Raw genomic sequence first — 144,179 nt, 5'->3', positions numbered from 1 at the left:
TAAGGTTAAGAATCTAAGCAGATGCATTATCTCCTTGCACTGTCCCCTACCGACAAGTTAGCATTACCTTCAAAGATTAGGTTCGATATTGAACATTTGTTGTCAATTAAGATAAACTCACCAAGTTTTATAAGTGACAAGGTCTGACGCACATACAGACTCATCTTTAGATGACACGTACTGACCATCACAATCTATCGTTAGCACTTTGGAACAAAGATCTGATTGAGAGGAAGTGAAATCTAAAAATAAAAACATGATCACGTTTAGTACTCTGATTGAAGGAAGGCTTTCCTCGTAGAAATACAGGTATCCGTCGTGATAATTTATAGAAGCTAGTTTGGTTATTTCTATCCAGTAATAGCGGTTTTCGGGTTAAATGTTTAAAATTGTATTGCCTACCAAACTTTTCTAAAGTTGTATTAGAAAAAGGTATTTTATAGCTGACTATGCGGTATGGGCTTTGCTCATTGTTGAAGGTCGTACGGTGACCTATAGTTGTTAATGTCTGTGTCGTTTTGGTCTTTTGTGGATAGTTGTCGCATTGGCAATCATACCGCATCTTCTTTTTTATAATGACGATTTTTGTCATTGAGAGTTCTTCCTTTTCACCAGATTTTTTGCTCACGCTTCCTAATGTTGAATGCTTATTTTTGTAACTTCATTGGGGTGTAAAAGCGTTGACCGAAGTACATTTTGTATGAAGCGCGGAAGCGCTTCATTCTAAAAATGTGCACACGGTCAACGCTTTTACAACCCTATGAAGTTAAAAAAAAAAAAAAAAAAGCATTCAATACTTATAATTACATTTTATTGCTATGATGATGAAACACGAATTTCATATTTGTTTTATTTAATTAACCTTTGCACTATATTGCGGGACCACGTGTTATCATCAATGATAAGTTTTATTGAGTAATGCAATTGCTTAAGGAATAACACGTGATGTGCAGTTAGCCAATCAGAATAAAGTATAAAAATGAAACATACATCTTATGTAATTATTTTCAAATGAAAAAAAACAAATATGTTAATAAAACATTTAATCTTTTTTCAAGCTATTATAAATCGATGTATGTATGACCATTCCTGTCATAATACAATTGTTCACAAGTTCGCCAGCGAAACGTGTTACAATTTATTTTCATATCTAAAGGCAACACGATGTAGCTAGTTTGCGTAACCTTAAATTTGCTATTAGGTCGCGTTCTTTGAAGCAACACTTACTAGTTAGTTCACGTAGTCTAACATGGTAAATGCAGTCCTTTCGCGTTTTTAAAGCAATCCGTTAAAACTATGGTACGTATGAAATTGTTTACGGTTTAAACGATACCTCTAAGCATTTGTAATTAACTCGACTATTCTTGGTATTTAAAAAATATGTTCTAACCAGTAGAATTTACCTTTACACCTTATAATACAGACTGCTAGTATTAGAGCTAGTGTTTGTGTGTCTTTGTTTGGTTTTCACTGATCAGTTTGTAAAAAGGGACGTAACCACGACATAAAATAAACTAAAACGGTTGGTGAAAGGTAAGCCTATAAACTGCAACGCGTTTCTTTAGCGAACTTGTAAAAGTTCCATGGTAAACCGTATTGCCCAAAATATCGGTGATTAAACAACAACATTGTATACATGTATGTACAACCTTTACAAATTATTAACTTTAGCCTGATATCTTGCAGGACATCCAATGACTAAAGGATTGTCAATTGTATAGAAAAACGTCAGCTTATAATTTTATGTAATTGACTTGTATATTTTTGTTTTTTTGCAGTTAAGCAATGATGTTTTCTGTAATATGTCAATCTGTAATTATCACGTAGGCACGTTTAACACATGTTCAATTACAATTGATGAGTCTTACGAAAGATATTTTTTAAATATACCCCATTTCTGTAAAGACTTGTACCATTCTGATCACTCCCCCCCCCCCCCCCCAAAGGGTCATCCATGCCATTTAAAACGGTACATGCTGCTCAGTTAATCCAGTATTACGTTTCATTTTAGTCAATATAATACTTTCATGGTTTAACAGACTATTTTTCATCTTTGGTCTAATGTGTTTGCCTTGGTGATATCTTACCTCCTTCGATTTTCTTCTGACTTTTCTCTCGTATAAACTTAGAATTTAGAAAGCTATTGTAACGAAGCCTCAGAAAACAACCAATAAAACAAAACATTGGTCAATATGTATTCTATATGTTCATTTCCATAATGTAATACTTTTACCACTTTACGAAATCGTTATCCATACAGTCATAAGCTGAAAACTAAATACTTTCTATGGTATATTTACACGATGAAAACCTTATAAATTGACCTTACAAATGATCGAATTTTATATACTATCTGCATATTCTACATACCTATTATGTAATATGTAATCATAAGGAACCATAACATCCTGGTACTCTCAAACAATCCAAATCATCTGAACGTTTGGTCTGAATCACTTAAACGTGATGAGGGGATTAAACACATTTTAAGTCATGTTTACCAACCCTTGAATCTGTCTTTAAAACACCTCAAAAAGCAAACATGCTTACGTAATAATGGCATTAAGAGTTCAACCCGTGGTCTACATACCTAATAAAAGTTCATATAAACTAATTGTTGGTTTTAAGTAACGTTTCATCGAATGGAAATCAAACGAAAAGTCAAGTACATGAATCATATAAACCAATGTTAGTTAAAGGTTATTTCAGTAGTAAAATTCCATATTTCCTAACAATATAGCAATAAAGCAGCTATATCACCAGAGAGAACAAAAAGAAAAGAAAAGATGTATCTGATTATTTCAGGGGGCCCAAAAAAGCGCGTAGCCTTTAACATTTTTACGGTGTTATACTTCCATTATTCGAAATTGTATATCATAATCCGGTATAAATTCTAAGTATTACTAATATCGCTAAAGCATTTGTACTCGTGGATTTACAGCCGATTGCATTGAGTGTGTATGTAACAGTAATATCGTTGGTTATATTGCTTGCTAGCTGAACAGGTAAGTCATTATTAGGCAATGTATAATACCCGCCTTTCGAAGTAGTCTAGTCCTACATACAAATAGATTGGTTATCTGTCGGACTAGTCTACTCACGAAGGACCTATTTAAAACAAGTTATTTTCAAAAGGCCTTGCATGACGCTCTTCATTCCTCATACTTTTTTATTTATTTTTTTTTAAATCTTTTGCTTTGATGGATAACAAATATTTGTTAATAATTTGATTTTGGATGTAATGCGTCTTTTGATTGGCTGACGTTATTTTGTTATGAGCCCATAGACATAATTTAGTCATGTGACCGTGACGTCATCAACGTTTTTTCATTGTTTTCTACGATTTAAAATGAAATTTAGAATTAAATTATAAGAAATTACTGTAATATTAATTCTGTCTATTCGAAATAACATAAAAAATGTGGTGCCCACTGTTAAATAACGCGCTACGCGCGTTATTCAGTATTCAGTCATTCCTTAAAAAAAAATTGGAAACGAGTAAACAACTGGATTGTTGTTACGACAGGGTGAACATATTATTGCTAATTTGTATTCTGATTTTCTAAAAACGTATCGAAGATACAAGGCATACAATACAGGTCTTGTTTCTTTTTGAGTTAGTGTGATTTCCTCAGTTCTTGTTTATTATCATGAATTGTCTTCCTAATTCATTTGAACATAAAAAAAATACTGTAACCAGTTGCAGATATTTAAAACGATAAGAAATAGAAGAACTCGGATATGATAACAATTGTCTCATACATTATCCATAAACAGTTGTCAGAAGAGATTAGCCACATAGAAATGAAAAGTTCACTATAGCAAAATTAAAATAATCCCGTGCCGCAATCGTCATAAACAATTTAAAGGTATATGTCATGATAATAGACAAACATAACTGTATATATGATAATCTTCAATCAAATAAAAAAACTCTTTTCGGAAATAGCAAACAAATAACCCAATCAAGGAAAAGACTCCACCAATGGTGAAAATAAAAATCATTACATTTTTCACGAAAATGTGGACACGAAATATTCCTTGGGATATGCTATTATTCTAGTTATGAGAACAATCATTACTTCAATTCAAAGTTTTCAGTAAATAAACTCATCATAGATAAAAGGATCAAATAGTGTACGCTTGAGAAACCTGTTTGTCTTCAAAAGACTCACGTGTGACACTCAAATAAAAAGACTTAAACGTAAAAAAAAGAGTATGGATTTAAAAAGGTCATGCTAGTAATTTTATCAGAATATATATAAAAAAATAAGATTGCTAAACATTTGTCCATGTGCTGTTATACACCGTTTCGGTCGTGTGTGTGTGTGTGTGATTTTTTTAACCTTTATTGCTAATGGCTACCTAGTAAGTGTGGTTGATATGTTTCGTTAATGTAGGAGTTTCAAGATAACAATGTGGTCGTCTTCAGGCTTGTGTGTGTGTTATTGTGTACTCTTCAGTCATTTAAAAAACCCATATATAGATCTTAAACCTCTGTATCAAATTCAATTGAACCTTTTTACGATTTTGAGAAATCTTTAATTATTTCAAACAAAATAAAACAACTTAAAATAAAACAAATACAAATATTATGCAATTATGTTCACGATACACATTTTCCTTGCACCCTCTTTTTTATATAGATTATTTCCTTCCACTAGGAATCTTTCCTTTACACTGATCTAATGGTTGTTTTGATAAAGAGTCTTCAAGACACTTGGCTTTTGCAAAACAACAGCTGAAAATATATTAGTTAAAAGTTGAAGCATGATTTATAATGAACAATTATTACTTTTTTCATTGTTTAATATACATGTACTATGCTTATTTAATTCAACATATGCAGTATGCTTAAATAATTCAATAAATGCAGTATGAACAAATTATTCAATGTATGCAGTATATTTGCTATTACGAATAGTTAAGGTATTTTTTGTCAACTACAATGATAATGTTGTGCGCTCTCTACTCCTTCGTTTGAAAATAAATCTATATTTGATATTTGTTTGGTCACGACATTTTTCTATTTATGCAAGTATGGCTTACTGTTTTGTTTTAATTGTGTAGATGTCATGTCGACGGTTAATAAGACGGTGTCTAGATGTTACGTTTTAATAGGGTTCACAATATGTTATTTTTTTTTAACAATACACATTAAAGTGTTTCGGAATGTGACATTTTAGAAACCAATAAACTTCATTAAAAATAAAGGGTATTCTTATCAACAGTAGGGCATTTTAGATTTGCAAATCTTTTGGTGAAAGATTAAGCACTTTCCAACATTATCAAAAAGTAAAATAGGGCATGCCCTGAGTATAAATAAAGACACACAATAGTCTACTTGAAGCATACTTATTTAAATAAAATATTCCATCTGTACCACAATACGGATCCAGTTCGTCAGGACATGCTATAGTTCCGGCTGAAACTCCGGTACAAAATAGATGTTGAATGGGATCCTGATCCGCAGCCGGGGCTTTAGTTGTTGTCACGGGGTTCTTGGTTGTCGATTGATGATTTGATATATTGATGGTAGGGGAACCAGATAAGTCTGCTGCAGTAGTTTTTGTGTCGTCTAAACAAGGCCCTACGTTGTGAATATCTAATCCAGTATAATTACATTTTGCCTGTGCATAATAACAGCTGAAAACAAAAACATTATTAAAAATATATTTGACAGAAAGACTACAATAATGACAAAGTCTTTTAGAGGGCCATATTCTACAAAAAACGAACTAGAAACACAAATCATATTCAAGCAGAAAATGAAAATTCGATTCTTTGGGATAAGAAAGTCATCAGAATCATAAACCGGTTAATCGAAATTGAAATGTAGTTCAACACCTCATCCAATACGCATGACACATGTATTAGTAGTTAAAGTTTATAAGTTCGGATAAGGATTCAGTTGGCTTTATTGGATAAATATGTTTTTGAAATTAAACTCAAAATTTATAATACCTACAGTGAACATGAAATAAAAAAAAAACAATTGAGAGAACCACAAAAAAGCAAAGCTAAACTACATTTAAAACTAAATTAATTTCCTGTTCTGGTTTTCTGTTGCAGCCTTACAAGTTATTCTATTTAATGCTCTTCAACTTTGGTCTTGTTTGGCTTTATAACTATTTTGATCTGAGCGTCACTGATGAGTCTTTTGTAGACGAAACGCGCGTCTGGTGTATTAAATTATAATCCTAGTACCTTTGATAACTATTAACACAAATGGGTCGATGCCACTGCTGGTGGACGTTTCGTCCCCGAGAGTATCACCAGCCCAGTAGTCATCACTTCAGTGTTGACATGAATATCATTTATGTAGTCATTTTTATAAATTTCCTGTTGACATAACTTTGAAGTTTTCGCAAAACTAAGGATGTTCTTATCCCAGGAATAGTTTACCTTAGCCGTATTTGGCACAACGTTTTGGAATTTTGAGTCCTTAATGCTCTTCAACTTTGTACTTGTTTGGCTTCATGACTATTTTGATCTGATCGTCACTGATGAGTCTTATGCAGAAGTAACGCGCGTTTGACATTAAATTATAATCCTGAAATATTTAATAACTATTTACACCACTGGGTCGATGCCACTACTGGTAGACGTTTCGTCCCCGAGGGTATCACCACCCTAGTAGTCATCACTTCGGTGTTGAGATGAATATCATTTATGTAGTCATTTTTATAAATTTCCTATTGACAAAACATTGAAGTTTTCAAAAAAACTAAAGAGTTTCTTATCCCAGGAATTATTCACCTTAGCCATATTTGGCACAACGTTTTGGAATTTTGGGTCCCTAATGCTCTTCAACTTTGTACTTGTTTGGCTTCATAACTTATTTGATCGCCACTGATGAGTCTTATTTAGACGAAACGCGCCTCTGGCGTATCAAATTATAATCCTGGTACCTTTGAAAACTATTATCGATGTTCGCTTGTCATATTTGGGGATTTATGTCCGGTTTTCAGAATTCTCTGTTTTATCCATTTGAATGCTTAAAAAAATTGACCATTTACCCCCATTTTTCTTTTTATAAATCTTTTACATGTAAAGTTATGGTCTGTAAAAGTCTTATAAAATCTGTTTTTTTAATATTTTTTTTTCATTAAACTGTGGATAAAAACTTACAAATTGTGATATGAGATTCCATTTGTTCCACAAACTTCTTCAGCTTCATTTGCAGCATATTGCGTATCACAATCCAGAGTGATGACTTGGGAACACATGGTAGATGCTTTAATACATTCAACTGAAGAAACAAAATATCATTCAAAATAAGAATATTGATATATATTAGTTTTCAAGAATTATAAAATATTTCCTGTTTCTTATAGACATAAATTTTCTGTTTTATTTTTATGAAAAAATATGTTGCATATTATGTTTTCATATTTCCTCAAAAATTACTATTGTGAAAGGATCGAGATTAGTTATTTTTCATCATTTGTGCAACAAATATATTTTTTAATATTTTATTCTTCATGTTTTCTCCTTAAAAATGTATTACCTAAAATCTTCTCCTTATTTTAACAAAAATGCATATAGTAAATCAATAAAAGAAAACAATCAAGGCTGATTTTATAAACTTACCGACAGCAAATACGCTTGATAATTTAGTTCAAGTTATGATATTTGTTCTAAATTATTTTTTGTTTGATATATCATAAGTCCATACCCTCTTATTTGAAATCGCATTAAATATCTATGGTGTTAATAAACACATATCGCATATTTCAAATGTTAACAAGCATCTCATCATTTTACATGTTTCGTATGCCTAGATATTTCTTCTAATGGTCCTAACTCATTTATTAACACTAAAACAACACTCATAACAAGTCGTGTTTATATTTCTAAAAATGCAACTCACCTAAGAATACCTCATTATAGATACCAGGAGTCGGTTTCACAAAAATCCTTACGACAAAGATTGATACTAAGTCTTCTGAATTTTTCATGATTTAGAATCAATCTTAGTAGGTGTTTTTTTGGTGTTTTGTGAAACCGACTCCATGTTCTATAACTATTTTGAACTGACACAAAAACAATATAAGTTTTTATTTAGTTCACATCTATCTATTGTGTACCAGGTTCAATATTGAACTTATATAAAACTTCTAAATTATTCTTTAAAAAATATATATCTAGTATTCCATTGATACATAATGCTATTAAAATGCATATTACTGTCATTTATATAAAAAAAATATCATATTAAGTATGTAAATTAATATTTTGCATTAAAAAAAAATACAGACACACTAAAAATTATAAATGCATTTTAGCGATTTAAGTCTTGAATGCTTAATGAACAAAACTTATTTAAATTCCAAAAGGTATATAAAACTTACGGGTAATATAGAGTAGTATCACTGGGATCATTTCCATATAACCATCCATTCATAAAACAACTTGATAAGAGACACCTAGTGGTCACAATTCAGGTCATATTTACATTTCTTTACATAATATTAGCTTAAACTATTAAGATAGCTTGTGTTTTAGTTGGTCAACGATTTTTTCACCTGAACAACTATAGGCTAAAAAAACATTTTTAACTTTATGAAATGACGTTAGCTAATTTCCAATGTTGTCGGGAATTTCGTAGGTCATTATCAATTTCTGGGATCATCTGAAATGTATTCATAAGTAGTATATTTTCTCATATTCTGAAACATTTGGCCATTGCTTTCTTCGTGTTTTCTTTTGTCATATTTTGTATTAATGTACTTCTATCTATGGAGCGTTTAAAATAGTTTATTTTAATTGGTGTAATACATTTGATAGGGTTTTTTTTTTTAGAAAAAAAGAATAATTTTATTCGATTGACACTTTCAAATAGTTACTTGCTGTAATTTTCTATTTTCTTCTCCACGGGTTATCCGAAAAACAGAGGTGTAATATTTTCGAGTTCTTTATATGGTCTTACCTAAAATGCAAGAATAAGATGCCAAAAAAATTTGATGTTTTCTAAAAATAAATAATAAAATGTATACCCATTTTTTTCGATATTGTAGATTTGAGCCATCTTTAATAATTGATTTGTATTTGTTACACATTTTACTTAATAAGGCATAACGCTGACATAACTTTATCTTACTCAATCGGACCTATAACATGTAATACGAAAATGGAAGAAAATAGGGTAGCAAGCCTAGAATTTTAAAAGCCCCACTGTGAACATGATACAGCTGATTTTATCATAAGCATCTTTTATATGATGTTAAAATACATGTTCGAACGCTTTGGTTGATATTGTAAATTTAGAAGCACAGCATGAAATATAAAAGGCTTCGAAATGACAAATGTAAAACAAGATCACTTGTCTTTTCATTTCTTTGAGGTTTTGATACTAGTACTGAGCAAATTAGTCCAATTTATTTCGTTCTTGTATTTTGTTGTTACAAAAATGTCTCAGATAAGGACAACAGTACCCTACTGCTGTCCAATAGTCATAAATCGATTATTGTGGATTTATTTATTTTCGTCGGTACCAATTTTCGTGAATTGAGTCAAACTTGCATTTTTGTGGATATAAAATTTCGTGTTTTTTCAAACGTCTGCATAAAATCCTATAGAAGTTTTTTTTAATAGTTGGACATTTGTATTCGTGGATGCCGGCCACAGGTTACCATGAAATCCACGAAAATTGGTACACATCGAATAATAACAAGTGTACAGTATGCGAAAACAAGTTCAGGTTGTAAATTTAAACCGAAGGAAATATACCAACTATAAGAAACAATAGAAACACTGAACTGCAAAAAAACAGAATTAAACATACATAGAAACTGCCATATACAAGTAGGGGTAAAGTAGTTATCAAAAGTACCAGGATTATAATTTTATACGCCAGACGCGCGTTTCGTCTACAGATGAGCTTCAATCTACTTGTGATGTGTTTTACATTATGTCATACTTGATTTTGCCATGTGAATATAGACTTTCCAAATTGATTTTCCTCTAAGTTCAGTATTTTTGTGATTTTACCTTATACTAGAACTCCTTTAATAATTCAATATACTGCTTTCTTTTTTTCACCTCGTTATTGAAGGCCGGTCAATGATCTGCACTCTATTTATTTCTGTCCTATTATTATCAGACAGTTATAAATGTATGCAAAAACACCACTACAAGAACTAAAAATCGTAATGTAAACTTATGATTCTGAAACGACTCATAATCAGGTACACATTTCAATTGACATGTATCGTGCATGCTCACACTACCGTTATTTACTATTCGGGATCAGTTCAGTCCTGACACAAAATGTTCCTAATTTAGTTACGAAGGGTAATAATTAATCCCAAAAATAAGTGTTACGGTCACCGTTACGAAATAAATAAGGTATTTCTGTATATAAACACAGTAGCGACATATTTTCGCGGTCTTAGATCTTTAGATGCCAGAAAGATCGGGTGATCTGTTAATATACCGATTTGATCTAAATATCGTTTTTGACATTTTGACAGAGTCCGGAATAGCATGCGCTAAATGCATACAGAGCACGATTAAGTAGCCTCTCGACTCCCTGGTATCGCTCCTGTTTGAGTTCGAACGTTTACCCAATTTGTTTGCCGCCCTTCTCATTTGTATATATCTAAATCAAAAGTAAACTACGGTTGACTCTAATAATTTTAATTTTTAACTCTTTCTTATTTAGGAAATACTTTTAATCATTGAAAAGGAAAAGATGTTTTCGCTGATTATTTTTCATTCCAAGGCTCTAAAGATAAAACGTGGCAATTGATTAATTTTCGGAATTTTTTTTTATCGGAGACCTGTGGTGTTTTTATCGTTTTCCACAAATTATGACAAATTGCTTTATTTGTTGAAGAATCTCCATTATTTTTAATTCATTCCAATTGACGTCATCAGAAACAGAAATTAGCCGATTTTTATCTCATATTGGAATTTTGTATTATAATTAGCTTTATTAGAATTGAATAAAATATCATGTCACTTTGTAACCGATTTTATTGTATTGTTTGAGTAAAGATAAGATATTGAAATTATGTTACATAAACATATAAAACAACTTAACACTAAATCATTCATCTATAGTTAAAATAATAACAATGACAGGTGGAAGTAACTCTTCTTTTCCTACTTTGTACTATCAGCATTATTTTCACAAACCTCCATATCATATGAAAACCCGGTTGTTATTAACTAGTTCGATCATCATTATTTCCTATCGTAGGTGTAAACAACGATTAAGACGACTTTCGAATTTGAGCATCTTTTCCCGTGTCAGAATGATTATGCTATTACTTCAAAGGGGAACCGATTTTTCAATGACGTCGTTTTCCTTGGTTCAAAGGTTATAACGAATTCGTAAAACATAATTGTAAATTGATATATATGTTAGCGGCAATAAGTGAATTTAGGCATTTAGCTTAAATCCTAGGCAATAAGCTAACGCCTAGGCATTAAGTTATTGCCTGAAATTTCCAGGCATTAAGCTTATTACCTGAAATTTGGTGATGATTATTCATCCTATTGCCGAACATGATTTTAGGCAATAAGTGAAATTTTAGAATTCATGTGTTTTTAGTGATTTTTCTTGAAATAAAGTATTTCTTAATTATATTCCTAATATTAATATACGTTTATCTGACTATTCTTCTAATTTTAGTACTTTTCTTATTCAAAATAGAATTAACTCATACTCTTTTTGTGGAAGTACAACAAATAAAAATGATTTAAAAAAGTGATTGTATCCCATAAAAAAGGCGATTCTATACAATACTTATAATAATTATTTGAAAATGGTCACTTCATTGGTCCACTTGGTTTGAACGTGTCAAAAGTAGACAAAATTAAGATATGATTTAATGCTTACCATTTTATTGGATAAGTAAATTTTCTTTGTTAAAATATTTGTTAAATGCCCTCAGGCCATTTTGTTTTTTTCACTTCTTCATCTTGATTATTCGCAACCATGTCTATTTAGGAAAAATTTTCTTGAATCTTTGAGGTCTAAATTCGTATCAGGGAAAAAAGGAGCATATACCGTAGAGTAAAGTACCATGATCTTTTGGCTAAGATTAAACTTTTGAAATCATCACTAAAAGAAAGTGACAAAAGATTACTACATTTTAAGAATGTGACCTACCGAATTAGACTATTTACCGGATTTGTAATCACATAAGCAACACGACGGGTGTCACATGTGGAGCAGGATCTGCTTACCTATCCGGAGCACCTGAGATCATCCCTATTTTTTGGTGGGGTTCGTGTTGTTTATTCTTTAGTTTTCTATGTTGTGTCATGTGTACTATTGTTTTTCTGGTTGTCTTTTTCATTTTTAGCCATGGCGTTGTCAGTTTGTTTTAGATTTATGAGTTTTATTTCGTCCACCTTTTAAGAAGGTATGACATTTTTAACATTGGTGGTTTTAAAAGGTTGATAACTGAAGTCAGCGAGGATGACGAGGGAAAATTTAAAATTTATTTCTTCCTAGAGGAACTTTATGGTATTTTGGAAAAGGCACATAAAGAAACAGGTCATGGTGGCAGAGATCGCATGATAAAACAACTAAATAATGGATATGCTAACATTTCACGTGATGCAATTGAATTATTTCTGTCACTTTGTGAAAATAGCAATATGAAAACAAAACATATACGGAAAGGAGTAGTAGTGAAACCCATTCTATCTAAAGACTTTAACAGTAGAGGACAAGTTGATTTGATGGATTTTCAATCAAACCCAAATGGAAACTATAAATTTATTATGGTTTTTCATGACCACCTTACAAAATTTTGTAAGATTAAAACCCTTACCTCGGAATGTGCATCAGAGGTGGCTTTTAATCTAATTGATATTTTTACAATTTTTGGTGCGCCCATATACTGCAAAGTGACAATGGTCGGGAATTCACAGCTTTGGTCATATCTGAGTTAAAATTAATGTGGCCAGAACTTGTTATCTTTCATGGGAAACTGAGACATCCCCAATCACAGGGTAGCATTGAGCGATCAAATTGAGATATCCATGACATGCTAACTGCATGTCTGAGGAACAATGAATCAACAAAGTGGTCAACTGGTATCAAGTTTGTCCACATTCAAAAAAAATCAACTCTAAACAACGGCATTGGAAGGTCCCCCTATGAAGTCTTATTTGGTAAATGTGCAGAAATTGGATTAACATCAGAAACCAAATTCCGAAAGAAATGTGACCTTAGAAAAGGAAAAGGACTTACTAAAGCTCCAGACATAGTCTGTAAATGATCAACCTGTAAGTGAAAATGAAACAGAAAACATTGTCGATGCCTCTGATATAGCAGAATATATTGCAGAACCTAATGTGGAACCTTCTACTTCAATCACTGATGAGTAATATTTCATGACTCTTAATATAAAAATATATTTTATCTATGATATTATTTCCAGTAGATGGCATTTTAAACTTCAGTTCTCGTTATGTTATTATGTAACAAATGTATAATTGTAATTTAATTAAATAGATGTTTTGTATTTACTCGCATTTATACTTTAGGCATTAAGCTTAATGCCTGGACACAATTTTCAGGATTTAAGCTTAAATCCTAGGATTTAAGACTTATGCCTAACATCATTTAGGCATTAGACTTAATGCCTAGGCGTTAGCTTATTGCCTAGGATTTAAGCTTAATGCCTAATTTCACTTATTGCCGCTAACATATATACGTTTTAGTTTTTATGTCAATCATGACAGATGGAGCTTTTTGGTTTTTAATTATTTTACTTTTTTTATGAGATGTTGCACTTAGAAACCGATTCAAATTGCATCATCGCGATTCCGTAGCAAATTGAGAGTTGCATATTAAAGGACAAATGTTTCTCCTGGCTAATATTTGTTATATTCATCATTTAATACACTGTTATTACTTTTACTTAACTTAAATACATCATAAGGTTAAATGAAACCTCAGAGTACACATATGTTATCATATTCATATTGATGTACAATTGATAGTCACTACGACTTTTTGGATAACATAATACATTTGTTTTGGAAGTAAAACTTTTTCAAGATCCAAAGCCAAGTCTGCTGCCAAGGATATTTTAATGCTGTGTAAGTGGACGATTGGTATTTTTAATGCATTTTCATGAATAAAATAATGTATACACGTTTATAATGTATAAAATGAAAGAAAATTATTTTATTTGAAGCGCAAGATGCTTTTTTGATTTTTATAATATGCCTACCCATTACAAACATATTTCACTTGAATAATTTGTTTGGGTTTGTTCATTTGTATTTTATCATTAAGCCTAAACATATGAAAATGATGGAATATGCAGAAAGATGATATATATTTTATTTTTATTTTTGAAAACAAACCAATCTACTCCAACAGTTCAATTGACAAACTGAATTAGACTTATCACAGGTTTGAACTTACATGAGCAACTCGTTATTCAAACAATAAGTAAAACTACAGTTTATCTGTCACCAAAGTTTAAATTTCGATAAATATAGGACATCAACGTTTATGATTAGCAAGAAACGAGGATAAGTGCTCTGATTGTGTTATTTTTTCCTCCTAAATTAATTTATGTGTTTCAATTCTATAACATGTGGTCTAAGAATCGTACATATGTACCAAGTCAGGCATCCTTGACTAAAACAATTTCCTGGTTGTCCGCTTTTAAATAAATCTTTTGCTTCGTAGGAATCTGGTGCTGATAAAAAAATCAGTCTGTTTTATCAAAATACCGGTACTGTAATGTATCGTATTATATAGTATTGTTTTGTAATGTACGGTTGCCCAATATCACTCTTGTATCTTTCGCCTCTCTTTATTACGTTTACCAATTTTGAGGAATTCCTAGTACCACTTTTATGTTTTTCAAGGTCGTATTTCATTCGATTTTCCAACTGTTTCGATTCATTTTATACGTTTCTGTGTGTGTTGCATTTTCGTGTCGTTGTTCTTTTATATTTAAATGCGTTTCCCTCAGTTTTAGTGTGTTACCCCAATTTTGTTTTTTGTCCATAGATTTACGAGTTTTGAACAGCGATATACTACTGTAGCCTATGTTTATAAAGTGACTCTGTCTACGCAAATGTCTAATGTATATGAAGGTCACTTTGTTAGGCAGCAATGACCGTGATTTGCTTTTACGTCATATGTTATAACGTATCGTCTGCACCTGCAATATAACAAGTTATATTTCGTGAACTTAATAAATGCTGCATTTAAAAACAGTTTGTTCGTTTGATAAAAATTTCACCTTTTCGTGGACTTTGATTACAACTTGACGTCATTATTAAAATGTAATAACTAAAACAAATCTGTTATGTTTACATAAGTCCAATGCTATCAGGATTGTGGTCAGTCGAACCAAATTATATTCAAGCTAATTTTGTAACATACTTTGGAACGACTAGGTCGGTAGGTTGTAAATTATCATAGTCCAACCTACATATGCCAGTCCTAAATCTTATAATCGATACTTGTTACCAATACATTTCATAAATAAACTACACGTTGTTTAGTACATATAGACAAAAGTTTAGTTCGTATCTACAATGGCTCATCTTTGTAAACTTTTATTAGGTAAGTTTCTGTTACTCATAATTCATGCACTTGGAGAGTTTAAGAATTAATTAGCAGAATGCTGTTTATTTTTTTTAATAATTTTCGTTCATTGTTATTATAATTATATTATTTTTCAATAAATGTTTTCATCGAAAGAACATATGAATTAGATGGTCGAAGAAATATTTTTATTTTGAAATTATATTATTATGCGCAGAAAAAGCTAATAATTATCGTCGGTACAAGTTAGATTCCGTCAACAAATGGTAGCATGACTGCAACACAAAGAACTTGATTAATATTTTAAAAAAAGGAACACTGTGCGTTGATTGTATACAAGTTGAGTATGTCACCTATTAATAAATGTCTGTAGACAGCTGAAATCAGCATTTTTGTCGAATCAAAATAGTATTCGCTAATACATGTAGCTTTGGAAATCAACTTGTTAATTCTACATGTGTTTTGTGTGGATGTTGCTAGAAAAGGGTAGTATATTGGATACTAGATTTCTTTGTTTTGCAACAAGGCCACTTACTTTCTAAGGAGTTCCCTTTGCCGAATCATCCTTACTCGAGATAAATTTTCAATCAAAATATAAATTAATATACAAATGTATGTCTAAAAGACAACGTTAAGCTTAACTTCTAATAAACAAAATTGGTATTAGTTAGTAATTCCCTTGTACATTTTTGGATAAATACTATAAAATTACAAACATTCGTAAAATAAACATGCAGGATTTTTTAAGAATATATGATTTAGTAGAGCTGAGTTATTATACTATGAGAATATCAAAGCACATAAGAAAGGATTTTTGAAAAGTATTCTCTAGTCTAGTTTATCAAGTTAAGTAAGTCCTATACTTTTTTTTCTTTTTATTTCCGAAATTACTGAATCTGTCCGCAGTTTAAAATTGTTTCTCCATTTAATCAATAGTTTGTAACACTTATTTACTCGGAAACACTTAGTCTATCCACGCTCCTGTTTCGCCCTTTTGAAAGTTCATGTCATCCCTTTTTAATCCTTGGTTTGTATTTTCTTTATTAATTTTTGAGTTATGAACATCTGTAAACTTATATTGCCTATAACTACCTCACGCAAATCTGTTAAAACACAATTTCGGGTGTTTTTTTTCGTTAAATGCTTTTAGACGCGTTATGCATTTGTTTTGGTTTTTTACTTAAGCGTACTGGTATTGTATCAATTGAATAAACAAAAAAAATGCCTAAAATGTTGTGATAACATTCTTTTTTTCTTTTTGTTGTTCGGTGATAGCGTTAATTAAAATGTAAAACAAGTTTTCAACGGGAAGTTCAGTCGATTTTTCCAATTAATTGTTAAACGTTTTAAACACATCCTCTGTGAATCTTGGTTTTTTCTCTCCTTTGAACCTGAAAGAGATGACTTGTTTTATATTCATACAGGCATAACAAAATATTGAGATTGAGGAAATCATGAAAATAAGGTTTTGGTATTCATTTACAAAGTATTTTTTACTTTTATAAAGGGTTATTTAAAAAAAAAAAAAATTATCTCTGTTTTTCTTTAACAAGTCCAAGAATGGTAAAAAGATGTACTATAGAATTAACTGCATTTTCCAAAAAAAATACTTCAAAAGTTGTTAGATGATAAGAATTAGGAAATAAGAAAAGGACGAACGTATATCTTTTTTACCATTTGATTAGGGGCTTTCCGTTTTTAATTTTCTTTGGATTTCAGTATGTTTGTCATTTTACATTTCAGCAATAATACGTAATACTATTTACAGCCATCATTGTTGATCACTGATACTTAAAAGGGAGTGGTATCATTGAGAACGATAGAGAGCTTTTCAAAATAAGTTTATGATATAATTTGTCAACATAATAATCTAAAGCTAAACACTTAAGATACTCAAGTTGCGATATATCATTTTGATTAATGATTAACTTGAAAAGATGGTACTTTTCTGAACAGTACAGCTTGTGTTAAAGTTTATTTATTACATTATGAATTATATACTTATTGTTTCTTGGCATTTTTTAAATATTTGAATGCGTTTTGTTATTTGAAATAAGAAAATACGATGGTCATGAAGTCAAAACCAGTTATAACTCGTTTTTTACAAAGTGGTCTTTATTTTATTTCTACGCACGATACATAAAACAAAAGTTTAACTGCTTCCAAATTATGAAGTACTGTATTGGAACTTTATACTTGTGGACGTCAATTGTGGATTTTACTGTCGCAAATTGAATATTCTAAATACTCTTGGTCATTCGAAAAGCGAATATGCACAAATTAAAATCTAAAGACAAAGTTGATTAACATTTAAATTCAACTCGTTGAATTTGGTGTTTAACATATATGTATTAAAAGCTTTTAAATACTGAGAAAAGAATAATACCCAGATAAAAACTGTATTAATTATTTCAAGATATCAGTACAAATAGAGTAATACTTTAATGAGTACAAAACGAGATGAAGATATGTGTCAATAAAACTACAATATAACGAGACAAAAATATTCTAGTATCTAGTTTCAATAAAGTTAATAAGGTGTCTACACAAACTTCCAAACTACAGATAAAAAGTCTACATTAAATCACAGTGCAATTAAATTTAGAATAATAAACATATTTTGTATCAATCAAATATATTCATCGAAAATTAGAGCCCATGTAAACATTCAGTAGCTTAGCAAGTGTCTTATTTTATTTACTATCTTCTCAAAATTGATATAATTAAACAATATTAACCGGGCCAAAGTGTGATATGGTTTAACGAAAAAGGGTCAATAAGCCAAGGACATTTTAGATGGATGTTTTTACACCTATATAATATTGATTTCTAATGACCAATATCAGGAAACGATGTCCTTCCCTGACCTTCAAATATTATACAATATTAACGTATAAATTTTTGTTTCGATTTTTTTTTATGGAACAATGTGAGAGAGGTGAGCTTTAAATCCTACTCGTAATTAGAAACTTATAAGTTATGTTATGCAAGGTATTGTTACTTAAGTATGGCATATATAACAGTTATAATATGATTATATTTACAGGTTTTTTACTTATACATGTCGTAGCTGCTGGTCAGTCTCAGGAAGAGTTGTGTGCAACAGTAACTAAAATTAATTGTAACTTACAATATTCAGCCGAGCCAAACGAGATTGTATGTGGAAATGATGGGAAAACCTACTCAAACAGGTTTGTTTCATGTCTTTTTTACATAACTTTAATTCATTGGAAAATTTTGACAAATCAAACATATGACAGTGATTTAGTTATGACTGATATACTTTGACATTCAACACATAAGAGGGACAAACATACCTCATTTCATTTTCACGAAATTAAGGAATAACAAAACTCAAGTTAAAGAGTTGCAGCCGTTAATTGGCGATTTGATACTTGCAAGTGAAGTTTTATTAGCGAAGCATAGCATTTACGGGGGATGTTTTCAAAACTATAAAAAAAACTCTCAAAATTTCACATTTCGTCCCCAATGGGATTCCTATAGCAGTAGTTAGCACTGCAATTCTGATATGAATTATTAATGATAAGTTTATTTTCAGAAAATGTTCTGTTGCTTTATATTAATTTATAACATTAAACACTCCATTTTTTACCTGTTTCATAGATGAATTGAGTCGTATATGGCACTAATTTTCTGCATATTTTATTTTCCACACTCTTCAAATGTTGATTTTTTTCTAATTTGTCGAAACGCGGCTCTAATGTAACAAACAAATTTAAATTAGTTATCAAAGGTACCAGAATAAGCCTGTTAATCTTTAATGAGCTTTCTTTGGAACACTGGTAAATTACTATTGTCATTTATTTAGGGGTTTTGCCGCTCTACAACGGAAAGCCTGTTAGAATATACTCCACCGGGAACTTCATTTTGAATGTTGTGAGCACAATAAATGAAGTCAGGGAATCTATGACTGTGTGACATGGTGATGCTGGTAATGTGTGTAAAAAAAATAGCATGCTTACCCTATCGACGCACCCCGTATGGGGTTCATGCGATTCCCTCGTGCTATGTTATTTACCTCGATCTTTCTCTTTTCAATCGAATTAATAAAATGAACATCGATGATTACTAACACCTTTTTTTTAAAGTTCCATAAATATTATATTTTTCAGGTGTCTTTACGCGCAGGCTAAATGTCACAATAATGGACTTGAAATTAAATGCAAAGGTCATTGTTCACAATGTATGATTGGTTTCAAAGCAAATACAAAACCGAGCAGCGTATCAACAAACACACCAGGAAGACTTATGTACAGAAAAACTACTAAAAAGATCATTGATGGTGTCACACCGAGAAGAAATGCTTATAAAATTAAAGGTAGAAAGCTCCAAGAGTCAACAAACAGCTCACTTACAGTGGAAAACTCAACTACAATGGGTGTGGAAGAACGACTTAATTTTCGTTCAGATAACAATATTACGAGAACAAGGAAACATTTACCTGGACATCATGTTGCTGAATCAACAGAAAATACAAACGGAAGCCAGGAAGTTCAGGGAGCAATAGAAAAACCCTTATGTGAGAATGGTTTGTGTAATTCTACTCAAAACATTAAAGAGTCCACTGAATCTTCCATCCTGTCTATCATTAAGACCACTTCAGAAATCCCAAGCATTGAAACAATCATGACCACCTTAGATATGATAGTACCGACAACAACTAAAAAAGTCAACGTACCAAAGTCAACACAGGATGACAAAAATAAAGATGTTTATACAGTGAGTTCTACAACTACTCAAGCTACCAAAAACGTTAAGTCTATAAATTCAAAGGCAACTAAATCTGTGTTAATAAGTCTGTTGAAGACATCATCGGAACGATCGACTCGATCACAAGTATCGACTACTACTTCACGAATAACTCCCCAGATTACAGATATGCAGTTCCCAACTGAGATAGACTTCGTGTTATTCTGCACAGATATTGATTCTAAAGTATGCCCGAAGACGTTAGATCCTCTCTGTGGTACAGACAATCAATTCTATCTGAATCTGTAAGTAATTTTATAGAAACTTTATACTTTATAAAAGAGACAAGAACGATATCTAAGAAATATTCATACTCATAAGTCGATATCAAACTGACAATCACATGGCAAGCATAGAAACTGAACAAAAAACAATTTACAGTATATTGAACATAACATACAAAACTAAAGACTGAGTTTATAACAGGTTGTTAAAAAGATATAAATACTAGTATATAAAAGAAAAGAAAATTAGGCTAGAGTTCGCAGGCCATATTTCAGAACTTTTTAAACGTTGAAATCAAGCCCTGGGTATCATCCCATGATAAAACACAACTGTTTATCGTAGCCTATAGCGATAAGTACGTTATAGAAATAACGAAAACTTCAGCAAAAATCCACAAAACACCGCAGAAAAAAAAACTATATAGATTGAGCAACATGTACTCTTTATCAACGTTTTAAAAAAAGTAGTTGAACTAATTTTGATTATAATAAAAATTTATAAATTTGACGCAACTGTGAATATTGATTTCAATTGTATAGAAAATGTTTCATCACAATTAGTGTTTAATATTTGCATTAACATCATAATCTAAACATAGAAAGACAAGCCAACAAAAAGCGATGTTTTAATTGTTTGTATTTTATCCTTTCAGTTGCACATTTAACAAATCCAAATGTAAAGACAAAACATTGATGCTGCGAGATGATTTGAGTTCTTGTCGACAGATTAAACAATAATGAAAGGAATGTCCTTATCCACCGTGATCCCACCGTGACGTGTTCCTATACATTGTGTTATACAGGCGTATTGTTGATCTTGCCAAATTGTCATTTTCTGGACAGCATAATATTTATCGTTATTGAGATTATCACTGTTACGTTTGAATTATTTCAAATTGTTATTCGTATACATTTCAGAAAGTTTAAACTCATTTATAATACATACATGTACATGATTTGCAACATAAATTGATCATCTTTAACAAAATAAATGAATGTATGGTTAGATAAAATTGTCATTGTTTTTAAATTCATTTGAAACATGTTTTACAATTTCATGTAGATAGTTTTACTTATGTATTTATGTGTTTTATGCAGATAAAGTTCTTCATTTTGCCATTCAAGTTGCATATCATGTATCTTGTCAAATAATAACTGACAAGTTATCTCCCTTGTTATATGTAATTGTCTCCTCGATCTTGTAAAAGTTTCCATTTGCTTTATTTAATCGGAAACATCTAAAGATTTGAATTACTGATTCGAACTGGCAGGTTATAAATAATATGGCCATATCAAAAAGGAAATAACGCTTTTTTGGACCAATCGGGTTTAAAGCTGTTCACAAACAGTAACAAAAATAGCAATATTAATATATTACAATAATTTGAAATATCACAATACTTTCATAATTGTATTTATGATAAAACTGTAAGCAGACATATAAGACGAATGTTTTTCACAGTTAATCTATGTTAAACCTAAAAATAAACGTTTTATCTTACCTGGTTTTCTGTTTTCTATATGGATATCAAAACCAGTAGTTTTAGCCTCAATATTCTTGTACCAAGACATGTAATGCCTCGAAATTTGATTTTCTGTGCAGTGTGTTGTCGTGTTTTTCATAACAAATACTAGCAAAAACATGTTCCAACAAATTGACAATAAATGTCGTGAATCATAGGTCTGTTTTGTTGTTTCAATCAAAGATGAAGAACTGGATCTTCCATCCCTGTATACAATACGGAAACTACATAAGTGTCCTTATCAACAACGGTATATAACTGGGTCTTAAAGTGCTCCACGAAACCTCTTTTTAAATCATTACATCAATGTTATCAGCAATCAAAGCCTGGATTTAAATTTAATGCGAAACTGCATATTCTAAGGATATAAAAAAAAACCTCCAAAGATCTTTAGATCACATACTATCTATGACTTCTTCATCTTACAATAGTATTAAAACATTTACTAGTAACTGTTTTAAACTTTACACCAGTTTTCCAAACTCCAAACTGGAAGACAAATTGAATGGGTTGGTATTGCTTTGTTTCATATAACGTATGGCCAACGTAAATACAAGTAACTTGTCTTAGGGAGGGATAAATCCTACTCTTTAAAAAAACACACTTATTCAAACAATTTTTTTCTGGCAATATCAATATGCTTGATTTCTTAAGTAACAACATATATGTTACATTTGAAGGAGGTTTTTTTTCAACTAACTATCGGCATTCCCATGTGAGCCAACTTTGCTCCTCTTCTTGCTTATTTGTTCCTTTATTCTTATGAGGCTGACTTAATACAAGAACTGCTTATGAAGAATAATCAGAAATTAGCAGCATCCTTATACTTAATTTCTCGCTATACTGATGATGACTAAATAATTCAAATCGTGTGGCTATGTTGAACACATCTATCCCATCGAACTTGAGATAAAGGATAAAACAGATACAGTTATGTCTGCCTCATATCTTGACTTGCATCTAGAAATTGACACTGAGGGTTGGTTGAAAACAAAACTGTGTGAAAAAAGAGATGCTTTTGCTACATTTCAGTAGGACCTGCATATCTCCCAATTTATACGATATTGACGGGCTAGTATTTCCAATCATGATATCCTTGGTAGAGGGTTGCTGCTCATAAGGAACTGTTAAACCAAGAGTTATATATGGGAAAGTTGAAATCATCCATTCGGTAATTTTACGGACGCCATCACGAGTTGGTTGGCCGTTAAAGAACATCCGTTTCACGTAGCAGATGTGTTCGTATTGTCATAAATACAATCCTGATGTGTTCGTTTTGTCATAAATACAATCTTGTCCCCATTTTCACGAATATGACCGACCGAATACTAGAAAGACTTGTAACCGGGTTTGTACTAACATGGGCAACAAGATGGGTGCTACATTGAAGCAGAATCTACTTACACTTGGGACAACAGAGATCAACCCCTGTTAAGGTGGGGTTCGTGTTGCGAAATCATTAGTTTTCTATGTTGTGTTTTGTGTACTATTATTTGTCTTTTTTTTCTTGCCATGGCGTCATGAGTTTAATTTCGATATATTGTTTAAATGAACCTCTGGTATCTTTCGTCTCTCTTTTTGAGACACACCTTACACCGAAATGGTTGCCTTTTGTCATATCTTTACAAATATCTTTAAAATTGTATGTTTGAAATACCAGCAGCACTCACATGTGGTGAATACCCGGTATATGTCGTAGTTGATTATTCATTTTAGGGCTTGTGTTTCTTATAAGAATTTCCTTTTTAGAAGGTTGCATTCTGCGTAGATATAAGATAGCTCTTCTTCTCATGAGACACACGACTGAGCGTCATTACTGGAGCAGGAAATGATAGCCTTGGTCAAAATAGCTTCTTAACATTTATTTACATGTGGGGGATATGCATAGCATAAAACTGAACATGATTGATTGATTGCTGCTTCCTTAACGTCGTGCAAAAATATTGTATGCCTCTTTATGACAACAAAAATTTGTAAGGGTTCCGCGGAACCCAGTGTCTCGCCTATTTTTGCTGTAAATCGCAGGCTCAACAACAATGAGGAAAAAAAAGTCCATTTAAAAGTAAATTACAGAAAAAACGGAGTAATCTTTTTGCAAACTTTACTTCTGGATACAATCTTATGATCATAAATAAGCTTCTGTCCAAGTTTGGTACAAACCCAGGATAGTTTAAGGAAGTTATTACAATTTTAAAAACTTTAACCACAGAGTGAATGTAATGGTTCCCCACAGAAAAAACTAAGTCCATTTAAAAGTAAAATATGGATAAAATGGATAATTTTTCTACAAAATTGACTTCTGGATACTATCTTGTGATCATAAACAAGCTTCTGTCCAAGTTTGGTACAAACCCAGGATAGTTTAAGAAAGTTATTAAAATTCTAAAAAATTTAACCACAGAGTGAATGTAATGTTTCCCTGCAGAAAAAAATAAGTCCATTTATAAGTAAAATACGGAAAAAATGGAATTTTATTTTTACAAAATTGACTTCTGGATATTATCTTATGATCATAAACAAGCTTCTGTCCAAGTTTGGTACAAACCCAGGATAGTTTGAGAAAGTTATTAAAATTCTAAAAACTTTAACCACAGAGTGAATGTTTTGTTTCCAAGCAGAAAAAACTAAGTCCATTTATAGTAAAATACAGAAAAAATGGAATTTTATTTTTACAAAATTGACTTCTGGATACTATCTTATCATCATAAACAAGCTTCTGTCAAAGTTTGGTAGAAATCCAGTATAGTTTAAGAAAGTTATTAAAATTTCAAAAAACTTTAACCACAGAGTGAATATTTGTTGACGCCGCCGACGACGCCGACGCCGACGGAATGTAGGATCGCTTAGTCTCGCTTTTTCGACTAAAGTCGAAGGCTCGACAAAAACAGTACAATTTACTCAAGGTCCACAAATTATAAAATGGTATATTGTTAAATGGAACTTGAAAGTTGGAATATTTTCATTACACTAATTTTTCTCAATACTTATAACCATTTTTGTAGCAGTAGCTTGAAATATTTAACCAGAACTCAAAACTTTCATTACAAAGTGTTTTAATTTATTTGGCAAAACTTTTAGGAATTTTGGTCCTCAATGCTCTTCAACTTCGTACTTTATTTTGCCTTTATAACTTTTTTAAATTCGAGCGTCACTGATGAGTCTTTTGTAGACGAAACGCGTGTCTAGCATATATACAAAATTTAGTCCTGGTATCTATGAGTTTATTTAGCAGTTTATGCAATATGTAAATGCCCTATTACTAATGTTGAAACCCCTATACGTAAAGTTGACCTTACATAGTTTTGTCAGGTGTATTTGTGTCATCTTCGTATTAATGATCTAATGTTTTGTATATTTGGGCTACCAAAACATTTAGTCACAGACATACCTCTTGATTGTGCATGGAAACCCCATTGTTTGGGTTTTTTTGTCAATTTGTTTTGTTAAAAGCAAAGGTTCTTTGAAAAGCAGAGCAACTTGCGAATCCATTTCGAATGGTTCTATGCATTGTAAACACTATATCTTATTTCAAAAGGTCACAACATTTCATATAGCTTTCAAAAGTTGTGAATTTATCTCAAATAGAGAGACCTTGTAGAAGGATGCATTCAGCAGAGCAAGATAATACTGCACATTCTCCGAATAATAGTTGTCAATAACAAAAAAAACAAAGTTGAGTAGCTCTTTTCATCTTTTTATCTTGTGTTTGCTTCATAAAACAATTGTTCAAGATTGTAATTATTCTACTGTTATTTCCTTTTTTACTCCTAGAAATACAATTAAAGTGTTTTCTGTTTTATTTTCTGAATTCGAATTTCAAGCAGAATTTAATATGTACTTTGCAGATTGTTTGTGGTGTGTAGCGATATTTACTGCAATAGTTGTTCTAGGTGTCTCAGTGAGATATATAATAGATGTTGGGTTGAGAGTGCACAAAACTAATTTGACCCAACTATATTTAGTCGCTTTTTTAGGCCAGGAACCTTGTCCAGCTAGGTTAACCTATAATTTTTTATTTCTTTTCCAAAACAGTATTTTTTTTATCAGTTCTTATGTTGCACATGCTTGGTGATAATTATAGTATAATATATGTAAAACCATATTGATTCCACTCTTTTCTCTGGAAACTGCCTGTACCAAGTCAGAAATATTACAGTTGATTTCCATTTTTTTCTGTTGACTTTCTCTTCTTTTTTTTTAATTTACCTAGTAATTGGTATTGGTGATAATTGTTTTTTGTTTTTAATGAACCATTGTCCATCACTGAAACCCTAGATTGATCTGAGATTGCCACTTGATCTTAACAAATTTCCTTTCTCAATACTTTCAACAAATTTTATGCAATGAAAAAACAACAAAACAACACTCTAAAAATAACATACATTTTAATGAACAATGTTATTTCTCACTAAAGATTTTCTAAAAGTACAATGAACAGTTTGATGTTATCACAGCATTATATTTGTCAACTTAGCAATCCTCCATTCATTTTTATTTGACAATATAATGTATATGCATTGTAACAATTAGAAAAGAATTGTGAAAACATTAAAATATTATCCAAAATTTGTTCCTATGACTTACATGTTTGTACCTTACTATAAATGTTATGTCTCTTTGTCATGGATTTCTTTTGTAAATATCAATTAATAAAATGTAGCAAAAATGAAAAACATTGCTATATTCTGAGTATTATTGAATGCAAAGAAATTATTTCAAATCTTATTAATTGCTATTATTCCACATAGTCTGAGCAAAGCACAAATAATATTACAACACCTCAGTCTCAGTTATATCCATTTTACAAATTTCTCGAACAAACAAAAATTAAAAATAATTCTGTGTTTTTAAAATGATGGCATATGAATATAAATGAAACAAAAATTTAATCCTTTACCTTCTAATTCCAACCAAATTATATAATAAAAAAACATAATATTCAAAATGATGATAGCTTTCATGATATTGAAAGGTTTGAAAAGGAGGATGAAATGATAAGTAACAACCACAGAGCAATAGGACAGCACTTGTATTGCTGTTCTTCATCTCCATAAATAATGAAAAAACAATAGTCCATTGCATCATTGCATTAAAATAAATCAATATCTATATTATTTTGAGAAAAAAACATCTCAATAAACAGCTGCACTATAACCATATCATAAAACCAAGCTCATTCCTTGCTAATTGTAAAATACCCTTTTGGTCCAAAAATTGTTAGCTCAACATTTATAGTGTATAAATATCAGAAATCTGACAAAACAGCCTGTTTTCCATAAATGTAAGTCTGGAATTATATAAACTTTAATCATTAAAAAAGAAGCATAGTGCCATGCATGATAAAAAAAAATTGTCAAAGAAGCTTGAAAAGGAAATTTCAATTGGCAAAGATAGAATTAATCAAATGAGATTTGACAGACAAAAATGACAGACTACATAAAAATAAGATTAGATTCACACCTCACCATCTACGTTATAATAATAATACACAGGTTAACATTGTATTAGAAAAACCAGATTCACACATTTAAAAGGCACCAAATTCTACATAAAAATCGTTGCGTATTGGACTCTGATTGTCATGGACTATTTACAAATCTTATGCATAAATGATGAAATCAATTATCTTTTAAATCAATCACAAATGCAACCAAAAGAATCATCCCTTGCTAACTTTTATTCTGTCATAAAATCTGTTGTTTTTTTTTTGGTAATCTAATGCCTATGTTTGGTATTTTTTCAAAAATTTTCCACCAACCTAAAATTTTGAATTAGAATTTAAATTTAAAATACTACTTCTACAAAAGAAAACAGACATATCATACTTCATTTAACAAGATAATAAATATCTATTAAATTGGACATAACACCAGATTATTTACCTACAACTCTACTGTAAAAGAGAATTATCATTGAGAATCTAACCTCAGCTTAAATGCTGCTTTAGTTATATTTTGTTTACCTAAAGTTGTTTTCCAATAAATTAATCATTATGAAAAAAAATAATAAACTGTGTGACAAGATCCAAATGAGCTCCATATTCCTTGAAAAATGTACTGATCTAATTCACAACTTTTTATACTTATTTGAAAGTGGGTCTTATTGGGGTCTAAGCGTGATGCAGGATTGACGATTTTTCTTAAGCATGAAATTCAAATTATTGTGTCGTGAAAACAGGAAATGAGGTCTTGCGAGACCCGGGAAATGACAAAAAATTGAGAATTGCTTACGCACTTAGTGTAAGCGGGATATGGGATTCTAACAAGACAGTAAGCAAGATCTGGGATCGGAACCCCCCAATGAGACCCCCTTGAAAGTGTAAAGTAAACAATATTAGAAGGAGCCTCATTTTGACATGTTAAGAATAACAACATAAAATAGAAATCCATATATACAGCACTCATACTATAGTATTTTTTAAAGCTACACAAAAAACATGTATTTATCACAGTCTTCAGTTTAAAACAAATTTGTTTTAAATATCACATATCACATTTTTTTACCAACAATAAATATCTGTACACATTTTCAAAGATAAAATCACTCATATATTTAATAAAAAAAACAACTTTAAAAACACTTATAATTTCAATAAATATTTCTGTGTCTCTCTTGACTGCTGTGTTAAAGTCACACATACAGAAAGTGGTGTCAATACCAACAATCAATTTAATCCATGGATATCTCTTAATTGGAAATAAAACAGAGAAAAAAGTTTAAAAGAGTTGCATATATATTTCAAATATAGAAAAATGAGGTTTATTTGTTTCTCTCATTGATGAAGAATAATTTAGTACTGATAGAAAAATATAAATATATATATATATGCATAATCTAACTTTTATAATCACAGTCTGAGTAATCCTGCATCACTAATATTTTGATTATGTTAATAACAGTCTGACTTGACAATCTATAAAAATCTGTCCAAAAACTTCCAGTTTTAGGACTCTTTAAAACTAAATCTCATTCTGGCCTTTAACAATCGTGGGTCCTAATTATCTGAGGTCTTCATTATCAGAGTCTATTTTGATTGCATGCTCCTTCTTTGGCTTTGAATAATCGTGGTTACTATATACCCCTGATGATGAGGGGTCAGTTCTTGATCGTCCAGAATAAGAAGCAAATGAAGCCTCACTTTCAGTTTTAAGTCTTTTTGGTAAGGGTTTAAGTGACCTTAGTAATTGTGGCACTGGCGGTGCCATACTCCTGGGTGTACTGGTAGGTATTTCATCATAGATATTTTCTTCATATTCTACTGGACGTTGACTTCTACGTTTCTTTTTCTTTGTTTTCTTTTTCAACTTCTTAACTCTATCCATTCCATCAAGGTCAGAGATTAATTCTGACCTGGCTGTACCATTTCTAGAAATATAGGTATGCCTGTTAGACACACTGAAAATAAAATAAAATTTGAATTAGTTACAATTTGCATAAAAAATGTCATCATCCACTTTTTTAATTTAACCCTTACCATGCGGAATTGTTTTTAGAAAATGTCTAATTTTCGTTTATTTGCAAAAAATATGCAAATTATATGCAAATGAGCTTTTTTTGGCAGGAATTTGCCCCAAAGTGGGTCAACAGGTGCAAAAAGCGCCAATTTTGCCGATTTTTCACCCCTTCTCTTGACCCAGAAGACCCAGGGTTGCTGGTTAAGGTATCCAGCTGTAGCCTGCGTGTAGAGTGGACCCTAGTGAACAAATTGACCCCAACAGTTGTTAGGTCGGAGTGAATCAGATATTGATGCATCAGTCTACAGAATGTCATTTGGACGCAAAATACTGAATTTCACGATTTTTGCCGATTTTTGACTTCGAATGGACCCAAAACCGGAAGTAGTTGTTTCCTATGCGTATTTCAATAATAATTATGATCAGCAGTTATATGGCTGTGGGTTTGCACTATCTTTGCCAGTTTTATGCCTCTGAACTTCTTGTGTAAGATACAGATGTGAAGCCTACCCCTCCAGAAAACCGATTTTTGGCCAATTTCAATTTTCCAAGTCCGTATTTGTGCTCCAAATGCTACTTATACATGAGAAACATGAATATGGATAGCCTGATGTTGACGGAACATGCATAACTTTTAAAATAAGTATCATAAAGTAGACTTCTAAAAGTATGGAACGCCATTGGAGCCAAATAATGGTTATTAGGGTCCGCCCGTCAAAAGACGGGTACCGCATGGTAAGGGTTAAGCTTATTCATTGGGGCCACTTTAAAACCATTTAAACAAACACAAATGAATTACATAATATTCATTCCTTTTGTTGAAAAATTAATGTTTATATCCATTAGATAAAGATGAATTAAGATTTAATTTTTCTTTTAGGCATCTTTTGAATCATATATCTCTTCACTCATTTTTTGTCAGTATGAGAGTTTGTGATACAGGAAAATCAAGAAAAGTATTTCAGACACATTAAAGTTTCTGAAGAATTAAAATTAGCCCTAATATTTTTATTTTTAATCTGGTCAGAAGTCTGCAAATTTTTCTAAGAAATTGATGTAATATAAATTTTAACTAAACCAACTTCTTTTTGGCACATCACTCTCTTTATTACACAATATGTATGTTGTAACATCCGTTTTAGTACAATTCTTCGTATTTTATTTGTTCCACAAAGCTATTTTCTTGATAGTTATAAACCATGGAATTTATTAATTATTCAACTTCTATTAAGGAGTAAGATCAAATACTGTGAAAAACAGGAATATGTGTCCATTTGACACTGTGTCCGACTCCAAGGAAAAAAAATTATGTTCAGGGAACCATTAAAACTGTGTTAAAACCCTTTATATGAAAATAGTTAAAATCATAATGTGCCTGCATTCAAAGTTTCAAGATGATGTGATTACAACTTTATATAAACAACCAAAAATCAAAATCTAACCTGATACCAGACTACTGAAAAGATACACAAATGAGCACAAAAACCCCAAAATATATTCTACATTCCCCTAATAATGTGATTAAAAGATCAAAGTATTCAGGCTATATAAAATAAACTTCTACTTTGGAACTTTCACTTTAAAAAGGTTAAAAAAAAAAAATATAATATCAATCTGACTTTGAAGACAGTTATATCTGACGAAAACTGATGTGACCGTAACAAACATGAAGGTGACTTATTGCACATTTAACCTTGATAGTTTCAGTATAAACCTTCACTTCATCTTATCATGTGAAGGGTGCATGTGTTAATCTAATTCAAATATTCATTTTAAGCTTTTGGTAATACACGTTTCTAATTTATGGTATACTGTTTGTAAATCTAATATACAACTTATTCAGATGTTAAAATAAGTATTACCAACATGACTGCTGTTTACAAATCCTATTTAGCACTTGTGCTAACATGAGTTATCATTGATATGGTAATATCTATAAATTTACTGTTCACAAAATTTAGAATTTTTGAAATACTAAGGCTTTTCTACCTCAGGCATAGATTACCTTAGCTGTATTTGGCAAAATTTTAGGAATTTTGGTCCTCACTGCTCTTTAACTTTGTACTTTATTTGGCCTTTTTAACTTTTTTGGATTCGAGCGTCACTAATGAGTCTTTCGTAGACAAAACGTGGGTCTGGCGTATATAGAAAATTTAGTCCTGGTATCTATGATGAGTTTATTTACTACCACTGGGTGAATGCCACTGCTGGTGGAGATTTATTTCCCTGAGGGTATCACTAGCCCAGTAGTCAGCACTTGTGCTGACATGAATTATCATTGATATGGTTATATTTATAAATTTACTGTTCACAAAATTTTGAATTTGCAGGCATAGATTACCTTAGCTGTATTTGGCAAAACTTTTAGGAATTTTGGTCCTCAATGCTCTTCAACTTCGTACTTTATTTGGCCTTTTTAACTTTTTTGGATTCGAGCGTCACTGATGAGTCTTTTGTAGATGAAACGCATGTCTGACGTATTTGTAAAATTAAGTCCTGGTATCTATGATGAGTTTATTTATCATCTATTTTATATTTAAGGCAACAATAAGCATGATAAGATTCTCACTTAAATAAACAATCATCACACATGTAGGTTGTTAATGATCTGAAAAATTTACTAAAAGGAAAAAGACCAATGCCATTGTTTGAACAAGGAAGAGATGGAAAAATTATGAAATCTAAAGAAGATCATGATAATATAACATGTGTAACTGTCAGCAATGAAATAAGAGTCTCAAAGATTAGAAATAAATGGTTGAATTTATTTAAATCAAGTGATCTTTACAGAATTAATTAAGTGATATAAAAAATAAGGCCTCTCCAAAGTTATTTCATAATCTATTTAAAAACAAGAATGTGACCTTGTACACGGATGCCAATTCCGCACTTTTATTTTCTATGTTCATTGGATCATGAAAATAGGGTAAAACTCTAATAAAAGATTATACCATAGGAAACATGAGAACTAAGTTTTAATTTGTTTGGACTTCATCAAAAACTACCTTGACCAAAAACTTAAACTGGAAGCAGGACAGACGGACAACGGACAAAAAGAGGCGCAGACGAGAAAACATAATGCCCATAAATGGTGCATAAAAAGGGAAAATCTGACCATAATTTTTTTATAACAAAAACCAAGCTAGATTTTTAAAACTACACATATCTACTGCAATCATATAGTACAGTAATGGATTTCTTACAATTAGGAGATTTATATAACTGCTATCATGATAAAAATTAGAGTCCCCAAAACTGAACTTCCCTTTCCTTCTGTCATATCAATACAACTGTTGCAATATAGGACAATGATTCTCAAGTTATGCACCTGAGATCACCCCTAGTTTTTGGTGGGGTTCGTGTTGTTTATTCTTTAGTTTTCTATGTTGTGTCATGCGTACTATTGTTTTTCTGTTTGTCCTTTTCATTTTTAGCCATGGCGTTGTCAGTTTGTTTTAGATTTATGAGTTTGACTGTCCCTTTGGTATCTTTCGTCCCTCTTTTATGCAATGGAAACAGAGATAAATATCTTGTCATAACTTGGAAGTTCAGAAATGTAATAGTTTTAAAAATCTATATAATAAAAATTTATAATAAATATGTTAAAAACACAACAAACCTTCTAAATATGCACTTGAGAAAATTTAAAAGATTTAAATTCACTAAATCAATAAAGAATGATTTGTTAAAAAGACAATATTAAGGAGTCCTCTTGAAAGTGGTTGAATAAATCATGTTTATGATAAAAATTTCCAGCAAAACAGCCCTTTTCACAAGAAATCAGATAGAAATCATGACTTGCATTTCTATGTACTCAAGACAATAGTTATTTAGACTTCCACAAAAGTAAGCTACATATTATATATTATCAACAATAAATAAAACAGAAAATGTAAACATATTTTTAAGGGAAAACCCATACAGGATATTTGATATTTAATATAAAGGATGTTTAAACTTTTTCTGCAGGACAATTGCACTTTTCTACTGAACATCATGACTTCCCTCATTAAAAAGTGACAAATAACTTGCTGTAAACTTTAAATTCATTGAAATATGGTGGAAAATATCCCTTTGACTATAAATTCAAAACACAAGAGGTATACTTTTCTTTCTTAGTAATCATGGTAATAGAGATCTAAGAAAATAAAAATAAAAAGTAAATCAGTTGTTTCTCTAGAATTATTCCACACCAAAACCGTTAGTATATTTTACTTCCTTTATAAAATTGACAACAAATGCTACAGGTATAATTACATAGATACTGGGTTTTCTCCTCTTACACTAAAATGCAACAATATATGAATAACTCAATAATACATAAAAACCAAAGTAAACTCAAGCTATAATCAGGAAACAAATTTTTCTTTTTTTTTACCTTTAAGCCCTAAAATCAATAGCCTACTTGTCCTTTTTTAAATTATAGTTTCAATTTGTTAAAATTTCATTCCCATCAAGCAAAGGTCCTTTACAGATGACTGTTATCATCTGAGTCATCTAGAAACTATTTGATTTAGAGGGACTGACCAACTAAGCAATTAGCATATGCTAGAAATGTAATAAGGGAGCATTTAAAATCAGGGTTTTCAATAGAAGTTATTTAAATACAGACCTGCCATCAAGTTTCTCTAAGAACACAGGAACAGTCAATGATATATCTGTATGAACACTACGTGTGTCCTCTCCAGAGTAGTCATAAATTGGTTTAGTGTCATAGTACTGTGTACTCTCAGGTTTACGATGCACGCGTGCTCTGGGGCGCGGTGGTCTTATTCCTCGTTTTTCTCTGATATCATTCAGCTTATAACTAGTGAAATACAGATCTGTCTCACCATATCTGTTGACATGTTTAAATGGTGTCTTATCATCTGGTTCAACAACTCCTTTACCAAAGCAAGGCACTGAAATAAAGTGAAAGACATGGAATAGATTTTGATAATCATTTTAATGCTTTACTTCTTAGTTATTAATTTCTGTATTATTTGGTATCTTGTGAAGAATTGTCTCATTGGCAATCATACCACATCTTCTTTTTCATATTCTGTATGAACTCAAAAATATTTTTGGTCAATGCAAAATAAAATAAAAATAAAATACAAAATTTTGAAATTTACTTCTTCTTTCACTATGACCATTTTATAGTTTGTTGTATTTGTGGTGTTGTCCACTATTATAGTTTTCTGATAGCACTTACATGGCTACTTGTACTCTTAGAAATGACATTGCTCTGTGTTGAAGGGCTCAATATGATTTTAAGATGAAGAGCATCAATAAAAGCACTGTTCTTTAGCTGTTGGTGTGTTTGTTTGCTGGTGCATGAACTTATTTTGTGTCATGGATGAATACCCCTAATATCCTTTGTTTTTTTTCTATTATAGTGATTTGTACTGTGGTTGTTTTTATAAAACATTGTTTTTTTAATTGTTATAAAATATAAAGACCCAATCCAAAGTCTGGAAAAAGTCCTTCCACTTCTCTCTCCAAAATACACATGCACAAGTAAATGATAACTTACATCTATCCCTACAGCAGCAGAACAGGAGTAACAGGAGGAGCAGGAGGAAAATAAATATTCCTAGAACTATGGCAGCAATTTCAGCACTAGTTAATCCACCTCCAGTCTCTGATGCACCAGCTAAAAACAAATGCAAAATAAGCTATACTGAATGTAGTGAGGTAGAATATTGATAGTTAAAAGGGATTTCATATTTTATTTAAGTGGAGATAATTAGTAACACTATAATGACAACCAATGTCCTTTACTGCTTTTGTTGAAGATGACATTGTTATGTCTTATTTCTATCCCAGGACTTCAAATCTGATTTTTTTTAATTACGCAGAATTACTGTTAAATTTTAATTGAAGAGACGACAAAATGCTAGTTTTGCCAGAATGTTCAAGTATTTCACTCTTTATTTATATTTCAGAGGAAGACCTTGTATAACAAAGGTATTTGGAAGGTTAAGTTACATAAAAATATGACCCCCCAATTCAAAAACCTCATTTTTCTGCATTTTGTTTAAATCATGACAAAGCCTTTAATAATTGCGATGACATTTTTAAATATGTGCAACCACACAAAATTAAGTTTAATAAAATAAATTAAATTTTTTTATCACCTAACAACTGTTCAATTTATTTTACTATATGCACCTACATGTATATCAGGCAAACTAGTTTTAGGTTAGATTTTGTTCATAGCTGATAGACAATATGTCTTTGTGCTTATTGATTTTGTAAAATTGGAAAAGTTTCGTTGTTTATAAATGGGTAATAGCTTGCCCATGCAAATCAGCACTAATTAAGATCATTCTAAGGTTAAAAATTGCAATTCATGTTTTACATCAGATAGTCAAATCTAACATGGTATCTGATTTACTGATTCACATTTTTTGTGGCATTCAATATTTTGTCCTTCTGACAGTTTAAAAGTTAATTGGTGCCAACACTAATTTAGTTCCTACATTTCCATTAATATAACTACGAATTTGTTTAATATTTTAAGGAGGTTCTAAACTCCTTCAGACAATTTATATTCACTGCGTACTAAATATATTGTCATGTATAAATATTTATATAAACAAATATGAAGTTAACAAGTCATTCTTAAATAGGATTAGGAAACACATTGTCACAATTTAAATCTGTAAAAAATAATATAGTTTAGTTTCAGTTAGAAAGATCTAATTAGAACAAGTTTATTAAGAAGGTTTTTATTTCCAACCATGGGCCCTAAAAGGCATAAACATTACACATCAATAAATTTGATTTCTGGTGGAAAATTATCTCAGTATATATATATACTGTACTTATGCTATTTGCACAGTCAATTAAATTACATTGACCATATATTAATTTGTATATCACCTTGCTCATGACATTGACAATGCTTTTTTATGGAACGCCAACACTGTCTTGTTAAGACCATTTTAATTATATGATGTGCTTTTACCTTTATATGATGTGCATTTACCTTTATATGATGTGCATTTGTCATTATATGATGTGCAAAAACCTTTATATGATGTGCAAACATCCTTATATGATGTGCAAACATCCTTATATGATGTGCAAACATCATTATATTATGTGCAAACATACTTATATGATGTGCATATATACTTATATGATGTGCAAATATACTTATATGATGTGCAAATATACTTATATGATGTGCAAACATTCTTATAGGATGTGCAAACATTATTGTATGATGTGCAAATGTACTTATATTATGTGCAAAGATCCTTATCTGATGTGCAAATATACTTATATGATGTGCAAAGATCCTTATATGGTGTGTACATATCATTATATGATGTGCAGTTTCCCTTATATTACGTACAAACATCTTTATATGATGTGGTTGTGTCATTATATTATGTGTTTGTAATCTTATATTATGTGGTTAGGTTTACTTCATTATATGATGTCGAAACGTCATTATATGATGTTGAAACGTCATTATATGTTGTGCTTTCATCGTCGTTATGGTCAATGAACATGATTACGATTAGAATGATTACTGTCTACGTCATAACTGATTCCAATCTGCTTCTGTAAACTATTAACCCGGCTCAAATATGTGTCAATCGCTAGCGAAAGTGCAATTTATATGGAAAATGAGACAAAGCAATTTAACAAAATCAACGTTTCAAAAATTTCGGTTGAAGATTAAGATCAGTTAATACAGGAGCTAGTTGAAGAAATTCCCGGCTGTGGAGAATATGATAACAATTTAAGAGCCTTTTATAGCTTTCTATTCGGTTTAAGCATATGCTCCGTGTTGAAGGTCGTACTATGACCTATAATTGTTTCCTCTTACAAACTATGACTTGGATGGAGAGTTGTTTCAGTGGCTCTCATACCACATCTGCTTATTTCTATTCATTGCAAAAGACACCATTGAAATCACAGTATGTTTCAAAAATATTTTTTAACAATAACAATATAAAATTATCTTCTTATGCATACTATAGCGAGATGGTTTGTTTTATGAAATGTTATTGAATACTAGTAATATTAATCTGTAAATGGTACGATGTATAATATAGTATTGAATATGTACAATGATATTAAATCTAGTTTATCATATAATCTATGCTACTAAAGGAAGAGATCGATTTCATTGAGCCGCAACTCCTCTAAAACCATACCAAGTCGGAAATATGTGTGAAAGGACTTTTAATTTGTCTTTGAACCAATCTTTTTTCCACAGAAAACGCCAATTATGTGAGAAAATACCCAACAATTTCGAAGACTGAAAGCTTAGTCGACGTAGTGCCCACGAAATGCGAAATGGCTATGTGGGTAATTATAAAAAAAAAAGAAAAGTGGTATCTTTGCTAATGAGACAGCTCTCCACAACAGACCAAATAACACAGAAATTAATAACTATAGGTCACCATACGGTCTTCAACAATGAGCACATATTGGCATATACAGATTGTTTATTTTCAACTTTAATTGAGATTTTTTAAATGCTAATAAAATTCTGAAACATGAGTACTGGTATGTCAACAGATTTGGAGTAGCGTCAACGATTTCTGAGATATGAAGGGTTGATTCCTTCCGAAGTGTTTTAGATTTAATTTTTTCGTCCGATTAGAACGGATTTTACGGTTGTGGTACTTATTTGATCCTTTTCGGAAATGGCAACGGATTTTACGTTGACGATACAGTTATTGAGTTTAAAGGAAACACTGAAAATCACACTTTGCCACACTTTTTCCAATTTAGGGTATTTAATATTTTTATTTTCCAACCGAGATGATATGAATGGGGTGACGCCCGTCTTTTGCATTTTGTTCCTCTTTTTCGTCTCTTTAAAAAAAAATTGAATAAAAAGCATTAACTTTGTCATTACTGTGTCCACCTTATTACTGTGTCATCACTTTTTGTTTCAACACTTGCCCACTCGCTGACATCTCCTTGTATCATCGGTACAGCGGATATAGGTACTAACCAAGGGGTCGTGATCGATTTTTCATCTGACACGGTACGCAAATCTTTGTTATGTTTACATTATATCAATATGTACTTCAATCTAAAAATATTTGTTGTTTTAAGAAATGATTTGGTGGTAGGTTATTGATTAGAGAAGTCTCACTATTTGCCCAAAACAAGGATCCTTACTAAAACATGTACAAATACTTGTCAAAGAAGTTGACGCTCGTCTCATCCGATATGATTCTATATTCACTGCATCCCTTTTTCTGATAGAAGGCCACTGTTGGCGTTGAAATATTTTGTACATATGTTATTTTTCGATATTTTATTCCGATAAGAAGCGTTGTGTATAGCTGACCATATGAATCCTTCTGTACGGTGCATAGTTAAATAAATGTACGGTATATAGTTTTTCACGCTTCGAAGTACCTATAAAGCTATATCCGCTGTACCGATAATTCGGAATACTTTGCTTGCTTGTGACAATGGTGTTCGACAAGGAGAAAACGTATCACCTTTCCTATTCTATTTACTTTTGATTGACTAAAATGATTTCTTAGTGACTAATAATATTACAGGACTAAACAGAACTATACATGAAGATCTGGAAAGAAAATTAGAAATATATCTTAAGTGTTTTGTTAAATTGTTTGCAGATGACACGGTGTTGTTGGCTGAAACAGCACAGGACCTGCAGACTCAACTCAATGCTTTCCATGATTATTGTAAGGCTTGGAACTTGAAAGGAAAGTTGACAAAATTAAAGTCTTAGTGGGGTTTTTTTTGGACGGAAGCCAACAAATCTCCGATTTTCTTACAATGATACTAACATTGAGATAATAAAGCAATATAACTATTTGGGAATTGTTGTTACTAAAACGGGAAATTTTAATATGACAAAAAACAAATTTTATCCGATAAGACTTTAAGCCATGTACGAAAACTTGAAAACAGGAAGGATGTATAAGATTTCTATAAAATGTCAACTTCAGCTTGTTCGTTTATAAAAAAAATATATAAACACATGCGTTTGTCCACCAGCTGGCTCAGTAATTTTGAAACTTCTCTCTCTCTTGTTTTGTATAGTATACTGTAAATAGTTATTATTTTTATCTCTGTATACTGATGTCATACATTGACTTTATGAGACTAAATATATAGATTTAGAGGCCATAAGTATACCGGTATGGGAGATTGATTGACTGTTATTTAGCGCCACTTTCAACACTTTCATGCTATTTCGTGGCGGTGAGTTTATATTGGTGGAGAGAGCAGAAGTGCCCGGAAAGACCCCCTGACCTTCGTTTGGAAAACAGACAATTCTGATCAATTAAGATTGGAATCGAGCTTACCTGCCACGTGCGGGATTTGAAATCGCACACCTTGAGTGTTGACATGCTAGTGATACAGCAGTTCGACTACTTATAAAAAAGAAGATGTGTTATGACTGCTAAAGAGACAACTCTCCACAAGAGGTCAAAATGACACAGAAATTAACAATAATAGGTTACCGTAAGGCCTTCAACAATGATCAAAGCTCATACCGCATATTTATCTATGAAAGGCCACGAAATGACAATGTAACCACTCGACCACCGAGCGCCCATCCCTTTCACCCGAAACGGATTAAAGAAGATAAGGAATGAACCTGAACTCGGTTCCTTACATTTACGTGCAGCTTTTTATCATGTTTTTGTGCATATATTTCACAGTTTCAACTATAGATGATTATGGGTGGAATCTTGAGGTCCAGCGGCAAATTGATATATGCATATTGGTACAAGAACATGTTAATAATGTGATATATGAATATTAACCCTGTTTTGTACTAGACCGACACCCTGGGCTAGTTCAAAAGTAGCATTCCGAAGGAAGACATGCATATCACCTTATCCGGACACATTTTTCTGATTCCGAGCCGACCAGCTTTTGCTCTTAATCCTTAATCCCTGGTGCTTATTTAATTAGCTGGGAAGCAGCGTGTAAATATGAATTTTAAAGTCTTTGGTTTTGACCCGGCCGGGGTTCAAACCAACGACCTCTCTCTCTTAAGGCAAACATGCTACGACGAAAGTACCACCACTAGCTATATGCAGTAACCCGCAATATAAAAGGTTTCGTGGGAAGCCGCTCATATACTAGTATTCACCTCTAGACTAAATTAAACAGGGCTAACGTACCGACCATTGATATTTTTTTATGTGAAGGGGGGGAGTTGTTTTGTAAATGTTGGATTCTAAATTTCTTGAAAGAGATTTTATCTATTTTAGAAGGGAAGCGAAATAGTTTGTTTCCATTTAAAATGGGGAAAAAATAAAACAATGATGAAACTTAAAAAGAAATAAACCATGTTTTTTTTGTTTTTTTTTAAATTTCGAACAAGGAAATACACGTGCTCCTTCCCTCATCTAACACCTTTATTTATTAATATATAATGTACAGATCATCTGTTTAAGCTTTGGATACAAGGATCTGACAACACGTCATTTTATTTGCTGTCCTTGTATATATTACATCAGCCAATGACATTTCAGCCTTTAAATTTTTGAGGTTGTTTATCAATCCAACAAAACCAGAGGATTGAGCGTTTTTAATCTGCTGTCTAAATGAACTTAAAACACTGCATATTTTTTTACTGACACCTGTTGTTCTATTACAGATAGAGAGTGGTGTTTTGAATTTTTCAAAGTGAAGATTTACGGCAGCGGCTTTTAATATTTTGCGTTTATCCTGAAAACATAATATATTAAAAAAAAAATAAAAAAATAGTGCAATGTGTCTGAATATACTCTATAGTAAAGGTACATTTTGGGCAGTTTTGGCTTTTCATAGTTTTGTTGTTTTATTGGCTATTATCTTGATAACTAAAAATAGAGAAACCTTTTCTTGCAAGGTATAGACAAGAACATATATAATCAAAGTACTGAAGTATAAAAGTTTGTGACTTCAGGGAACTTAGTTTGGATTTCATTAATATTCACCACACCTTCTTTCAATAATAGCATCCGATAAAAAATTCTCTGCTAGGAGAAATTGTTGAAACTAAGTTTTCAGGTTTTAACAATTCAGGTGAGCAAAACGAGACGTAAAGATTGATGCCTACGGTTGACGAAGAATTCGGCATAACATTATACCGCGGCAAATTTATAACTATATACAATTGAATGCCACTTTTCCTATCCCCTCTTTTTTTTTGGTTACAAATGACCGGTTCCTTATATTAGTAATTACTCTATCAGAGTCCGTTTAATTCCCAACTGTTTGTGTCTATCTTAAGTATATATGTTCCGGACCATATGAGTATTTGGACCATACGCGTATGGTCATGACCATATGCGTATACTCATATGGTCCGACCGTACGCGTATGGTTGGACCATATGAGTATTATACTCGTTTGGTTATTAACGGGCCGGACCATATGAGTATTTGGACCATATAGGTATTTTTTTCAAAAATACAATAGAAATAAAACAATAAACTTTATCTTAAAAACAAATGTGTTTACAAAAAAAAAGTATTAGTTTTACATTTCAAAATCTACATAAACATTAAATATTGATGCCACAGTCAGTTGATCTTAGTTTTCATCGCTAATTGTATTCGTTTTTTTTTTTACTTTTGTATATATTTCGAATGACCTTCACACGGTACCACACACGTAGCTTTTCTGCGATTGCTTGTTTTAGATCGAAAATGTCCAACTCTAGATCTCCAATATCGTAAAATGAATATTAAAGATCAAATCAAATAAAGGCAGTGGCTATTTCATAGCTCTTAAATGCTATTTTACCGGTCTTATAATTAAGATAAGAATAGAAATATAGAAATAAAGAATAGAAAAAAAAAAGAAACACACACTTTTAATATTTTACTTATCAAAAATGTCTTAAAAAATATCATGATCTTTAAATAAATATCATGATCCTTGCCGGTGATGTAACCTACTTTAAACAATAAAATTCCTTTAACAATATGTTCATTTGATTTTGACATCTTCTTATAATTGTACTTACAAATAGTAAGTATTATTAACTGTGTGAAACTGGGTTTTTTTTAATAAGTTGTTTTAATATATAATAAAATTACATTTTAGTGACGAAACAACCAGAAGGGTCACACCAAATGAAGAGTTTAAAAGTATACGTGTTGATTACCCCGACCATACGCGTATGGTCGGACCATATGAGTATATACCCATATGGTCATGACCATACGCGTATGGTCCAGATACTCATATGGTCCGGAACATATATAAAGAGAAACTCGAACAGCTAAAATGATCAGAAAGGCACTATTTACATAAATGAAAATAATAAACTTCGTGTATTAAATTCTTATAGAAAAATTACTAACGTATTAAAGGTATACCAAAATTGACAAATATAATGCCTTCCCTCGTTAAAATGATCATAGAGCATGACATAAAAGAATTATTTATTAAATTTGATAACCTAAACCGTATTGTAGACTCCGTATGTTTATTATATAAGACCTACGATTTAAACAAAACTTTGCAATTCATTTATATTTTTACAATTTTCCAACAATATCAGATTTGATTTTTCGCATCTTAAAACGAGGTATTAATATGCCAAGTTTTATCTCAAAGCTCAACCATTTTCCAAACGGTAGCAACAGATTTGATCCTAATTAGTAGTAACGGGTACTCCGCAGAAGCAGATCGGAATCAGATATGACGTAGACAGTAATCATTCTAATCGTAATCATGTTCATTGACCATAACGACGATGAAAGCACATCATATAATGACGTTTCGACATCACATAATGAAGTAAATAAAACCACATAATATAAAATTACAAACACACAATATAATGACACAAACACATCATATAAAGATGTTTGCACATAATATAAGGGAAACTGCACATCATATAATGATATGTACACATCATATAAGTATATTTGCACAGCATATAAGTATATTTGCACATCATATAAGGATCTTTCAACATAATATAAGTATATTTTCACATCAAATAAGAATGTTTGCACATCATATAAGTACATTTGCACATCATATAAGTATATTTGCACATCATATAAGTATATATGTGCATCATATAAGTATGTTTGTACATCATATAAGTATGTTTGCACATCATATAATGATGTTTGCACATCAGATAATGATGTTTGCACATTATATAAGGATATTTGCGCATCATATAAAGGTGTTTGCACATCATATGATGATAAGTGCACATCATATAAAGGTAAATGCACAACATATAAAGGTAAATGCACAACATATAATGAAAAATTGGCACAATAAGACAGTGTTGGCGTTCCATACTTTTTCATAGAGCTTATTCATGACATCAATAAGATATAAAATTTTGAGGACATTATATGTCTTCCGCTCAAATTACAAAATGATAATTTTTACCCTAAATATCTCATTCAGAAGTAATAAGAGTTGCCTTACATAAAGAATAACCACAGCCTCTCTTTCTACCTGTTTCTAAGCCTTGTACAAATAACATTTATATTAAGTGACAATGTATGGTTATTCTTTATTTATATCAATATTATTTGCTCACAGAGACAAATACTTGAAATAGGATCAGACATAAGTTTAACCAACTTCCCCTCTTCATAATATAACAATTACTATTATACAGAGCATACACAGTTCAGTTAATATTTCTTTTCCTCATTGGAATTAATACCACATCTCATTATTTCTATAAATAAGTCACACTTTTGAAATACACTCTTATAATACCTTTGCTGCCAAATGCTAAACCTGCATTGCCAAATGTCATGACAATTCCTAAGTTTGTATATCCATGTTTTGCACTTTATTTTGTATATCCATGTTATTCCCTTTTGTATGTATAAACCCAGTTAAAGTACAAATATAAATATTACCCTAGCTTTAAAATTTCACCTACAAATTTCATTGTACAACATGTATTTATAAAGCAGATTAAACACCTAAACAGATTAAGATAAAAAGAGCAGTTTATAATTTTCAGATGTCCTTCTTTTTCATTTAAATATGGATTTTAAAATTCTTAATGAATTCACATACATGTATATTATGTTCCTATTAAAAAATAATCCCACCAACCTATATGCACTCAGAAAGGCTTATCAAAATTCTCCAGAGTAAAATGTAACACCTCTGAATAATAAATGATTTTTATCTGTGCCACATGCACTAATATTTTAACATAAAACACAGTTTGAACTTTAAGTTTAATTACTATCAAAAGTCATTTAAGTTTTACACTAGCTACGAGATACATATATATAAAAAATCTATATGATTTTCTATTTTTTTGGTAAATCATTATAATGAAATTTAAAAAGTCAATTAATAATTCCCTTTTAGCATCCGCTAAGAAACATTGATGTTGAATTACTGTAAACCAACTTATTTTCGCCAGCGATTTATTTTCGCAACAATCATGAGTAGAAAAATAACGTGAATATAATTCGTCACGAATATGTATAACTTGGATCTTTACTTATCAAAACGTGAAATTAAATAGCCGCAAAGTGGACTAGAAATCGTAAAACGCGAAATAAAGTATCTGCGAAAATAAGTTGGTTTACAGTATTCACTTGCAAATGATAAATACGACCTCATTGTATCTGTATTCATGTGAACTTCAATTTAACTCCTTGCTAGAGATGGATAACACATGAATTGTCCATAAAAAGTTATTTAGAGGAAAAGAATGTCAACATTGAAAGTTAAAGAAAGGTAAATGATATGATTGACTGAATCAATCCACAAAAAAATCATTCTTAAACAGGTGAAAACAATGATTAACAAATATTTTAAATCTATAATATTAAATTAAACAGACCTATAAAAATTCAATTGCATGAGTTCTCTTTATATTTATATCTATATTGATGTTTATAACAATTATAAATAACAATCAGAGGTCTTTTATGGTTATAAATCGAATATGAGCATTTGAGTCAAATGGATGAACATGAATTTAACAACTAGAACCCATTTAAATGGGTGCACATATTTCGTCATTTCAAACTAAGTGTACACATTGTTCAACACAATACCTCGAGACGTAGTGCTCAAATTATAATTGGTGAATGATACTGTAAGTTATATGGTTTACTACTGACCCCCTACATATCCAAAGAGGGTTAGTAAAATCCTAAGTGGATAGGCCAAAGGCTGAGTCTCCTATGGATTTTATTCACCCTCTATAGTCCGTAAGGGTCCGTAGGGAACTGTATAACAAATTTATCACACACTTTTTCTGCTGTGTTTTGTAGAAATATAAACAATGAAACACAACAACATTAACAGATGACTTCACCATTAACAATAGATGTGACTTCATAAATCCCCATGAAATTTGTTAACCCCTTAAAATCACCATGTGAAAGTTTTAAACCAATTAAAACGTGATTATTTACCCATGGTGCAATACAAGCAACTAAGTTGAACTGCTGTATGAAAACTGAATTTTCATATCCTCAAGTAAAATCATAGATGATTGGATGTTATCCATACTTGTCAACTTTTTCAAAATCTTCATTGGAGATTTTATGCAAAAGTGGAATTAGGCTCCTCATTTATGGTTGCAATTGTTTTTAATCTACCAATGTATTGTTTGAATGAGTATATGTGTGTTTGAATGCCCTTTAACTCATTTAAATGCCTGATTTGAGGTTATCAGTTTATTTAATAAAGAATTTTAAAATTCAGGTCAACACCTCTCATGGGGGTTATCCCCCATAAATCGAGATATTTAGCAGTTCACTTTCTAATGATAACATCTAATCATCTATGAATGTTTTTTTCACAAAACATCAAACAATACTTACTACAAAATGATTTTTATAAGTTATGATAGTTTGATATGATTCATAAAACCAAAAGTTCAAAATAAGTAACATTTAGTGATAGTTTAAATCTTTATAATCAACTTACTGGGAACACCTGTAAATAATTAATTCAAAGGAATTAACAGTACTTTACCACACCTGCAAATGTCCTTAAATTCTAATTTAAAACACTTATTCAATGAAAACAATACCGCATTTCCTTTCTCAATTTTATTGGAAGGCAAAGAAGTTTCCTTATTATTATTTTATGTAACTTTTGCCTTGGAAAGAAAACCATCTATAATTTCTTATTATGATTTCTCTTTAGTTGAAGGGCCATAATTTTGCACAAAATCATCAGAACAGAACAAAATTCAACCTTGATCTACAACTTGTAAAGATAAAATAATATACCAAATATCAAGTATTTTCAATCACAAAGTAAAAAAGTGTGAAAACTTTGCCGGACTGATGTATGGACAGAGACCGACAGAGAGACTGACATGTAGTGCAAACAAAAGTCCCCTTTCGACTACATCACTTGGGCACTAATAAAACAAAATTATTATAGATTAGAATATATCTTCAAACCCTTAAGCATAATTACACTTTATAGAGCATTTTGCTCTTCAATTTTAACAATTAGTTTCATTATGAAGACACCTGATTGCATCACCATGGCTAACATTCTGAGACATTTATTGCAAGCAAGACAAAACTAGCAATTTGTTAGTTTTTTCTTGTTTGCATCAATTGGCTGTAATCTGTAAAATTTCAAATACTAATAACAAAAGAATACCACATATACAAATCTGATTCTATAATATTACTTACTATCTGGGAGGGAGTCTGCAGTTGTTGTAATAAGGGCTGGATCTATAAATAAACATGACAAAATGAAAAGAAATTGTTTATAACAGATTCATGCATACATTTCACTAAATATTGTAAAGATTGAATTTATAAAGCCCTAACATGAAAAAACATCCCCCAGCACATTTTGATTTAGTTATTCTAGAGCTTACCAATTTTGGTTAATTGAAGAAACATGTTTTTTGTTCATTGAGATACTTGATTTCGTCTTTGTGCCACATGGCCAACAAAGTCTGCAAAGCACTTGGAAAATTCTTTTTTTGTTGAATATTCAAATTTGCAGTTATGTTTGCCCTAAAAAATTTGTATCACAGGAATATACACAGTATTGCACTATAAAGATATGTCAGAAGAAACCTGATATGTCCTAAATAAGAACTTATTCAGAATTTATGATCAACTTAAAACTTTCAGTTTTTCAAAAACAAAAATAGCATGAAAGATTTTTGAGGAGTTTGCTATTTCAATTTGACAAATCATTCTTAAAATTTTTACAAGACAGAAAAGAAATGCCATGGAGTTTAAGCTGTACAGCGGCTGACATAGAATTGTTTACCTTGATTGTTATGACTTTCAAATCTTCAAAAAAATATAGAAATGGTGTGAGAACTGCAAGGGATAATATTATTAATTTTCAAAACATAACCCCCAAAATATTGAATAACTTGTCTGTATTTTCAAGAATATTTTATAATTCTCAAAAGTAATCATTTCTTTAACTTATGGTCAATGGATTACAATTTAAAAATTTATGAGATATAAAATCTTAAATGATCATGACCTATTTAACATGTAAAACTTACCAAGGCAATCTCCTGCTAGTGACGAACCAGGTACAGCAGTGGTGAGACCTGCATCACATCCTAGACAATGGAATGATCCAGGTGATGGTTGATAAAATCCGATTGGACAGAAAACACATGCACCAGTTGATAAGGAAAAATGCCATCCAACGGTACAAGATTCTGTGAAAAAAAATCCAAAAAATCACGGTAAATAAATTGACATTTTCATAGGTTATACAAATTTATGGGGAATATGTTGATTTGGGCAAACTTAAGTCAAGAGAAAAAGTCAGCAATTTTACAATTTGTAAAGAGGCATAACAGAAAAAGGGATGTCACCCAAATTCAAACTTGATCTGTGTTTTGTGGTAATAAGCATTGTGTACAAGTTTCATAACATTTGGTTGAGGCTGATTAAAGTTAGTGAAAGGTAACAAAAAGTCAGCAATTTTACCATTTGTAAAGAGGCATAACAGAACAAATGACATCATTATATTCATTAGGATTTGTGTTTTGTGGTAATACACATTGAGAATAGTTTCATAACACTTGGTTGAGGTAATTTTAAGTTAGAGAACGGAAACCAATTTTTGGACGTACAGATACATGTTCATGTACGTGTGTACCTACATACCTACAAGGGATAAGGGTGTAACTACATGCCCCCTCCACATGGAGGACGTTCAATGTTCCTAACTAATTAACATAACAAACTCTTTTCACACTATAGAAGTAAATATCATTATTACACTTACGGAAACATAATGTATCTGCCTGTGTTCCAGTGTTGTATGTTGTTTGTCCTGATGGACAACTAACACATGCTGTTTGACCTGTTAAACTTTGGTATTGACCAATGGGACATTGTGTACATTTGGCAGTACCTCTATCATAAAAACTACCAGGAGCACAGGAAACTGAAAAAAATAATATTACAAATAAAGTAGGAATTGTATCATAAGTTGCTTATGAGCAATATTTAGAATTTAAGTTAAACTTAATGGTACCCTGATAATGAAACCACATATGCACAATGTTCCAGCTGTAAATTGCCTGCTTTTCCTATAGATAAGTATTTCAAAAATATGTGCAAAGTGATTTTCATTTAGGGCAGTAAATAAACTCATCATAGATACCAGGACTAAATTTTATATATACGCCAGACGCGCGTTTCGTCTACAAAAGACTCATCAGTGACTCTGGAATCAAAAAAGTTTTTAAAAAGCCAAATAAAGTACAAAGTTGAAGAGTAATATTTTGTTGTTTTTCATAGATGTTGATCCTCTACATAGCTGTGTGGACTTTTTCATGTAGTCAATGGTGAATGACCAAACAAATCACTATCTGTTTACCTGCTGTCGAGTATGGTACCAGTGTTACTTCCAAAAGGGACTTTCTTTATGTAGTTCAAACCCTTCTAAATATCTTAAGTAACTTACCACAGAAATTACCCACTATTTGTTGACCTTCGACACAATAGGGTACCAATGTTAATTCCAAAGTGGACTGCCTGGGTACAGCATCCTAATAATATAAAATATCAACAAATTAAATCTGAGAGAAGCTAACGTTGCTCAAATTTTTGTTGTGATCTTTTTTTTTTTTAAATTACAGCAATAGTATATCAAAGTTCAAACACTTATTATGTGTGTTCACTGCTTAGAGATGTATTCTTGAATCATCAATTCAATTAATGGTTATGACCTAAGATGTAATATATTAACTGGCATACAATGTTAACATGTCTGCAAGATGTCATCCCTTCTAAATTACATTCGTAGTGAAAGTTTCTGAATCATTATGTACAGCCTCTTGATTTTTATAATCTAACTAAAAAGTTTATAACTTACTGAATATGTGATGGTCTTGTCATCCACAACAGCAATGGCAACAACATCTTGTGGACTTCTAATGTGTGACTGTGTGTTTATAATGGGATCCCTGAAACATAATGTTAAACACATATAATGTTTGTAATCTCGAAGTCTATTTTACTCACTTGAACGAATAATTAACACATTCAATCTAACCTTTCCTAAAGTTGTTTTTTTTCTCTGCTTGTTTTTCTTATTAAATGTCATACAAAGGGAGATTGCTGTCCAATGAATCCTGGCTAAACCAACAAATTCAATCAAAAAATGCCTGTACCTGAACCAATTTTAAGCTAAGGCATAAGATATATAATAATGGATTTTTTTTTAGACTTAATCAGCAAGGAACTATACATTCAGAAGACTAAGACAGGAATTCTTTAAACCAACTAATTTTCACGAGAGATTTATTTTCCAGACTTTCTCGATTAGAAATATAATGTGAATATAAATCATCGCAAATATGTTAAACTTCAATCTTTTCTTATATAAATACATCAATAAAATTAAAACATCACGAATATAAATAGCCTCAATGTCGAAAAGTAACGGCTAAATGCGTAATAAAGTTAGTTTACAGTACTCAGTTCACTTCATCCCCCCTCCCCCGACTTTAATTCTTTCTTGTGCCTCAAACTATAGTTTTCTGTAAAGTTTTTGTTATTGTTGCTTGTCTTTTTACACATATTTTGGTCATGATGTTGTCTGCTGAATTGCCCAATTGGTGTTTAATTTCATTACAAATTTTCCCACCTATTTCTATCATACTCACTTGACTGTATTAAAGATGACCTCTACTTCAGCCAGTGTACTGGACTTACAGGTGACTGATACAGGTACACTTTGACAGTTAGGACCATTACACAAATTCTGTTGCCACTGACCATTGACACCATTAAAAGAGGTCCGCATCTGCGACTGTAAAGATGCAATATAAGCCTGACAGGATGTTGTCAGATCGTAATCTATCTTCAGCTTGACATTGACTGTTCGACTTATAGCAGCTGGAAAGACAGAATTGTAAATCATTAGTACCTCCTAACAACATATATCATTTCTTTATTGACAGAGCATATAGCCTTGATTAAAGATGTTCTGAAATATAATTTCATGCTTCTATTTAACATTATACTCATATTCAGTTGTATTAAATTATAGTTTTCTGCTGTTTCCTATAGAATTCAATTCCATGTTCTATCACTAGGAATAACAACATAAGAGAAACCTGATGTTCTGTGGTCTTAACTTGTTGATGTGGTTGGTTCATAAGTGTTTCTCGTTTTTTATATAGATTAGACTGTTGGTTTTCCTGTTTGAATGGTTTTTACTATCTGAAAGGTTTTACACTCATCATTTTTGGGTCCCTTTATAGCTTGCCGTTAGATGTGAGCCAAGGCTGGTTTACATTTACAAATTGTGGCTTGGATGGAAAGCTTCTTATCTCAATGGGACTCATACCCCATCTTCTTAAATATATAGACCATCCAGAAACCATTTTTTTCACTTTTACTTAGCTTGATTGTGTCTCTTAAAAAATCCATAGTAGGGCGACTTATTTATAATTTTCTTAGCTATGTCACATTTGTATTCTAACTATGTAAGAGGAAATAAATATTGTGTAATTCTAATTCTGTAAGGGGAGATTATTGTTGTTAATAATACATACAAGCACATGGTGGATATGAGAATGGTTCCAGTCTGTCCTCCATATCAAACATGCCATATTTATTACAAGAGTAATAGTATGGCCCTGGTTGTGAAGGTTTGTGGTCTATCTGGTTACAACTAATGGTACATCTCTCGCCATCTGACAGTGGACTACAATTTTCAGTGCCTCCGACAGGGTTAGCTGGAGTTACTGAGGAACATGAACCTCCTAAAAATAAAATGTAAAACTTTACATACATGCACTTGGTACATCTCTCACCATCTGACAATGAACTATGTGTGGGTGCATTAAAGGCAGTACTGAAGCACTGGAGCCTTATATAAATATCAAATATAATATAATCGCACTCAGTTCTTAGTTACAGTGCTTTTATTGTTAGGCAGTCCTGTCAAGGCACAACCCTCATAAATAAGAATAATTCTTGTACACAATTCAATGGAAAATAAGTTTTCTTTTTCTTTTTACCATGGCATTGTTATAGTTTATTTTCTACTTATAGTTTGACTGTCCCAAAGGGTACCTTTGACCTCTATATTTTATAGCAGGGTTTTATAGTATGGACTTTTCTCATTGTTGAAAGCAGTACAGTGACCTATAGCTGTTCTTTTTTTTTGTCATTTGGTCTATTGTTGAGAGTTGTCTAATCTACAATCATATCATATCTTCTTTTTACATTTTTTGGAAAGTCTGAAGAATACATTATTTTTTAAAATAAATTACAATCATTGATCAAATAAGCATGGTCAAAAGGGTTTTCTAAGAATCTGCATAGGTCTCCTAGCCTATAACCTTTACCAATAAGTTTTCTATGTAACTTTTCAGATATTATTTTCAACATATATAACATTTTTCCTTTTTAAGTGTGGAGATAATTTTTGTGATAGATGTGTATCAATAAACAGGGCCATATCAAGTATAATGTTTACTTACGTTTATTGTAGAACCTGAATACACAAACAGCTGCATTGTTGTCTGCCATATACCCTACTGATGATACTGCATAGGTCTTCCATGTCAACTCACCTACAAAATTCCAACAAAAACACAATAATTATGTGTATATTCTTTTTAAATATTGAAAATTCACACTAAAATATTGAAATTCCAACCAAAATGGTGAAAATTCACACTAAAATATTGAAAATTCACACTAAAATATTGAAAATTCTTACTCGTTATGTACAGAAGATTCTTAAAAATTTATTGTATACCAATTTCTGAAGGTTTCATGGGTCAAGTTGAAACAAAAATTTGAAATGTTGAAGGAATTACAAATTATCAATGGGCTCGTGTGCAGAGTTTGGTTACAAAATATCAAATATTTGTGAAAAATGCAGTTTTTCTTTTGACCAGAAAAAATTGGAATGCATGAAAAAGACGAATGAACCCAAAAAACATACATTTGGTCTCTAGCAAATCTACAAACAAATCTATATCAATGGCCCTAAGTTGTTGAAGTTTAAATATCTAATTTTCAATTGCTCACAAATTTCTATCCATAAATAAAAGTTTTCAATTTGTCAACACTTAAGTAAGAACAAAAGCCAATCATAAACGACTGAAAAAATGTCTTTGATAAAACAAAGCCCTACTTATTTCATGAATATGATTGATCCTTTATTACTTACCACCCGATCTGATGTTATAGAAAATTCTTCCTGAATCTGTATTGCCATAGGATGCCTCTGTCCATACAGGGTAACTGACCCTTTCAGTTGATACCACTGAGAGGTCACCAGGACAATTTACTGAGGGGAAATCTGAAGCTACAATGTATAAATTTGACATGCTATATAAGGCGAAACTACTGATTAATCATAGGCATAAAAATATGGATATTTTTGGTATAATTGCCAATGAGACAACAGTCAACCAAAGTGCAAATGAAGTGGATGTAAGCAATTATATGCTACCATACAGCTTTCAGGAATTAGAAAAAAAAACATACAGTCTGCTATACACGGTCAGGACAATATGTGAAACAATCAACAAAAGAAACTTATGGTCTGTTACTGAAGGAAAATCTGTAGTTTCAAAGTATAAAGTATGGTACAGTTTTAACAGATTCACCATCAAGACTTCATACAGAAAGGTCTCTTTGTTAGTAACTTAATTTTATAAACACTTCCATAAATACACAAAAGACCTACCCAAGTTACATGTAGTGACTGTTCTACATACACCAGCACTTAGTTCACTCTGGTAATCAATTAACGAAGCTCCCTTCTCAATGATATACATGATAGGCATATTAATCAGGTTGCTGGTCGGCAAGTAGTCAACATTAGTGTACAGAGAGCTGACGGTACTGGTGTACAGAAACTCCTCTTTGGCCAGGATAAGACGGGAAACTTTCCCAGAGATCCCATTGGCTGTTGTCACTGTCTTAGTTGAGGTGTCATATGTCCCTCCCACTACTAAGTAACCACTGAAGAGAATAAACAAAAAATATGATATGAGATCAATTTTCAAATAACTGTTGATTTATTTACAACATCAAAATGTGTTTTGGTATAAATTACTAACCTTTTTGTTTTTATTAATTTCTTTATTCAAATATCATTTTTTTTTAAACTCATTTCCATATTTCATTTCATATAAAGTTTAATGAAATGTTAAATTTCCTTTGGAGATCTCAAGTTGAAATTTTAAAAGATTATTTAACACAGCAATAAAGACACAACCATTAGAAATGAAAAAAAAGTACAGAGACATTAAGGTCATATTGAACTAATATGTGAGCATGTGCAAAGAGAAACAAATTAGTTCTCTATTCAGATATAGAAAAAATTGAAATGAACTGGTCCTCAAATTTATTGTACAGAGATCCTTTTGTTACTGTGTTTAAAGCGAATTTCATACTGCCTTATTGAGAAAAAAACACTTCAGATTATTCAATGTTCAACAATTATACTAAAAACTTAAATTTATTGTACATTAATCAATTCAAATACTTCAGCTGTAAAAGTTATATAGAGAAAAACAAATCTAACAAAAATCTGTCTCTCTCTATGTTATCCAATGTCACACAACTTACTAAGTAGGTAGAGTATAGCTTGTCCCAATATTTTCCCTTCTCTCTAATAACGTGTTGTCAGCATAAAGGAATACACGACCAATCTTATTGCTTGGATTCTCTTCATTTAGGGCGTTCCATGTGACTACTACATGATGCCAGATACCATTACGTATGTTTACAACACTACTTCCTGTACCGTATGGCATGCTATAAGTATTGCCACTTATACTACCAGATACTCCATTACTTCCTATCTCTAAAATCTTCTCGGGTGTGGCTGACATCGAACTGAAGAGTAAAATATTTCAAAACAATTTATTTAAAATTTGTATCTAGAAGAATTAAAGACCATTTTTTTGTATTTCTATCTTACTCTCATTTGGACTGGTGTCATGTTTTAGCAGTTTCAACCAATAAAAAGCATTGAACTGTAAAATGAAATATTTCAAAACAATCTATTACAAATTTGTCTGTAGAAGAATTAAAGACAAATAATCTTCTGTTTATCTTACTCTCATTTCTTTTCCAAGTTTCAAACCTACGAAAAATTGGTAATGGACAACAGGGTTGGAGAAATTTATAAACTATTTATTTTAATGTAAACAGCAATATAAATTGAGTATAATTACAAGCTTTTAGTCTACTCGACTATTATTCTATCTAAAAGAAATAAGTTAAAGACTAAGCAATTGTCTTATGGGGACCTTGTTGGAAGATTAGTCTAAGTAGTTCATCTACAGTAACTGTTCAAATCATACATGTGGCAGCTACATTGACTACAAACATAATACTCCATCATTTCAAATATGATTATCAAGATATAGCTTATAGATATAGAAAGATGTGGTGTGAGTGCCAATGTGACAACTCTTCATCCAAATAACAATATAAAAAGTAAACCATTATAGGTTAAAGTACGGCCTTCAACACGGAGCCTTGTAGGGCTGAAAGTGGTGTTAAACATCCACAATCAATCAATTGTTTTATTTAGGTATACATGAATGCACATAATAAAACATTGGTTTTTTTTTGGTGTGTTTTTAATCTTATTTTAGGTAACAATGCTATTCAGTACTCACTCTAAGGCATACAGAGACAGAATGACTCTGGGAGTGGTTGATGTAAATCTGACCCACACAGAAACAGACAGTTTTGTTGTAGCAAGACCGAACACAGTATTCATACTGATTCCTTCTGTATCCCCACACTGCAGGCCTGGCTCTAATATCATGTCAAACTTATAACTCAAATCTGAAAAGAAAATATGAATGTGAACCAAAAACCTCAATGAGACAGCAATCTGTTGTACAAGGACTTAGTGGAAAAGACTTTACACTGACTGCATTTATATTTCATCACTGCAAACCTTGCACTTTTATCATTTTTAATCTTTAGACCCATATATTTTGTTCTATTAAATGGTTGCAAATGTAACAAGAGTATCACTAATTGTATGGCAGACCACAGAGGCTTCTTCACCCGAATTCATCTTAATATTGAATATGAATTATCTCTTCCCTAACTTTAAGTTGTTCCTTGTGTGTCAAAAAAAATTAAAGCTAGAAAATGTGATTTAATAATCTATTTACCTTTATCACAATTAGCTCCAATCTTTCCATCATTGCACTGACATGAGTATGTATTAATACCATCAATACATGTAGATGCAGTGGGACAGGGATTTATTAATCTATTTACCTTTGTCACAGTTAGCTCCAATCTTTCCATCATTACACTGACAAGAGTATGTATTAATACCATCTATACATGTAGATGCAGTGGGACAGGGATTCCCAGCACACTCGTTAATGTTTGTAGCACAGTTCTGTCCATTATAGCCAGGTGCACAGATACAGGTAACACTACCTCCAGATTCCTGACAGGTACCACCATTCTGACAGGTAGTAAGGCTACATGTTACTGTCTTCTGATTACAACTATCACCTTGATATCCTGGGAAAAAATGAAAACAGCCCTTAATACATTGTTTTGTTTAAAGCACATTTTTGGATTTACCTTCATTTAAGCTAACTATTTGATAGCCAAGTATGTAAGAAAACGGAAACAATTTAAAAGGTTTGTGACAAAAAGAATTTACTGTCTGTCATACTTTAGGTGTACCATAAAGTTCCAATCTACCTGTACATTAAAAACTTCAATATAATCATGAGTATTTTTTCAACTTTTTAAAAATTAAAATACTGAACCATGTGAACCAAACTAAATGTGTTTTAAGCATTGCTTTATATGAATATTTTGAGTCTTAATAAGAGTGTTCTTTTGTATTTGATGTGTAAAAATAGCTAATTTTGGTGAAGAGTGTGAACAATTTTGCATGTTTGGTTAATTTCCAAAGATTATTATATCGTTTCTTTTAACATTTTAAAAGTAACAAAAATCAATCAATCAATCTGACATTTTGAAATCATATAAATATGATGTCAGACATAATAGTCTCTTGACGTGTAATCATATAAATATGATGTCAGACACAATAGTCTCTTGATGTGTAATCATATAAATATGATGTCAGACATAATAGTCTCTTGACGTGTAATCATATAAATATGATGTCAGACATAATAGTCTCTTGATGTGTAATCATATAAATATGATGTCAGACATAATAGTCTCTTGATGTGTAATCATATAAATATGATGTCAGACATAATAGTCTCTTGACGTGTAATCATATAAATATGATGTCAGACATAATAGTCTCTTGACGTGTAATCATATAAATATGATGTCAGACATAACAGTCTCTTGATGTGTAATCATATAAATATGATGTCAGACATAATAGTCTCTTGACGTGTAATCATATAAATATGATGTCAGACATAATAGTCTCTTGACGTGTAATCATATAAATATGATGTCAGACATAATAGTCTCTTGACGTGTAATCATATAAATATGATGTCAGACATAACAGTCTCTTGACGTGTAATCATATAAATATGATGTCAGACATAATAGTCTCTTGACGTGTAATCATATAAATATGATGTCAGACATAACAGTCTCTTGATGTGTAATCATATAAATATGATGTCAGACATAATAGTCTCTTGATGTGTAATCATATAAATATGATGTCAGACATAATAGTCTCTTGACGTGTAATCATATAAATATGATGTCAGACATAACAGTCTCTTGATGTGAAATCATATAAATATGATGTCAGACATAATAGTCTCTTGACGTGTAATCATATAAATATGATGTCAGACATAATAGTCTCTTGATGTGTAATCATATAAATATGATGTCAGACATAATAGTCTCTTGACGTGTAATCATATAAATATGATGTCAGACATAACAGTCTCTTGATGTGAAATCATATAAATATGATGTCAGACATAATAGTCTCTTGACGTGTAATCATATAAATATGATGTCAGACATAATAGTCTCTTGATGTGTAATCATATAAATATGATGTCAGACATAACAGTCTCTTGATGTGAAATCATATAAATATGATGTCAGACATAATAGTCTCTTGATGTGTAATCATATAAATATGATGTCAGACACAACAGTCTCTTGATGTGTAATCATATAAATATGATGTCAGACATAATAGTCTCTTGACGTGTAATCATATAAATATGATGTCAGACATAATAGTCTCTTGACGTGTAATCATATAAATATGATGTCAGACATAATAGTCTCTTGATGTGTAATCATATAAATATGATGTCAGACATAATAGTCTCTTGACGTGTAATCATATAAATATGATGTCAGACATAATAGTCTCTTGATGTGTAATCATATAAATATGATGTCAGACATAACAGTCTCTTGATGTGAAATCATATAAATATGATGTCAGACATAACAGTCTCTTGATGTGTAATCATATAAATATGATGTCAGACATAACAGTCTCTTGATGTGTAATCATATAAATATGATGTCAGACATAATAGTCTCTTGATGTGTAATCATATAAATATGATGTCAGACATAACAGTCTCTTGATGTGTAATCATATAAATATGATGTCAGACATAATAGTCTCTTGACGTGTAATCATATAAATATGATGTCAGACATAATAGTCTCTTGACGTGTAATCATATAAATATGATGTCAGACATAATAGTCTCTTGACGTGTAATCATATAAATATGATGTCAGACATAATAGTCTCTTGATGTGTAATCATATAAATATGATGTCAGACATAATAGTCTCTTGACGTGTAATCATATAAATATGATGTCAGACATAATAGTCTCTTGATGTGTAATCATATAAATATGATGTCAGACATAATAGTCTCTTGATGTGTAATCATATAAATATGATGTCAGACATAATAGTCTCTTGACGTGTAATCATATAAATATGATGTCAGACATAACAGTCTCTTGATGTGTAATCATATAAATATGATGTCAGACATAATAGTCTCTTGATGTGTAATCCTATAAATATGATGTCAGACATAACAGTCTCTTGATGTGTAATCATATAAATATGATGTCAGACATAATAGTCTCTTGACGTGTAATCATATAAATATGATGTCAGACATAATAGTCTCTTGATGTGTAATCATATAAATATGATGTCAGACATAACAGTCTCTTGATGTGAAATCATATAAATATGATGTCAGACATAATAGTCTCTTGATGTGTAATCATATAAATATGATGTCAGACATAATAGTCTCTTGACGTGTAATCATATAAATATGATGTCAGACATAATAGTCTCTTGACGTGTAATCATATAAATATGATGTCAGACATAATAGTCTCTTGATGTGTAATCATATAAATATGATGTCAGACACAATAGTCTCTTGATGTGTAATCATATAAATATGATGTCAGACATAATAGTCTCTTGACGTGTAATCATATAAATATGATGTCAGACATAATAGTCCCTTGACGTGTAATCATATAAATATGATGTCAGACATAATAGTCTCTTGACGTGTAATCATATAAATATGATGTCAGACATAATAGTCTCTTGATGTGTAATCATATAAATATGATGTCAGACATAATAGTCTCTTGACGTGTAATCATATAAATATGATGTCAGACATAATAGTCTCTTGATGTGTAATCATATAAATATGATGTCAGACATAACAGTCTCTTGATGTGTAATCATATAAATATGATGTCAGACATAATAGTCTCTTGACGTGAAATCATATAAATATGATGTCAGACATAATAGTCTCTTGATGTGTAATCATATAAATATGATGTCAGACATAACAGTCTCTTGATGTGAAATCATATAAATATGATGTCAGACATAATAGTCTCTTGATGTGTAATCATATAAATATGATGTCAGACACAACAGTCTCTTGACGTGTAATCATATAAATATCATGTCAGACATAACAGTCTCTTGATGTGAAATCATATAAATATGATGTCAGACATAATAGTCTCTTGACGTGAAATCATATAAATATGATGTCAGACATAATAGTCTCTTGATGTGTAATCATATAAATATGATGTCAGACATAATAAATATAGTCTGTTGATGTGTAATCATATAAATATGATGTCAGACACAATAGTCTCTTGATGTGTAATCATATAAATATGATGTCAGACATAACAGTCTCTTGATGTGTAATCATATAAATATGATGTCAGACATAATAGTCTCTTGATGTGTAATCATATAAATATGATGTCAGACATAATAGTCTCTTGACGTGAAATCATATAAATATGATGTCAGACATAATAAATATAGTCTGTTGATGTGTAATCATATAAATATGATGTCAGACATAATAGTCTCTTGATGTGTAATCATATAAATATGATGTCAGACATAATAGTCTCTTGATGTGTAATCATATAAATATGATTTCAGACATAATAGTCTCTTGATGTGTAATCATATAAATATGATGTCAGACATAATAGTCTCTTGACGTGAAATCATATAAATATGATGTCAGACATAACAGTCTCTTGATGTGTAATCATATAAATATGATGTCAGACATAATAGTCTCTTGATGTGTAATCATATAAATATGATGTCAGACATAATAGTCTCTTGACGTGAAATCATATAAATATGATGTCAGACATAATAAATATAGTCTGTTGATGTGACATCATATAAATATGATGTCAGACACAATAGTCTCTTGATGTGTAATCATATAAATATGATGTCAGACATAATAGTCTCTTGATGTGTAATCATATAAATATGATGTCAGACATAATAGTCTCTTGACGTGTAATCATATAAATATGATGTCAGACATAATAGTCTCTTGATGTGTAATCATATAAATATGATGTCAGACATAATAGTCTCTTGATGTGAAATCATATAAATATGATGTCAGACATAATAGTCTCTTGATGTGTAATCATATAAATATGATGTCAGACATAACAGTCTCTTGACGTGTAATCATATAAATATGATGTCAGACATAACAGTCTCTTGATGTGAAATCATATAAATATGATGTCAGACATAATAGTCTCTTGACGTGTAATCATATAAATATGATGTCAGACATAATAGTCTGTTGATGTGTAATCATATAAATATGATGTCAGACATAATAGTCTCTTGACGTGTAATCATATAAATATGATGTCAGACATAACAGTCTCTTGATGTGTAATCATATAAATATGATGTCAGACATAATAGTCTCTTGACGTGTAATCATATAAATATGATGTCAGACATAATAGTCTGTTGATGTGTAATCATATAAATATGATGTCAGACATAATAGTCTCTTGACGTGTAATCATATAAATATGATGTCAGACATAATAGTCTCTTGATGTGTAATCATATAAATATGATGTCAGACATAACAGTCTCTTGATGTGTAATCATATAAATATGATGTCAGACATAATAGTCTCTTGATGTGTAATCATATAAATATGATGTCAGACATAACAGTCTCTTGATGTGTAATCATATAAATATGATGTCAGACATAATAGTCTCTTGATGTGTAATCATATAAATATGATGTCAGACATAATAGTCTCTTGATGTGTAATCATATAAATATGATGTCAGACATAATAGTCTCTTGATGTGTAATCATATAAATATGATGTCAGACATAACAGTCTCTTGATGTGTAATCATATAAATATGATGTCAGACATAATAGTCTCTTGACGTGTAATCATATAAATATGATGTCAGACATAATAGTCTCTTGATGTGTAATCATATAAATATGATGTCAGACATAATAGTCTCTTGACGTGTAATCATATAAATATGATGTCAGACATAACAGTCTCTTGATGTGTAATCATATAAATATGATGTCAGACATAATAGTCTCTTGATGTGTAATCATATAAATATGATGTCAGACATAATAGTCTCTTGACGTGTAATCATATAAATATGATGTCAGACATAATAGTCTCTTGATGTGTAATCATATAAATATGATGTCAGACATAACAGTCTCTTGATGTGTAATCATATAAATATGATGTCAGACATAATAGTCTCTTGACGTGTAATCATATAAATATGATGTCAGACATAATAGTCTCTTGATGTGTAATCATATAAATATGATGTCAGACATAATAGTCTCTTGATGTGTAATCATATAAATATGATGTCAGACATAATAGTCTCTTGATGTGTAATCATATAAATATGATGTCAGACATAACAGTCTCTTGATGTGTAATCATATAAATATGATGTCAGACATAATAGTCTCTTGACGTGTAATCATATAAATATGATGTCAGACATAACAGTCTCTTGATGTGTAATCATATAAATATGATGTCAGACATAATAGTCTCTTGATGTGTAATCATACAAATATGATGTCAGACATAACAGTCTCTTGATGTGTAATCATATAAATATGATGTCAGACATAATAGTCTCTTGATGTGTAATCATATAAATATGATGTCAGACATAATAGTCTCTTGATGTGTAATCATATAAATATGATGTCAGACATAACAGTCTCTTGATGTGTAATCATATAAATATGATGTCAGACATAATAGTCTCTTGACGTGTAATCATATAAATATGATGTCAGACATAATAGTCTCTTGATGTGTAATCATATAAATATGATGTCAGACATAATAGTCTCTTGACGTGTAATCATATAAATATGATGTCAGACATAATAGTCTCTTGATGTGTAATCATATAAATATGATGTCAGACATAATAGTCTCTTGATGTGTAATCATATAAATATGATGTCAGACATAATAGTCTCTTGATGTGTAATCCTATAAATATGATGTCAGACATAATAGTCTCTTGATGTGTAATCATATAAATATGATGTCAGACATAATAGTCTCTTGACGTGTAATCATATAAATATGATGTCAGACATAATAGTCTCTTGATGTGTAATCATATAAATATGATGTCAGACATAACAGTCTCTTGATGTGTAATCATATAAATATGATGTCAGACATAATAGTCTCTTGACGTGAAATCATATAAATATGATGTCAGACATAATAGTCTCTTGACGTGTAATCATATAAATATGATGTCAGACATAATAGTCTCTTGACGTGTAATCATATAAATATGATGTCAGACATAACAGTCTCTTGATGTGAAATCATATAAATATGATGTCAGACATAATAGTCTCTTGATGTGTAATCATATAAATATGATGTCAGACATAACAGTCTCTTGATGTGAAATCATATAAATATGATGTCAGACATAATAGTCTCTTGATGTGTAATCATATAAATATGATGTCAGACATAATAAATATAGTCTGTTGATGTGTAATCATATAAATATGATGTCAGACATAATAGTCTCTTGACGTGTAATCATATAAATATGATGTCAGACATAATAGTCTCTTGATGTGTAATCATATAAATATGATGTCAGACATAACAGTCTCTTGATGTGTAATCATATAAATATGATGTCAGACATAATAGTCTCTTGACGTGAAATCATATAAATATGATGTCAGACATAATAGTCTCTTGATGTGTAATCATATAAATATGATGTCAGACATAACAGTCTCTTGATGTGAAATCATATAAATATGATGTCAGACATAATAGTCTCTTGATGTGTAATCATATAAATATGATGTCAGACATAATAGTCTCTTGACGTGTAATCATATAAATATGATGTGAGACATAATAGTCTGTTGATGTGTAATCATATAAATATGATGTCAGACACAACAGTCTCTTGATGTGTAATCATATAAATATGATGTCAGACATAATAGTCTCTTGATGTGTAATCATATAAATATGATGTCAGACATAACAGTCTCTTGATGTGAAATCATATAAATATGATGTCAGACATAATAGTCTCTTGACGTGTAATCATATAAATATGATGTCAGACATAACAGTCTCTTGATGTGAAATCATATAAATATGATGTCAGACATAATAGTCTCTTGATGTGTAATCATATAAATATGATGTCAGACATAACAGTCTCTTGATGTGTAATCATATAAATATGATGTCAGACATAACAGTCTCTTGACGTGTAATCATATAAATATGATGTCAGACATAACAGTCTCTTGATGTGTAATCATATAAATATGATGTCAGACATAATAGTCTCTTGACGTGTAATCATATAAATATGATGTCAGACATAACAGTCTCTTGATGTGTAATCATATAAATATGATGTCAGACATAACAGTCTCTTGATGTGAAATCATATAAATATGATGTCAGACATAACAGTCTCTTGATGTGAAATCATATAAATATGATGTCAGACATAACAGTCTCTTGATGTGTAATCATGTCAGACATAACAGTCTCTTGATGTGTAATCATATAAATATGATGTCAGACATAACAGTCTCTTGATGTGTAATCATATAAATATGATGTCAGACATAACAGTCTCTTGATGTGGAATCATATAAATATGATGTCAGACATAACAGTCTCTTGATGTGTAATCATATAAATATGATGTCAGACATAATAGTCTCTTGACGTGTAATCATATAAATATGATGTCAGACATAATAGTCTCTTGATGTGTAATCATATAAATATGATGTCAGACATAATAGTCTCTTGACGTGAAATCATATAAATATGATGTCAGACATAATAGTCTCTTGATGTGTAATCATATAAATATGATGTCAGACATAACAGTCTCTTGACGTGTAATCATATAAATATGATGTCAGACATAATAGTCTCTTGATGTGTAATCATATAAATATGATGTCAGACATAATAGTCTCTTGATGTGTAATCATATAAATATGATGTCAGACATAACAGTCTCTTGACGTGTAATCATATAAATATGATGTCAGACACAATAGTCTCTTGATGTGTAATCATATAAATATGATGTCAGACATAATAGTCTCTTGATGTGTAATCATATAAATATGATGTCAGACATAACAGTCTCTTGATGTGTAATCATATAAATATGATGTCAGACATAATAGTCTGTTGATGTGTAATCATATAAATATGATGTCAGACATAATAGTCTCTTGATGTGTAATCATATAAATATGATGTCAGACATAACAGTCTCTTGACGTGTAATCATATAAATATGATGTCAGACATAATAGTCTCTTGATGTGTAATCATATAAATATGATGTCAGACATAACAGTCTCTTGATGTGTAATCATATAAATATGATGTCAGACATAATAGTCTCTTGACGTGTAATCATATAAATATGATGTCAGACATAATAGTCTCTTGATGTGTAATCATATAAATATGATGTCAGACATAACAGTCTCTTGATGTGAAATCATATAAATATGATGTCAGACACAATAGTCTCTTGATGTGTAATCATATAAATATGATGTCAGACACAATAGTCTCTTGATGTGTAATCATATAAATATGATGTCAGACACAACAGTCTCTTGACGTGTAATCATATAAATATGATGTCAGACATAATAGTCTCTTGATGTGTAATCATATAAATATGATGTCAGACATAACAGTCTCTTGATGTGTAATCATATAAATATGATGTCAGACATAATAGTCTCTTGACGTGAAATCATATAAATATGATGTCAGACATAATAGTCTCTTGACGTGTAATCATATAAATATGATGTCAGACATAATAGTCTCTTGATGTGTAATCAAATAAATATGATGTCAGACATAATAGTCTCTTGACGTGTAATCATATAAATATGATGTCAGACACAATAGTCTCTTGACGTGTAATCATATAAATATGATGTAATCATATAAATATGATGTCAGACATAATAGTCTCTTGACGTGTAATCATATAAATATGATGTCAGACATAATAGTCTCTTGACGTGTAATCATATAAATATGATGTCAGACATAATAGTCTCTTGATGTGTAATCATATAAATATGATGTCAGACATAATAGTCTCTTGATGTATCATATAAATATGATGTCAGACATAATAGTCTCTTGATGTGTAATCATATAAATATGATGTCAGACACAACAGTCTCTTGACGTGTAATCATATAAATATGATGTCAGACATAATAGTCTCTTGATGTGTAATCATATAAATATGATGTCAGACATAACAGTCTCTAGACGTGTAATCATATAAATATGATGTCAGACATAATAGTCTCTTGACGTGTAATCATATAAATATGATGTCAGACATAATAGTCTCTTGACGTGAAATCATATAAATATGATGTCAGACATAATAGTCTCTTGACGTGTAATCATATAAATATGATGTCAGACATAACAGTCTCTTGATGTGTAATCATATAAATATGATGTCAGACATAACAGTCTCTTGATGTGAAATCATATAAATATGATGTCAGACATAATAGTCTCTTGATGTGTAATCATATAAATATGATGTCAGACATAATAGTCTCTTGATGTGTAATCATATAAATATGATGTCAGACATAACAGTCTCTTGACGTGTAATCATATAAATATGATGTCAGACATAATAGTCTCTTGATGTGTAATCATATAAATATGATGTCAGACATAACAGTCTCTTGACGTGTAATCATATAAATATGATGTCAGACATAATAGTCTCTTGATGTGTAATCATATAAATATGATGTCAGACATAACAGTCTCTTGACGTGTAATCATATAAATATGATGTCAGACATAACAGTCTCTTGATGTGTAATCATATAAATATGATGTCAGACATAATAGTCTCTTGACGTGTAATCATATAAATATGATGTCAGACATAATAGTCTCTTGATGTGTAATCATATAAATATGATGTCAGACATAATAGTCTCTTGACGTGTAATCATATAAATATGATGTCAGACATAACAGTCTCTTGATGTGAAATCATATAAATATGATGTCAGACATAATAGTCTCTTGACGTGTAATCATATAAATATGATGTCAGACATAATAGTCTCTTGATGTGTAATCATATAAATATGATGTCAGACATAATAGTCTCTTGATGTGTAATCATATAAATATGATGTCAGACATAATAGTCTCTTGATGTGTAATCATATAAATATGATGTCAGACATAATAGTCTCTTGACGTGAAATCATATAAATATGATGTCAGACATAATAGTCTCTTGACGTGAAATCATATAAATATGATGTCAGACATAATAGTCTCTTGACGTGAAATCATATAAATATGATGTCAGACATAATAGTCTCTTGACGTGTAATCATATAAATATGATGTCAGACATAATAGTCTCTTGATGTGTAATCATATAAATATGATGTCAGACATAACAGTCTCTTGATGTGTAATCATATAAATATGATGTCAGACATAACAGTCTCTTGATGTGTAATCATATAAATATGATGTCAGACATAATAGTCTGTTGATGTGTAATCATATAAATATGATGTCAGACACAATAGTCTCTTGATGTGTAATCATATAAATATGATGTCAGACATAATAGTCTGTTGATGTGTAATCATATAAATATGATGTCAGACATAATAGTCTCTTGACGTGTAATCATATAAATATGATGTCAGACATAATAGTCTCTTGATGTGTAATCATATAAATATGATGTCAGACATAACAGTCTCTTGATGTGTAATCATATAAATATGATGTCAGACATAATAGTCTCTTGACGTGTAATCATATAAATATGATGTCAGACATAACAGTCTCTTGATGTGTAATCATATAAATATGATGTCAGACATAACAGTCTCTTGATGTGTAATCATATAAATATGATGTCAGACATAACAGTCTCTTGATGTGTAATCATATAAATATGATGTCAGACATAACAGTCTCTTGATGTGTAATCATATAAATATGATGTCAGACATAATAGTCTCTTGACGTGTAATCATATAAATATGATGTCAGACATAATAGTCTGTTGATGTGTAATCATATAAATATGATGTCAGACATAATAGTCTCTTGATGTGTAATCATTTTCATGCTTATTTAAAATGTTTTTTATGCACTAACATAATAAATGGTGTGATTTCTAATAAAATGACCCCTTACCACTAGCACATTGACAAGATGGTGCACCATTACTCAAGGAACAGGTACTGTTTGGACCAACACAAGGGGAGGTAATGGTACATAAGTTGTAATCAACATCACATTTGTCACCACGGAAACCAGTAGGGCATCTGTAAAAACAAAAAAATATTAAATAAGTGTATGCAAACTCTGTCACAAGAGTTGAATGATTTAGGATACTTGAATTCTTTGATTATTGACTCTTTTTATTTGATGGACAATGGTCCTTTAAATTGAATTAAAGTAGAAAATGTAAGGGGCTATATCTTTTTCTACGCATTCATAATTTATTTAATGTGACATTATTGACAATGTCTTGACAATATCTATTGTTGTACAATGTCAGAAGAGTGAAATTATCACTTTTTTACACTAAATTCACAGTATATGATCGCAAACAATGTAATAATCAAATTTTCTTTTTGTTCGATATAAGTTGTGAAAATTAGTACTACAAGTACTGTTAATGTCATGTCATAAATCAAAGAGCAGATTACTCTGAGGGATAAGATTGCCATTGCTTCATTGACAGATGTAAACATGTAGTTTAATCATATTATTTTCAAAACTAAGTCAACTGCACATGTAAAATATAATTTACGTAATCTGAATAGTTACAAAATAGTCAATCCTGGATAAAAGTGTATGAACAATGTACTTTGATAGGCCCATTGTGTTTTATTTTTGTACTATCAATTCCAAGTTTACTTTCCACAGCAGTCACTGAGACTCAGAGTGAGAGAAGGTATTTCACTTCGTATCTGATCACCTATTTTCCTACGTTAATTCTAGGAGGAACCCCATTCCTAACTCTTTAAATTTCCTTTGGGTCAGTGATCATGACTCCTTTCCGTACACATTCTTTGGTTTAAATTGCGATGGTTTTTAATATAATACTACGTTTATCGACAGAACGAGCTAATACTCGACTTGATGTTTTGAATCAAAATTCACGGAAGTTATTTCCAGAAGGGAGACAACTCGAAACGATAATATGGAAGAAACTCAAATATCAGTTTCATAATGGTAACAAATGAGAAAATATCCACTTCAGTTCTTATATGACAGAAATAGATTTATCGGAATTCAAAGAACTCTCGCATTTTTATCAAAACTGGGGAATTCCCTCTGAGGTGTTTCTAAATTTATAAAAACACTAAATATAAATACTGCTTAATTCTGATTTTCAGTGTTGTTAAAAACATGCATATAAGTCAGTAGCAATTTTACCTGACCATATCGGGAAATAGGTATTTAGTTGGATCTTAACACATACTTGTGATTTGGTTAAAACCGGTTTTGTTATAAATATATAGAGAAATGTTGAAATGTTCAGGACTTAATTAAATCCGTATTTGGGTAGGATGGTGCAAGCATACGATTTTTATTGCGTCTTACACTTTGAGAAGCGAATATGAGAAGCGAATAATCTTTAACTACTTTATTCAAATATTGTGTAAAAACATTAATTTTGAGCTGACTCGATCTTTTTCCTGAGAAAATTAAAAAAAATTGCAAAGAAATATTTTTACAGTGGGTTAGCTTTCATTAGTCTTCACTATCTATAGATTAACAACTTTTGGTTAAATTTATAATTTAGAATCATCATTGAAGGTGGAGCACGATTGCACAGTTAATTAATTCTATTGATGTGCCATTTGTATGCAAGAGTGACATTCCGTTGTATTATGTGCCAATTCGAAAAAGTTATGCGAGCATTCTCTCCCCTTAACAGGTTAATTTTTTTATAATTAAGTTTACCTTTCTGATATAATTTTGAATAATTACAAAATGTATACCTTCAATATATTTCAGTTTTGTTATTGGTGTATCAAAAACATTGATGTACGATTTCATAAATTTGAAACGTTTAAAATGATTACATACCAATATAAAGAACCGTTAATCATTTTTGAAAAGACTATGAACGAAATTTAAATATATTATAACAGTTAAATTTTAATTATTAAAATTTAAATTTTAATTATTAAAATTTAACTGTCTCGATTGAAGAAATATCGTAGATTGATTGGCAAATGAACCAGTGTTATCTAATGGTAATCACAGAAAGGGACCGGCGAGCAAATTTTAATTGTAGCTTATTCAACCTTAAAACAATTTTCCACTATAATCAAATGTTTCCTTATACAAATATAAGGACTTTTAAAATTAGCAAAATCTACAAATTTTATTAGATATTATGATTAATTATTGCAATAGATTAATATGCTAAAGTCAGGGGAAATGTCAAACATGAAGATTATGAAAAGAACATTATAGTAAAGTTGTTTAAGTTTAATCCCTTTGTTTGTTTTTACCTTTTAAAGCAAGACAATCATAAGAATCTGAGATGTTCCTTAATGTTTAGAATAAAACGATTGATGTGAGGTCAATGTTCTGAGTCACCGGTATAAGTCTACAGATTGCTTGAAAGCAATCGTATTCCAAAAATCTATGCTTATCATAAGAAATTTAATATTTACTGCCATACTTACAAACACTGGTACCCTATGACTGTATTATAACAGGTAGCAGCATTAGCACACTGTGATGTTGGGGCACAGTTATCTATCATGTTTTCACAGTTGTTACCATACCAACCAGTGGCACATGCACATTGGTAACCTGTGGAAGTGGCAGAACAAGTGCCACCATGTAGACAAGGAAAACTGTTGCAATCTGTGTTTCCTAACTGTTATAAAAAGTTAAACAACCATGTCATAACAGTTTGTGCTTAAAACATATAATATCTAAATGATTAAACCATTATGACCTCTTTTGAAATTTTGTAAATGTATTAATTTTTTAAAACAAAATCACCCATATAGAAAATCTACTTTTGATAGTTGTAAGCTCTCAATTTCACTGTACATGTGGATTCATTTCTTATTGTTGACTGGACAAACTTGAATTTTTGATGATATTTGATTCCGTGGTTTTGCTTATCTTTGCATACAAAGCATAAACTAGAGGCTCTAAAGAGCCTGTGTCGCTCACCTTGGTCTATGTGCATATTAAACAAAGGACACAAATGGATTCATGACAAAATTGTATTTTGGTGATGGTGATGTGTTTGAAGTTCTTACTTTACTGAACGATTTTGCTTCTTACAATTATATCTATCATGAACTTTGCCCATTAGTAACAGAGAACTATATTTGGTAAAAATTTACATAAATTTACCAAATTAATGAAAATTGTTAAAAATTGACTATAAAGGGCAATAACTCCTTAAGGGGTCAATTGACCATTTAGGTCATGTTGACTTATTTGTAGATCTTACTTTGCTGAACATTATTGCTGTTTACAGTTTATCGCTATCTATAATAGTATTCAAGATAACCAAAAACGGCAAAATTTCTTTAAAAATTACCAATTGGAGGGCAGCAACCCAACAACCAGTTGTCCTATTCATCTGAAAAATTCAGGGCAGATAGATATTGACTTGATTAACAATTTAACTTCTTGTCAGATTTGCTCTAGATGCTTTTGTTTCATAGTTATAAGCAAAAAACTGCATTTTACCCCTATGTTCTATTTTTAGCCGTGGCGGCCATCTTGGTTGAATGGCCAGGTCATCGGACACATTTTTCAAACTAGATACCCCAAAGATGATTGTGGCCTAGTAGTTTCAGTGGAGATTTTGTAAAAGATTACTTAGATTTATGAAAAATGGTTAAAGATTGACTATAAAGGGCAATAACTCCTAAAGGGGTCAACTGACCATTTTGGTCATGTTGACTTATTTGTAGATCTTACTTTGCTGAACATCATTGCTGTTTACAATTTATCTCTATCTATAATAATATTCAAGATAATAACCAAAAACAGCAAAATTTCCTCAAAATTACCAATTCAGGGGCAGCAACCCAACAACCGATTGACCGATTCATCTGAAAATTTCAGGGCAGATAGTTCTTGACCTGATAAACATTGTTATCCCATGTCAGATTTCCTCAAAAGCTTTGGTTTTTGAGTTATAAGCCAAAAACTGCATTTTACCCCTATATTCTATTTTTAGCGGTGGTGGCCATCTTGGTTGGTTGACCAGGTCACGCCACACATTTTTTAAACTAGATACCCCAAAGATGATTGTGGCCAAGTTTGGATTAATTTGGCCAAGAAGTTTCAGAGGAGAAGATTTTTGTAAAAGATAACTTTAATTTACGAAAAATGGTTAAAAATTGACTATAAAGGGCAATAACTCCTAAACGGGTCAACTGACCATTTTGGTCATGTTGACTTATTTGTAGATCTTACTTTGCTGAACATTATTGCTGTTTACAATTTATCTCTATCTATAATAATATTCAAGATAATAACCAAAAACAGCAAAATTTCCTCAAAATTACCAATTCAGGGGCAGCAACCCAACAACCGATTGACCGATTCATCTGAAAATTTCAGGGCAGATAGTTCTTGACCTGATAAACATTGTTATCCCATGTCAGATTTCCTCAAAAGCTTTGGTTTTTGAGTTATAAGCCAAAAACTGCATTTTACCCCTATGTTCTATTTTTAGCGGTGGTGGCCATCTAGGTTGGTTGACCAGGTCACGCCACACATTTTTTAAACTAGATACCCCAAAGATGATTGTGGCCAAGTTTGGATTAATTTGGCCAAGAAGTTTCAGAGGAGAAGATTTTTGTAAAAGATTACTTTAATTTACGAAAAATGGTTAAAAATTGACTATAAAGGGCAATAACTCCTAAACGGGTCAACTGACCATTTTGGTCATGTTGACTTATTTGTAGATCTTACTTTGCTGAACATTATTGCTGTTTACAGTTTATCTCTATCTATAATAATATTCAAGATAATAACCAAAAACAGCAAAATTTCCTCAAAATTACCAATTCAGGGGCAGCAACCCAACAACCGATTGAATGATTCATCTGAAAATTTCAGGGCAGATAGATCTTGACCTGATAAACATTTTTATCCCTGTCAGATTTCCTCAAAATGCTTTGGTTTTTGAGTTATAAGCCAAAAACTGCATTTTACCCCTTTGTTCTATTTTTAGCCGTGGCGGCCATCTTGGTTGGTTGACCAGGTCACGCCACACATTTTTTAAACTAGATACCCCAAAGATGATTGTGGCCAAGTTTGGATTAATTTGGCCAAGTAGTTTCAGAGGAGAAGATTTTGTAAAAGATTACTTTAATTAAAGAAAAATGGTTAAAAATTGACTATAAAGGGCAATAACTCCTAAACGGGTCAACTGACCATTTTGGTCATGTTGACTTATTTGTAGATCTTACTTTGCTGAACATTATTGCTGTTTACAGTTTATCTCTAACTATAATAATATTCAAGATAATAACCAAAAACAGCAAAATTTCTTCAAAATTACCAATTCAGGGGCAGCAACCCAACAACCGATTGACCGATTCATCTGAAAATTTCAGGGCAGATAGATCTTGACCTGATAAACATTTTTACCCTTTGTCAGATTTGCTCTAAATGCTTTGGTTTTTGAGTTATAAGCCAAAAACTGCATTTTACCCCTATGTTCTATTTTTAGCCTTGCGGCCATCTTGGTTGGTTGACCGGGTCACGCCACACATTTTTTAAACTAGATACCCCAATGATGATTGTGGCCAAGTTTGGTTTGATTTGGCCCAGTAGTTTCAGAGGAGAAGATTTTTGTAAAAGTTAACGATGACGGACGACGACGACGACGGACGACGACGGACGACGACGGACGACGATGGACGACGCCGGACGCCGGACGCCAAGTGATGAGAAAAGCTCACTTGGCCCTTCGGGCCAGGTGAGCTAACTAGAGGCTCTAAAGAGCCTGTGTCGCTCACCTTGGTCTATGTGCATATTAAACAAAGGACACAAATGGATTCATGACAAAATTGTATTTTGGTGATGGTGATGTGTTTGAAGTTCTTACTTTACTGAACGTTCTTGCTTCTTACAATTATATCTATAATGAACCTTGCCCATTAGTAACAGAGAAAAATATTTGGTAAAAATTTACATAAATTTACCGAATTAATGAAAATTGTTAAAAATTGACTATAAAGGGCAATAACTCCTTAAGGGGTCAATTGACCATTTAGGTCATATTGACTAATTTGTAGATCTTACTTTGCTGAACATTATTGCTGTTTACAGTTTATCTCTATCTATAATAGTATTCAAGATAATAACCAAAAACGGCAAAATTTCTTTAAAAATTAACAATTGGAGGGCAGCAAGCCAACAACCGATTGTCCAATTCATCTGAAAATTTCAGGGCAGATAGATATTGACCTGATAAACATATTTATCCCATGTCAAATTTCCTCAAAATGCTTTGGTTTTTGAGTTATAAGCCAAAAACTGCATTTTACCCCTATGTTCTATTTTTAGCCGTGGCGGCCATCTTGGTTGGTTGACCGGGTCACGCCACACATTTTTTAAACTAGATACCCCAAAGATGATTGTGGCCAAGTTTGGATTAATTTGGCTCAGTAGTTTCAGAGGAGAAGATTTTTGTAAAAGATTACTTAGATTTATGAAAAATGGTTAAAAATTGACTATAAAGGGCAATAACTCCTAAAGGGGTCAACTGACCATTTCGGTCATGTTGACTTATTTGTAAATCTAACTTTGCTGAACATTTTTACTGTTTACAGTTTATCTCTATCTATAATAATATTCAAGATAATAACCAAAAACAGCAAAATTTCCTCAAAATTACCAATTCAGGGGCAGCAACCCAACAACAGGTTAACAGATTCATCTGAAAATTTCAGGGCAGATAGATCTTGACCTGATAAACATTTTTACCCCATGTCAGATTTCCTCTAAATGCTTTGGTTTTTGAGTTATAAGCCAAAAACTGCATTTTACCCCTATGTTCTATTTTTAGCCGTGGCGGCCATCTTGGTTGGATGACCGGGTCACGCCACACATTTTTTAAACTAGATACCCCAATGATGATTGTGGCCAAGTTTGGTTTGATTTGGCCCAGTAGTTTCAGAGGAGAAGATTTTTGTAAAAGCTAACGCCGGACGACGACGGACGACGGACGACGGACGCCGGACGCCAAGTGATGAGAAAAGCTCACTTGGCCCTTTGGGCCAGGTGAGCTAAAAAATGGTATTTCATTGAATTCTTGAATTTGTGGTTCACCGAGGCTTGTTACAACAAAACCCATGAAAATAGGTATTCAACCAATAATAATGAATCCAAAGAATTGTGTTTAAAATTATAAAATTTTGCAGTGTTCATTCAAGAACCTATAAAAGTCTTGATTTAATCTGCTAAATACTATAAGAACAATTTCTATATTTTGGTACATTTGGATATAAGAAGTATGTAAAGCCTAGGAGAAAGATGTCATTCTATAGCAACCCTATACTTTTTAAAATATCATGTATATTTCTTTTCAATTTATATTTTATAAACACTCTTTACTTACTGAGCAATTCTGGCCTCTGAAGCCTGCCTTACATCTACAGTAATAATCATTTATTCTGTCAAAACATTGTATGGTGTTGGCTATAACACAAGGGTAGGGAGCACAGTTATCTTTGTTGTCTAAACACAGAGATCCTGAAAATATACACAATTGAATGTTAGTAAGATTCATATTGTCAAATTCTTATAAAATATAAATTTAACTTTTGCATTTGAAGTAACAACATTTAATGATACAAACACAATTGAAAAAGAAATTGAATCATTTCATATTAACTTTACATTAAACCAAAAATCTAGAGAAAAGTAATATTTTTCACTCAAATGAAAGTTTTTATCAATAGTGTTTCTTCTGAATTATTTTAATTACATTTATTTCTGAATTTGATTTCAAATTGTGGATTTTTTAAGTTAAACAAGAGACATAATACTTGTCTTTCGTTAAACCTAACTCGGTTAGCTTTAAAGGAGTTCTTGATGTTATAATCCTACCTCCTGTTCCAGTTAATGGACAAGTACATGTATAGGAGTTGACCCCATTGGTACAGACACCATTATTAACACACGGCTGAGCAGCACAGTTATCTACGATGAATTGACAACTAGGCCCAGAGTAACCCAGAGCACATCTACAGATATAGCCACCATAGGAGGAGAAACATGTGCCACCATTCAAACAGCTGTTGGCAGTGCAGTAATTCATTAGCTGACAAACTCCACCATCTGAAATAAAAAACCCGGCGAATTTAATTACCTTGTTTTGTCTTTATGCAGATGTTTTTACCAAAACCAAACAAAGAAATATATAAAGAGATTATAACTTAGAAACATTTATATAAATGTAATATGATTGTGATAAATTAATACCAGTTAATATGTTATTTATGAACAAAAATGCATTTGTTATTTTATAACTTTAGCCCAATTAAGACATTCAACAGTCCTGTAACTTCATAGAATGAAAATTAAAGTGCTTGTGAGAACTGCTGGAATGCTTGCATTCATTTTTTAGTGGGAACTAAAAATTAAACATTACATTATGCAAAGCAATATGGAAGGCAATATCATAAATTGGAGATATATTTCTTTATCCATAGTTGTATTTAGTTCAACAACAATTATGGTCACAGAAAAATAACTCCCATTCAAATATAATATTACTTTAACAGTGACATCCTTGATGTTCTATATACAATGATTATTGCACCATGCACAACTTATGTAGCCTTTTGGACAATTATGGTCATATGAATACATTTAACTATCAGCTAACTTAAATATTTGAGTATATATTATAGTGATAAATTTCTTCAAATGTTCATGGGTAGAATGTATACTATAGTATGCTGAGTTAATGAACTATATTGTTTTGCTCTCAAAAAGTAGTGGTTAGGTCTTGCAGCTTTCAAGCCAGTCATATACGTGTTTTGATTGCATGAAAGCAATCTTTTCCTTAAAATGATTTCTTTTAAACTTTTGAAGAAAGGGATATAATAATGTAAATAGTGTCCCACCTTGATAAATAACTGTGACCCAGAGTAATGAGAAGGGAGATTTTTTTAGTTCCATTTAAAAAAGCTAATTTTCCAAATAGTTTTGCAATGTTTACATAGAGAATGTGCCACACACATAATAATTGCCAGCTGGCGAATAGATAAGTCTATGTTACTTTTTCCTTATACAGTGTACATTGAAAGTCTAAAAATACCTAACTGGCTGCAACAATTATGACATATTGGAACCCTATATATGTATCTGATGATTCTTTTATAAGCATAGCATGCAAAATGACACAGATCAAGTACCATAGTGATATGAATCATATGAAAACTAAAATATGTGAATGATATGATGGCTCTGTATTTTATGTGTTCTAAAAAATATAATGGAATATAGCAGGGCTTCATCTTTTACTGTTAATCTATATCAATATTTGAATCAGTTAAATCATGCATATGTTGTCAGAGTCCATCGAAGATACATGAGAAGACATACAATAGTGATACAATAGATATATGAATGTGCTGCTCTCTGTTTAGTTTCAACAGCATTTTTCTTAACAGTTTCACTAAGCTTGTTCAAACCATAACTTCTTAAATTTTTAGATGTTTTCTTTAAAAAAATTCTGATCATTTTGGATAAAAACCTCAGATTTATATTTCAGGTTAAAATTATTAATTCAAACCAATTTTATTAACAAAAAACCATTCTTGACCACTATTCTAAAAGCATAACACAAGGTTCCTTATGACCATTAATTTTCATTCTTTTATTCTTGGTTCCAATTTTATAAACTATGATTCTACTCTAATGCAATGCTATGTAATTCAAACCATTTTTTCTTAATTTTGGGAGGCTTAGAATCAATTTAAGGTATAAGCTGATGATATCTTAAATAAAATAGCAAAATTTAAATAATTTAAAACAATTTTAGAAAACTAAGTCCCCAAAATTCAAAACTGACTTATACATTTTATCTATCACCAAAAATTTTGTTTTACTATCTGTTACGTTATCAAAATAAACCAAATGTTTATGAACCATAACTAGAATTTTATTTCTTTACTTTTTGCAAAGTCAAGCTTAAAATCAATAAAATGTATTTCTATGTCAGAACACAAGTTATGATACAAAATCACAAATTTTCTTCAAAATGTAAAGCAGTTGGAGATTTTAAAATTCAAATTTAAAGACATCTGAGAAAAATGGGCCCAAAGGCAAAAAATCACTAAACAATGAGACATTAATAGTGACAAACAGGTGATTCTGTCATACAGAGAGCTGAATCAGAACAACAACTGGTGAAAAGTGAAATAGTACAGTAATTAAGTTACAAGGTACAGACCAAACAATAGATGTAGAGTTAGAAGCCCAAGCGTAAACACAACCTCCAAAATGTGACAAATTAATCAAAAGATTTGTATTAAAATCTTGCTTTGCTTGTGTACACTTCATACTCAAACAGAGACTATGCATTCTGTAGCTTTCATTACAAATGCATAATTCTGTAGTACAATGTATAGGATCAAAGGGTATTTTAATGGTCTGACGAGTAAGCATTGCACTAGAATAGATCATATCTATGTCATGCTGGGATATCCATGCTTGTAGCCATCTACTGGTACTTACCATCTAACGAGGCTGGAAACAGTTCATAATACAAGTTACAAGTATTACATTTACCTGATCTAATACAAATACATTTCTATTTATAAAAAAATATGTCTGGAAAAGTATTGCTTTATTAGAATGTTAACTTAAAAATAGTTTGCTGCCTAAATGTAAACATATCCCTTATGTGCATATTGACCTTATCACTATTTGGAAACTGCGCTTGTTGAATTTTTAACACCTCACAAAAATCACGTTTTCATTGTGGCGTCAGATAATTTATATTATAAAGTCAAAATTTTATGGGAAAACTTTGTGATGTCAAGTAATAGGGGACATATAGGGATAAGGTGTATCGACTACATAATTTCCACATTCATATTGATTATATAAGCTTCTACTACAGAAACAATCCAAATTCCAAATTTCTAAAAGTTTGCTATGTAGCAAACTAAGTCAACTTGAATAGAGAGTTGTCTCATACCACATCTTCTTATGCCTCAATATCAGTCTCACTTTTATGAAAAAATTGACATTTACATTTTAGTTAACCTTGAGTATAAGAACACATTGAATAAGTGACAGTATGTTCCCAATAATCCACTTACTATCATTATAACCATTAGCACACATGCAGACAGGTTTAGATTCAGGATAGAAATCCACACAGGTCTGTCCTGATCCACAGCTCCCAGCACACACATTCGATTGTCCTCTGACATGACAGTAAGTGCCAGAGTATCCTGAAGGACACATACAGGTAAAACTGTTGACATTGTCTATACATGTCCCACCATTAGCACATGGATTAGGTGAACACTCATCTGTAATACACATAGTAACATGCATAATATTGAAACAATATGTTTATAATAATTCATTTGTTTTGTAAGCAGCATAGTGATATCTTACATAAATAATACATGCAAAGAACATGTGACCAAAATGTGTTGTATGCTTTTTTTGGCAAATACATTGCCCAAATAACTTGTCTGTATATGCAAATGATTATTTTTATTTTACCTTTTGACACAAATGCTTTGATTGTTTATGACATGGATGTACCATGTAACCCAAATTCTGTTTATATGGCACAAATATATTTTAACCCAAATACTGGTTGTATGGTGTAATTTAATACAAATGCTTTATTTGTACGGTACCACAATGGCAGATCCCAAGGGTGGGATCAAGGTTTTGGAAGACTCCCTCTTTTTTTAACATCAATGCTTTTGAATGGTGATTTTTGGTTGAAACATCCACCCCTTTTTATCCTGGGTTGGAAATCTCTCCATGTAAAATGACTGGATCCACACCTGTACCATGTGACACAAATAGATATAAGAAGATGTGTGTGGTATGAGTGTCAAAAGGCTTTGTTTGTATGGTTCCACATATGTGACCCAAATGCTTTATTTGTATGGTACCATGTGACCTAAATGCTTTTTAACACATAAACATTGTTCTTATAACCAAAATAATAGTCTGATAATTACCTATATTAGTTTCACAGTCCTCTCCTGTATATCCTCTATTACAGATACATTTCCTTCTGATGGCCCCATAAGATGAGCATTGTCCATTTACACACGGGTCATCAACACAAGGATTTTTTGGAGTTGTACAACTGTAAAATTTATTTAACAATCTTAAATTTTGTAACTACTACTCTGTAATTGCTATATACTTAGGATAACCACATGAAAATTTGCCTTCTTTTCAATGTCAAATAACAGATATCATGTTTTATGGAGTTACAATGTATTTGTTATGTTTTGAAATGGTGTGATATTTTGCCTTCTAAAACATTAAGGTTGTGCAAAAGTATGGTAACCAATGAAAGACTGACTAATTAATATGAAATTCAGCAGCAGTTATTATGATTTTTTCCAAAAATGAAGCAAATTTCTCCCAACAAATATAATATAGCAGCATTTTTTAGAGGGAAAAGGGAACTAACTCAAAAACAATTTACAACTGTTTGACATTGTGAATGACAAGTGAGTTTATCACAAAACTTCAAGTGAAATGACGGATCTAGACATTTATTTAAAATGTCTTGGTGATTTTGTGTGAAAGTGAAACAAAACCTTCCATCAATCAGCAAGCAACTTTTTTCCAAGTACAAGCATGATCTTTTTCTCTTTCAACTTTCAATTTTAAGAAATGATATTCTTTTTTATAATTCAAAATTATTACATTCAAATACCAAAACCAACTATTATGTTATGTAAAATTTCTAATTAGCACCATAACTTAATGTAAAAAGTTTTGAAGGTTAGCTACAAAACCACATAAATACGAAATTTTACCAATCTACTAATCATGTATAATTTTTAACTTTAAACAAGAATTAAAAAGTCATAGTTTCAGCCCTAAGAAATGCTCCCAAATATGCGTTGACAAAAAGCTCACTTTTACCGAGAAAAATAAGGATATTGTAACAGAAACTCTTATTAAAAATGGCATCATGTCTAAAAATAAATAGGATTTTATGGTCAAAAGTAAAGCATCACTAAATATAACTTTTGCATACAGAAATCTCATATATATTTGCATGGCCAAACAAAACTGATACATTTTCATATATTTTTCAACTTAAATTAATTTAAACCAAAAATGATACTGAAGCACACACTATACACATATGGGGTTAGTAATACCAGCCTCAATGAATACTTACTATCCCAATGGTGCCGCTGTACTGTAGGTAGTTAAAATATTGTTTAAATTAGTATGTGGCATCAAAAACAGTGCCACACTGGGTTTCTTTCACAATAACTGTAACATTTAGCAGCCTTACCCATTTACTATAAAATAGGGGTTTTCAAGTGTAAAATGTAAAATGGGTTTTAAAATTTAGAATGTATAACAGTGTTTCTCAGATGTCACAACATTGGAGTATAAAATGTTATGGGTTACCATGGTTACTAAAGTTTGTACACTGGAAAACAAGGGGTGAACTTTTGATTAGTCAACTTCAAGTGATGGTTTTCTAATGCACAATGAAATATTATGTAAAATTTTGTCTATAGTACTGAATAGAACAAAACTCAAGCCAAGTATTTCTTTATTCAAAACAAAGATTAATTTTGCACATTTTTTTCAAAGCACAAATTTAACAACTATTTATAGGGAAATCAATGGTGGCATTGAATCTATAGGGGTATTTAAAATGTCAAACTGAGTTTCTTGAAAATTAACATTTTGAGGTGTCAAGCTTTAGCCCCTCTTTTATGTTTTACAGCTAGTTATTTCAATCTGTGATAGTTCTTTTTACAAATTCAAATTGCAGTGGAAATTATTTTCATGACAGTCTAAGGGATTAGCTTCACTAATTCAAGCATCAAAATTAATCACATCAATATTGTAGTACAGTGTCATACAGTTTATGAGAGATCAATGAATTTTCAATATTTAGTCAGAATAGGCTAAAGCAATAAATATGAATCCATTTTCAAATGTTCCTGAGATCAAACACTCCTCCATTATTAGCTAATGATATAATGTGCTGATGTTATGATGAATGACTTAATGAATTTAAGTCTATTTCTTTATAATAATGAAATTATGAAACTTTTATGTTCTTCATTTAAAACATTTTTTCTTGTTATTAAGAACCGAATTTTTAAATAGAAATTTTCATGTGGTTTACATTCGAAAATAATTATTTTACAAATTAAGTTTTCTTGGATATTTTTATCAATAATGGAGACTGCTTTTATCCTAGCCAACATATCATAAAAACCTGAGGTGGAATTTTTTTCAACCACAGCATATGAATTACTATCAATCTTCCTTCTTAAATTTAACCAGCTTATATCATGTGTGGTAATACTAAGCACTGATGTAGTTTTCTCTTGCCAAATCATGACAAGACTAACTGTTACCCTTCTTTCAAGCATTCACCACTTATGTCTAACTTATCAGACAAGTTAAAACAGACCATGACTCAAGAAAATTAAGAAACAAATGGAAAATTAAGTTACATGACTTGTTTTCAATTTTCTCTATTGGTAAATATAGTCAAGCATTGAATTTGTCCTGTTTAAAGGACTTCAACCTTTTTTAAATTTACCTTGTAATTCAGTTAAGCATTTACTTTGGAGTTCAGTAATTTAGATAATTCATTTTCTATATTCATAAACTACCCCAGCAGGAGTTCTAAACCCCCCTGTGCTAAATAGTACAATGTATTCAACTTTCATGACTTATGACTGAAAGGAGTATTTGCTTGATTCCCTGTTTACTGATTGAAAGACTTACATTGACCCAGTAAAGCCAGAGTAAGATGGTCATTTTGCTTGATTCCCTATTCACTGACTGAAAGACTTACGTTGACCCAGTAAATCCTGAGTAAGATGGACATAGACAGGTGTATCCACCAACCAGGTCATGACAGGAACCATTGTTACAGGGATTAAATCCACTGGTAAACTCACAATCATCTATATCATTCTCACACAGGTTGCCACTAAAACGATCTACAAATAAATGTTATATAGTTTTTACTACATATTGAATATAATAATTTAAGTAAATTACGAAAAAAACACTTATTTTCATTTCTATTTTAAAGAATATCTACAGCTTTCAACAAACACAGTAGCATACAAATCTTTTCACTTAAATCATTCAATTTATGAAAACAGCCCTGAATGATAAAAAGAAACAAAATTATTACATAGTTTGCAGTAAGGTACAGTTTTCATTTTATCTGTTTTCAATATTGTAATTCCAAACATCCTACCATAACTTAAAACTACTCAATACCACATAATAACACCAGGTAACAGAAAAAAATACAACATATCAAAATAAATTTCATATTCTAATGCATTTAGTTTGGAACGATTATTTTCAATGGGAAATATTTTGAAGAATTCAATTCCATATTTTACCAGTCTGTAACTAAAACAAGCCATCATTTTGAAATAATATTTTTTTTGCTACGTAATTTCTCAAAAAATAAACAAAAAAATCACATTTTTTTCATTTATGGCATTTTTAAGTCAAAATATTTACTAAAATGTAATTTATTTTAATGTTGCATAAGAATGGTGATAAGTGTATTGTATTTAAGCTTGTCATGTCGCTGGGTAAACTCAGTTTGTGACTGTCAAATCAATGTTCTACGCAGTCCAAGCTTAAAAAACAATACAGTTATCTGCTAAATTGTGAATATTTTAATAAAACAAATGGACTTTCATCTAATGTAATTAATGTTATTGAGTGAAACAATTCTGTGATTTTTCAGACACTTAGAATAAAGGTATAGTGCAAATATCAACAGGTGTGCAAAGGATAACAGTATGATTGGATGTCATTCTAACATATCTAAATCTAGTGTTCATTCCATTCATGCCTTAGAAACATTGAAACAAATGTAATAAGAATAAAATACCTCCTGAGCCTACAGCAGCTTTTTGAAGGAATGATATAGTATGTATTATGAAATTCATTTTGTAACAGGATATATGAAAGTTTGAAATAGAGATTGAAGAAACTGTTGTGAAATGGATGGGTTCAAAGTCAAAACTGCTAAGAATATATTGTTAACACAATGCATGGTTTATCATACAAATATCAATGCAAATGTATCAATTGCTTTAATTTTTATTCAGGAGTTCTTAAAAAATACATTGATTTTTATAGCCTTTTCCACAATTTTACATGAGGTATATTTTTTTTTATTACAATGATAAATTCATAATAAACAATTGATGAATTTAACATTTTGGTCTTCTACAAAATAAAATTCTGTATACATTCAAAAAGAATTTTGTCTTGATCTAAATATACTGGCATGCTTCTAATCTCTTTTTTATAATACCAAATATGCTTCCTGCAAATTTATCTTAAAAGAATATAAAGCTATATTTCTACAATCTGATCAATGAAATGACATATATTGTGTTAACAGTACTAATAACCTACCACCAATTTTTCCTCCAATAACTGTAACACATGTCAAACAAGTTATAAAATGCATCATCTATTTGTTGGGTTTTTTACCAAAATTTTAAACAGACCTATACTTTTTTAAATTGTAATTTGGATGGAGAGTTGTCTCATTGGCACTCACACCACATCTTCCTATATCTATACCTTATACTAATTCAAATAACATAATCAAAGTACAATAATATCATATTTATAATTCTTATAATGATATAATTCTTATATCATTTGCATATCTATAAATACTTGAATTGGATTGGTCAAGTAGAATTTTTCTCTTGGTTTACACTTCGATAAACCATGTTTCCGAACTACTTTTGTAATCTATTCATGCGCGATACACATTCTTGCAGGGATACTCGGATTTTCAGCAAGTTGAGATTATAAAACAATGGCATAACAGTTTTTTTTCTATTCTAATGCATATATAACCCCACAAAAGAAATAAAATAACTGCACAAAAGCGTGAATATATAAAAATAAAATTTAAATAAAATGCCGGGAAATTTCACGAATGATTTGGCGAATTTGCGTCATGGCAAAACACGACGTCATACGATTGAAAACTTTCAGACGGAAGATTATTTCGTTACTTATACGCTTCAAATTCGGAAAGTTTCTTATTAAAATGAGGTTTTTGAGGTAGGTGCTAGTTCATTTTAGATTCTGTTGCATTTATCGAACATTTAAGTTGTTTAGAACGTCAAGATGGCGGCGTACTCCTTAGTTACGACATGCCATTGTGCTTCTGATGGTACATATAGTAGCCATGAAAGTAATAATGTAAATTATTAATCGCGTATGTTTGGCTGAAGAATTATAAGGATTAAACACATTTTTTCTAGAGGTTTGGCTGAAGAATTATAAGGATTAAACACATTTTTTCTAGAGGTTATTGATGTGTAAACCGGGTCTCTAACTCACAAACTTGACATAAAAGTCCTTCGGACTTTTATTCAGTTTGTGAGTTAACCGCCCCGGTTTACACATCAATAACCTCTAGAAAAAATGTGTTTAATCCTATAGTGAATTCTAGCTTAGATATTCTTTGCCTATCATAAACATGGATTTGAACAAAAATCTTTCTTTTGGTGACATACTAACATTATAAACAATTCTTACTAAGTATTCTTTTTATTTTGCAAATTCAGAATCATTACCATTTGTGAGAAAAAAGTCATTACCAAAAGACAATATAAAATCAAGATGCTTACAACAACAAACACTTCATTTCTTCTATGATAAAATTAACAATATAAAATTGGCCACACCATAAAATTTACATTATCCCATTGTCACACAATAACTTTTACAATATAGAATTGCCATGCAGTCAATTTAACCAACAAGTTGAGCATGCTTTAGAAAACTTACTGCTGGTACAAGTACATGTAAAGGTGAGTACACCAGTCTTTGTACACTGTCCTCCATTAAAACATGGCTGACTATCACAGGGGTTGATCTCTGTCTCACATGTTGGACCAGTATAACCTAGAACAAATAAGTAATTATTGATAACACACTAGCACAAAAGAACATGATTTGTAAATTTAATTTCCTTTCATAAATTACATGATTGTTCATAAACTAAGATTTCTATCTTACTTCTAAAGTAAAGCAGATCCATTTATCCCTTCTGATTTATGCATCCATAAAGGTTGTATTGTCAAGCATACCAAAACTTTTGGTCTCAAGGACAATGAATGTCACTCTAGAAACATGTGTTATGCATACTGGTATTCATACATTACTTTTATAAAATTGTGACTTGAAAGAAGAGTGGTCTCTTCTTATATAGATCTATAAACACAGTTAGTTCATACATTACAAAAGTTGATTTCTGTTTTAAATATTGTAGTAAATTTAAAATTTTGAGCGCATTTAGTATGTTAGAAATGTCTAATAAATTTAAGAAATTTCACAATTCAAATTACAAATACTGCTTTCAAAATTGAATTGCAAAATTTAACTTGATGACACACTCAGCATTTTTTAAATGACATATATAGAATAATGGGTAGTTTCGTTTTTGATACTGACTATGTTATGTGGAATATCTAGACGAGCCTAGTAGGTCGAGTTAAGATGTTCAACATGATATAGTCAGTATCAAAAACGAAACTACCTATCATTCTGTTTATCGGTTATTATGACGTCAGGCAATGTTATGACGTCCTGCAATGTAATGCCTTATATTTTCAGTGATACAGCCAGTACATTGATATTCGAAAATATTAGGCAGTAAGATCAAAGGGAAAATATACGAATTACCGATAAATTGTTATCCAGGGTTTTGATATAAAAAAGGAGCTAAAATTTGAAAATGAAATCATGATCTAACCTGGTGGACATGTACAGTAGTAATCATGGTTCAGGACTTGACATGTTCCTCCATTCTGACAAATACCTGTACAGATTGATGCAACTGAAATACAAAATAAAACAATTAAAATAAATTACTGAAATGTTTTGTTATAATACTTGCTTTCTAAAAACTGTTTGCGTAGTTGTATTGGTTATTAATATTTACAAGCTTCTTTTTAGTTTCTTTTTAGGGATTCATGATATAATAATTAAAATCAAACACTGGTATTTATTATGAACAAGTCTTCAAACTACTTACAACCACTGACACAATCAGCTGGTGAAATCTTTCCTTCAGCCTGCGTGATCCTATCACCTTGACACTCCAGACATTGCCTCTGACCTGTATTGGCCTGATAAAAGTTCCTTGGACAAGCTGTACATGTCTCTAAACCATTATATGAGTAGTACCCAGCTGGACATGGATCTATAAAGGAAATAGGTAAAAATGTCTGAAATGTGATTTATAAAGATTAATATTAGAAGCAGATATCATTGATTGACTCTTGCTGGCAATTAAAACAATCAAATCAAAATACCGTACAAAGGGTTATTTTCGCTGGTGTTAATTTCTATTATTTTCCAAGATAGAACAAAATTGACACAATAACTTCAGCGAATTTAAATGTGAACATGCAAAGGTATTGATAAAAGTATAGAATTTGCCAAAATAATAACCGCTGAAATATTTTTTATACCTTATTAAATGAAAATAGCGAAATTTTAATCCCGCAAAAATAACCCCCTATATGGTTGCACATATCAAGCACATAATGTAACAGTTGCTCATGAGAACTGAAGACTTCTGATACAAAGATTATACATTCTATTTGCTTTTCATATACCTATTTATTCTTATTTTTAAACATTAAATAATAATTGTTATTTGGATGGAGAGTTGTCTCATTGGCACTCACACCACATCTTCCTATATCTATTGAATCAAACATCACAAAAACTTGAAATACCAAAAACAATTTACAAAAAAACACAAAAGGCAATCTTACTTTTACAATCTGATTCAGTAGATTTGCCAACTCCAATAGTTTTCTTGCCACTAGGACATGTGGTACATGATTGACCATTGGAGGAATAGGAATCAGCAGCACACTGGTAGCAGGGAGCTTGTCCAGTGGTTGATGTAAAACCATTAGGACAGGTAACTGAAAGATAAAGTTAGATATAGTTGTACATGAATGGCCGTAAGAGGAATAGGAATCAGCAGCACATTGGTAACACGGAGCTTGTCCAGTGGTTGATGTAAAACCATTAGGACAGGTAACTTGAAGGTAAAGTAAGGTACAGCATAAGAAATATATTTATAACAAAGTTAAGAACATTTTTTTTTTAAATACAAAGAACTTTGAATAATCTAAATGACCGTATGTTCATAAATTAAAATTTCATACTCCTGATGGAGATATCAGTTCAGATGGTTTAACCCTCTTGAAAATCTTTTTAATACCAATTTGATAAGTGGCAATTCCAAAAAAAAAAATATTATAAAAAACTTTATGAGGTTAATTGTATTTGCTTCATATTGAAATTTGTAAAGCAAGGAAAATTATTAAAATAAAATGTTATTTGTATCCTCTATAGGAATTTTGTAACAAGAATCTATTTAAAAGTTAAAAAATAATATGTGTCAGATCTAACTTATCTACCATTTAAGATGATTCATTATTACAATATACTATAAAGTAACTTACGATAGCAATCCGTCTGTCTGGTCAAGGCTGTCTTTCTACTATTGGTTCCTGATGGACAAGCATCACAGCTGTCACGGTTTGGTGTGGACAGATAAAATCCAAAAGTACATTCCAAACACTGACGCTTTTCACTGGAGTAGTGTCCAAGGGCACAGTCAACTAAAGATTGAAAATATATATATACATGATATATATGGATATCTGCTATAATGGTGATCAAATAACTGATACATTGTGTATACTACAAAATGATGTAAACGTTGACCCCAATATTGCTATTTACTCTCCTCTTAGACTATTAAATGAAAGATTACAAAACACAAATGAACAAAAAGCCACAACAATAGACAAATTGAGAAAATACATTTCTTAGTAACCTTTCCTGTTGCGCAACATAAGGGCTCTTCCATAAAAACATACATAGGACACAGAGAAGGCACCTCCAAGTCTCAATCATGGCTGGGTGTATCTATACGTAGTGGAAATGTAAATGAAATTCTAATTTGCCTCTATATATATGTGGCTACCCAATTTTTAAAGTGCCTTTCCTGGGTATCATGTATGTTTTAATCAAACAGCCCTAAATACAAATGTTGGATTTCAAATATGCATAATTCACAGATCAAGGACATGCTTTTTATCCATTTTTTGCATAAACTGACTAAAATATAAACTTACAGCAAACAGACTTTGATTCTGCTGAGACATACTGAACTCCAGCATTTGTTGTACAGACAAAATAATTCTTCAGGACTCGGTCGTAGGTCACAGAAGCAGAAGACACGGTGGGACAGGATCCACTGGCTGATAATTGTAAAATGGGAGCTAACTCTGACTGCTTGTTGACGAAAGCGTTAGAGATTAAATTAGCACAGGATTGATAGGCAGTGTCCACATAATTAGCTGGTGTCATATCAAAAGTGAAAGTAGCATAAACAATTCCCTGAAATCATAAATTATAAACAATCTGGTGGCTGTAGTCAAATTTGAACCTAGAAATATACATCTTATATGTAAAATCTAGTCTTTAAATGAACAGTTCCAAATAATAGTCATAAAAAATAATTAGAAATTTGAAAAACTCATCAATTAATTCAAAAGACTGTTTTGCTTAAAATGGTTCCACTATTAAATAGAATGGTTTTGCTGAACCAGATTTGATACCTGTTGTATACACACTAGAGGGTATAAAAATTAGAACAGTGTATAAGATGAACTAAATTTTCATCATTTCGGTACAATATAGTGAGAGTAATTTATTTGAAATCACTGTTAAAACAAAGATCTGTTCTTTTAAAAGAATATTGAAAGAATATATTTCTTTTTTACTTCTTCTTTTTCTTTACATTTTTCATATTTTCATAAATTTAACCAGTGTATACTTACATTGCTATATTCCACCCCTAACCTGGACACTAGCGTGTCAACAGGAGATGATATTGATATAGAATAAGCTGGCTGAGAGTTACGGCACATGTTCTGTAAGTTTGTGGCCATACTGTTCCACTGGTTCTGGAGCTGTGATTGATAGTTACTGGTACAACCAGTAGGATCACCCAGGATACCAGTTCCATAACGTAAAACAAACGACTGTCTATAGTATGCTGGATTTCTCGCTGTGATTAGAATAAAATTAGTTATATTAACTTACTTGAGAAACTAAATATCTGTATTGGGGAAAACAGAGAGCAAAACTATCTAAGTTATCTACAAATTGTCAAGCTTTTAGCCCAACAACTCAGAAATAATCTAAAATATTGAAATAAAGTGCTATTGTTAACACTTACAGTCCTCGCCATTAGCCATTAGAATATTATTCCTCATAGCAACCTATCCTATAAAATACATCTATCTCATTGAAACTAATGGCAATACAACCTAGTGAGTAAGTATGTCTACTTACTTGTGGTGAACAAAATATCTGTATTGGGAAAAATAGAGAGCAAAAGTATTTTAATTATCTACGAATTGTCAAGCTATAAGCCCAACAACTCAGAAACACTCCAAAATAATAAAATGAAGTGTTATTGTTGACATTAACATCCATGGACATTTACCAATAGAATATTATCCATCATAGCACAACCTATCCTATTAAATACATCTATCCTAAAGATTATAACAGCAATATATCCACCTCTATAATATATAGTTTCCCATACAATTTTTATTGGTAGATTATTTAATTCTTTATTTATTTTAAGAGGATTGCAACTAGCCAGATGCTACGTGTGGGTCTCCTCAACAAAGATATATACAGATTCACAATCAACAAATATTCTTTTAGTTTACAAACATGGTAAACACACTGAGACTAGACACTATGTACAGGACAAGAGTATTGGTATATTTTTACACTCTCAACATTAAAAAACATACCCTTTACTGCACAAAACTGGTTGGTATATGTTCCTGTCCTTATATATGTGAAAAATTTCCCCTCTTACCAATATATACCAGCACTAGTTTATGGGTATCTTATCGAATCTCTAATTTTTAATACCGCTTTTTCAATTCAAAACTTACCTATACAAGCTTGTGGCTATATTTAAAACAATCTCTCCTCTATACAATATGAACCTGTACTAGTTTACAGGTATCTTGTCAAATATCTACATCAGAAAACGCCCCCTTTTCAATACAAAACGTACCTATACAAGCTGATGGGTATGTGTAAAACAATCCCCCATCTATACAATATGAACCTGTACTAGTTCATGGGTACAAATCTCTTCATCAGAAAACGCCCCCTTTACAATACAAAACTTACCTATACAAGCTGATGGGTATGTGCTCCAGTCATTATTATTAAAACAGCTGGTAGAGATAGTGTTTGTGTTGATACTGTTAGAGAAGTAATATCCAGAGTTACATGTAAATGTACAGTCAAATCCAGTGTTCCCAGACTTAGCTGTACATATCTTCTGGGCATTTTCTGCAGTGATCAACCATGGCTGACATCTATTTTGTACTGTAAAATAATTGAGTTTTTTTATTGTTGAAATTAAGATACTGAATATCAACAATGTTGAGTAATTGATTTTGTAAAACATAAATTTATAAGTATGCTTTTATCATGCAGTAACTGTTAAACTTATCATAAAAGGGGAGATAACTTATATTCTTAATAGGATAAACACAGTTCTTAATAGGATAAACAAAGTGACTTAAACAGAAATTGGAATTCACTTTTTGGGATTACTGTTTACATGTCTTTGAGTAACAACTTCTTTAAATATGCTAGATATATAAACATATCAGATAGACTGCACTTATCTGATCTCTGTATTGGTAGTATATAAATAGCCTTACTCAACATCATAGACTGCATGGTAACTTTCAGTCTAAATTCATCAAATTTAAGATTTCAGAGATGCTCTTTCTCATGAATAATAAAAACAAAATTTGCTTTACCAGATGCAAAATGTATATATTTTTTCACACCTACAGATTACACAAACAAGCTGGGGGAAATGTAAATTTATATTATTTACATGTAGTATACACCTGTACAGTACACGACTGTGTATTTAATGCAGCATCTATGGCAGTAAGTGTGATCATTCTCACTCTACCAACATCATTATAATATTTACCTGTAGTATACACCTGTACAGTACACGACTGTGTGTTTGATGCAGCATCTATAGCTGTAAGTGTGATCATTCTCACTCTACCAACATCATTATAATATTTACCTGTAGTATACACCTGTACAGTACACGACTGTGTGTTTGATGCAGCATCTATAGCTGTAAGTGTGATCATTCTCACTCTACCAACATCATTATAATATTTACCTGTAGTATACACCTGTACAGTACACGACTGTGTGTTTGATGCAGCATCTATAGCTGTAAGTGTGATCATTCTCACTCTACCAACATCATTATAATATTTACCTGTAGTATACACCTGTACAGAACACGACTGTGTATTTGATGCAGCATCTATGGCAGTAAGTGTGATCATTCTCACTCGACCAACATCATTATAATATTTACCTGTAGTATACACCTGTACAGTACACGACTGTGTATTTGATGCAGCATCTATGGCAGTAAGTGTGATCATTCTCACTCTACCAACATCATTATAAGTGAGGGTAAATATCCCAGAATTAGCTGTTACTTGTGCTCCACTCTCTACAGCCGTCACTAAATCTTTGGGATCTATTCTGATGGTACTGGACTGTGATGTAATAACATAGGCTGAAGGTGTGGAACAAGTTATTGTTGGTGGAATTTGGTCTGAAAACATAAATTTATAATTATGCATAGTTAATGTAGTTCTGATATAAATAATTGAGAAAACATGGTTTGATAGATACCTTTATACTCCTTTAATTTTAGTATTTGCATTGCTAGGTTGCTCCATTATAGTATCATTTACATGACATTTGTATTCATCAATGAAAAAAAAACAGACCCCCTTTGATTTATCAAATGTTAATGTGTCTCTTACTATTCTTAATTAAAATTTATAATATATCATGTGAGCAAGTCTACCATATTGGTAGTATATTTCCATTCTCATTCTTTTGTCCATTGCTACATCTACTATCTGGTACCACTATAAAACTATTTTAGTGTACATCCATTTTCTTTAGTCATTCATCCTTTATATACCATCATCAGTTCGAAAAAAAACTCTTAAGGTATACGGAGCAGCTCAAGACTAACAATTAATCCTAGTTGTAAGATTTTTTATGAAGTGCAGGTCTGTAGATTTTCACACTTTGCTTACATATTTCTCATTATTGTTGTTATTATTCGCAGTGTATATAGTTACCATGGAGCTACATAACACATGGGCAGTCTTGTCATTACTCACCCTTTATTTGTATATTAAAACTACAAGTTCCCTCATTATTATTGCCATCTTTAGCTGTATAAGTGACCACTATTGAGTTAGGTACCACATGTGTTGGCCTGTAGTTTGCAGGGACAGTGGTCACAGACTGGACAAAGCCAGACTGATCAGTAGCAGAAGGAACAGCATGATTAGGTGCTTTATACAACTCTACAGTGAGGTCAGATGTAATACAGTTCAGAAAAGTGGGTTTTGTTATATCTGAAAAAAATGTTAAATTTGCATAAAAATCTTATTTTGAATATATATCCATCACACATCAATAAACTTATGCAAAACACTAATTTTAAAACTAGATTACAATGATGTGTTTCATCATTTCACATTATGATTAATTTCCCAATAAAATACAACATGTATGACTCCAAGGCTACATTACAATAATGCATAGAAAAATAAATGAAAGGCTTGGTTCAAGTCATAATGTCATGATTAAAGCATAAAAATGTATTAATCTTTAGACTAATTAGTTGTTTTTGCAGACCTGCCAACTTTTGAAAATCTCCATGGGGGATTTAGCGCGCACAAGATTTTAAAGGGTTACAATTTTAGCGACTTTTCTGTGATCATTGTTTTTTACACCTAAAATAGTCTAATTTCTCTTCTTTATTCTTTTGGTATACTAATGATGAGCTTATAGGCCTGGTTTTTTTTTTATTTGCATGATTCTTGTACTATTAAATTATAAAATTGACAAAATAACTGAAGAATAGAGAAAATGGCATTAAAAAGAAAGGATTCAAAGTAGAGACCCCTCCCCCCCCCCCTTTTCCCCTCCAAAGACCTTCTTATCAATGAACCTTGACTCAAAACATCTAAAACTATATGTCCTATAGTAAGAAGGATGAAGACAGAGTTTGATTTAGTCTTACTCATGGTCTTATCAGTATCAATGAGAAAATGGATAAAATTTGAGTTATCTTTCTTTGTATTCAGAGGTGCTCTTACCGGCGGAGGCTTATACAGTAGCACAGTAGAAGTGTATACAAAATGGCGTCGATTTTAAATCAACAGACATACGATGTCTGGTTTCCAAAATTAAACAGATTTCAAGATAAAGTAAAACGATGTTTTCTTGAGAATTCATTACAGTTCTCATCTTTCAATTAATTATGATTTTGCTGTGGAACTACGGCAAATGCTGCAAATTGTGCTTGTATGATTAATTGATTAAAAATAAAATTGAAAGGCTGTTTGACCAAATTTGTGTATACAAATTAATTTTGAGGAATGTTACGACCCATTAGGTAATCTGATTACATACAACCACTAATTATGACACCTGTTGTGACTGTTGATTAGCGGAGGGTCATTAACTTGTCATTAATATTTCCTCAGGTAAAATGATTGATTTTTTAAAATTGATCAGAAAAACTTCAAAATCGGTAAACAATATTTTTTTTCGGTTATATTTGTTGAAAATCGGGATTTTGACTAATTTTACGATCCCGATATCGGGATTCGGGTTGAGGGGTAAATATCGGGATGATACCGCGAAAATCGGGATAGTTGGCAGGTCTGTTTTTGTACTTTTTATTGTGGAATTGCTGTCTGACTGAGGTATAAACAGTTTCTCAATTTTTTCATGTTATTACAAAATACTTGTAATTTTTGTTCTGTATTAATAATATAACTTTTCGTAAAATAATGAATGTATGATTTTGTTGAATTTCTGCTGATTTCTGATCTCTCTAAAATTAGCATCACATCTTCTCCTATTCATATCTTAAGTCTAGTAAGACTTGATGTTTGCCAAGAAACACTATATACTCACCAACACATGAAGGTGGAGTTGAAGGAATCCACTGTACAGTATTCCCTACTGCCTGGCATCTGAGTGGAGTGGAGAACGAAGGGGCATAACCAGTTCTTTTACATTGATAAGTTATTTCAGTACCAATTTCGTAGCTGGTGGCTACCTGTGTAGCATCTGGTGGGGTCCCTGGGTCCGTACATAGGGGACTGATACATCGTAAATCACCATAGTCCCACCTTCCATCTACACCACATCTGATAACTGTATCCCCACTACCACTGGTTCCTGCTAGTTGGTAGCTCCCTGAACAACTGAATATAAAACTACAGCCATACACAGTACAGGTATTGGAGAAAGGGTTACTACCAGATATAGCTGTGGTGGCGCCACAATCAACAGCTAAAATAGAAAACAGTAGAAACTATTCCTTTCTTTAAAAGTTATGGTGTTTTTACATAAAATAGGTTAAATACACAAAAATCTAAAAATCTAAAAACAAACCTTAAGGTGGCTTGGGACTATTCGACTGCGCATAATTTCATGCATGAATTACAAAAGTATTTGTCGTAAATTTGATATAATTGTTTTAAATATTTTGATTGATTAGAAATGTTACATCATTGTAGTTATGTGAATAAAAGAATATTTTTGTTAAAATTCATATTTCTTAAAGGGTCAAAATGACATTTCACCTATTTTCAGCATTTTATCGCCAAAATTTGGGTTTTAAGGCAAAATATTTTTTTTTCCTTATCGGTGACCTATGATTTGTATTTCCTCATTCTTTGAAGCTACATTTCAGCTTTTTATATCATAGTTTTGGACCAAGTGTCATAAAACTTTTTTGATATTCCGTTAAAAATATGTCAACACCTCTATTTTCCCTATCATTTCATCGAAAAATAGTCCCTTTAACATACCTGTTTAAAAGTAAAATTTTGAGCTTAAATGGTCGAGATCCCCTATTTTTTGTCCACCAATTTGATTTAATTTCTGTAAAATATGGCACTTCTGATAGAAACTTGATTATGATAATAGATTTCGAGAATTAAATATAATCTTACCTGGACAATTCAAATTATCTCCAACTGTACCATAACGTTTGGTATCTGGTTTATAGGCACAAAATCTCCTCAGAGTCACTCCAGTACTGTTGGTATTGTCACACTGGAGAGTATAGGCACTATTGTAATTAATACTACCAGTTGGTGTGGTGTTACTATCGGCAACTACATCCAGGAAACATGTGGCAGCTACAAACAGAAAATGTTGTTACAGTTACATAGAGAATAGTTCATTATATTTGGATATTTTCATTTAGAAAACAAAATAATTATTTTATCAAAACATGAAAATTAGAATTTTAGAATTTTAGCTGTTTAAAGATGTCATTTGATATTCACAGTATAGCCTTTCATTGTAATAATACTATTTTATTTTTTTTCAATGTCAAATGTATAATCATCCAATTAAGTTAATATTTCTAAATGTGATAAGTAATTTACTTACGTATACATGTAGGTATAGCTGGACTCCACGTCCCATCTCCCTGACAAGATACAGTTGTTGTGGCAGAATTAGACCCAGAAACAACATACCCAACATCACATAAATACTGGACGGAGTCACCCTGGGTAAAGGTCAATTGTAAGGTCAATGATCTTCCATGACCTATTGTCTGGCTAGGCATTGGGCATTGTTTTACTGAAAATATCAAGTAAATATAAATTATGACAAAATGAGGAAAAAAATAACAAATACTTGAATAAAAGCAAAGAATTTTTGTACTGCATACAACAATTATATATAAATTTTTCCGCACTAAACTTATTTTCATTGGAAATGGACATTTATATCATGTCATAGAGTTCTTAACTGTTTTTTTATTCAAAACTATTCATGTTTTTCGCATAAAATTCCAATTCAAACAACAATCTAATCCCAATTCTTGGTTTTCAGTCACATATATTACTTACACACACAAGAATGAGCAATATGATAAGTATGCCATGGTGACTTCCCATCTTCTCCTGCTTGAAGGTTCAATCCTTGGAATCCATTGAATGTATAAAGGTCGTATCCATAGTTACAGGAGCAGTTGTAGGATCCGGCAACATTAACACAGCTGTGGTCACAATATCCATTGTTATAGGCACATTCATCAATATCTATGAAGGAAAAAAAGAAAAAGAAATAATTGATCACTCATTTTCACAAGAAATAAAATGAAAAATTAATAACTCTTCAAATTTTAGTATATAGAAATTAAATTTTTTGGATGTGATTCTTATTTCCATTGTTGCACATTCAATAATATCCATTAAAGTAGTCCACACAGTTCTGATATAAAAGTCCCATTCCATTTGTTCAAAGTCTAATAATTTCCTCCACAGATACTATTGTTAGTAGTCAGTTTGTATCCACTGTTATATGTACAATAATATCCACCAGAATAGTCCACACAATTCTGATTAAGCACCCCCCCCCCACCCCCCCCCCCATTTTCCCTGTGTCCCTGTCCTATACTAACCTCCACAGATACTAGGATTATTGGTGGACAGTTTGTTTCCACTGTTACATGTGCAATAATATCCACCAGAATAGTCCACACAATTCTGATTAAATCACACAGGCCCCCCCCCCTTTTCCATTTGCCCCTATACTAACCTCCACAGATACTAGGATTATTGGTAGACAGTTTGTATCCACTGTTACATGTACATTAGTATCCACCAGAATAGTCCACACATTTCTGATTAACCCCCCCCCCCCCCCCCATTTTCCCTGTGTCCCTGTTCTATACTAACCTCCACAGATACTAGGATCATTGGTGGACAGTTTGTATCCACTGTTACATGTACAATAATATCCTCCTGAATAGTCCACACAATTCTGATTACATGTCGCAGTCCCTGCTGTACATTCATCAACATCTAGAAAAATTAAAAAAGTTTTCTATTAAAAGACTCAGCCTCAACATAAATGAAATATTTTCTGCAAGACATTAAACAAAATTGGACCAATTTTACTGCCAGTTTTTGGTGGGGTTTATGTTGCTCAGTCTTTAGTTTTCTATGTTGTGTTTAGTGTTCTATTGTTTATCTGTTGTGTCAATTTATTTTTTAGCCATCCGCTCTAGCATATTTTGCCTCTCTTCTAAAAGCTAAGACTTGTAAGTTTATCTTCTTAAGGTGGTACCTAACACTGCAGGGAGATAACTCTGTTAAATCAGCAGAACCTTTTTATACATAGTGTTCATAAGGGAATATTAAGCTTCTCAATGATCAAAATAAGTGTTTGTCAAACTGCTATATAACCAGTGTAATTTTTCTGATAACACGGTTGGTTCAAATCTTTTGAAATTTTTATATTTTTGTCAAAGGGTCAAAGTAAATACTTTGTCAAAATTTTAAGAAAATTAAAAGAGCCAAATTAATTTTAGTTAAAGTGTTATGTAACACCTTAAATCTTTATAAACTTCACTATCAGTACATTATTTTATCTTGACTTACTCTGGCATGTTGGAGGCGTCTGTCCACATTTGTATGGATTGGTACCAGTCGCTTGAAATCCAGTGTTACAGTTCACAGTTACATCATCTCCCTGATTTAAAACACCACTGAAGATAACTGTTCCATTGGTGATGAACTGAGGAGGACATCTAATATCTGAAAAAATAAAAACAAGGTTTACTAGATTTTCAATGCAACACAATGTTTAAGGGTTCAGTTCAGTGAAATTTTTCACAAAGTGAAAAAAGTAAGAGCTGCATTTAAAAGCTTTTCAAGATTTAAATGCATATTGGAGAGGCAATAATTTTTATAAACTAATGGTGGGTAACATTTTTTTAGAATTTGTAAGAATTATTCATTAACTGAAAATTTTATATTATGCGGTAGGGGACTTAAAAAAAGTGCCTTCCATCCCCATTATGCATTTGAATCTGGAACAGCCCAAATATCATCTCAATTGTCTTAGCCCTCATTTGTTAATCTGAGAAATACATATTTGCAAACCAGAGGACTTAAGTTTGTGATAATTAAATAATAATTACTGTGATTATGGTCCATACCTCTTAAAACCTATTAGTGTATATCTTACATGCAAATAATTTTTTTACATTGACATGAATTGGCCAAAATGCAACCCTCACACACTTTTTACTGTTATTGCATCATTGAATGCATGCTTGGTCTCCACCAATGAAATACATAAAAAGTAATTTACTCAGAAACCATTGAAACTTAAAAACTAATTCTTAAATGCAAAAATCAAAATTTTGACAATAAATCAACTTGAAATCTGTAAAAAAAAAAAAAAAGAAACATGTAAAATTCACATACTCTGACATCTTGGTGTAGTTCCTGACCATGCTCCATTTTTACATTCAATCCTAGATGGACCAATCAGCTCATAGTTCTGGTCACATGAATATGATAATATACTGCCATGTGATGTTCCATCTCCCTTTACAATTTCTCTACGACCAGATGGAACAGATAAAGGTTGGCCACTGCAGGGATTGGCTGAAAAATCAATTGATATTGTTTCATAATTCTATAGAATATAATATATCAAAGTGCTTTTCATTGAATATCATCATAATGAAAATAAACAATTATAATCTTCAATCATATTGAGTATATAGGAAATATTTGCCTCTTAGTGTAAGTAATTAACTTTCAATCATATGATCTACTTACTTCATTTAAAATATTCTGGAAGTAAAATATTCTAAATGCATTACTGGCTCATAAAGCAGTATATTGAATACCGGTATTTCAAATTTTTTATTTCTTCCCTTTGTCGAAATGTATTAGTCTCTACTGGTGCAGCTCTATATATATTTTTTTTTAATTTTATTATTTAACCTTTGCTTGTCTTTGTTATTGCAAAACTCAATCTGGGTTATAAATTACATGTGCATGTCTAACTGCCCACAAACATTAAGAATCTTGTCTAGTTTAAATTTTCTTAAGTTTTTAAATAATACAAATAATTCACAAAGTGTTTTTTTTTTTAATTTTAATTTTGCCTATAACTTCATTTAAATTTATAATTTTTACCTGTGCAGGTAGGAGGTGCCTCCCATAAACTGTTACCCTGACAATTGATGGTTAAAGAAGTTCCAGTTGGAGGAGTGAACCCTGGATTACACAAATACACTGCCTGGTTCCCTCCAAATAATCCAGTAGATGATTGTACATAACCATTTGCTATGGCTGGTACCTTACCACAAAATGCCTCTACAATATAAAAAGATGATCTTGATTCATACTTTTGCTATGAAATAAACAGATCTGAATGATTCTCTGAGACAGAATCTAATTGTAACTTCCCGTTTTTCTTTAAAACTGTTTTTTGTTTTACTTGTTTGTTTTCATTTATAATTTATATTTCATGTGTACTAAGTTTCAAATTGATTGGACCCAAACTTCATCAAAAAATACCTTGACCAAAAACTTTAACTTGACCATGCTGAAAAGGGGCACACAGATGATTTTAATTTGAATTAATTTGAATAGACAGAAAAAATATTACAGTCATTCCTTAAATGAACAAACAGGCCGACTAACGAACAGAAGGACAAATGAACGGACAGACACACAGACCACAAATCATAATGCCCCTCTACTAAGAAGTACTACGGGGGTTCTTATTATTCAAAAGGTACATTGTGAAAAATACTTACGTGAACAAACTGGGACAGTTTTATCATATTCTCCATCAGGTTGACAAGTGAGCGCAACATGTGCTTCCCCTGCATATGGAGCCTGGAATGTGTATCCTGTATTACAGTTTACTATCATGATATCACCATCTATGATAGAAGTCCTTGATGGGGTAACTGTGTATGATTGGTCTGACAATAAGCTACATCCTGTTGTATATGTGGCTCTAAATCCAGCACGATTCCCAACAGCACTTGTGGTAAACTTTAAAGCTAGCTGTCCTGTAGTGGACACCATTGGAGGAGGTTTACTTCCAGAATAACCATTTCCTGTATGTATTGGTGAACCCTGATCATCATCTCCTAACCAGGCCTGAAAAAAGAATGAAATTCAAATTCAAATTCAACTCATTGACTGATATGGAAAACATATCTTTAAAATCTCTGAAATTGTGTTTCTGTAAATATCGGTATCAATTTTTCTAAATCAAAATATAACTGAATTAGAGTCCTATTAAAAATTTGTTTGGCTAAACATTCCAGCTGCATGTTATTAATGCAATTATCTTATTTTTTTTTCTCAATGTTATATTTCTAGGTAATGAAAGTTAGTCTCCAAAATACATTTGATATATATATTAGACACTTACTTAGTATTTTTTTAAGATCCATATATGTGTTAATAATAATCATTTACACAAAATATATTATAAAACTCAATTATAAAATAATAACATTTTCTGATGTCCTCTGATTCAGCAAACATTTTAACAGCAATAACTCTAATAATTTTCTATTTAAAAAGTAAAGATCATTCAGGTTTCAAATACACAGTCATATATATCCTTGGATCTTTCAGTATCTGCATAAAAATGATTTAACTAATCCCCTCTCAGATGTGGCCCCAAAAACATGACCCATGTAAAAATTACAGCATAATTAATTGAGAAATCTTACCTGTAAATAATCCATAGCATTTTCTACATCATACTCATTAAACTGTAGTCTTAGCTGTCTTTTGTTGACTGATGTTATAGACCAGAAACATTGCAGGACTCCTGGATAGTTAACCACACCAAATCCAGGGGTAAATATTGTACCTGCATTACTCTTTATCTCAAAATTGCACCCTAAAAAATTATATAATCGATCTATGAGAAATACACATTATATCTTTGTTTTAAGATTCATTTTGATTCAACTATCTTCAATAAGATTCATTTGTATCTTTATTAATTTATATGTTAATATGCCAGCTATGCTGGCACTTATGGTAGAAGCATCGTTTTGGGACAAAGAACGATAACTCTTGCTAGACGACCCATCTGAAAAGTTTCGTCACTCTCGTTAAATCTCGTACGATTATTTTTTATTAATGGCTGCCAAAATTCTCGTTCAATCGCGATCTTGTAAAGACAGGCAGAACGGAACAAATTCGATGTTAAATACGACATGAATTTTTATTTGTTTGTAAAAACAAGAATTCAGAAATGTTGGCTACTTGGGTAGCTTATTTAAATTTTATTGTACCACGGAAATTACCGAAGTTAGGACAACAACATCTGACGCCATGTTTCGTCTGCTTCAACATTCCATTATCAGTGAGTTCAAAACAAATTACCTAAATAATTACAGGTACTTCATTTAAAAGTCACAAAATCAAAGTTAACGATGACATATTTAGCGTAAAAGTTCCGTCCAGCCATAGGAACACGGAAAAAACCTTTGCAGGCAATACATTTCGATTTTTTTTAAAATGGCCATGCGGCATGCGGGGTTACTCCGGTGCACTGGTTGACCATGACTACTTATGTTCATCTGCCGCATTATTCCCCACATCAATGAACACTGAATGTGGTTATTCAACATCATGTATATAGTCAATGACGAATCCAGCATTTCTTATAAGGAGGGCCAGCTGACAATTTTTTCTGAAGAAAAGGGGGACCCCTACCTTTCTGGGTCTTATGGTAGCCCACAGACTAATTCAAAACTTAACAAAAGTTTAAAGCATAAAAAAATATTCAAATAATTCACATTTTTTTAATTCTGTACTTCCTTTGGCAAACAATCAACAAATCTTTTCATTGATTATGTTACACCTTATACATGTTATACAGTCACAGGCACTTGTTTCTGTCAATATGGGGTTTACAATCCATACCAGTACAAAAAAAAACACAAGGTAGCTAACGAGAATTTTCAATGTGTTCGCTTCAACCAGGAACATATATATTAACAATTAGATATACTGTTCCCAGCTTCAACCAATATTTTATTACTTTCCCTTGCCACTTTCACGAATAAAAGTACACCAGTCTTTCGGTAATTGATTTATCTTTACAATGAAACAACTCACCATGTGAAGTTATCTTATCATCTTTTTAGATAGTTGTCTCATTGGCAATTATACCATATCTTCTTTTTTGTATCATTACAGTATCATGGATTGTTGGGATTTAATTTAAAACCCATTTTTCAATGACTCTACATGGACTCAAAATCATATTGGTGTAACTATATTGCAAACCAGGATAGTCTACAAAATAAGGACAGAATAAACTTTTGTCTGGTTAAATAAAAAAAATTGGTAAAAAATGACAATTTAGGTGCAATTTGGGTTTTCTCATGTTAGCAACTTCACAACAGAACTACAAATTTATTTTCATGACCAAAATCAAAACACAACGTCCAAACCTAAAGGCAATAAAATGCTTCACCACGCACAGCTTGATACGACCAAAGATGTATATTTAGCATATACATGTATAAAAAAAAAACATTTTTTTTATGTCAGTTGAAATCAAACATATTTTAATTTTGGATCCTTTAAACTTCAATATGGACTAATTTGAAAACAGGTATTGAGGCGAATCCACTTATTTCTATTCATCAGAAGTCTCTAACTACATATATCCTTAATTTCATATTGAAAGTCAGTCCTACAATAATATTGAAAATGTGTACATTTAAATTTTTTTCTAGAATCTCTCATGTGAAAGCAGTACCTTTTTGGTCACTATTTATGTGTTGCGTCTAAATAAGAATTGTAACACTTTATAGTGACTGAACAGGTTAAACAAATACTTCTCAAGAAACCGAAAAAGAAGACAACTTGAAACAGCACCAGCCATGCCAGTATTCATGTATGTATGAATAAAAACTCAGATCAGAATAGCCTGGACAATATGTAAGTTCTATGTCCTTGTGAATATATTGTGAGAAAAGTTATCAATAATTCTGCAGATAATGCAATTTTATTAAGTGTTTTGTACATTTTTTGTTTAAATTTTCACACAATCAGTGAAACATTATAACAGGCTGAACTAAATTTTTATAACTGAAAGTTTCAAACAATGACAAGTGTTTTATTTACAAAATAACTCATGTGTTTCTGTGCAAAAAAAAATCATGTCCAATTTTTTGAATTTTGCAGCCCATTTGCGCATGTCAATTGTGAATATATACTTACCAAATATATTTTCTTTATCCTGATACTCACATCCACATTATCAAGTACATATCATAGGAAAAATACACAAATTACAAATAAAATATTTAAAACACCCCATTTCAAGTGCATCTCCTGCCAAATCAGTATTTGTTGCATCTATATATACTAGATGAGTACATGTATAATCAATGCACATAAGGTAATTTTTTGAAGAAAGAACAAAAATTTTGAAAAAAAACACCCCAAATAATGTTGTACCATAACACCAAAATCAATTCTAATCATCCTTTTGTGTATTGAACCTCCTAGTAAAATTTCATAGAGATCAATTCACTTATACATGTTCTCATGTTATTGTCTGGAAACCAAATGTGTCTTCTTGAAAACAACTTTGACATGATTAAGCATTTATTTCACTCGAAAGCAAATTCTTGACATGCTTGTATTTCCCTTTTCCATTTTCCATTTTATTTTGCTGTCATATAAAAACTTGAAAAGTAAGCTACATCATGTGCATGTATAAAACAAATAAATGCAAGAAATGACATAAAACCGACTCTGAATTAGTACATGAAATTGATGTAGAACTCACAAACGGAAGATGATCAGAAATACAAATGTTTTTTTATTCAAGTCAGATTTTTTTTACCGAAGCCCTTCAGTGCTATCAATTAAAATTATTTAGTCAAAATTTAACACTAGTATTAAGTTTATCATAACAAATTGGCAAATACAGCCTTATTATCACCTAAAAAACTACTGTGTACAGACTGACATGTGCGGTTTCACCGTTTGGGAAGTTTTTATGTTTTTACATATAAAAAAGTTAAATTTATTTTGCATATCTGAAAATCAAAATTATTTTTGGTGAAGATCTGGATTCAAAATATTTTGTTTGTCCTATGCTTGAACAGATTTTTTATTCATCAATTTAGGAATCAGAATATTTTTGCAGGAAAAATACCATAACCCTTCATGGCTTTTCAAGTTCAATGTTCGTTCCCTAAACATGATCCATCTGAACTTATAATTTTATTTTAGATATAAACAATACGTTAATGAAGCCTAGGACATTCATTCTAAACATGCATGAAATATTTGCCACTGGACGTTAAACAACCAACAAATATATAGGACATTGTCTTAGTATAAAGCTGGCATTTAAGGTAGCACCTTCCTCATATTATTTTATATCATAACTATGAAGCATAGAAAACTCAAACTACACAAAAATATCTGTGTTTACATATGTTGATTGTTGGTGACTAACTTTCCTTGTAGCACTATTGCCTACATCATGACTGTCAGTTTTTATTGGTGGATAAAGCATGAGTAATCAGAGAGAACAAACAACCTTCAATAGGAAAACTGACAATTAATCCTAGTCAATTAAGATTATAGTTAAATGCAAATGCCACTGTCGAATTCAAATCAAAAACTCTATATTGACAGGCTAGTGATACATTTGATGAACTGCTAAGGCCAATTGGCCACCTACACTATTTTTCTTACATAAATATTTCACTTTTCTCAATTGAATTCAAATTAGCTGGTGACTAAGGCACGTTCTATAGATTTATATTCAAATGTCAACAACCTACCTTCCCTATAAGCCAGTAGAACACCTCTACACTTCAGATGTTCTTTTAACTTCATGTAGACATACATTCTATTTCCTGTTGACATGATTACCTCCCCTGACTTACTACTAGAGGTCAAGGTCTTTAGAGTAGGTGTGACTGGGTTGTTACCATCTTTCAAAACTACTGAATCAGATCCACAAAGTTGTATGTCTTTTACCTACAATTCAACAAAAAACATATTAAAAAAAGTTTTCAAATTACATGGTCAACTTGTGAAAATATGTTATCTGATCATATGGGGCTCAAGTAGGGTACCCCTCTTAAGTGGCAAGGCCACTTTTAAACAAATATGAAAATTACAGAAATACACATGAATTTCAAAAACTTTTAGAAGGTCACATAAACATTTTAATGACACTTCTTGCCACAAGGTTGCTATACAAAACTTTCAAGGTCACAGGCCAGATTTAACCATATAATTCCACTCATATAGGTTTGAAATAACAAAAAAATCAAATCAATTGTAGCAAATTTCAATAAGGAAATTACATTTTAATATCAGAAAATGTCTGAGTGTATGGATATATATATTCAGCTTTCAGGAAAAATTAACTTTTAATGACGGAGGTTGATGTGGAATCCTCATGGATAAACATAATCTGTAGCATAATTTGTGGAATTGAAACATTGTAACTATATATATATATATATATATATATAAGTTTTGGTTTTTCTCATTGTTAAAAGCTCTACATAAGCCTAATTGCTTGCTACCACTTGGATTCAACTCTAGTGGATAGTTGTCTCATTGGCAATCATACCACATCATCTCATTTTTTTAGGATGCATATCAAATAATATTCAGTACATTCAGAAGTGCTTTACCTCAACGCTGACAACATTACTACCAGAACTCTGTATTATCCACACAGTTTCTAGGTTCCCAGGATGTTGCAGAGGGTAGAGAGGGCTGTAGATAAACTGATCATAAGATGTCCCTGTTACTGAACCTCCAAGGGAAGGAATTTCATCTCTTACTGAAATCATAAATATGTGTATACAGAAACAGAAAACTATTAAAATGCTTATATTAAACTGAATTAAGGCAATCATATTACATTTCAAATTATTCAACATCAGCATTTTTAATTTCATGCCATGATCTGGAACTTGATGACTTTTTTATTTCCTTACACTAAAATGAAAAAAACAATGATATTCTATGGTTGAGATTGAGAATGAAAGATTCTCCCATCACTATGTAAACTGGGGGTTATATAATGATAGATAAAAGGAGAATAGATACATCAACAGAAGAGTATTCAGCAAGGTAACTTCCTTGATGTAATCCCTTATGATCAGTGCATATTCTACAAGGGGTCAATTCAGATATTCAACCTCTACCCTAGTAGTAGTTATTTTCAAATAGTTGAATTATCGTGTTACATAAAACTGGTGCATAATTATTAGGTCCATTTGTTCTGTATCTTAAGCCTAAATGTATTAAAGAATATCAACAATGCAATTTGTTTCTAAAGAATTGATTTTAAAATTATTTGAAATGAATCCAATATTGATTAAGTTATAAATATTAATGAAGATCAATATCTAATATAATATTGAATTTCTTGGAAACAGTACCAGTCAACAACATAATAGATGGTATACTTTGCTTTTTTGAATGGGAAAATGATATGTACATAGTAAAAACCTTAATAATTGTCTTATAACACTGTTTTCAATTGCTTTTGTTAATAATAGCCAAAGATCAGCCCAAATAGACCCGCAGGCATAAACAACATCTTAAAATCAGAAAAAATATAGTAAAATGAAAATTCCAGCCTGCTACCTTTCCTGTATTTTATGTAAAATACTGCAAATTCAGAAGTTATTGTGTGCATTTATAATAGCGATTTTGTCATTTAGACTACGGTAAAATGCGATTTTAATTTTTGCAATATTGAGGAAAATAAAATATGTTACAGTTAAAAAAAAGAGCCAATCGAGACATCAACAGACACTGCTAGTTTCTTCAGTTAATAATTATCTTACTGTTTTCCAATTAAGTGTACTATGAATTATTTACCTGGGTAACCTGTAGTCTGGAGACAAGTCTTCACATACAAATCACAGCAGTTATCATCAACAGGCAGAGCTACTTGTTTGAGTAAGAAACATGTGTTGTCATTCTTGTTGTATGAGAAGCCAGTACAAGTTATTGCTGAAGCACACTGAGATTCACATGTTGTGTGGTCCTGGTTATTGGTCAAGGTCAAAACATCACCTAGCTGACCTGTTGTGTATCTCTTGTTGGCTAATTTAGCAATCTGACACTGGAAATCTGTGAAATTCAAAAAATGCATATTATCATTATTTCATTTCATATGTGCACAGTATCTTTGCATATAAAACATTGCCTAAGTAGACATAAAATGAAGTTATCAGATTTGTAAAAAGTGTTGTTTTATTCAAGTTTTTTTGTTTCCTTTTATCAGTCCCCTACTTTCTTGCTTAATAACTTAATGTTGTGAATTCATGTCTCAGTATTTTCTGAGTTAGAATAAGAATTATATGCATATACTTCAATTTAAAAATGAAACAATATAATGTTTGTTCCCAAGTGTGCAAGGGTTGTATAGCCAGTCAAGGTCCTTAAAAACTTCCATTTGGTGTCTTGTTATCTTTTTAACTATATTTCATTGTTCTTATTATTTTTTACATTTCTTATGTTGAATATATTGTATAAAAAAAATTTGTGATGTATTAAACTTCAAGAATGTCATATCAATACATGTACTGTACAGCATGCATGATAAGTAAAAAATATGACTATCAACAGCTGTAATGTGTACCTGTTCTCCAAGTAAAAGTAAACCCACTTCTTTGTCTGGAAGCATCAGATACAAATCTCACTGTTAGGAAGTTATTAGAACTTATAAAAACTTGATAACTAGCTGGTAGTGAGCCTGAGAGGCGAGCCAAACATCGACTGTCTGCCAGAGCAGGACTCCCTTCCCAAAACTCAACGACATCAATATCTTCCTCTGTATTAAACTGAGTGAACTGAAAAATCAAAATTTGTTATGATCTGATTATCAGAAATACAGTCATGATTATCACTGTAATACTGGCTGCTGGGTTAACGTTCAATCTTATTTTTCGGACAATTGATCTGACCTTTTTTCATTTATTTAATGACAAATGATGTTGAATTGATAAAGATTCAATACCAATACTTCATTTCATGAATGGCCATTCAGAACAACTTTTAATTTCAATGCTAATTTAAGTTCCATTATAGCTCTATTGGACTTTTAAATAACAATGATATATTTGTTTGATAAAATTTAAAGGTATTTGTATTTTTATCATCAATAATTTTAATTGAAAAATTATTTAAACCATATCAATTTTAATATATATCTATAACAATATCTCAATATTAGCACACGTTTATAACAGTATTCATTGTTTTATTAGTGTGTCCATTTCCAAAAAATGTGCGTGAAAAAAGTAACACATCCACTATGCAGTTTGCAGAACAAGCATTCATGATGAAGATCTCTGAGTGGAAACATGAATAACAAGTAAACTGTGAGCTGCTGCTCACTGATGATACCCCCTGCTGCAAGTGGATAATATTAATAGTGTAAAAATATGCAAGTGTTCGGTAAACAGGAAGTTGTCGAGTGATGAATCTGAAAACGCAAATTTTCAACATGGCTATCATGTGTAAAACCATACAAGTGTTCGGTAAACCGGAAGTTGTCAAGTGATCAATCTGAAAACGCATCACACGGTAAAGCTGACTTAGATAAACCCTGAAACCAAATTTCAGAAATCCATGTATTGTAGTTCCTGAGAAAAATGTGACGAAAGTTTCATGGGACGGACTGACTGACTGACTGACGGACGGACTGATGGACGGACTGATGGACGGACGGACTGACAGACAGAGGTAAAATAGTATACCCCCCCCTTTTTAAAGCGGGGGTATAATTATACAGATAGAGAAATATCAATTAGACGAACTCTATATATTCTATATAAAAGAGATATTGATATATGCTTTACTGACTACTGAAATATCATTAAAGCTAAATATAGTATGAATTATAACAAAAATTAGATATCTAAACAATCAATTTCATAACAGATGTCTATTCCTTCATTCATAAGAAGTACTGAAGTTCTAAGCATCTAAAATTAATATCCCAAAGAAATAATTCTTCTAATTCTTCATGTATATATAAAGTGGATGAACAGTTACAGTGATGGAATGTTTGAGATTATCCATCAGATAGCTGAATACCTGTGAATGAAATGAAACTAGGATGATTTGATTTATTTCAAGATAATAAATATTAAATGGAGCTTTAATCACATGTGAAGGATTTTATAGAAATGATCAATATTCCCTAATATATGGATTATGCATAGTTTAAATGAATGAATTCTTAATTGATTTCACAATTCTATAGAACAACTTTACAAAATTCATTTAAAAGGTGTTAAGGTGGACAATTTAATTCTCATCTGTAGTATAAATCTATTTTTTGACATCAAACAAATTCTTCAGGTGAGTGCAATGATGACACAGTTTTTACTCAAATCTGATGAAAAAAACATCAACAAAAAAAACGAATCAAAAATTAAAAATAAAATTCACTGTTATGAAATAAAACAGCAACATAAAAGAATAAGCTGGTTAAATTAGGAGTCATCGATATCATCATTGGTCTCCTAATCTATTGTCAATAAATATTTCAGGTAGATATTTTCTTTTACATTATAAAATGCATCTCTAATGCATATTTTGGCTACTATCCAGCAGGATTGTGATTTTTAACATATTTAAGCATCTTCATTTGGTCAAACAGAATAAATGAAAGCTGACTTTACAACCTATATTTGTCCTGTGCAATCTTGCTTAAATAATTTCCTTAACTTTTGAGCTGATCCAACTCAGGAAAGGATATCTGTTATAACTCATATAATTTGGTCTTAACAGCAAATACATATCATTTTAAAGCTGTGGAAGTAAATTGGATAGAAAAAGTTCTTATTTTCTTTTCCATAGAAGCATATTCAATGGTCTTTAAGGTAAATGGACACTCATTTTCTAGTGTTTTGTAAAGGTAATCATAAAATGTTAGAAAATCACTTCATATTAGCTTAAACATGTAACACTTGAGACTTTCAGATGGCAGTAGTTAAACAAATAAAAATGTATATGTTAAAAAAAATATAAAACTAGATGAAACCAGATGCTCCGCAGGGCATAGCTTTGTACGACTGCAGAGGTTGAACCCTGAACGGTTGGGGCAAGTATGGACACAACATTCAAGCTGGATTCAGCTCTAAATTTGGATTGTGATTAAATAGTTGACACAGCATAGGTTTCTGACACAGAATGAATGTGTTCTAATGAACTTAAAATTTTTGTTTTCTCTTAGAGCAGTTCACTATGCTGTTGAATATTAATCCTCTCAAAAAAATGTTTGAAGAAATTTTCTTTTTATTTATGAAATTTCAAATGAGAAAAATTGAACCCAATTTTTTTAATCACATCCCCCTTTCCCTTATTCCAAAACTAATCTCAATTAAAATTTCTAATGGAGTTTGCAACAATAACTACTCATTTAAATACATCATAAAATATTAAGATGTAAAAAAAACTGCTTGTTATCACTGAATGGTAAAGATTATTTTAATTTATCAGTTGGTAGTAAAAAGTGAATATACATTGTATATTGTATATAACAAAGATTTAAGTTGATTCTGGACAAAGAAAGATAACTCCAATCAAAAAAAAATCTTGCTATTGCACAATATTGTGCAATTAGATATTTCTTGCCTACTATTCTGGACAAAGAAAGATAACTCTAATTTAAAAAAAAAATGCTATTTCACAATATTGTGCAATTAGATATTTCTTGCCATTGCGCAATACTGTGCAATTGAAAAGACTTGCTATTGCACAATACTTAATATAATAATTTTAGATCCTGATTTGGACCAACTTGAAAACTGGGCCCATAATCAAAAATCTAAGTACATGTTTGGATTCAGCATATCAAAGAACCCCAAGATTTCAATTTTTGTTAAAATCAAACTAATTTTAATTTTGGACCCTTTGGACTTTAATGTATACCAATTTGAAAACAGGACCAAAAATGAAGAATCTACATACACAGTTAGATTTGGCATATCAAAGAACCCCATTTATAATTTTTGATGAAATCAAACAAAGTTTAATTTTGGACCCCGATTTGGACCAACTTGAAAACTGGGCCAATAATCAAGAATCTAAGTACATTTTTAGATTCAGCATATCAAAGAACCCAACTGATTCATTTTTTGTCAAAATCAAACTAAGTTTAATTTTGGACCCTTTGGACCTTAATGTAGACCAATTTGAAAACGGGACCAAAAGTTAAGAATCTACATACACAGTTAGATTCGGCATATCAAAGAACCCCAATTATTCAATTTTGATGAAATCAAACAAAGTTTAATTTTGGACCCTTTGGGCCCCTCATTCCTAAACTGTTGGGACCAAAACTCCCAAAATCAATACCAACCTTCCTTTTATGGTCATAAACCTTGTGTTTAAATTTCATAGATTTCTATTTACTTATACTAAAGTTATGGTGCGAAAACCAAGAAAAATGCTTATTTGGGTCCCTTTTTGGCCCCTAATAATTCCTAAACTGTTAGGACTTAAACTCCCAAAATCAATACCAACCTTCCTTTAGTGGTCATAAACATTGTGTCAAAATTTCATTGATTTCTATATACTTAAACTAAAGTTATTGCGCGAAAACCAAGAATAATGCTTATTTGGGCCCTTTTTTGGCCCCTAATTCCAAAACTGTTGAAACCAAAACTCCAAAAATCAATACCAACCTTTCTTTTGTGGTCATAAACCTTGTGTCAAAATTTCATAGATTTCTATTAACTTAAACTAAAGTTATAGTGTGAAAACCAAGAAAATGCTTATTTGGGCCCTTTTTGGCCCCTAATTCCTAAAATGTTGGGACCAAAACTCCCCAAATCATTACCAACCTTCCTTTTGTGGTCATAAACCTTGTGTTAAAATTTCATAGATTTCTATTCACTTTTACTTAAGTTAGAGTGCGAAAACTAAAAGTATTCGGACGACGACGACGCAGACGACGACGCCAACGTGATAGCAATATACGACGAAAATTTTTTCAAATTTCGCGGTCGTATAAAAATAAATAGTAGGTAATTCAAAATGTGTGTTAGTGCGGTTGGTAATGGTTAAAATGGTGAAGTAATGCAGAAAAATTATGAGAAGATGCAAAAGTGTTCATACCATTAGTTTCAAAATTGATTTTTTTTTCTGATAAATATATGAAATTTTATTGTCATGAAAGAATTAATATTCATTGGATAAAAGATGATTTTTAGCTACACTGGTATAATTCCAATTCCAAATTTGAAATTCATATGTTTACAAAAAACTAAATTGTTAAGATACCTGAACACTTTAAATATGATGTAATGTGCAAACAAAAAGGTGCAATGTTGTCTTGCTAATTTTAACCTGATTTTTTTTTAACAATTTTTAAAAAATCTATAACTTCCCAAATTTTCTTCATACTTTTTTACATTTAATAATCTAAGAAAAAGACAACATTTCAGCATGAAATGTGAAACTAAGCTATGGAAAGTCATGTTGGAAAGAAATTAGTTTTATACTGGCACTTTGCGCACTATAATTTCAATTACAGGCACAATTAAATTCTAGAATAGGATAGTACTTTTGCTAGCTGCAGTTACAATTACAGTAATAGGTTATTCCAGAAAGAAAGTGATTTCATTCTAAATTTCTACTGGTTTGTGTCTTTTTTTCACGGCATATTATTATAACACTTGCAATGACATTACATTTTAAAAGACCATGTGTACAAACTAATTTCTATCAAACATGACAATAAAGGATTATATCCTTTGTGTTTACCTGTGGAGTAGAAGGATCAGAAAGCTAATGCACACAAAACAAATAAATAACAAATCAGTGATATGACTACAAAATCAAAATGTGAAATGAAATTACAAAGAAAACAGAGTGAAAACACTTTCAAAAACACTTTAATATGTATATATAAGAAACGTAAACCAACTAATTTTCTGAGCATTTTATTTTTGTGACTTTCAATAGAAGAAAACACAATTATATGTAAAACTGATTTATCTACACCTAGTTAATATAATAATAGTGCAAATCATATTGCAGTAAAATTGACTAGAAAGGGATAAACGCGAAATAAAGTATCCACAAAAATAAGTTGGTTTACAATATATGTATGCACAACAAGTTATAATTCATGTTGTTCTAAAGTGAAATAAGTATTACTGCAAACTGAAATTTGGTGTCAATTCTAAATTACACTTCAAGGTGATTCAATAATAATGCTTATTATGTTTTAAAGTGAAGGAAATCTTGTTTTTTTTCAAACTGAAAAATTGTGTCCGAAATACACTCCAAAGTGATAACATTTGAAACTGTTGGAAATAGGATTGGGAAAAACACAATTACTTGAATTCCTTGTTTCTGAAAAAAACATCAGCAAATTTAAAAAGCGAAGTCTTACTATGATCTACTTTTAAAAAAAAGCTCTGTTTCATGCATGAGAAGTTAGACAAGTGTTGTTTCAAATATCAATAAACAAAATTAAAGAAAATCTTCCGGTATAAAGCTATCCATATAAAACCCACTTCCATCTTTGCATAGCCAAATTATGCTTTTATTTTGTAATTACCTGGACTTGTATTCTCTCCCCCACTGGGGCCTCTATTGTCCAAATACATGTAGAACTGGCTGGGTATGTTGAACCAGTGATTGGCATTGTAACCTGTCCACCATTCCCAGACATGTAATACTTACAATCAGTTGCTACAATAACAAAGCATAATTAATAAAGGTCAAACGGGTCCTCATAAGCATAAAAAAACTTGCTTTTAATAATTCTAACCTCAAGCAAATATAACCCATTTCACAATTTTCTAAGAATAATTTGTTGGTATACTTAAACATTTAACATTTATTATGAATAAAAGAAATGTTATCCTTTTAATAACATCTACCTAACATTAAAACAAACATTATAATGAGAGGGGGAATATTTTCAAAGATAAACAGTTATTTATAAACAAAGGATTTTCTTAAATTCCTCCACTTAAACCAAATTCAGTATTTTAACAATAAAACAGACACCATTTTTTTAATTTTTACCATAAAAACTGCATTACACACAGTAAAACCTATTTTTACTCTAGGCTTTGTATACCGGTAGGAGTTTATTTTGTTATGTTACAGTAGTTAGAGGTATCAGTCTGTATATTTGTCTTTTACAATAGAAGAAATATTCATGAGAAAACCTGAAGCCAGTCTATAAAACTAGACTTCTGTATCAGCACATGTTTTTTGTTATTGAGAAGTTACTTCACTTATCAAATCTGAATAATCAGAGTAAATTTTAGAGTATTATCTTCCATTTTTCCAATTTTAAATGATACTATTTATCAATATGGATTTGGTGTTTTTAAGTTCATGAAACAAATCTATATGCAAAACTCATAGCAAAGAAACAACACTTTTATTCTGTTCATCTGAATAAATACTCAATGAAGATTCAACACAGAGCAAAAGCTCTCACTTTGACTTTTACTAGGCTCTAGCACTGGTTTGAGAAGTAGGAATGCATGGGTAACAAATCATAAATAAAACAGGCAAAGAACCCCAACAACTACTCATAAGGGTTTAAGAACGTATTAAGTCATTACAATCCTTCTTTAAATAATCATTTTCATAATACTTAATTTTCAGATGCACTGATTTACCTATCATACAAAATAAAGCTGAATGGAGTTTTCTATGGTTTTATAATCAATTATCTTCTTGAGCATGTTAAGTATTATTTACTTTAGTCAATATTGATTAAAGTAGCAATTTCCTAGAAACACCAATTAGTTACGCACCTAATTTTAAGTCTTTTAAAAGCATTAGAATGCACGACACTGAACAATTATAAAGCTCTCTCTAACAGCTTCTTTTGTTAAAGCTGAGACAAAATTAGTATTACTTTAATTTTACAAAGACATGATAGACTTTCGAAATTTTTATATATAATTATCACACACAACAATATCTTCTCTATCTTAGAATTGAATAAAGATATCTATGAATTTAAATCCACTAACATGTATTTTTACAACAATTTCTACATAAAATCATGTGCACAAAATAAAATGTCTACAGCATGCAATGTTGGTGTAACAACTTAAATCTTATATTTTAAAATTCTTATACTGTAGATTCATTATTATTTGTTGGATACCAGTTTTCATTGGTTTTGTGCTAACCCGTGAACCACGATTTCAAATGTTGAATGAATAACATATTTTCAATAGGCTTTGTTTGCAGAGATTGGCAAAACCATAAAAGCAAATATCCAGGAAAATGCAATTTTTTAACAATCCAAGAAAAAATTGATACACACGAAAATAAATGAATCAACAGTATATAGAGCTAAGTTTGAGTTATTGGTAAATTGTCTTAATTGGCTTTAACTTGTAATGATGCATTAATACACAGCTAAGTAGATTAACCTGAAATTCCATACCCAATATATAGCAAATATTCATGTTGTCCATATTAGCATGCACACAATAGCGAGAGACAGAAACTTGAGGATATTTGAAAACTTTTTTGTCATGCATGATTTGTGATGGGTTTTACCATAGATGAATTTTCATATTAAATCTACAGCAAGCATTCCAAAAATTTACTGCATTAAGTTTAAAACATTAAAACTTTAGTAATGTTATTGTATTGAACAAGGTTACAGGTAATTTAAACATACTCTTCGTATAAAATGAATAATAACAATTTAATTCTATTGGAAAGAACAGGAATAAATTTTGGAGGACGCTCTTTCAAGGGCAGAATTGAGAAATAAAACAATCATCTTCCAATAGTTTGGACCGAAAGTAAAGTATAAAAGCAGATAATATATTCCGTTGAAAATCCATCACACATATAAAAACATCACCATATTGTATATTTAGTGCATTTCAAATTTACCATTAAAATATTCCGTCCAAGGTAGCTGTACTAAAAACAAAAGTTAAATCAAAATAATACTCTCACTGATACAACATGATTTACAGATTCAAGCAAAATATATCTTCAAGAAATAAAACTGGGTATTCTTTTATACATTTAGTAAACAAATTTAAGAAAGCTTATATAAAGGGAGATAATAAAACTAAAATAAATTAAAGTTTAAATTTTGGCAAATAATATTTATGTAATATTTATATATCTATATCTTGTAACATTGTTGAAAGCGATATCTGTTCAGACAATAATTATTTTTGGTGAATATTCTTAACATATGAAACTTACAGCAGGCTCTCTCGTCTGACCCATCTCCGCAGTCGTCTTGACCATTACAGATATTGGCAGTACCAACACATCTTCCTGTTGTTGTACATCGAAAGGTGTCTGAAATAGAAACATAACCATGAACATTAACAAAAAAAGTGTGAGTCATCATCAATGTCTTCCTGACCATTGTTAGAGTTACTTGCACATATCTGTGTTGCAACTGTGCTGTTGTACAGCAATTGATTGATTGGTACTTGTATGTAAATAACAGTAATTTTTTTCAATCAGATGCCATCCTGAAAATGTTTTGAGAATAGCAAAAACATCTGCTTATTATCTAAAATTTAAATGAAACTGCGAACAAATCTAAAACATGAACGTGCCTATAGTGCAAGAATGCCCCAATATTTTTTTACATTCAAGAGGTTATATCCAACCTCCAGCTGTAGCTACTTAAACTAATCTCTGTAGTAGCCAAAGATTTTATTTCTAAGTTGTTAGTTAGTTTAAACATATTTATTTATAGTGGATTGGGAAACAAGTTTTGCAACTTATATTAATCCCTTTCCACTTTGCGGGTGCGAGTGCTGCCTTGTAGCGGCATTAGCCTACTCTTTTTCGAAATCTACAAGGGTGTCTTTAACGTGCAAGAGATATGGCTCTCTCTTAACACGGGTCAGCCATTTATCGTCCCCGTCCGACGGACTATCATCGTTTCCTCAAGACCATACTCGCAAATGGTGTCAAGGGAGAGCCGAAAATTGAGTTCCTGAAATTTTCATCCCAAACGGGAATCGAACCAGGAACCTTTGTGTTAGTAGTCCGATGCACTAACCACTACACCACGGCTCTCTAGTTGTTAGTTGCTATTACCCAACCGCACAATAACCACTTCAGTTGTTGGTTCACCTTGTCCAAGTTGAAGTTCTAATTGTTTGTCGACTTTATTTGTTTTTATTGTTATTTTTTTGGAAGCGTCAGTGTTAAAAGTTGATGTGGTAGTATTTTTGGTGATTTTACTTTCCTTTTATTGTATTCTGAATCACATGAATGTAGACGAGATAAGAAAAACTGTGAATTAAGCAACAGTGAAAGTTTAAATTAGCCTGAGTGCTGTATATGACTTATTTTGTACTTCAGATTTTCAATCATATTTTTGAACTTACTGTCAGGACATGGTGTTAATTCACAGACTGACTGTAGTACCCTGTCACATGACTCCATGTACCATTTGTTATCATGTGATCTGTCCACACGAGCACATGATCCCATGGGTGTGTCAGGTTGGAAATCTCCCCATACACCAACCTCTGCTGTTGTAGGCGTACCATCACTCCAGGAACCAACATAACGTTGAGAATTTGTTAAACCTCGGACATTGTATCCTGAAATATGACAAACACTCATAATATTATCTCCAGAGATATAATTCAAAGTATTAACCAAACACTTGACTTTTATTTAAAGATATTTGAAAGTATATTTATTCAAACACTTCTGAATATTACTGAAAAAGTTCTTACAAGTATGTATACACATGAGTAACAAATACAAAACAAAAGATACATGCCAAAATGTGAATTCTAGTTTGTTTCCAATCATGCGTTAAAATACATATTTTCATTGGTAAGTGTAATCAAATTTTCCACCTTTTTATTATTGTTTCTTTCAAAATCATGAAATAAATCCTTTCTTATGATTCAAAAAATGCAAACAACCAGTTACACATTTGAGCTTAAGTACTACTCTTACTTTTTGGTATACTGTTTTAGCTCCCTCAGAGTTTATAGTTATTTACTAGAATGAATGGCTTAAAGCACTAATGCCATATTATCTCCAATGTTTCAGTTGTTTAAATTCATCTCTGACTTACCTATCCAGTAGTCTGTGATGGGATTATTGGCAGTGGTAAACAAATTTGATACAATGTTATTAATGGTATATCCTGATGGCTTGGCTAATCTCGCTCCATATCTGAAAATAAAAATTATTAAGATACTATATTTGCTAGAGAAAGATGTTAATTAAAATTTTCATTCCATAGAGGTCTTAAAAGCAATTTTAACTAAGAAAATACAAGGCTATCTTAAATAAATAATGCATTTACAAAAGGCTCTTAATCCCAAGGAAAATAAACCTATTCGACTCAACTATCAATATTGTTTTTCCTTCGAGAAAATATTGAAAATTACATTTGCATGAGTTATAAATGATAATTTATCATAGGTTTTAAAGATGACCATGTGGTATGGGTTTTGTTCATTGTTGAAGGCCGTATAGTGACCTATAGTTGTTAATTTCTATGTTATTTTGTGTGAAATATTTAAAGAGATTTTGAACTTTTATATGATCCTTTTATGATCAAATGCATTCAATAATTTCAAATAAATGTAAGCCTAAGTAAAAAAACACATTGACAAAGTGAATCTAGATATCAAATGATGATGGCTTGGTGTTTAATGTCCAGGGGAAAATATTACATATCTGCTAGGAGAAAAACTTGTGAATGTGATATGAATATGGCCCCTGTACAAGATTGAGGCAGGAAACTGGAATTTCTACCGGACTAGTTCACATGAGAAAAGATGGCTGGAAGAATGTAACCCTATCCTGGAGTTATTATTCTGACAACCATTTGCTCTTACTCCTTAATACCAGGTGCTTTAACCAATTTTAAATCATAAAACAATATTTATATCTAAATATTCTTTTACCATTATTTTGAAAAAGTCAACAACGACCTGGTGCCTTATGATTATATATTTTAGTTTACACATGATTATTAAAGTGTATACAAATAATATTGGGAAGTTTGTCTTTCTGTACAAATCAAATAGTACTCAATCAACCATAACAATGGTCGGCTTTGACAAATGTACTTTAAATTCTTAACTTTTAAGCTCAAGTAGAGTATAGGTCAAACTTAAAGCTGGTGAAATAATAATATTTAATTCAATCCATATTTCATTAAATTGGGTAAAAGATTAATTCCATATTGATCAATGTTAAACTTTAAATCAAAATGAAAGAGTCACATTGTTCAACATTTAAACCTGATCAACCCTACCATTAAAATAAAGTATACTTGAATCTTCTATAAAATTAGGCTCTGTAGAAAATATCTGAATCAGCCTTGTGAACGTTTAAATTGTTTCACATATAACATTACAGGGCCTTTTACAGCTTAACAGTATGGTTTTTTTTTCTCATTGTTGAAGGCTGTGTACACTGTACAGTGACCTATAATTTCTTATATCCAAGAACTCAGTGGTGGATAGTTGTCATATTTACAATCATACTGTGGATTCATTTTTATTCGATGGATACTAGTTCTCATGGGTTTCGTGGGTACAGGTTAACAGTGAGTCAACCACAAATTCAATGTTCAAAGAATCCTCAGTACCTTATATATCCCCCTTTTTTTTAAACTACAAATAAAACTATTTTAAGCAGAATGTTTATCCTGTATCATTTAAATGTCTCAGATTAAAAAGAAATTTCTTATTATTTAAAAGAAACTTTGTGTTTCACGGTTATTTTTTAATTCCATGTCTTTGTTTTGTTTTCTTTATTGATATGGGTCTCTTTAATATCTCTTCAAAGTAGAAAGTCAAAATGGTAAAATCTATCAAAATAAGTTTCATTTAATTTCAATACAAAAGGTAGAAAATTTCCCACTCAATGCAGGTATTGAACTGGAAGTATATGTTTAATCGATCAATGCAACACTGTTATATAATATATAATTGTACTGAGAACAGTTAAAATGATAATGTCCTTTATAGAATTTGTCCTTTGAAGAAATTTTTGAACAGGATCATTTCATAACAACAAGTTAAATGCAGTAATATCAACAAGTGTATGTACAATAAAATGCAGATTTCAGGACAATTTAAAGGCTATTTACGTCTTTTTTATAACGTGTCAATAGCCCTTGAATTAAAACACAATTTTATTTGTATGACTGCCAACGATATGATCAATGACATTGTATGTATTGCTGTTTGAAATGTTAATACGTTTTATATATAAGATGCCTTAGCAAGGACATAAAATACTAAGAAATTTATGGTTTTGTCCATTTTTCTAAGAATATTTCCTACTCAGAAATAAAATTTATAGTGATGAACTGTAGAACAGATTTAAGTTGTTTTAAAAATTGGTAAATCTGTTAATTTGTTTAATTTGTAAGCTTACAAACAAAAAACACCTTATAATGTACAGTAAATGTTGTAATTTTTACACAATCTCAATCTTGTCAACCTAGTCTACACATATATATTATATATATGGTGTACTGTGGATTTATTGTTATCCAGACTTTGGCAAAAAAGATTTAGTGGGAGTTTTCAGGTCATTTTTTAATTAAAACCAGCCCAGTCTCTTGAAAGAGAGGTCAAGTCCACAACTTTGGAGAACTCTGATTTCTCACCATTTAAACATCGTTTGACTTCACAAAATATTGTTTCTGTATCATGTGAAAATGAACAAGTTGTTGTTAAACTCTGTTTGTTTACATGTATTAGGAAAGACAAGCAACTTGACATATTGGTTTAGCTAAATGTTAAATTTAAATAACAATCAAGACATCAAAAGGATTGGTTTGTTTGTTGGACACTTTCAGTAACAGCGACTAGTTTTGTATTCCTGGAGGATCCTGGCGTTCCAAGAGAGAACCAACTACCTTCATTGGATTGATTTAAATTCTGATTTTAAGAGTTTTGTTATAACAAATGTATTCAATAACAAAAAAAATAATTATCTAGAAAATAATGTAAAATAGGTTAAAGAGTCAAATTAACTACTTGAAAAGTTTCTATTTAGTTTGAAGGTCTGAAATGTTGCTTATATGTACATGAAGTATATTATACAATGCTTTTGTGACACTATGGCCAGGAATATGATGCAATAAAGCCTATTTGCTCAAATTTCATTGACATCAATTTGACTGATTGATTGATTTTTGGTATTGAACTCCACATTCAGTATTAATGGCTAAATCCTGCAGCCAGGTCTGTTTTTTATTGGTTTGAAGAAGGCAGAGTATCAATTTCATGTAAGATTGATTTCAAAGGAGTCAAATGACTTACACATCATGTGACATGTTTGGAATTCACAACCTAAGTATTGACAGGCTAGTGATACAGTAGATGTACAACTTGGACCACCAAGTCACTGAGGCCCCTAAAACTTGAAAAAAAAGTATTACATGTACATTTTTGTACCTGAAATATATCTACAAAACTTACTTTTGACAGTATGTGTCAGCTTCTAACCATGATCTTAAGGTTGGCACGATGATGTAACATTTTTCATAACTTTTAGTCCAACCTATCAAAAAGAAACAAACAAATTAAAACAGTCAAATCAATAAAGATATTCTCTCTTATATCTTCATACAAATTATAACCCAAAGCTCAAGTAATTGGAAAAACCTCTTTAGTTGGCCATGGGAACATCTACCATGAATCAACAATTTACTTTTGCATTCATTATCGTGAATCTTCAATAGCTGAAGATTTTGCAAGTTTAATAAACGAGGTTCCTGAAAAAGATTTTAATTGGTACTTTAATATATCACATTATAAAGGGGTGTAAAGGGGGTATCTGCACGGACGAACGCGAAATTAAATTGCCATTTCAAGATGAACGAACAATTCAAAATTTCTTGCACATTGATCTTGTTACGAATTTCACGAAACACGGTGAATAACAAACCTTTTTCACGGCTGCACATGAAATAAAAATGGCAAAACATGTTGCATGAAGATAACCCTTTACCATCCTCATTATAGACTTAATTTGGCTTCAAATGTTTGGCTTTTAGCATTCCAGATGAAGGTAAACACAGAAGAGCCCTTAGAGAGTATAATACATGGGCGCTGCACTTAAGTTATCTAGTGTAGATGAACTTAATCAAAATCCGATTAAAGTATTTTTTGAAGACACCAGGTTGATCTCTTTCATGCGCGCGTGTTCTGAGGATTCATGGGTTGCATTTTGTTATGACAACATACTGTAACGAAAATCGGTTATAGTATATTTATTTTTATGTGAATCACCAGTTGTCTTTCCCTGTTAATTGTGTTTCAATAGGTATATAAGTTTCTCCATAGTTGGAGCACCATGTATTACTTAAAACATCCCTAATTTTGGTATAGTCTTGATTTTCACCCCTTCACGTATAATGGACCGTTCCATATCGTAGTATATAAGGCAGCTCAAGACAGAGAAACTTCGTCAGTTATATGTGGACCGTTGAAGTGTTAACATCAGGATTAAATATTCCAACTGGTAAGTAGAGTGAAATAAGTGATTCCAAAGGATATATATGAATAGTGTTCGGATTTATATGTGGATGTTGCAATAGTGATTGTGATACAATGTATAAAGTGAATCTGATATATATATATAAGTGATTTGTATTAATGAGAATACAAGGTGTATACTTGCTGGTGTTGTAAGTTGTACTATGTGGAAGTGTGAATACTTCATAGATTTGTATTAGTGAGAATACAAGGTGTTTACTTGCTGGTGTTGCAAGTTGTAATATTGTGGAAGTGTATTCGTGAAAGTGCACTGTGTTAAACCTTACCAGTTGGATAATATTCATTGTGTGTGAACTCAAGGAGATAGTTAGTGCGTGAGTTCAGCTGTGTTTATATGTATATTCCTTGTGAATTGAAGGATTTGTGCATGTGTAAATGCAGGGGCGGATTTAGGCGGGGGCGTGGCGGGCGTGCGCCCCCCCTAAAATTTGCAAAGCATGGGTTTACTCCAACAGATTTAAGAATCAGAAGAGACCATTACATCTTTTTTAACATTCAAAGTATATAAAACAGTCAGTTCAACAGAATCAACGTGATTACTAATCAACTGACCTACGCTTTATTAAATTTAAAGTTCTATAAATGGTTTCAAAGGAAAGTGTCAATGCGGAGCTGCGTTTGATGACAACTATAATAGGTTTTTTTTAGAAGTTATGTTGCATTGTATTTCCGGTTTTTTATAATAAATTTCTTTGATAATCGAAGTTCCAAAACATCCCTTACTCACTTTCACAATGTCATCATGACACGGTCAAGAAACTATCGGCAGATGAGATTCTTTCATAATATCCGACCGTTATGGAAGATAGAAATACTGTTTCAAGCGAAAGGTTAGTTTATAAATTTGTATCTCTGTGTCTATATTTGTTTCTCACTTGCAAACCTCAATATTTAGCCGAATTCTGTACCAAATTACATGCTTGGAATCCCGAGAAAATAAAGAAAACTGCGTAAATGCATCTCATTCTGATTTTAGTTGTTTTGTTGCAAACACAGTAAAGTCTGGCACAACCTCCAAAAATTAAAAAAGTAAAAAAACCAGATATTATGAAAGGACAATTAAAAGTCGCTGGTAAAAGTAGAAATTTTCGTTTGCAAAATATATTGGTCGGGTGAGCAGTTGTGATCTGTCTCGTCTCACTTTGCGTCCGTCTGAACGCCCGTCTATCTGTAGATTGTTGTCAGTTGTGGATTAAGGCGGTTTCAACTTGAAACTTTAATTTTTCGATCATTTTACCACACAATAGTTTGAGATATTTACATTTCACCCATTTGGAAGAATATTTCAATAATTTTACCTAAAAATAACTCCAAAAATTTTTCGCCTCGCTCAGCTCGGCGAAATAAAATTTTGCGCCCCCCCTAACTGGAAATCCTGGATCCGCCCCTGAAATGTGTTATTGTGTTATTGTGGTTAGTTGCAGACTATCAAGGTGATACTTCATATTGGTGGACGTTGTAAATAGAAGTTGTATATATGTGATTTTGTGTTCATACGTTTTGTGTGATACTTGCTTGATGCATGTTGCAAAGTAATCTATTGGTGACATTGTGAAATAAAGGGCCGTATGCATGTTGCATAATAATACGTTAGTGACATTGTGAATAAATCGGTCTGATACATGTTGCATAGTGATTGCATAGTGACATTGTGTATAGATATTCTGTTATGATACAGTGTGTTTATGCATTGTGAATAAGGTACTTCACCTTGCATTTTGATTTAAGTGCATTGTGCTGTGTATATAGTTTTTGTTGTGAATCAATTTAAGGATGTGTTAATTGTTTTGAATAGGACAAATGGTTGTGGTGAAAAATTGAGTTGAACACTTGAAATCCTGATTTATTCAGATACGGATCCATTGATCGTCCGGTTACACGTTACAATACATAACAGTGGGTCTCAGTCTGATGCGGGATTGCTAACTTTTTGTAAGCATGACATGTGAAAGTCAAATTATTGTGCCATGTCTCATGATTTATGATAGGATTTAATAGGCTATTTCAGATTTTTTACAATTCCTATTGTTTTTCGAAAATATTTTTGGTAATTTCAGCTAAAAAATTGATTCAAATGATGGAAACCTGTAAAAAGATAGGGTGTTATTATAAGTTAATCCCAAAACATGGAAGTTAACCAACAATTATTATTTTTTCTTGGCTGTCGTGTTATTTTTCCAACCGGAAGTCTATTTTCTAATGATTAAATCGGTTGCCGGTTAACCGTTTCCCTATTTGTAAGCAACTTACCTGATGGACAAACTAGATTAAAATCTTGTGCTATCTGTAAAAGAAAGATGTAAGCTTTAAAAAAATCGTAAAGTTTAAGTTTGCACAGTCATTAAAGTACTACAGTACATAAGGATGGCCATGTTCATGGATTTGTTTTCAGGTCGCCGGATTGTAATCTGGTAATGGTGCTTTTCCGAGGAGGAAGGTTTCAACTATAACTCTAAAATAAGCATACTCAAATTGGGTCCTCATTGTTTACATTTGTCTGATGACTTGTTGATCAGCTTTGTTTATAACCTAGAATTCATCTTCAACGTTTCACGACAAAATGGCAACAGTTAGAGTCTGAGATGGTGAACTGGCGAAAGAGAAAAAAAATAATGACGAGCTGTATTTCCAGGGTTAGCCGCCAATGAGTAACTATCTTGAAAACAGAAAGTACAAAATCAAGAAGATTCTTACATTTCTTGTTCGAAAAAGTTTCGCAGATCAATGGAGTTTTTACAAATCATTGCTTATGCAAATTTTGATATCTAAAATATACAAAATTTCAGTGTTGTTATTTCGGTCAAAATTCAACAAAATGTGTACAAATTCCATTAATGAACGTAAATCAAATCCATGATATATTTCATCTCCTTCATTGGCCCATGTAGATGCGATCATATATTTATTGGTAAAACGGCTCATTAGCTTTAATTTATGTACCCTACTTAACATGATTGTCGAAGCTTAACGTTCTAAATCACAATAGAGAATAGTTACATTGCAGAAAATAGGTTTAAATTTGTTTATATTTACGTGTGTAACCAATGTTTATGGATTTGTGTATACATATATCAGTCAGTACATCTGTTTTTGTAAAATATATATAAAATGTGGTATAATAAAGGAAACAAAGCCACGTTTGTCAAGTTGACATTTTCTTTGATATAGGTTTTAATTTTATTTTATTTTATTTAAAAGCATATCATTTAAATTTCTAACCATGACGCAACACCGTTTCTTCACAGTACTTTTTGTATATAAACTATTCTGCAGTTGCTGCCAGGCTGATATTTGGTATTTCATACGATCATAATCAATGTTGAACTGTCAAGACCCTTTGTGTTTTTGTTCTGGCATATATTTCTCATATTCTACAAACTTATTTGATGAATGTTTGTCTCTAATAGGGACTGAAACTTCTTGCCAAAAAAATATTGTGTGTGTTCCTTTATAATATTACTGCACGAGTCTGTCCTTAGTAGAAATAAACAGAAATGCTGGATCAACGTATATTGTAACGTTCCTTATTTAAGATGGTCTGCGATTTAGAACTTGACCATGATTTCTTAAGTTCTAAATTGAAGTTTAATTATTGAGATGACTATTTAGGACTTAAAACATTTATAAGATACATAGCCTTTCTTCAGAATTTTGATTTATAAGCTACAAAAGAGAGGCGAAAGATACCAGATGGGCGTTCAAACTCATAACATGCATATGTCGAAAAATAAACTGACTACGCCATAGATAAACGAAAAAAAGACAAAAAGACAAACAATAGTACTTAAAACACAATATAGAAAACTAAAGACTGAGCAACACAAACCCTGCCAAAAATTGGTGGTAATCTCAAGTGCTCTGAAATGGTAAGCAGAACCTGTTCCACGTTAATCAAGACTGTCTGAATCCTAGGGATCTTTTTATTGTTTCTTCAGTTTAGAGCTTGATATATAATAAATTCAATGTATGTTATCATAAATATGTCTTTGATTATATGTGCCGTTTTGTTGTTGTCTCCTATAGATGCACATCAGAAAGAAATTTGCATTCAACGTATCGAAGTATTTTTCCTTGAATTCGACAGTCGATATATCAATTAAATGGATATACGATTGATGGTTGATTGCTTGACGTCCAGTGACCCATATTTCGTGCATATTTTGTACAAATCCTCATATCAGAAAAAGACAATTATGGAATCTTTGAGGACATCTTCGTTTACATTTTGTTTGCAATCGTATTGTAAGGATTGCAAAAAAAAACTGTCAGCTGACAACCGTTGTAAATAGGTCTATACAAACGAGTATTCTTCGATTTGACTATGCTGCAGAGCTATTATTTAATTAAATTCGAATAAAATTATCTTTTTATCAGTACTAACAATTGGTTTCAACAGTGATTTCTTAATCATTGAATTAGAACAATTATGATATGATCAGTGTCCATTGATCCGTGCGTTCAAAACTTGTAGGATGCAGAAAACGACAACTTTATTGTATAGTTTTACATCGATTTTATGACAACGGAATTAATTTTTAATTTGTTTTAACACGGCTGATTTCATTCTAATTGGAAACATTTCAATTTTCAAATATTTGCTACATTAAGGTGTGAACTCAGTTTTGAATATAGAAAATTCAGAGTTCGAGTTTTACCTAACACTTACATCTTGTGATACATGAAATTTAAAAACAAACAAAAAACATACAATATAAAAGATTTTAAAACCTTTATTCATCCTTTGCTATTCTGACATGGCTTCGAGTACACAATTCATCCATAACTCAATCTGTAATTTCTAGCAGGTTTATTCGAAATGTGTATTTAAATAGACTCGTAGGTAGTATTTTTGTTCGTAAAATTGCTGTCAAACACAAGGAAGATGCCACGCAGTAATGTTTGAAGACAATCAACAATTAGATCTTCAGAAAACAATGACAATGCAATACTAAAAAAAACTCAAACCGACAAAAAAAATAACTAACAACACGTCCACTCTGTTTTTTTTGTTAGATTTATTTCTATTTGAGCCTTTCGGCTCAACTAATTAATATTCATAGTTCGTTCTTATGTTGTACTATAACACCACTGTCCCAGCTAGTTTAGGGATGTTTGGGATCCCGCTAACATGTTAAACCCCGCCACATGCTTAATGGAATATGTGTTTTTCCCAAGTCATGAGCTTGTGATTTATTGGTTGTCGTTTGTGTGGTTTTGGTATGGGTTTTGATCATCGCTGTATGCCGTATGGTGACCTATTGCTGTTAGTTTCTATGTCATTTGGTACATGTGAAGAGTTGTCTTATTGGCTATCATACCAAATCTTTTTTTTTATATTAATACAAAAGATTTGATTATAAAAAGATGCCCTTCATGGTATATCTAGCCTGTGTGGAATTTCTTTAGTTTTAAATCTTAACTTTTACAAGCCAAATATTTTGATGATTCAATTGGGCGACAAAAGTGCTGGTAAGTTTCCCTATTTCGTGTTATAACGATTTTTAAATTTAAGTGTATCTCCTTCAATTCAGTATTCATTACTCTCTTAGGGGAACCCATTATCGAAAAACTTCAATAGCAAAAAGTAGCGTATTTGCATTTGTTTTGTTGAGTTAAATGCGAATTACGTTCAGGTGACTGCTTGTCTTATGTTACCATTTAATAATGCATACATTAAAAGAACATTTCTCAAATTTGGCATTGTGACATACGTAGAACAGTGTGCACCATTGAAACGGGGTTAGAAATAAATCAAGAAGATACTCTAGGACGAAAATCCTATCAATAAACAAAAAACAAATTCACCCATACACAAGCACATTGAAAACTGAAGACAAGAACCCCAGTAATAAGGGTGACGTATTCGATATTATTTATATACATATGATACAGTTATGAACACTTATTGTATTTCATTCTGTGGACACCTTTATTTCAGGATTGTACGTGCTCAATGTTTTCTCTGACAGTTTATGTCGTCTTTATACTAAATCAACGATTGGAGGTGTAATGATTTCAATAACTACAAGTACTTTTCAATCATGCAGTCCTTTTTGTCTTTCTGTCTCTTTGTCTTTTTGTTAGTTGTTTTATGTGTTCCTTTTCTCTGAATCAAGCCTTTTTCAACTGAACGTTATTGTTTGTACTTATGTTATGCTGTTGCACCACTGTCCCATGCTAGGGGGATTGTGTGAACATGTATTTACAGAAACTTATTTTTACAGTTGGACATTGATTGTTTGCCATAGAAAAAAACTTCCCAACCTGAACATGCATGACATATTTGCCACTGGACGTTAATCAAACAACGATCAGTCAACCTCGCGTCTTTTAAGAATTTTATTATCGATATTTCTAACGTGCAGTGTGTTCCAATAAAAAAAAATATATCGCCAGTCCCAAAAAAAACCCAACAGTAATTGTTAATTTTATTTTCGTTAATAAAGAAGGTTTTTGTTTGAAAAAAAAATTGTCCAAGCGTTACGAGCTGAAGACGAAAACAGAATTTTAAATGACATACATAACAAGATATGACAATAAATCATTCTACAGATGTTTGAGCAGACGATAAATATTCAATTTACTGATTATATGGTAAATTAAATAACAGGTATGGTCATGGGTGTCAAAAGATAGATATGTTCTTTCATAAATGTTAAATGCATTTTTCTATAGTTCTGTTTGAACTTGAGTAGGAATAACTGACGTTTTTTGTAGTTTATATGCACTACTGTAATTAACTCCCAGAAGGTAAAAAGCTCTTATGCAATGGACAAATATATGCGCATAAAATCCATAGTTATAGTAGAATAGAAAAAAAAGGAAATTTTATTTCCACCCACTTTTCAGACAAATTATAAAATAAAGTACATTGTATTTGCCTTATAAAATCATGAACATTCGTAAGTGGAGCTGCTGAACAAATTCATAAAAAAATCTTTTATTAAAAAATTAACGTAGACCCCATTTAGAATTTCTTTTATTACTTTCAAAAATTATGTCTGATACGGAGCTTTTTGGAACAAGTGACTGACTTTTACCAGGCTGGCTCATTAAGCTAAATTTCGCCAATTACCAACGGCCAATATTTATTTCAGGTGTCTTTGAATGGACTTTAAAAAAAAAAATTTGTTTCATGAAAATAAACTTCAGTTTAACACACAAGACCATGTACCCCATATGACCTTATACCAGATATTGATAGAATATATAACCAGAAGGCACAACAAAGAGCAGATATTTTCTATGGGTATAATTCGAAACTCTTATAATCTGTTAAAATGTTAGTTTAGCTTTTTATGTTGCCTTATTTAAATAACCTTACGAGTTCATACTGTGTTTAAAAGACTAATCTGCCATTGGAATAACGGTATGGGTATTACGATAATCTTAATGACAAACAATAACTATCTATGTATTGTCTTTCTATACAAAGTAAACATTCCAGGGTACAACACAAAGAAGATATATGTCACAAACAAACAATATACACCATTTCTACCTATTGTTTATTATTCATCGTTGTTACAGTTAAAATTTTAATTACAAAATTTAAAAGGCATTCCAGCAGGGAAGGTCGTAAGGGGTTATATATGTTTTCGCGCGAAAAGGAAAAGCAGAATAGAGTCATGTTTCTCCGTTAAAAGAAAGTAGGTTGTTCAAAAAACTATAAATGATTATTTTTTTAAAAGTCTGCACTGTAATTCTGTTAAAACAATAATCAAGTATATTCGATGGACAACTGTTAACTTGATTACATGTATTTTGAAGTACGACTGGTATATATAAGACGGCATAATCTCTATACCAACAAATTAAGTGCTAGTACTTTGAGCGGCTTATTTTTAGTAGCTGCAAGCACTTCGATACGGTATTATCCAGTTCAATGGTTGTAATGTCTGTAAAACACTAATACATGTACGTCAACAGTCAAATAAAGTGCAATTTGGTATTCAGTTTGTGATTTTGTCATTTGTATTGAACTAATCGAATAATGGACAAGACGTCTCGGGTAAAGTAATAAGTAACCCCCCTCCCCCCTCACCGACCTGACCTGTTTAAATTCCTGTCTTATGTCATGCACCTTATTGTGTCTTTTCATGTTATATGTCGTCACTTTCATGTATGACTATGAGTCTATGACCTGTCGACTTCATTCAAAGTATGACCGCACTTAATAGAATCTGTCAAAAGCTCCAAATACTTAGGAAATGCGCATAAAACGCTTATAAGACCAACAGAATACTCCAGATCAGAAAGGGATCCATACTATTAAACAAAGATTGACCAAATAGAGATAGTGCAATAACGATCAGTATGCATATCATGATTTCTCAAGTGTGTTCAAGATGTCCAATCACCATATCCAACTATAGCAGTCATCACGTAGAATGGAGATCTTTGGAACAAAGGCGAAGAGATGCAAGACTAACTATGAACTTAAATATTATAAATGAGAAAGATGCAGTGACAAAGGAATGTAGTCTGGTGCCACCTATATAAATGACTGTCTTGGAATATGTAGTTTCTCCTTTTTTATATTAGATTAGGCCGTTGGTTTTACCGTTTTTATGGTTTTACAATAGTAATTTTGGGACCCTTTATAGCTTGCTGTTCGGTGTGAGCCAAGGCTCCGTGTTGAAGGCCGTACATTGACCTATAATGGTTTACTTTTATAAATTGTTATTTGGATGGAGAGTTGCTTCATTGGCACTCACACCACATCTTCCTATATCTATGACAGCATCACCAAGTGATTACCAGAATTTGTTTTCTGTCTATGAACCACCAAAGATTGGAACACTCCCTCCTTGGGTTGTACATGTATCAGCACCTTCAGTCGAGACTCAGTGACAAAGCTGAACTAAATTAAAAAATATATAACCAAAGTCGTTGGCACATCGTTCAGTTGCTGATTGTGATCATTTTCAGAAAGAAGCAGAAAGTATTTTTAATTCGGGTAAAATTTATAGATCTTTACATGTGGTATCATGGATGGGTCGCATGTTGCTATTGTTTTGTGTATGTATGTTGCAGGGCATGTTTGATTGCCAATTTGTCCATCACTTTCTTTATTCGTATACAATATCAAAGCTAAGAAAGGAATACAACTCTCAAGTTTATACAGCCAATAAAACACCAATAGATGCATCCTGATCTGTGGTTAAAAAGGGATGTAATCTTTGTCCATCGATTTTGTCACATTGATTCTTTATCAATGATCCCATCATTAACCATCATTTATTGGAGTTCGATTTCCGTTGTAAATTATTTGCTAGAACTAAAGAGTTTTCTTCGGATAACATACTACAACTGATTGTTAATTTAGATATAAGTAATCTTCGTCAAACCATTAAAATATGTCGTGATCTATAGGGAATGACCTATGCTTAGCAATACTAGCTTCAGGTTAATGGATGGATGGTATGCTACAATTAGTTTAATTACAAAATGAGACACCTGCAGTTACCGTGGAAACAGACAAATATTGATCTCAGGTATCGACAGTAAACTTATAGTCTACCTTTATATCATATATTGTAAGACACATTCAATATTGTCAATGAACATAATTGTTTACTATTGAAAAAAAAACCAGATAATGAAGTGGTTCAGGAAACTCTATTATATGAAATCAGTCAGCTAACGATAAATTATTGAAATATTGAAATATGCTTCATATAAATATAGTACTAATCTATAATTGCAGGTACACTATAACTGTGCAAGATGTTCAGATCCTGATATATTTTCTTTTATATCATGGGTAAATGAAATACCTTTCAATTTTAATAGTTTTCTTCTAATTCCGATAGTTCTAGGATGTACATTTATTATCTGACATGTAATATAAAGCAATCCCAATTATATCAGTGTTCAAAATTACCCTTAGGCCAAATAAAATAGTATGTGTGGTTCCAGTCACATCTAAAAAAAAGTAATGGTAGGTAGGTAGGGATTTACATTGATTCTATGGGAGCAACATTCTGTCTTTAACAGTGCTTAATGAAAAATGACAATAAAATCTTTAGGGTATATATAAAAAAGAAGATGTGGTATGATTGCCAATGAGACAACTATCCACAAAAGACCAAAATGACACAAACATTAACAATTATAGGTCACCGTATGGCCTTCAACAATGAGCAATAGGCTATTTTTAGACGAAAAAGTAGGGAAGGTAAGATGACTGGAATCACACCTATATATAACTTTTTTGGACTGACATCCAAAGTTCCCGATGATAATGATGTATTATGCAGCGTCATTCAAATTCACGTTGCTTCTTGTTTCAACTCCCCCAGAAATGTATTAAAGAGGGAGTGTAAAATAAAAAAAAATATATATTTTGCTTTTTTATTCTTTAACAAGAAACAATTGGTACGTTATTCGTGTTAATTGTAACCGACTTTTTCTGTTATTTAATATGGACATTGGTTACGCAACGAATACATATATTCTTTATATGTTTTGCAACAAGGAAATAAAACTATTCTTAATTTAAAAGACGGTTTCATATTACATGTATTACAAGCATATTACAAACATACCCTTCATGCCCGGTTAGTTATTGAAAACCGGTTGATTTCTAATATAAAATAACTTACCGTTATAGAGAATAATAATGGTAAAATCCATATACTTTTAAAACATATATTTTCTGTCATGTTTCCCTTTTTAAAAACTAACAACTAAAAAAATGTGTAAATACACCACTTAAAATAAATTAATCCGTTGTCATTCGAAATTTTAATCTAACAAGACTGTCCACTTATTTTTCGAATGTTTAAAATTATCTTCATCACATTTTATTCCTTTAAACAAACTTCATGCTTTTTTATGTCCATATATCATTTCATGGAGGTCGCCATCTTGTTACTACGAAAGCTTCCGAGGTTGAGTTACAAAACGTTTGTTGTTGCGAAGCGCTACATGTATTCAGTCATCTGTGAACCAATGTCACACTGAGAGGATCAGACGGGAAAATCGTCACACTGGTTGAATCGCCAGGTATTTAAAAGTAGAAAATTAATAGGTTTTAAACTCAATATTTGTCATACGTGCTGAGTGTATTGGAAATTCAGTGAAAGTGATAATTAAATGTCAGGATCAATTAACACATCAAACCATTTTACATATTTATATTTCCATATAAATAAAAACGATCTTTAAACGAAATTGCATTGGTAAAATGATATTAGGTGCGTCTTATTGAAATTGTTGCACTAGAGTTTATATTTACACTTTCCTATTAACTGAACCACTTCTTTGACTGTCAAAGTGCACACACCAGCGATGCGATATAACATTTCAGTTAAACACAAACAAGACAACACGATGAACTTGCAATGCATATATACATTAATCATTGATACCACTAGCTAACAGACGTAGTAATCATCGACTAGTCATGCTTTACAAGACCCAGCATAAGCTAGAGGACATTGATGCCAGTTCCATCTTACGTCCAAGCGATCGGCGTACTATAGTACTACTAGAGGCAAACAACTTATATATCAACCACCAGCAAACCAGAGAGTATATAAGTACTCATACTTTCCTCGGACTATACAAGGGTGGAACCACCTCCCAACTGCTACAACAGAAGCTCTGACAATAAAGAGGTTCCAGAGTGCACTATCCAACAATAGTGCACCTAATAAACCAACACCATAGACGTCAGCCAAGTACACTACTAAGTATTTCGGAACGTTTTATCTGTAAATATAGTAACAGGAGAGATGCTGTCTCATTCACCGTCTAGTGGACTAATACCATTCTTTTAAGAATCCAGTCCTTAGCAAGGAAGAAGAAGAAGACCACAGCCAACATTTAAACCTCTTGCTGTTTATTTGGTTTGGAAAATCTTATTTCTTTTCTGTTTGTTTTCACAGGCTTTGAAACTTAAAATAATTTGAAATATATCGTATGATTACCAATTAAACTGAACCTTTAATGGTGAGGTCTTATCTTGTTAAAATGTTGTTATATTTCATCTCCCAAAACTGTCCTATAACTTGTGTTATATAAATTGTGTCAAAGCTTGACCCTGAGACGATATTTAACTACAGCAAAGATTGTCCAACATAGCCCAGAACAAAGAACAAGAACACTTAACAGTATTAGAACAACGGTTGGCAGCGCTAGAGCCAAATATGAACGATAGTTCGACAGTACTATAGTGCTATGATCGACAAACTACGGATTATGTGTACCATAGTTGACAACCTCATGTATACAAGAGTTGACATCGGCAGACTTAAGAAAAACAACAGTTGAACTCGTTCGAGCAAAGAGTGCACACTTTTGAGTGTTTTGTGTACGCCGTAGTTTGTCTGTTTGTCTTCTTTTTTTAGCAATGGTGTTGTCAATTCATTTTCGACTTTCGCCTCTCTTTTACACTACAGTTGACATCGCTAGAACAAAAATGTACAAATTTAGGTTGTGCTGTTACAGTAACACTGTACTAAGTAAGAGTAGGGTTGAGCGTTCATAAACCTACACAATGTATTCAACTCCGTCGCATTTTTGTATGTCCCTGTACGTGTCAATTCAGGAGAATGTTATTCAGTGATTTTCGTTGATTTATATCTGATTCATGATAGTGTTTCACATTTCCCCGTCATTACTAGAACAAGAACAACTAACGCTAATATCGAAGCGCTAGCTTCCAGAAGATCATGGCTCTCGGACTAATAACTCGGCAACATTGGCGTCGATCTAGAGGTATTATTTGTATATAACAGCAAACGTATATATATTAAAGTGAAATAAGGTGGTGTGGTATGATTGCCAATGTGATAATTATCCACGAGTGTCCAAAGGAAAATGATACTGCCAATAACAGGTTAACATCAGCGATGTGGAACTTTACAGTATTATATATACTCGCATAGATGATATATAAAGTCTCAAGTTTTGAGTAAAAATGAATTAATTGTGATAACGGCATAACTTTTTTTTGTTTTTTTTTAACTTCTGCATTGTGTCTTTATCCATATTGTATAGACGATAACGGACAATTTACCTTAACTCAATTTATTGTAAAATTTTCCAATTTATGTCCGACGGAGGGGAAACTAGGATGTGTGTGTGTTGGGGGGGGGGGGGGGGGGGGTACTTTATGTAATAACTTGAGTTGTATGATATGAGGTACTGGAATATGTAACTATTTTATGATTGTTGTGTGACGATAAGGCAGCGGAAATTAAGATGAAATCACAGGCATTTGTCTATAAAACAAAAAAATCCTAAATATAGGTATCATGATTGTAATTTATTTTAGAGACAAATGGCTGTGGAGATAATAGGTTGCATATGAAAACAGAAGTATCATTGTACGTACAGATGCGATAAAAAAAATACAATCGTGTACTGAATGCACCAGAAAGTTGTTAAATCTATATATTTCTTATGGTACTGGATGTCTATCCATATATAACGTGCCTTGAACTTACTCGAGATACCGTTATTACAATAAAAGGAGTGTATGATCGTGTATGTGTTCTGTCCTTCTTTTCTTATTTTTATATCATATGGTCAAGAATAACAAGAACGCGTTTAATCATGTTATTGTTGTAAACAAGTATTTATTTACTAACAAGGGGGACAAGGGGGTCCCCATAACAGCAAAACAGTGAATTGATTTGGTGAAAAACAGATAACAAGGAATTGAAAAGGGATAATAACAGATAACAGTAAATGAAATATGAAAATAAATCTGTCCAGGACCAATCCAGTAGATGAGGACAGGACCAATCCAGTAGATGAGGACAGGACCAATCCAGTAGATGAGGACAGGACCAAACAAGATCTTAATATATAACTTGTGGTATGGACCTAGAAAAATGTATTTTGTGTAAACAAGACGTTTCGGCCGTTTAGGCAGTTCTGCTTTGATTGATTTTTTTCCCATAACTTGTACAATAAGTAATAGTATGGATGTTGATTTTTTCTGAACGAAATTACTAGTTTCTTTTTTGATATAGGGATATTTATAATCTAGGGCATTTGAGGGATCAATTTAATAATTAAGTTTTTTTTATTCAATTTGTGATAATAGTGCAGCCAGTGACACTTTATATTATCAATTTGATTTTTAGAGAAAAAATTTCTTAAGACTCTGAAAAGCAATATAAATACTTTATAAGTAGTAAAAAAAACCTTGAAGCACAATATATTTTTGTATTCAATGACCTCATGATAAAACTTACTTATAAAATACAAAAATACCCAGATCAGTGAAGACAGGACATGTAACTAAAGCACGCATGCCAGTTATGGTTATTCTGACAATAGAAATTGATTAAAGTGACAATTCTGATAGTATAATAGAAATTGGATCTAGTGAAGATTTGGATGACACCAAGTGAAACACCAATCATGTATCTCATGTGAAATTATTGAATAGGGAAAATTTGGGTACATCATTGGAGAAGCTGTAAGATCATTTAACTAGAGGCTCTAAAGAGCCTGTGTCGCTCACCTTGGTCTATGTGCATATTAAACACAGGACACAAATGGATTCATGACAACATTGTATTTTGGTGCTGGTGATGTGTGTGAAGTTCTTATTTTACTGAACGTTCTTGCTTCTTACAATTATATCTATAATGAACTTTGAACATTAGTAACAGAGGAAATTATTTGGTAAAAATTTACATAAATTTACCAAATTAATGAAAATTGTTAAAAATTGACTATAAAGGGCAATAACTCCTTAAGGGGTCAATTGACCATTTAGATCATGTTGACTTATTTGTAGATCTTACTTTGCTGAACATTATTGCTGTTTACAGTTTATATCTATCTATAATAGTATTCAAGATAATAACCCAAAACGGCAAAATTTCTTTAAAAATTACCAATTGGGGGGGGGGGGGGGCTTGATTAACAATTCAACTCCTTGTCAGATTTGCTCTAATTGCTTTGCTTTCATAGTTATAAGCCAAAATCTACATTTTAGCCGTGGCGGCCATCTTGGTTGGGTGGCCAGGTCATCGGACACACTTCTCAAACTAGATACCCCAAAGATGACGTTGGCCAAGTTTGGATTAATTTGGCCCAGTAGTTTAAGAGGAGAAGATTTTTGTAAAAGATTACTTAGATTTACGAAGAATGGTTAAAAATTGACTATAAAGGGCAATAACTCCTAAATGGGTCAACTGACCATTTCGGTCATGTTGACTTATTTGTAAATCTAACTTTGTTGAACATTATTGCTGTTTACAGTTTATCTCTATCGATAATAATATTCAAGATAATAACCAAGAACAGCAAAATTTCTTCAAAATTACCAAGCTAGTAATAAGTGTACAAAATGCTACATGTTCACAGACAATGGAATTTATTACACAGGATAATAATAATATATACTGCAATGGTCCTGGGTCCATTTGATTTTATATGCTATGTGATGTATGTTACTGAAATTCATCTGCAAATACAGGGCCACCCGATATTACCAGTAGAAAGACCCCAATAGATATACATTATAAGAAGATGTGGTAAGCGTACCAATGATAAATAAAATCGAGAATGGAAATGGGGAATGTGTCAAAGAGACAACAACCCGACCAAATAAAAAAACAACAGCAGAAGGTCACCAACAGGTTTTCAATGTAGCGAGAAATTCCCGCACCCGGAGGCGTCTTTTAGCTGGCCCCTAAACAAATATATACTAGTTCAGTGATAATGAACGCCATACTAATTTCCATATTGTACACAAGAAACTAAAATTAAAATAACTAACAAAGGCCAGAGGCTCCTGACTTGGGACAGGCGCAAAAAATGCGGCGGGGTTTAACATGTTTGTGAGATCTCAAACCTCCCCCTATACCTCTAACCAATGTAGAAAAGTAAACGCATAACAATACGCACATTAAAATTCAGTTCAAGAGAAGTCCGAGTCTGATGTCAGAAGATGTAACCAAAGAAAATAAACAAAATGACAATAATACATAAATAACAACAGAATACTAGCAGTTAACTGACATGCCAGCGCCAGACTTCAATTAAACTGACTGAAAGATTATGATTTCATCATATGAACATCAGGCACAATCCTTCCCGTTAGGGGTTTAGTATCATACCATCATAACATATATGAGAAGAACATAACCCGTGTCATGTCAACAACTGTTTATAGAATAAATGTGTTTAGTTCCGACGCAAAGACCTCATCAGTGACTCAATATTAACGCCAAAATATGCAATCTTTAATGACTTGACAACAGTATCGTAATTATATCCCTTCTTTATAAGTCTATTCAAAGGTTTTGTAAGTTTCTGAGGTGAATACTGACACCTTTGTGCTTTATAAAGAATATTTCCATAACAAATTGGATGTGAAATACCTGAACGTATAAGAAGTCTGCATGTTGAACTATATTTACGAATGATGTCTTTATACCGATGATAAAATTTAGTAAATGTTTTGACTAGTTTGTGATATCGAAAACCCTGGTGTAATAATTTTTCAGTAATACATAAATTTCTCTCGTTAAAATCTAAAACATTGTTACATACACGAGCGAATCGTACAAGTTGAGATATATAAACACCGTAAGATGGTGACAAGGGAACGTCACCATGCATCTAAAAACGGATAATTAACGATAGGAAATGAAAAATCATCCCTTTTATCATAAATTTTAGTATTCAGCTTTCCGTTAGTGATATAGATATCAAGATCGAGGAAAGGGCAGTGGTCATTGTTAGTATTAGCTTTATTTAAAGTAAGTTCAGCAGGATAAATTTCATTAATATACATACTGAAGTCGTCATTATTGAGAGCCAAAATATCATCCAAATATCTAAAAGTATTATTAAATTTGTTTATCAGATGTTGTTGTGATAGGTCTTTGCTTATTTTTGTCATAAATTGTAACTCATAACAATACGAAAAGAGGTCCGCAATAAGTGGTGCACAGTTAGTCCCCATTGGAATTCCGATAATCTGACGATATACGGAATCCCCAAAGCGAACAAAAATGTTATCTAGTAAAAATTCAAGGGCATATATAGTATCAAAGCATGTCCAATTAACATAGTTTTTTGTTTATTGCTGCTAAAAAATGACCCAAAAGAGTTTGAACATATATATTCACATTCTGATTTTTTTAATGCCCATTTAATTAGGTGTGTGGATTTTTTCTTAATGAGAATGTGAGGCAATGTGGTATACAGGGTAGAAAAAATCAACACTCCAAAAGTAATTTATTCCACTATTTTCGAAGGCCTTATTTGAACAATTTATTATAAGGTTTTTAATTGTACCAAGTGTGCTGGTAAGAAGAATTGACAATTTAGTAGTTGAACAATGGCTTGAAGACGAAATAAATCTATATTTGTAAGGGGTTTTGTGTAGCTTCGGAAGCCAATACATAGTTGGGACTTTCACTGTATGTGGCTCTGCTTGTAAAGCGGTGGCTAAAAGTTTATGTTTGTTACAGATTTCGTTTTCTGAAAATGAAGTCAGTTGGAATGTTGGTGAATTGGTGATTTCCTTTTTCAGAACCTCAATGTAAAATTTACGTCAAACAATAATAATACTATTAGCAGCTTTATCGGCCGGGACAAAAACAAATTCCTTGGCTAGTTCTTTTAGTTTATGTTTGATACGAGAAATAAGTTTATTGTGGTTATTGTTAATAGTAAAATTTTCTTTAAAATGATGAATACGTATATTAACTATCTTCATTACTGAATTAAAAAAAGAGTCCAAAGAATTTTTGTCAGCTTGTTCCCGTTTTATCCATTTCATACAGTAAGTATGGAGTGAGTCGTGGATGATATTACGACACTCATTCCAATTAATAATTGACGGGGGACGATATTTAGGTCCTTTACTGAGGAATGATTTTAACTCTCGGTCTTGAACGATGTTAAGATCTCCTGTTATAACATAGAACATGGGAAATTGGTCCATAAATATATTCGGAATTACTGTAAATAACATGAAGTAGGTGTATTTTCACTGCCGGATATTAACATCTTTACACAATTGACTATAATTAAACACAAATTTCCGGGTAGATTTCTTGTAAATATTATAACAAATAAGAGGTAGCTCAGTATTGTCAAAATATCCAGGAATTTGTTCTTTAACAAAATGGTCGTTAAATATACCGGCAATAAGTTACAAAATCAAAGCCTTTATTGACATACTTAATCTAATAAAATGTTTTTTATGATCTTCAGGGCGATAAATTTTGGGAAATAATTTAGAATAACAATATGCCATAATTATTTGAACAATTTCATACTTAGGACTGCTATTACTGTTACTGTTACTGGTATGTTCCTCCTATCTAAGGAGCACTCCCGAAGGATAAGAATATGAATATTTACATGTATATGAATATTTACAGGGACCTGTTAGTAGCACCATTACCCATATATAAAAGTCATCACTCTATACACAAGTTTTATGCCCTGATTACTAACGACACATTCTCAATATATACAATGTCTTTCACTTTAAATTTTCATTCTGATGTTAAGCATAATGCTCTTGTATATTTGATAAATTTGCAATCCAATCAAGCCTTGGTCTGATTTAATAAAGTTCGTTTTATATGAAGACTGTAACATAATGTTCTTGTAATAGCTTCAATATCTTTACAGATTGATTTCTTCAGTTTGAATAGTTCTTTAAACTTTGTTGCTGATGGATTAAGAATAAATAGTACAAGCAATCCTTGTTCCTCTACTCTGTTGAATGTTCCAACTGGTGTGTTGTTCTTCATGTAGGATTTAAGAACCGACAAATGTTTATCTCTCTCTATCTTTAATGCAGAACATGTTATCAGAAAGTGGTGGGTATCTTCACGGCTAGTTTCACATAGCAGGCACTTGTCACTTTCTCGACCTCTTGTGAATTTTTCTCTGTCTGATTGTAATGTGTAAGTTCTTGTGATTAACCTTGCTTTAATTTCGGCTTTTTTCACTTCGATAGTTGTATTTGGTACTAGCTGCCAGATTTGATGAGGCTTTCCAATAGGCTGTTGATTTATTTCAAGATATTGCATAGTGGTTTTATTTTCTTTCTCTACTAACCACTGTTTTTCCCAATGCATGTTTATTGCCTTTTTTACAGTCCTTTTCCAAATCTCTTTTGTTGGTTTATTGTTCATTATTTCTTGTGCCTTTGGTAGGCCATATTTATCCAAAATTTCTTTTAATCTATTTATAAAGTTGTTACTGTTTGGTGGTGACATGCATAGTTGCCTTTCTATGATCATAAATTCGATGCTAGCACTATCCTGAATAATGCCTCCGAAAAAAGTAAGGACAAGACGATCGATAGTTGACTGTATTGGCTCCACCCCAAGCATAACATATGTGGCGGCGTTTGCTGTTCTGTTTGGCAATCCCTGAATTTGTCTACAGACCTGTTGTTGGAGTCTTTCAAGCTTTAAAGTGTCAGTTTTTGTATAATTCATGATCTCTATACCATACAAGCATCTTGGAATTGCATATGTTTGCCATACTTTCAGTGCTACTATAGGTGACATTCCTTTTCGTGCGTGAAGGCCTGGACCTAACATTGCATATACAGTTTTCCTTGCTGTTTTCAACCTATCCTCGATATTCAGCTTATTTTTGGAGTCTCTGACTAGTCCTAGATGTTTTGTTTCTGTCTTTTGATCTATAATGTCATTTCCAAGTTGAACAGAGAAGTTTTCACATTTTGTTGTTAATGGTACTAAATCAGACTTATTTGGATTTATTGTCACAAGATCTCTCTTTGTGCTATCATGTACAATATCTAATAGTGCTTGAATCTCATGTTGATTACTAGCTAACAGCGCTATATCGTCTGCGCAAGTTGGTGCTACGACGCTTATGTTGCCTATTTTTGCTCCTATATCAGCCCGATCCAAAGCATCTAATATGTTGTTGTTGTATCTTTTGTAGAGTATCGTGGAAAGTTTGGCTCCTTGTCTTACCCCTTGTCTCTGAATAAATTGATCTGACAGAGTATTATCCCATTTCACTTTAACTGCTACGTTTTTGTACATATTTCTAAGCAAAATCCAAATGTTGCCAGTTATGCCGTCATGGTAGAGTTTATTGAAGAGAATCTCATGGTCTAATTTGTCAAATGCTTTCTGAGCATCTAATGTCAGGAGGACAAGTTGTGCAAGTATTTCTTTGTAGAAATCTGCACTTTGGGTAACAATAAAGGCTGCATTGAGTGACGATGATTTTTCAGTAAATCCACGTTGAAGTTTACTTTGTTGTGGTAGAAGCTTGGGTTCTATTCTGTCCTTAAGTATACTTTCAATCAATGTGGAAAAGCAATTAGTCACTGTTATGCCTCTGTAGTTTTCAGGATATATCTTATCTTTTCCACTCTTCAGTACAGGCGTAACGACCCCTTCTTTCACTTTTGAAGGTACATCCTTTTCTTTGAATAT

The 144,179-nt window shown here is 31.5% G+C and overlaps 4 protein-coding genes across 4 annotated transcripts in view; 1 reads left to right on the top strand and 3 right to left on the bottom strand.

The window, feature by feature from the left end:
* The window catches only part of LOC134699006 (uncharacterized), a 5,077-nt gene extending 2,614 nt beyond the window's left edge, over positions 1 to 2,463 (bottom strand). The window contains exons 1-2 of the mRNA XM_063560700.1: positions 2,371 to 2,463; positions 122 to 242 (exon numbers count right to left, since the gene is read on the bottom strand). Of these exons, the coding sequence (XP_063416770.1) occupies positions 122 to 242; positions 2,371 to 2,407 (158 nt within the window). The 5' untranslated portion in view covers positions 2,408 to 2,463. The remainder of the gene's footprint in view (positions 1 to 121; positions 243 to 2,370) is intronic.
* Positions 2,464 to 4,627: 2,164 nt separating this feature from the next.
* On the bottom strand, positions 4,628 to 8,433 carry LOC134699106 (uncharacterized). Its single transcript, XM_063560797.1, has 4 exons — positions 8,355 to 8,433; positions 7,132 to 7,252; positions 5,356 to 5,646; positions 4,628 to 4,741 (listed from the first exon to the last, which is right to left on the bottom strand). Exons 1-4 carry the CDS (start codon positions 8,401 to 8,403, stop codon positions 4,648 to 4,650), a joined length of 555 nt encoding a protein of 184 aa, XP_063416867.1. The 5' UTR covers positions 8,404 to 8,433; the 3' UTR covers positions 4,628 to 4,647.
* A 6,990-nt stretch (positions 8,434 to 15,423) lies between these two features.
* Positions 15,424 to 21,874, top strand: LOC134698941 (uncharacterized). The gene is made up of 4 exons (XM_063560622.1): positions 15,424 to 15,556; positions 18,585 to 18,729; positions 19,672 to 20,553; positions 21,186 to 21,874. Exons 1-4 carry the CDS (start codon positions 15,529 to 15,531, stop codon positions 21,268 to 21,270), a joined length of 1,140 nt encoding a protein of 379 aa, XP_063416692.1. The 5' UTR covers positions 15,424 to 15,528; the 3' UTR covers positions 21,271 to 21,874.
* Positions 21,875 to 28,024: 6,150 nt separating this feature from the next.
* Positions 28,025 to 134,803, bottom strand: LOC134699015 (uncharacterized). Its single transcript, XM_063560707.1, has 58 exons — positions 134,364 to 134,803; positions 126,007 to 126,040; positions 122,677 to 122,758; positions 119,301 to 119,401; positions 118,594 to 118,812; positions 117,446 to 117,544; positions 117,122 to 117,151; positions 114,798 to 114,931; positions 113,996 to 114,019; positions 108,858 to 109,068; positions 108,092 to 108,346; positions 106,891 to 107,042; positions 106,024 to 106,222; positions 101,926 to 102,098; positions 100,990 to 101,341; positions 100,364 to 100,543; positions 99,641 to 99,823; positions 98,810 to 98,965; positions 98,105 to 98,230; positions 97,274 to 97,465; positions 96,807 to 97,001; positions 96,362 to 96,550; positions 95,316 to 95,696; positions 93,503 to 93,742; positions 92,674 to 92,919; positions 91,440 to 91,640; positions 90,056 to 90,285; positions 89,348 to 89,612; positions 88,670 to 88,828; positions 87,968 to 88,123; positions 87,220 to 87,387; positions 86,938 to 87,021; positions 85,971 to 86,087; positions 84,573 to 84,593; positions 84,040 to 84,057; positions 82,972 to 83,119; positions 80,132 to 80,262; positions 79,244 to 79,459; positions 76,017 to 76,247; positions 75,526 to 75,659; positions 70,604 to 70,800; positions 68,088 to 68,218; positions 56,209 to 56,463; positions 55,590 to 55,761; positions 54,529 to 54,798; positions 53,642 to 53,919; positions 53,120 to 53,257; positions 52,422 to 52,514; positions 51,489 to 51,698; positions 50,595 to 50,826; positions 49,802 to 49,892; positions 49,391 to 49,475; positions 48,707 to 48,868; positions 47,970 to 48,131; positions 47,128 to 47,169; positions 35,025 to 35,144; positions 34,122 to 34,410; positions 28,025 to 29,450 (listed from the first exon to the last, which is right to left on the bottom strand). Exons 1-58 carry the CDS (start codon positions 134,421 to 134,423, stop codon positions 29,054 to 29,056), a joined length of 9,816 nt encoding a protein of 3,271 aa, XP_063416777.1. The 5' UTR covers positions 134,424 to 134,803; the 3' UTR covers positions 28,025 to 29,053.
* Positions 134,804 to 144,179: the final 9,376 nt, after the last annotated feature.

Source organism: Mytilus trossulus, unplaced genomic scaffold (assembly GCF_036588685.1).
Source record: "Mytilus trossulus isolate FHL-02 unplaced genomic scaffold, PNRI_Mtr1.1.1.hap1 h1tg000024l__unscaffolded, whole genome shotgun sequence".
Lineage (NCBI taxonomy): Eukaryota > Metazoa > Mollusca > Bivalvia > Mytilida > Mytilidae > Mytilus > Mytilus trossulus.
Note: the sequence above shows the minus strand (reverse complement) of the source record. Positions and strands in the feature narration are given on the sequence as shown.

Excerpts from the sequence above, each read along its gene's own strand:
- LOC134699015 (XM_063560707.1), bottom strand. The coding sequence starts at position 134,423 with ATGACAGAAAATATATGTTTTAAAAGTATATGGATTTTACCATTATTA. Across the intron at positions 102,099-106,023 it reads TCTACTGGCTTATAGGGAAG|GGTGCAATTTTGAGATAAAG; the intron begins GTAGGTTGTTGA and ends ATAATTTTTTAG. Across the intron at positions 48,132-48,706 it reads GGCAGATACATTATGTTTCC|AATCTTGTACCGTTGGATGG; the intron begins GTAAGTGTAATA and ends TTTTTTTCACAG.
- LOC134699106 (XM_063560797.1), bottom strand. The coding sequence starts at position 8,403 with ATGGATGGTTATATGGAAATGATCCCAGTGATACTACTCTATATTACC. Across the intron at positions 7,253-8,354 it reads GATACTACTCTATATTACCC|TTGAATGTATTAAAGCATCT; the intron begins GTAAGTTTTATA and ends TTGTTTCTTCAG. Across the intron at positions 5,647-7,131 it reads GGAATCTCATATCACAATTT|CTGTTATTATGCACAGGCAA; the intron begins GTAAGTTTTTAT and ends TTTTGTTTTCAG.
- LOC134698941 (XM_063560622.1), top strand. The coding sequence starts at position 15,529 with ATGGCTCATCTTTGTAAACTTTTATTAG. Across the intron at positions 15,557-18,584 it reads TCTTTGTAAACTTTTATTAG|GTTTTTTACTTATACATGTC; the intron begins GTAAGTTTCTGT and ends TTATATTTACAG. Across the intron at positions 20,554-21,185 it reads AATCAATTCTATCTGAATCT|TTGCACATTTAACAAATCCA; the intron begins GTAAGTAATTTT and ends TTATCCTTTCAG.